The following is a 124,663-nucleotide window of genomic DNA, read 5'->3' as shown; positions in this document are numbered from 1 at the left end:
ATTCTGTCATCTCCATGGTTGGATCTGGAATATATTTACAAAATGACAATAAACATAATAAAACACATGAGTTTCTTCATCTGTGTCACCATAGGACAACATTAAGCTACATGTAAATTAAGTATTTTTCAGCTCATGTATTGCGCTGTCTACAAAACCCAACACTGAAGAACACGTGATTTTGTAACTGTATTTTGGTACAATATAGAAAGAGCTGTCTTAGTTTACTAAGTATAACCAACAGAAGAACTAATTCATATATTAGGTCTGATTAGTTGCAAATTCTGATTTTGAAGCAGATTGGTAGTGTACTTGTTTCTTTCTCTAACTGAGGAAGGAAAAAAGCATTAACATCAGTCTCATTCTAGGAAAATAAAACACAAAACACACAAAAAACAGTCTTTTATGCAGAAGATGGCAATACAAAAGGGAGTAGGGAAGAAAAATTGCACATATTCTTAATAGATACCTTTCAAAAACTTATCTGATCTTCTGAGAACTTTCTTAGCAAGGAAATCTTCTGTCAGCAGAGCTTAGAGCAGTAATGCAAACTGAGGCAATCATCCTCAGCAAAGACTTTTCTACCTGTATATATATAAATCCAAATGAAGTCAAGAAATATATGTAGTATATTATGTTCCCTCCCTGAAAGTAATGTTTTCTATTTATTTCCATGGAAATTACAACAGATACAAAGAGCACAATAACACTATCTGATAGGGCAAATTCTCAGCTACAGAACACTATTTCTCAACATAGTCACCAGCATTATTTTCACAGCTGCTATGATGATGTTACTTGGAGAATATTGCCCATGCAGCTCTCATTGATTTGAACATTTGATAGAAATTCAAGCCTTCAGCTTTGTCAGCATAGTGATGCAGCAGTCAGAGCTACTGGTTTGTTCAAGTTTCAGGAAATCCATAAAAATTACTCCTTTCCCATCCCAAAAAACAGTGCACATCACTTTACCCACCAAGGGCTACATCTTGAATTTTTTCTTCAATGGGGAATTCACATGTCACTTCTCCACGGACTGTTGTTCTCACTGTCTCATAGCGATGACACCACATTTCATCGCTGGTAATGACATGATCTAGGATACAGTCACCTTCAGCCTTTTATTGGCTCAGTAGGTCCAGATGAACTTACATACCCCGTTCTTTCTGTTTCTGTGTGATCATTCACCAGTCCAGACAATGTTTCCAGTCTCAAAAAGAAGACAAACCTGTGTCAGCCTTATCAACTCTTGAGTCATTTTTATTATCCATCAAAGGAGACAGGCTGTGTCACTGCCACTACAGAGTGAGAATTTGCAAAGTGTCCCTTGATCATACTGTCCTCTGCTTGAAAAAATACATACATATGAATTATTAACTACAAGAATGAAGTATAATATCCCTGCTGAAACCACTTCCAAAGTTAGCTGGGCTTCTGATTGGTTTGAGTTCTGATCACGTATAGTTCAGGCTACAGATCTAACCTTAATTTTCCCACAGGACTGAACAGTCAAATGACATTTTATTTTGAAAGACTAATGATAGCACACAGACTTGCACTATTGAAGAACAACAGCAATTTTGCAAGTGGCTAAAATAAATCTGAATTATGGGCTTTACAACAAGATGCAACATTTTTAGTTGTGTGTTTTTTCTTATTCAATCTCTGATGCTGAGATGTTAACAATTCACTAAATAAGAATGGAAATCCACTTAGTAAAGGAACAAACATAACAGCTCACAGAGAAAAAAGACAACATTGGAGGATGGAAATTATTCATCTTTACACTCCTTTCCTTTTGGCCTTCTTTCTTCTCACTCAAGGAACTCCAAAATGAGATTGGAATCATGTAATATCCACCTGACTATTCTGAGCTCTGTATCTAAGACCATGAGTTCTCTTCAGGTTATTGCCTACTCCCTACTGCCTATAGCCTTCCACAGCAGCCACAAATTCTGTCAAAGAAGGAAGATGCTTCTCTTCAGGGACTGTCTGCAAGGGGCTCCATACAAATTACAAACCACTTAACCGCAAGGATGTTGGGGAGCTCCTGGCTTTAAATAAAAACACCCCTGGCTTTGCAATCAGACCAGCTGGTGGACTGTAAAGAATGTAGGAACAAGAAAACAGATAAAATTGAAAATAATTCACCTTCTCCAGCATCCTGGAAGTGAAACCAGTAGTGGATACATTCGTATCTGTCCCATTTAGCTTTATTTGTATATACTATCTCAAGGGCTCCCTTGTGAACTTCAGATTCTGCCTACATGATAGAGCTAGATTATGTGAAAGGAAATCCTCTTTCTATTCAGGATTACATAGCAGTCTGAATCTTTTTTAACATGTTTATTTCCCACCAGTCAGATCTGGAGTCTTGGTGGATTGTTACTTATGAGTTACAGAAAGTACCCCCCAAAAATGCTCAGGCCCTTTGAGTGTAAGTGTTAAACAGAGGCCTAATCCTCAGGGTGTGGGAGGAGCTTACCTTCTGAGTCTTCAGACAGAATCACAACTTTTAGAATTTGAATAAAACCTGTTGAGGAAAATACATAAATGAGAGGCCACTGGCTGTTAGCAAACATATTGAAGCAAGACCAGAGAACAATTGGATCTTGCTATACTCTTGAGTTACAGGAATGTTGCTATTAGAGAAGTGTGGTGTGGACTTTAACCTGTCTTCGGTAGACATATTGCACTGTATGCTTTGTGAACTACAATACACACAAAATACGTAACTGCTGAAGACTGGAATTTGTGGGCATATGGAATCCATGTGTCAGGGAAAAGCTCTGGGTTTTGCCTGGCAGAAGTGTAACAGAACTGGAGACTGACCACACACCAGGAGAAAGGTGGATAATAGCACACATCTGTTCAAAAAGTCACCTGAAATTCAATATATTACTTTGCATTGTTATTGCTAAATGAACGTTGAAAGCAAGGAAAAATATCTTCAATACAATATAGGGCCCTCCCTATGTGGAAGCATTACTGCTAGCCATGAGAGGACTGTATTTTCCTGCAGAAGCCACTACCTGTTTAGTGAAAATAAACAGACCCATGTCAATATATTGCAATTTCCAATCTGACCTACAGATGGTGGAGGAAAAATACCTAATGAGAAAGATCTGTAAAGTTGTTGTGAACATTGTTCTTGCAGTTTCAGTTACCATTGCAAGCTGAGATCAGCCACATGCAAGTAAGCATGGTGCCCAGCAGACCCACACTTTGCAAGCAAACTATCCTGAGCCAGGGACTAGTTTACCTTTGCTCAAAATCAGTCAGCCCTTTGCAAGAGGGTAACATGGTGCAGTCATCAACAGTGAAGCCACTTCAGGAAAGGAATCCAAACTAAAGCTGTTTTGATTTAAATAAGAGGAGGCTGCTGACACTGTGCTTTCTGTGAAGGGCCCTGGATGCTGTAATGAACTTTCCTCACTTTGCCTCCATGAGCCTGAGTTGGTCAGTCTTTCAGACACGTTTTTCGTTTTTACACTAATGTGAATAATGAGGAGCTTTTCTAAAGCCTGGAGCTGTGCCAGTGGAAAAGTGGTGGAAATAAGAAGACACGAACCAGTCTAGTGGAAATCCATGAGAGTTCAGATTCTGTGTTATCTGTAGGGCAACTGTTGGCAGGCAGGAAAGTAGTTGTAGGGTTGCCCTGGCTGTCAGTAGGTTTCCCTGTAAATGCAGAGCTCCCTGCTTAGAGAGTAATAAATAAATAATACATTAATGAGTGAATAATGCACAGACTTTTGGCGGAGTGGAAACATTGCTAAGCACATGCAATCACAAAGAAGCACACAGATGCTGCATTACAAAAAACAACAGCAACAGAGACCACTGCCAAGAAGACCACCTCTGTCGTGGATAATGTGAGGAAACAATCAAGATTTTAGTTTTGCTACATCCAACCCAGTCAAGAATGCTTTTTGCTGAATATGCGAGCTGCAGCCGGGCACAGATGTTCCCTGCTTTCAAACAGTTCTGAATTCGTTTTTATGGCCATTCATTATGTCTAGACAAGGAGGGTCACTTCACTCCGAAGTATTCTGTTAAATGAATAAATATTTATTCCAACAGACAAATGGAAAAAGCTCTTTTCTGGCAGAGTTCTTGCAGAACGATTTCAATCTCTGTCTTGCAAAACTCGTGCCATTTTTGCAGGATCCAGGGCATTTGTCCAACACTTTTTGAACAAATGCTTCTTTTTGTTTTTTTAAACCTGTTCAAGCAGAGAAACTGGTTTCTTAGGTAGCTGGGCAGGCAGGATTTAACCAAGCCCTGCCAGGATTCTAACTTCAGTGAGGAAAGAAGAGGGACATTTCAGCTGACAGGAATGAACATACACCTTAGATATGCACCTTAGGAAGTGCTGTGATGCATAAGATGAAGTAATTAGCAAGGTATGGGATAGTATGGTATTGCTGCGCCATGTCTGCTTCTCACTTTCACCACAAGACACACCACTCACCCTCATTTATAATTAAGCAGCAATTTGTAACCTGACCTAGCTCCTAAAAAGTCATACTGGGGCACTGGTAAATCAAATCAGTCCCATGACTGAGTTAATTGTGTGGTTTCAGAGACAAAGGAGCAAAATAAGCCGGTATTTGCACCAGGCTCCTTTGCAGCTCCATACTGAAGTCCTTCCAGCATGCCAGTCTGAGGGGCAGTCTCCCTCCCTGCTTTAACAGATTCTGCAAGTCGTTTCTACACCTAAGCAGATCATGTAAGTATCCAAGAGTATCAGAAAGATGCTTACACAAACGGTTTCCAATTAGTAGTGTGCAGTGAAGGACATGCAGAGTTCCTGCTGAATCACAGCATTGTCATTACCAAGCTGTCACTATCTGAAATCAAAATTCTTGGATTCGTGGCACTAACTTGGAAGTCATGAGGTTTAGCTTCAGTTTTTGCCTCAAACTGTGATGTCTGTGAATGCTCTTTTCCTTGGAACAGTGTAAGTGTGGATACAAAAAGAACCGCCTCACTTTGGCAACTGAAGAATTAGAGCAAACAATGTTCAGTTCTGCAAGTGGTAGAAAGATGAAAGACCTCTGATACTGAAGTCATTTATCTTTCATTTCCTTTTTCAGGTGTCAGTGCTATGCAAAAACATTCTACTGTGCACATTTTTACACACTTCTGGTTTCTTCCTCTGAATGTCTGGCTCTGCCAGAGTTACCCACACATTTATTTTCATTCCATCCCATGAACTATTTACTCTGTTTTTAAAAGCTGCCTTTTCCATTTCAATTTTAAGTAAGTAAACTATTACTATCTTTGTGTGTTTGTTTTGTTGTTGTTGTTTTGTGGTGTTTTTTATTGTTTGTTTGTTTCTGTTTTTGTTTTGTTTTATTATTATTTTATTTTATTTTATTTTATTTTTATAATGATGCCCAACAGGACTCATTTTGACCTACTTCTGGCTTCCCTAGAAACTACTGCAAAATCTGAGGGATGGGTTCTTCCATGCATTGTGCTTATTGTTCAGCATTGCCCTCAGTTTCAACCAGGACAGCTGAGAAATGAGAATCATTTCCTCAACTGAAAGGAGGCATTTGCTGCTGATACTGAAAAATGTTTTCAGTTCTTCTGCTCTGGGTCTCCATTTTACCAGGCTATTGTTTGCAACGGTGTTCTGAACGACTTCCACAGCTGACTGCTTCACAGTTCCTAGGATGCTTCTGATCTGATGCATCCTCAGCCTAGATTCAGTCTTGCTTGCCTTTCTAACAGGAGACTCAGCTGGGATCACAGACACAGCACATCTGAAGGGTAGACCCAGGGCAGTAACTATGTGAAGAACATGCTGCCTTACTCATCAGGCTCTCAGCAGCTCCTTGTGTCCTTTCCTGATTGGGGCAGCCACACATTCCTGCAAGACCTGGCTGTGGGATTGTTCAGGGGTCTCTGAGGCCAGATTTCTTTACTTACCTTACAGAATAAATGATGCATTGCACAGATACTGTGCTGAGAGGGAGGCTGCAGGCCAGTCAGCTCCCCACACTGTCCTTGCAGATTCCTTCTCTGCAATTATTGCTGAGGAGCTCAACACTGCCCAGCAGCTGTGTGGGGGCAGTTGCTGATGTGGTGTTTCTTCATGTTTCCTGAAATACCTCTTAACCTTCAGACTTGCTTTATAAATGCACGACATCAATTGTAGTTTTTCCACTGTAGTTTATGTAAAACTATAAATCTGGGTCCATGGCTCACATGGTTCTCCAGCAGGAACACTCCCCATCTCACAGGGCTGGAGGTGCTACTGGGAGCTCCTTAGACATCCAGAAGTTTTGATGTGGCCCCTGAAGCTGCCCAGAGAGACCTTAGCTGTGCTTTCTGTGGGGGGAGCAAGAAGTGCAGCCAGGTACTTAGTGTTAAACCACTGCTGTTTGATCTGTGCAAGCACCAGGAAGGCAAGGACAGCTACAGCTTGCTGGGTATCAATTCGCTGTGCAAAGAAAACCATTGGAAAAGCCCTTGCGGTACCTGGGAACCTGCCTGGAGTTATCCTCCTCCAATGGTGCTGCAGGGACCCAGGCTGCCCCACCACAGGAGATGTCTGCCCCTGACCACCAGGGTGAACCTAGCATAGTCCTTCTCTCATGTGAAAGCTAAAACGAAGTTTTAATGTGATGCACTAACAGGGGAAGAAAAGAAAAAAGTATCCTAAATCATCAAATGCCACTTTTCTTTCTGTAGGACAAATTCCGCCAACCAGACCACGCAATTTACAAATAAAATAAAGGTATTGTCACAGAAAAACTGTTTTTAAAGCTGCTGTTTCCAACAAAAAGCCCAGTGTCTCTAATTACCTGCATGCACTTGCGTCACTGCTGCATAAGCCACCCAAGAATTTCAAATATCAATATCCTTCTCCAGTTAAAATCCCTCTGTACACAACAGAACTGTCAAGGAGCATGAGGCAGCATAGACCACTACAGCGCTTTGATTTGAGCTCAGTGAGATGCCCAACATTTTTGTTCCTCCCTTATCATGATTTCCCACCAGATTTGTTCCCTCTAAGCCTGGAGCAGTGAGCAGATACCCCTGAATATGCACCAAGCCCTCACACCAGCTTGCTGCTCCACTTGCAGGCAGGTGCGTGGGTTGGCACTGGAGCCAGTAGCAACGCATCGAGGAACACCTTCCCACCGCATGATGCCCTTGATAATGCTGGGGACATTGATCTCAAGCTCCATTAAAAGACTTGGACTGCGAACAGGAAATGTTCGCCCTCAAACATTTACTCTAGATATCCAACTGCACTGATTTCTTAAGTGCCTGCCTCTTAGAAGCTGTGAGAACTACTAAGTCCTCCTAAGGACTTAGAAGAGAATACAGGCAGCAGCTTTTGGTCTGCCTGGGACCAGCTAAAAGCCTCTGGTCTGTTTGATATGAGTTACAGCCAGCCTCCCTGGCCACACTCAGGAGGAGGAGGAGGTAGCAGGAGGGGTGGGCAGTATGTCTGGGGGTGTGTGAGCCTCCTCTGTGCTGCCAACAGCTGATGGAGTCGGAAAAGCAGGGATTAGCAAATCTGATGTGAAAGGTCGTGAACAAAGCCACACAGCTACTGCTTGTTACTCCAGCACTCTCCCACCTGCCTCAGCTCCTGCTGGGAGCACTGGGTTTGTTCCCTACTGCTGTTCTGTAAGCATCATAGAAAGCAATGCTGCCAAAAAACTCCTCCATCCTCCCCACTCTGGCCTTTCCCTCTTCTCCCTGCTCTGTGTTGCAACTTGTATTTCTAAGAAATTATCCTGCCAAAAGAAAAAATTAAGTAGATTTTACCAGGGATGGATTGGCTGAACCCCCACACAGACACAAATATCAGCACAGAGCAGGGGAGCTGCATGGGGGGGAAGAGGAAGGACAAATTTCAGGTGCTAAAAGAGAAGGGTGAACATTTTGTCAGCCATGGTGTCAAGGTGTCAACGCACACTGGGCATGTGATGGCTGCATCTCATTGTTCTTCAGTTGCAGAGTGAGGGACAGAGCCCGAAGAACAAAAGAGTCAGAAGAGAAAGAGTTCCTCTCTTCTAGGTTTTAGGCTAAGCATAATGTGAAAGCCAGCAAAAATCACTTGCAGGAAAGATGGTGTTTTCTATCAAATTCGCTTTTAATTGAACTTAGTTCTTCATTAGGTTTGGTCACCCATTTTTGCTTCTAACAGACAGAGGAAGTGTATGGGAGATTACTTAAAGGATGCTTCAGAAGCATTCATAAACACAGATGAGGACTACAGCTCCTCCAGTGCTACTCTGCATGCCTGAGCACTGTTATCACTCTGTGCTGCAGGGAGGGAAGAAAACCTCAGTGAAGGTCACTGCATTTCCTGCTGGATTACAGGTATGCACAGACTCTGCTCTCTTCCACCAGTTTCCACTGAGGACTTAGAGGCAGCCTGAAAGGCACAGCACAGCCATAAAACACAGTATCACAGAATTACTCATGTTGGAAACGACCTTAAAAATCATCCAGTCCAACCACAACCTAACCATAGTACCCTAACTCTAACAACCCTCCACTAAATCAAGTCCCTCAGTACCACATCCACACGGTTTTTATACACCTCCAGGGGTGGTGACTCAACCACCTCCCTGGGGAGCCTATTCCACTGCTTAACTACCCTTTCTGTAATGAAGTGTTTTCTGATATCCATCCTAAACTTACCCTGGTGCAACTTGAAGCTATTTCCCCTCGCCCACCAATGAGAAGAGACCTGCCCCACTCTCATTGAAAGCACCTTTCACATGTTGGAAGAGAGCAATAAGGTCTCCCCTCAGCCTCCTTTTCCCCAGACTAAACAGCCCCAGCTCACTCAGCCTCTCCTCATAGGGCTGATTTTCCAAGCCCCTCACAAGCCTCGTTGCCCTTCTCTGAACCTGCTCCATGTCCTTTTTGTACTGAGGTGCCCAAAACTGAACACAGTAGTCGAGGTGAGGCCTCACGAATGCCAAGTACAGGGGCAGGATGACTTCCCTAGTGCTGCTCACCACACCATTCTTGATACAAGCCAGGATGCCATTCGCCTTCTTGGCCTCCTAGGCACACTGCTGGCTCATATTCAGCCAACTGAACATCAACACACCAAGGTCCCTTTCCATCAAGCAGCTTTCCAGCCACTCCTCCCCAAGCCTGTAGGGTTGCCTGGGGTCATTGTGACCAAAGTGCAGAATCCAACACTTGGCTTTACTGAAACTTGTAAGCTTCAGTGCCACTGCCTCCAGCCCTGTTCTGGTGCATCCCAGCTGTTGTCCAAGAGCTAGTGGTCACCACAGTGTCACAAATCCTGGACCTGCAGCAGGGTAATGCCCTGCCTGTAGCAAAGCCAGGGCTGAGTGCCCACCCTGTTCCTACACCTTGGAAAGAAACAGGACTGCACTTGTCCTGAGGTGCCCTGGCTACATAGCAAACTGCTTGGTGGCCTCTAGGCACAGCAGTAATGCTGCTTGTGGAGTGCAAGTGTATTTGACAGAGATAAACTTCAGGTGGGAGTCCCAGGCTTATTATCTCAGGCCTCCTCACAGCTTCCTTTCTGCAAAAATGCCAGAGAGGTGCTATGGCCTTCACAATTTTGGGTCAGTCTATTTTCTATTTCATTGTAGTTGTCATTGGCCTTCTTTCTTACTTGCTATTTTTATTTTCTTTCATCTTTCTTTCTTTTTTTTTTTCTTTCTTCTTCTTCTTCTTTTTTTTTTTCTTTCTTGCTCCATTCTGTTGTGTTTTATTTTGCTTTTGTTGCCTGTTATTATTGTCTTTTAATATTTTAATGTCCTTTATTTTTCTATTTTTTTCCCCTTCCTTTATTTTTCTTCTTTTTTTTCCCCCTTCCTTTATTTTACTTTATTTTTCTATTTCTTTTCTTTTTCCCCTTCTATTTTGGTTTCCTTTTTTTTTTTTCCCATCTTTCTTCCCTCCTCCTTCACACCCCAGCTTTTTTTTTGTGTTCTTTTTTCCTGGCTTCCCCTCCCCCCCCCTTTTTTTTTTCTTTTGCTTTCTTTGCTTCGTCCTTTTTGTCTTTTCCATTATTTTTTTTTTTTTTCTCTTTCTTTCTTCCTCTCTTTCCCTTCCCTTTGTTCTTCCCTCCTCCGTGCCGGCCCCGCACCCCCCTCCGCTCCCGTGCGGCGGCGCCCCGCAGCTCTCACGCCGCCGTACCCCACATCCCCGCATGCCAGCGCGGGGCGGGCGCGGCCGTGCGGCAGCAAATCAGCGCCGGGCGGCCGGCTCATAAGAAGGGCGGGCGGCAGCGGGCGCCGTCCCTCCGGCGGCGGCAGGATGCACCATGAGGAGCTGGCGGCCCTGCAGCGGCCCCGCTACGGCTGTGAGTCGGGGCGGGTCGGGGGCGGTGGGAGCAGGGCGCTGGGGCGGCTGTTGTTCGCTCCTCTCCCTCGCCGACACCGGTTCGATGCGAAAAGAAGGGCTTTGGGGAGGATAAAGGCAGCCCCGCCGGCGCCGCTGCAGAGCTGCGGTGCGCTCCGGCTTGCCGTAGCGACCCCCGGCAGGATTCTGAACGGTTTTTCTGTCCGCTGTGTTATTGTCTCTTTGGAAAAAATTTCTTTTCGTTTAGAACTTTCTCTACGCGTTGTAGCTGCAGATCCGCGTTGTAACTTCAGCGCTTTACATCCTAGCCGGAGCTTCGGGTTTTAACTCTGTATCTTGGTGTTGTAGGTGTCACAGTGGTTTGTGATCAGAAGTTCGGGTTGCAACTGCGTCTTTGAAGTTACAACTTTGCAGCTTCAGAATTTTGGAGAACAGTCTAAAATGTTGCTTTATGATTTAGTAGCTTTGGGTTAAACCTTTATAACTTCAAATTCCAAAGTGAGTGAGGTGAGAAGCAGTGCAGTTACCAGGTGTTTCCTTCCCAATGAACTGTGTTTGTTTCCCAAACCTCTATTTATAAAAAGCCCTGAGCACCTCCCTCCTGCTGCTGTGCTGTGATCCTGCACAGTCTGTGCTTTCTGCTGGTTCCTCTGGGCAGGGAGGTGTAAGCCATTGGTTTTACCATCCCAATAAGGAACACTTCTGATATTTTAGGCAATGCTAGAAATGAACGTGTAAATTATTTGCAAAACTTACAGTGCCCTGTAGTCTGGCGAGCAGCTTTTCAGGTTTCAGTGTGACAGTTTTTTTCAAAGCTGTTGTTTTTTTAATAGAAACATGAAGTCTTTAACTGCTGGAGGCTGCGTCTGCCTTGGGGAGGGTGTGGGAGCTGGAGCCTGGCAGTGGGGCCTTCATCTCAGAGGCTGCCCACCCTCCTGAGTGTTCCCCTCTGTGGATACCTGCCAGGTGGTGCAGGCTGTAAACCATGCCTGTAGATTTCATTTTCCATTCACAGTGTTTACTGGATGTCCCAGAGACTTCTGGAGGTGTTCTAGTGATATGTTCTGGAGTGGTTGCTGGAGACGCACACTGTAAGTTTGTCTTGGTGATGATTAAGTTTTCTTTTGGAGTTGGTCTTTGAATCATTCTGGCTTGCTTTGCCATCCCCTTTGTGGCAGCACAGGGGTCTGGGCTTAAGGAGACAGTGCTAAGAGCAACCTCTGCTACTTAAGTGATGCTTTGTCCACTAGCCCAACACACAGGAGCTCATCAGGTGCAGATGATGTGGCCTCAGCAGCAAGTGCTTTTTTTGACAGACCTGCTCTGGCTTCTTCTTGGCACCTGTGCATCTGGACAGATGACATGTTATCTGCCTTAAAGTCAAGTTAAAAGTGCTTTGACAAGGAATAAAGAGCCCATCATTTGTGCATTGGTTTACACCTGGATATTAAGAGTTGTTGATCGCCTTCCAGCCTGAACTGCTCAGGGTGTTGCCTTAAGAATCCTACACTCCTATTAGCTGTGGAAAAGAATGACCACATTTAACATGCTAAGTATTTTCAAGATATGGTCTCATCATAGTATTCTGAGCTCAGAGGATTTTTTGCTGTCCTAAGTGGTCAGTGTTTTAAGCTGTAGCCTCTCTCCCGGCCTTGGTCTTCAGTCCCAGGGAGCAAAAGGAGTGGACAAAATATCCTTCTGTCCTTTCCATACGCTGTCTCTCCTTTGACCGGTGCTCTCTGTGTGCACAGGTTCTGGTGCATGTTCAGTCACTCGGTTATTTAGCCTACCATGAGTTGTATATTCTCTGTATAACTGAAATTGCACTTTGGATCCCTGACAAGCGCAATACCCTTCACTGAACAGTAGATCTACACTGGCTTCCCTAGAAGAGTTAATAAGTTGTCCAAGTTAGGCTATCAAACTGCCAAGTCTTCTTGCTCTAGCGACCTCATACTCCTTTAAACATTTAACCTAACCTGGACTTTTGACTTTGGCTTCAAGTTCCTGGCATAGCCTGCAGGTTGCTCTGAGGAAGGTTAGTGTTTTACTGTGACAACCTCTGCTGGGTAATACGTGTGTGCAAGTAGCGTTTCATTTTGATGTCTAGAGATGCATGCAAATTTCAGGCACATTTTGTAGCCTGACAGAAACCGGCGTAGGGGGGAAAGTAACCCAGAGGTAGAGTGGTTGGGAAGACATCTCTAACTTGAACACTAGCTTTGTGTTTCAAGTTTTGCTGATGTAGTTAGTAAAAGACACGCATCTGGAAAAAATCCTTATAGCTGATCATTTTCATCTTTAGAGCCAGGAAATAGCTGAATGAAACCAAGCAAGAGGATCCCCTTCTGTTGCTAGTTCAGGGTGAACACTGCGCACTAAAGAAACTGTTTCAGAACAAAGCCTTTGGGCCTTCTTTTAGGCTTTTGCTGCCAAAACCTTGTGGCTTCATGGACCACTTATTGAAAGGTGCCTCCAGCTCTGCATGCTGTCAGTTACTTAAGATCAACAACCAAAAAAGGCTGTTAAAGTTTTCCTTTGGTGCTGTGCTGTGCCTGTCAGATGTCTGTGTCCAGCACAAACTCAAGTGAGATCATATAAGTAAGAAGGAAGTAGCTCATACAGCAGAAACTGTGTTAACAGGCTCACTGCAACTGAATTTATGTAGCTGGTTTCCAGCCTGGCTACAGCTGTTGCCTGGCTTATTTCTCAATCCCAGCACAATCAATTGCAGAGTTTCACCAAATCGCAGTGAATGGGGACTTAATAGAGCTCAAGGTACAAGCTGTTTCTGTGATGAAATCGTTTGGTGTCATGGAAGATTGTAAAGATGAAAAGTGTAATTCTTGGGAGTACCACCTGGATTAACTAAATGTAGAATTAGGGATGTAAGGCAGCAAATCATGCAGCATTTTGACTTTGAGGAAAAAAATGCTATTCCCAAAACTTTAAGTTCTCTTTATATCTTGGTCTCTCAAAATCCTGTGTGAAGTAACAAACATGTATGTGTTTTCTGTAAGAACTGCCTGAATGGCTTCATGACATTGCCAGGAATGTGGTATAGCTGTAGAGAGTGCAGCTATGAATGTCTGGATTTGCAAATGATTTCAGGCATTTCCATGCTCTGAGTGTCTGAATTAACATCTGTGTTAGTGGCCCAGGTCCCTGCTCTAAGCAGAAGGGAAACTAGGTGCCTCAGCATCACCCAAGTTGCTGAAAGGGAGGTGTGAAGAAATGTGTCAGAAAGGAGTATCACACAGTCTCATCCTCCAGTTTTGTTCTTCCTGTTAATTGAAGCATGGGTTTTGCAGCTGTCAGTAGCTTCCAGCTTGTCTCACGTTGCTGAGCAGATGGAGAAGCCTTCATCTTCCCTGCTGTAACTGGACAGCCTGCAAATGGGGCTGACCTGTGTGTTTGCAGGGCTGATATGTCCATGGCATTCAGTGGTGAGGGATGTGTTGATGCTTCTGGTCCTGGTTCCAAGGAGTGCCTCTGCCTGGTGCTGGTGGTTATTGGGTGAGACAAATGAGCAGAGTGGAGCTCTGAGGGCTGCCTTGCCTGTGGAGATAGGCAGGGCAAACCCAAAGTGAAACAGCCTACGCCTCAATGAAACTACACCCTAATTCAGCAGGATGCGAGTGCTTGCAAGGCAGTGGCTTTTAGAGAAGTGTTTGACTGGAGTATCTATGAATTTGTCTGTATTGAATGCAGGGGAACAAAAGGCAATTTTATTATTTTTTTTCAACTGGATAGGAAAAATTCTTTCGGTAAATGTTCCATAGGACTTTCTTAAATGAAAACAGATGGGTTTTTAAAGCTTTAAAAAAAAAAAGTTAAACTGTATCCTATGCATATATATTCTTCTGGGTGTATGCTTTCTGTAGCACTTGTGGCTCGTGAGAACACTTTCCTTTGTTATTGATGGGTGTAATTTGGCAACCAAATACTGTTTATCTCTTCTACTCTTTTGTACATTGCTAATAATTAAACTGCTGAATGAGAACTTGAAAAGTTTAACTGCTTTGTTTAACCAAGTGCTCATAATTCATGCGGTAGGAGTGGCTCTGTGGGCCCTTTGTGCAAGGCTCATCTCCCCTGAAGTCTCCTGGTGAAGAAGGGAGTGAGCTCTGTTACAGCACGCTTACAGCTACTTGAACACTGTTGAAACAGGAAATATTAATATTGCACTGGAAGCAGATTTTATAGCACACGCGAGTGTGCTAGATCAAGTCCAACACTGGAGGCGGTGAATTGGAAGTGTGCAGATGTGCAGCTTGCCTTCTCTGTTAAGTAGGGTTTCAGCTACATACTTGCTCTAACTCAAGATTTACTGGTCACTGTTGCCAGCTCCAGTCTGCAGTGAGATTCTAGGGATATGTTAAGGTGTAAGGTGGGGGGGGAAAAAATGACTGGCAGTGATAGGCAGGATTTGTGGGTCATACTTTAGTGGGTTGATAAGCACACTGTGCTCTGTCTCTTGCAGGAAATTATTAACCTGATGTGTTTGCTTTACTATTGAGGCTGTTTGGGTGATTTTATTTTATTTTTTTTTTCCTTTGGAACCTGCATCTTTGAACTGCTGTGTGTTGTGGAACCAAGCTGCTGGCAATGTGGAGAGGGAGCAGTGTCCCTGCTGTGACATGGTGGAGGTGCAGTAGGGAGAGAGGTGCCCAGGGCAGGCACCTTGCTCATGGGTGCAGTGAGAAGGGCAGAGGTATGGGCTGGGCCCTACACAGCGCTCTGATGGATCTGTACTTCCTGTGCCTCCGTGCTTGTGCTCTTCTTCAGAAAACCACAGACATCAGCAGCAGGGTACCAGTGCTTGAAATGGGGGTGCTGCTAGCAGAACATGCACTGCCTCAGTATTAGAGCTTGGTGGAGGGAGATGCAGGTGGGTTCCAGTGTCCAGGGATTCTCTGGTCTGCCTGACCACAGCTGAAGGCAGGCAGAACTTGAGTCTGCTCTATGGGACAGGAAGGGAGATCAGGTCCTTTGGAGATCTTTGGAGCAGAGGAAAAGAGTGCTTTGCTTTGGAGATCAGCTTCCCTGCTGCCCCTCAATAAGGTGGCGGCTGCAGAAACTCCGCAGGGTACCCTTCTTTTGCTCCTAAATATGTTTTGAAATGCTAAAGAAAATAAACAGCTGTTAAGAATGTGTTGTTGTCAGTGTCAAATGAAATTGCTGTGTTGTTCTAGTGAGTGTGTGTTTGCAGGAGACTTACTTGGGGGGGGGGGATCATGTCAGTGCTATTCTTAACATGTTGTTGAGGTTAAGATGCAAATCTGTAGGGAGTCAAACTTGAGCAGTACCTCATGGCTCTGACTCACATCCATGGGCAAACAGCTGCCAGACCAGGGAGCTGCTTCCTCAAGGTATAGAGCTGCCCAGCCCTCAGCCTCCAGAGCTGACAGGGATTGCAGTTCTTTCCTCAGCAACTTTTCCAGCTTGGGTACAGCAGGCTGAACACCAACAAAAGCAGGCAATAAATGACATACTCTCTGCATATCCTTCCCTGCAGACCTTCACCTGCTCTATTCATAGAGTGCAGCAAACGCCTTGTGGCTTCGAGCAAGGTGTTTAGACTGATTCTTATCTGGCTCCAAAAATCTATCTGGACATCCAGACTGGGAAATGAGTAGTTGTACATACTAGCCATATTTTATTGGCTATTCCACCTGAAAAGTGAGGGTATCCTCCTACACTTGTGCCTGGTTTGCACAGCTGCTCAGTACACTGTATGTGTAGGATGGGAGCCTCCCAGCAGTGAGGAGCCCAGCACAGAGAAGTTACTGGGGAGCTGAGTTGGGAAAAGCCTGAACTATGTACAGAAATATTTTTCCATTAAGACAACCAGTATTCTGCAGGGTTGAAGGCCAGTGAATGTTTTACTTGTGTTTTTACAGGAGTGCTTGGAAGGTGTTTTGTAGCAAGTACAGAGGATACCTGTGCCTGGAAATCCAGTTTTAAAGTGATTAAAAACTAGATAAAGTGCTTAAAAGCAGAAGGATATAGTGGCTTTGCTGAGAACGTGGTCCTATAACTAGGTCCAGCTTCTTTCATAAGTGAAACTGCTGATTTGAACCAGCCTTAATTACAGTGGGATCCCAGCTCCCACCTTGCTGCTGACCTTTGCAGATTCTGTATAGCCTGAACTTACTGAGATGCCTTCAGCTGATCTTAGAGACTGCTGTGAGCTTTGATTCTCAAGAGTGTGGTGGCACAGAGACCCAGCCTGTCTGGAGTCTGATCACTCCTTGAAAAGCTGATATGCATGGCTGGGTTTCAGCCTCTTCAGTGGCTGTGGTGACACAGCTGCTCATGCTGACCCTGTGACAGGCAGCGTTTATGGCCAGGTGGGACTGCAGGAGCCAAGATTTAAATGAGTTTAAATTGCTCTGGAACCGCACCCTGAAGCTGTGGTTTTGTGTGTGCTTTCAGTTGGCTCTGCTGATGTGAGAAGCAGCCTTGACTTTTTTTTTTTTTTTTTTTTTTCTTTAATTGGTCTGGGTCAGGTCTAATCCCACAGTCAGATCTGCCAACCTGACAGTATAGCTGGCACGGGGATGAGCACCTGGATCAGGCCAAGCTAATCTGAGCTGTTATTCCTGTGTGTGGTGGTGAAACATGCCTGCAGAGGGGCAGTGAAACACGGGGGTGGCAGTGTACAGGGGGCCCCTGGACACATGGGTGGCCCTTTTGAGTGGCCCTGCTTGCATACAGTGCCAGCTGAGTGCCCCACCTGCCTGCCAGGATGGGCTGACTCTCAGCTCTCCTCTGGCCAAAGCAGTTCTGAATTATAGAAATGGTTGTGTTGGTGTTGGTTTTGGGTTTTTTTTTGTTGTTTTTTTTTTTTTTTTAAAGAATTTGGTCTTACATGCCATAGTTTCATAAAGCCACAATTGTTAGTAAAGTTGCTTCAGCACTCACCAGGCACTGCTGAAGGGCTATGAAAACTGTAAGAAACTCTCTAAACTTTAGGCTGCTTGAACAAGAAGGGAAAAATGTGCTCCTTGTACAAAAAAGTAACAGTCAGCATGTTTTTCCATCCCTTCTTGTAACATTTTTCTGAGTTGCAGGGCCTCAGAACTGTGGGAATGAGAGGAGGTTTGTGATATGCACTGCTTGTTTCTGGGATTCTTACTTGTCTCAAGGAAAATAATTTGCCCAATCAATACCTGTCCAGCCTCTGCTCAGCAGTAAACCAGGCTTGATTCCCATATCCTCTCAAAACAATGTAGCTGAAGAAATAATGCACTGAAATAGCAGCACAGGGCTTGTGGTAGTGTAATTTGTGCTGGAAAGAACAGCAATTATGCTTAGATTAATCTGGGATAGTGTTTACCCAGGAAAAATGTTTGGCTGCTTTTGCAAAACTGGTCACAGAGAAAACGTTATTTCATTTTATCTGAGCTCAAGCTGTTTTGAATGCCACTTCTCAGAGTGTGGCAGGGCAGTTGTTGCTGTGCTGCAGTCCATGGTAGCAGGGAGATGGACCAGCCCTGGTCTATGTGTGCATGCTGCTTGATGAGAGGTGTGTCTAAGATCTATTAGTGGATGAAGAAAAGAAGCAATCAAAGTGTTTGGGCTTCTAAAGCAGTAGCAGAATTTGTCTGTAAAATCCACAACTGTGATCAAGTTATTTCAATTTAATTTCCAGAAGTCATAAAACAGGCTTTCTTGGAACCTGCTCATCTGCATGGAAACTGTTGCCTGTTAGGAAGAAGTGTCTTCCTTCAGCTCACTCATGATGGCAGTTAATTTGCTGTCTAGCAAAAGCTGAAAAACTGGTAGTGAGATAACAAGCCATGTTGCATTAGTGAGTCTCTGCAGGAGTTTCCATGTAGTATTAGCAGCTGTGATGGAGCAGTTATTTTTTTTAGACTACTTCGATGCCTAAAGCAGTTAAGTGCCTTGTAGTAAGGGGGATGACAGTAGGTGGTATGAGTGAAAAACCAGCACAAAGCCCAGAGGAGCAAACTTAAAGCTGCAGTGAAAGCGCAGCGTTTTGAGGCAGTGCTTCTGCAAAGGGAGTGGACTGCTATGCAGGAGATGACAAAAGTCAGCACTGAGCCCTTGCAATGTGATTTCCCATGCTGGGTGGAGAATTCAAAACCTCAGAACTAATAGCTCAAAATGATGTTAAATTTAGGTACCTTGCTTGTGCTGTAGTTGCCACAACAGTGATGAATGCAAAATGTGCTTCCTGTGTTTTAGTGGTCGTTGTTTTGCTGTTTCAAGAAGAGTGCTTTTGTTTTGAGGTGTTCTCACGATGCTCCTGATGCTCTCTTGCATTTTATTCACAACTGACATTTAACATTTCACTGCAGTGTTTTCATGAGTGGAAACACACTTGGGGCAGTTAAGAGGCTGTCCTGAAGTCAGCTCTTGCTGCATTAATCCAAATATTTTTGAGTGGGCTGGAGACAAGCAGGTAACCTGAAAAATTAAACCCTAGGGGTGGACAAAATGTTTTGTATCAGTTTAGAGGAAATCTGAATTCAGTAGATCTAACAGTCATGCACCCACCAGTTTCTGCACATGATTTAGTGAGAGCGTATCTTGTGTGTGCAGCTGTCAGTGACTTGCAGTGGAAATGGAAGAGCTCTGTTTTTTGATAAGGGGGGAACATCTGGCTCACTTCAGATCTGATGACCGTGCAGTGATCAGCTATGGTAGCTGTGTCTTTGTCGCTCAAAGCAGTTCTGATTCCCAGTAATTAGGCCATAGACTTGTTGAGTGAAAGGGTGGGGTTTTGTTTGCTCTTTTCTAACCTTGTTGTGAGAGTTGATATATGAGGCTTTGAGACTGTTGATGTTTCAGTTCACTCCCTCAGTTTTAAATCCTAGTAACAAAGTAAAGTTTATTGGCATGTGTTTCAGCGAGAAATGAGGGTCAGACCACTTGGAGTGGTTCCTAGATGTAGCATGGGCAATTGCTGTACAAGCCGTACTTGCCTGCTACTGGTGCCCAGCGGTGAAGGAGCCCTGGGAGGGGGTTAACTGGAGCCAGCACTGCTGGCCTTGATAACTCTGTGGGCTCTGGTTGCTCACTGTGGAGCAGAGGCAGACAGGCAGGCTGCAGGTGATAGATGAGGCCATTACTGATATGGCACTGCCTTTGAACTGCTTACCTGTGTGGGTACACCATGTTTGTTGTCTACCTGCAAGAACCTATCATCTCACCTATGAGGCAGGAACAAAGAATGTCTCTCCTGTCGTACTGTATCTGGATGGACTGGCACAGTCAGTAACAAGTTTCTAGGGTGCGGTCCAGGTTTGTGAGCCCTTATGCTGCACCTCTGTCCTCCTTTTTCCTGTTGGTTCCTGCTAATGTTGGGCCACTTCATCTGGGGAAACAGCCAAGTGCCTTATGGTCTGTGAATTCTTTTGCAGGCTGCTGAGCTGCCCTCCCTGGAGAGGTGGGAACATGGCAGGAACTGACCTGGCTCTGCTGGGTCTCTGCTACTAGATTCAGAGGAATCCCTAGTTGCCTGAATTTGTTACCATGCCTGTCTGCTGATGTTCTGTACCATGTAATTACTTTCCTGTGATTAGTAGGCCATTTTTGTACTAAAACTTCTCAATTTCATTCTACGGGTAAATTAATTCTGTAGATGCGAAGTAAATTGGCTCAGCTACGTTATCCCTAGTTCTTAAGGTTTTCTTCCTACCCAGTGACATTTTAAAAGCTGCTGTGTGCTTATATATATATATATATATATATATATATATATATAATTGAAATTACAGACCTCAAAGATATTGAGACTCTAGCAATTATTTGGGAAGGAAAAGCAAAACAGAGATGTGTTCCCCAAGTGTAAGGCTCATGACATGCAAATTTTTCTATGTTGTGAATGTACTATTGTTTGTATCTTAAAGTTTAAAAAAAAAAAAAAAGTTTTGAATATGCATGTGTTTTCTGGATGTGCTTTCAGAGTATGGAGAGAATTAAACAGTATTTTAGACCTTGTTAGAGGATGGACTCTGCAGCAGACTGACAGCGTGGGAAGGAGTAGGGGACAGTGAATTGTCAGGTGCCCTGAAGTCCAGGTGTCAGGGCTGAGTATCTCTATGGTGCAGTCTTTCTCAAGATTTACCCAGTGCTTAGGAGATGTTCTTGCTTCTGGCTTTACTTAGGCAAGTGTTTCTGTTCTCCTGTGTCTTACAGTTCAGATGCTGAGGCTCTTGTCTGTGTTACTCAGTTACCTTGACTCACTTTTCAGAGCATCTCTTTTTTGCTCCAGCATTTCTACTCATCATCTTTTCTGTTCTTTGACCTACATCTTACCACATTTTCTTCTGCCTGCAGTGTGAGTTTTCTGGTGGAAAGCTTTCTGATGTTAAACTCCCAATGATCTGAATGCTGAATCAATTTGCCAGCTGTTCTGAACAGGTTATCACTCTTGGCATTTTTCAGGAGGTGAAAGAAGCTTTTTCCTTCTTCTATCTCCCCTCCCTGCTCCTATTTTTTGTTCCCTTCCATTCCCATAGCCAAGAGTAGCTACTTATTTAACAACATCCAGGCAGAAGGCATTTATTACAAGTGTACCTGAAATTGCTGTTGTGGTCTCAGGCTGTCATGCGAATCAGATTTTTTGACACTTCAAAGACCAAAACCAATGACATGTTACAGGATGTTATCTCAGTTGGTGATCATTTAAATAGCAAGCAGCGTTTTTAATTTCTTCTGTGGAATAATGATGGTGCCCAAATCTAGGTTTCAACTAGCTTGTAATTTGGTGAATGACTCCTGTCAGTCATCTCCAGCTTCTCCAGGCTCTAGGGTCCCCTGCTGCCACAGTAAGCCTGGCACTTTTTCTGTTCCCTTGAGAGAACTAAGACATCTCAAACAGCTTAGTCAGGGTGACCCTAGCTACTGTTTGCAGAGTAGAGCATCTAAACTGACAGCCAAAGGAGTGATAGAGCCATAGGTAAACTCAACATGTGTTCACAGAGGAGGGGTGGATGATCCTGAATCCAGGCTCCTTGTTGTCACTGCAGTGACTTCAGTCTGTGCTCTGTCTTTTCCTCCTGACAGCCTCTAGTCTTTCCTGTTCTTCTGCTCTGCAATGTCTTGTGCTTCATCCACAAACATTTAAGGGTGGAGTTGTGGCTGCAGGTGATACAGTGACTAAATATAATGAAACATGCCTTTGGGGCTCAGCAGGAAGCCTAATGTATGTCTCTTTTTGCTGTAGACAGCAACATTTTGCTGTGCCATTCATGGCTGAGCGGCTTATTTTTACTAGCCTGGCAATATTAAACTATTTTTTTCATTATTGCTTTTATATTTTGTTTGTGTTGAATAGGTAGGTAAGGAAACTGAATCCATACTGCAAAACTTGAGCTATTTTATTAAAGATTGTTAATGCTTGTGTTTTTGGTTTTTTTTTTATTAGCAATATACATTTAAAGTAACTCCAGTGGAATGAGCATTGAAAATGGCAAATGTGTCAAAATACATGGAATTCAACTCCCAAGTTTAAGAAAGCAGTGAACATATGAAGCTGACAGAGGAACCTTTCACACCTTAATAGTTGATTCCTCGTGAATTTACTGCCTGGAGAAGGAAAGCCTGTTGGAAATTCCTGCTGGAATATGTGATATTGCTTCAAATGCCTTGAGCTCCCAGTGAGAATTTTAACTGTTTGTGGGTTTTGTATTTTTTTTAACATACATTATTTAAAAGCCCACATGAAAAACACCGTGCTTGATCTGTGTAGAAATTTAGTACACCTTTCAACCTGACTAACTCCTTAACAGTGTAGATTTTCCCAACCTTTCCTCATGCTTTACTGTGTTAATGACTGTTTAGGTGAAGATGAGATGACCTACCAGGAGAAGGAATAACTTGTCATTGGTGTTCAGTGCCTATTCATTTCCAGCAGCCTGAGTTCCTGTGGCTTGCGACCTTATTACAGTAATGTAGATGGAGTTGGTATCAGCAAACAGTTTCAAGGTCAACTAGATGGTTCACAGAAAGAAGCTAACAGGTTCCAAGGTACTCTGTGTACCTGAGTCTTGGGGATAAGAGTTACATTAAAGTGACCAGCTAGTAAAGTATACAGAGATAAACAGCTTTAATATGGAGTTACCTGAAATATTTCTCATAAATGATGTAGCTGGCAGTTAAGTGTTGGTGGAAGCAGCTGGCAACAGGCAAGCTTAGAAACTGCATTTTGTGTTTATAGTTGTAGATGACAATATTTGCCTTGAAGAAAACTGAAATTGTTTTGGATTAAATATTCTTTCCTTCAACCTTGCATTCCTTCTCCCTCCTTTTTCCTTTGAGCATACAGAACAAATATGTTGAAGTTAAAGTGAGTTTTATTTTACTGCATGAGTTAAAGAACCCTGGCAGGCAGGAGATGTCTGCATTCTGGTATCATTGTGTAGTAAGAAAAAGATAGAACTACTTAATATCAATTGCCTCTACTATAGTGATGCTTTATTGTACTACAGAAAGCCTGATGTCTGAAAGTAGACTAAAGGTTATGCAAAACTACATGCAGAAGAATGAATGTTAAGTGTCCTAGCTGTACATATGATTACTTGCTGAGTGCCAAATTCATCTTGTGTTTGTGTAGTTAAATGTGACTTTGTGAGAATTCAGGTATCCTGAGATGTGTCCCAAGAGTCTGTCAAACCTCTGGCAGGGTCAGCATTTGACAGACTCCATGAAGTCGAACAGTTTTCATACTTGGCTCCAGAAACATGAGCTGTGGTTGCTGTTGCCATCACAGACCCTTTTTATGATAGCACTAAGGTTTGTGAATTGAAATAGTACTCCATTTTTGTAAATGGATGTGGTTGGACTTTGTGGTATGAGATATAGAAGACTCAGACCTTTTGTCAGGGAAGTGAGGGGAAAATGACTCTGGGAGAATGACTGCATAGTCATAAGTCTCCACAAGAAAACTCTAGGGAAGAAATGGTTTAGCAAACACTTAATTTTACATCAACATGGTCCTTTTACAGGACTTATTGTAGTAAAAATGGTGGAATGGTGCTTCTTTTTATGTAATGTCTGGCAGTGAAATCTGGTTTGGAGCAGTGACCCAGTAGATCCTGCATGTCAGATTTGTGAGAATGTTTGTCTGGCTGGAAGATATGTGTATTTGTGTATGAAAATCTGAGCCTGCATGTTTCACACAATGTAATAACTAGATTAAGAAATCCACAGTCTTTTCTAAGGGAAGAAGAGAGCAGTTATTGAGGGGAAGGATAGAAAATCCAGATTGAAGAGCCTCATGATCTGATGAAATGTGTCAGTCTACTGTCTCACAGAACTGTCCTCCGCATTCACCACTGTGTTAAATTTTGATTGCTTTATTTTCTGTACAGAGCCCTTTCTGGAGCAGATGTTCAGCAAATTGACTCACTTCCTTAACTGGAGCCATAGAAGGAAGGTTCAGGCCATCTGGTTGTGTTGCTGAGACATGTTCTAGCTGTTTGCAACTGTGCTCTTTGGAAGAGGAAGTCTATAGAAGGCTGTCATGAGCAGAACATTAGATTTTTCTACCAAAGAGAAATATCTGCCAACACAACAGTTGTCTTGTAGGTACTGAATGTCCTAACATAACTCCTGTAATATACATTGGTTATACATTGTAATATACATATGTTGGTTTTGTTAAGAAGTTTTTCCTTGGTGACCTCTTGAATGATATCTGTTCAGTTTTAGGTGGCATGTTTTCCTCTTCACAGTCTGTAAACTGTGACATTAGATATCTGTGAATTGGTATTTTGGAGCAGAAGCACAGGACAGTTGTAAATGGAAAGCTGCCTGGAGCTTGCTTGTCACTGCTTTTGTACCTGGCTCTGAGTTCACCAGAACAAAGCATTATACTGGAGGTTTTGTGAAAGGGACTCTTGGCTTTTATTTCAGTGTTCTTTGAGCTAATGCAGCATGGCAGTTAAACACTTGTAGTGCACTAGTGCTGGTGATATGGGGATAGACTTGGGTAGAGGAGGCAAGAAGATGTAAGGAGGGGACACAGAATTTCCTGTCCCACTGAGCAAGGACTTGAGCATGCCCTCGCTTACTCTGAATCAGTATGCCAGCCTTCTTATATTTCCATCTGCTTTGCAGAATCACAGAATTATCGAGGTTGGAAAAGACCTAGAAGATCATCTAGTCCAACCGTTACCAATACTTCCCAGCTAAATCATATTCATCAACGCAACATCCAAATGTTTCTTGAACACTCCCATGGTCGGTGACTCCACCACCTCCCTGGGCAGTGCATTCCAATGCCTGACTACCTTTTCTGAGAAGTAATACTTCCTAATGTCCAGCCTGAATCTCCCCTGGTGCAGCTTAAAACCATTCCCTCTAGTTCTATCACAATACCAGCATACAACTGGTACTGTGAAACAAGACGTAGGTGATGTTCAAAAAATACTCCTTTATTCTAGCATTTCATTGTAGTCTGTTATCTCTCTTTCCTTCTTCCTCAGTTCCAAACATACTAACTCTTCTCTGTCACTGTAAGAGGATTTTAGAGGTTCTATACTATATGGGAAGTATGGAGGTTGTTGACCCTGCCTGCAGCAGGGTAGCTGGAGCTTGATGATTCTTGAGGTCCCTTCCAACCCAAGTTATTTTATGATTCTCTGTCCTGTACTGATCTCTACTGTAGTACCAAAAGTCATTGTCTTCCTTGCTCATTTGTCACTTTCTATGGGAAAATGGAAGCTGAGAGGAATTGGCACAGGCAAATAAGATCCTCTTCTTTGCCTTCATCAGTATGAGAAGTCTTCTGGTGTGCCTGTGGCAAATGCCTTGTTAAAGGACCTATAAGCATCCTTGTGCAGTTTCTGAGCTATTGCATCACTCTTATCTAAGTATGAATGAAAGAATGACCAGGAAGCCTTAAATGATACTATATGTGTTATGATAATACTTTCCCCAGCCTCAGTTTTTTTTAAGAATATAAAAACTGTTTTGGAAATTGCTATCCCAGAACAAGTTGGAATTTTCTTGTAAAGGATTCTATATGTTTACATTCAAAAATTAAAACTAAACTTAGTTTTTCTTGTATGCTCTTTAGTTTTCTTATAGGAGGTTTGAGTGTGGCTTCATTTAAAAGTAAAATTCAGGTATCCACAGGGAAGATTGAAAGTCACTGTGGATTAAACCTGTAAAAAACATCTTATTTACTGTCGTATCAAATATAGGGATGCTGATGTGAAAAAATCAGTGCTAATCCAGATTATATTTAACCTTGAGACTTACAAAAACTTTGTCATGGTTATAATAAGAGGGCAACATTTGCATAGCTAGCAGCTGTGTAGTCCTTGAAATTGTAATGTAAACTGAGCAAATGGGAACCTGAAATTCTGCATATCTCTCCAGGTGCTGTTGTTCAAGTTTATGGCCCCTCTGCCCCTAATCCTGTCACAGCTTTCAGTAACTGTATTGCAGCTTCATAGGAAGTGATAACATTTCTGACAGCTCACTCAGCTCCATCTTTAATTGATGAGCAAAAGATGCATTTAAACCTTCTCTATTTCATGCTGAGTCAGGCAGAGAAAAGATTTCTTGAGACATGTCTTATGTAGGTGCACATGACACCTCTGGAATAGCTCTCCTTGCATCAGTTTTTTATAGAATACTACTTTATTTTTCATTAAATCAGCTGAAGTAATTGTGGAAAGGGTTTTCTTAGACAATGCTGTATCATACTGTGTGCCACAGTAAGCCTATTTGTTCATTTTTGTTGAAAATGTGACAATTTAAGCTTTAATGCTGCTGGTTGCCCCATGCAGCGCTTCCTAAACACTCTTCCTTCACTGTTTTTTGAGGGAGGAGCATCTGTAATGAGTGAATCTGACTAAGCATTCTTTTTTGTATGTATTAACTGCTGGCTAATGGGGAGGCAATATCTTAAATGAGATGAAATAGAAAGCTTTCGTGCACTGCACTGCTATTTGCCCATATATTCATAACATTCTCTCTTAGAGGAAATAGTTGTGATGTTTTTCTGAATTCCAAATCCAAAATCCACAGGCCGGTCCAACACTGAATCATAAGGTGTGATTTTTATATACACTTTTTTTTTTCCCCCAGTATGGCTCCTATATAGTGAGCATGTGCCTTGTTCTGTGTCATTTACCTCTTTTCAGCAGGAACATTTTGATTCTGTCCAGATCCTGCTTGGTCATACCAGTAAGCTAGAGGTCTCTAGGTGAACCACAACCCTTTTTACTGTCTCAATAACATGCTTTATAACAGCAATCTTTTCATTTCAGTTCAGCACTGTCAAGAAGCTGCTGATAAAGTAGAATGTATTTATTATTTCATAATTCTTCCCTATCTTCTGAATGATAAATGACTTGTTAGGCAGAGACTCGAGTTCTTTTTTCTAAAACCAAGATCATCTTTGTGCTGAGCTTTGTGTGAATGGGCATACCCAAAGATGTATGCTGGAGTCTGCAGTCAAAGACAGAAACCTTTGCCAAACAAATATTACAGTAGAGTAAACTTTAAGGATCCATTATTTTGAACTCTTCAAATTAATTTCCTCTGCAGTTTAATCCTAGTGCTGCCTTTATCCTAAGGGTTATCACTGTCATTACTGAAAGTGTCTGCAAGAGTTTATTTGATGTTGTATTGCTGTTTCTCCGAAGCCAGCATGTACTTGAGAAAGAAATTACAAAATGGGTCTTATCAGATGACGGTGTTGTAAGAGACTCTTCCAAGCATAAACAGTATAGGGTCCCCATATTCAGATTGTTTGGAGCCCATTTTCAGCACATAACCAGATGCTTTGACCTGCCAGGAAAGAAGCCTGACATTCTAACCCCTGAGCTGCTGATACAGTACCTCTTCTAGAAAAGATCTTCACTTCTCAGTGTCTACCAGCTACTTGTCCTCTTCCCTTGTCCTTTTCCCTCCCTGCTGAAAGGCTCTGTAAGCAGAGCGACTTTAGCAGTCCCACGCTGTCTTCATGACCATCATCCACAAAAAATTTTAATGAAGAACTTGAAGTTGGCTAGGTCTTCTCCCTCTGCTATGTTCTTGTTGAGGTTGGGAGGGACCTGTGGGTGTGTAGTTCTCAAACTAGATTGTAAAGCATTAGAGTTGTTCAGGTAAGTTCCTAGAATGATGTTTATCAAGTGAGTTGTGTGGTTTTTCACTCCCACTTTCAGATAAGCTGCCTGTTATGTTGCTTTGATTGACTGTGGCAAGTTGTGTTTGGAGGGCAGAGGTAAATGGTGGGAGCAAGTAAATGTGTGAGTTGAGAGGAACAGGAAATGGAAGCTGCATGTCTTTCAAAAAGGACCAAGGTCAGACTCAATACCAGCTGTCACATCACAGCTGACAGGCCATAACAAGTCAGGGCAATTGGCTGGGCTCCTCTGATGGATGGCAATTGCCATCATCCATGTGGCTTGTAACTCTGGGTCAGCAGTGCTGCCTGAAGACTGATCCCAAAGCTCAGTGGCACAGGTAATGTAGTGTATTAACATTGAACATGTAGCTCACTGGTACTTTGCCCTTGTCTCATGGAGCCAAGACTCCTGTCCAGCAGAACAGTGACAGGATGTGGGATCAGCCTGTCCTGGGTATGCCAGTGATGTGGACAGCAGAGCTCTGCAGCCAGTTTGTTTTGCTGAGTGTTTTATGACTTAAGCCTCATGTTTACCTCCACACTAGTGTTTCAGTTCATAATGAGTGATGACCTTATTACAGTATCTGAGAGCTCTTTTTAGAGTGAGTCATGTTTATTGGAGATATCAGACTTGAAAGAGATTCAGAGCAAGACATTTGTTTTATCAGTTCATGAAACTTCTGTGTAATTAGGAAGAACCATCTTAAAAGCAGAGGAAGATGAGAGATATCAGTGCTTGTGATGATTAAAACTGAAACTACAAAGCTCAAAGCAACTGTGTGATAAATTAACAAATGTATGGTAGCTTCAGTCCCGTGTGGGTGAGTAGTGTCATTTCTTGTGTACTTAGTGTATTCCTGCTTGGCAACATGGGCCCTTGTTGTGCTGAAGCAAAAAGGGTCTGTCCTGGGTGTCGTGTCCATTTGGAGAAGGAAGTTTTTAAAGATCACTGCTGCAAAATGAAGAGGAAGTGATTTCACTGTGACTTTTTTTTTTTTTTTCAAGTAGATGGGATCACTTGGCATTTTTTTCTTTAAGTTCAGCTTTCAGTGTATATTCACTCCTGTAAAGCACAGCTTCTTGCTTTATCGTGATGTCTTTTACCCGAATTGCTCGTATCAGCTCAGGAAAGCTGATTTAGCTTACTCACTAAATGAGGCAGTTGTGCTAGGGAAATGATGAAAACTTGTTTGTGGCTTGCGTGATCCGTATGACAGTTCAACTAAAGAAGCGTTGAACAGGGCATTTGAAGAAGAGAAGATCTGTTTTTAATGGAGTATACTTTGTGATGGTCTCAGCTTGTGGGATTCTGCAGAAAGTGTCTGGCCCAGCCCCATTTCTGTCCCCTCCCTTTACTTGTACAAGCATGGCTGCAGTTGTGCAGTTGCTCAGAGCTGAGATCCTACAAGAAATCCTCTTCACAAGTCTTGTTTTCTAGCAAGGTCTGCTCTCTTTTCTGCTTCACAAACACAGCAGTAGGTCAGTCAGCTCTGGCACAGACCTGAAATTTGTGGTTGGGAAGCATGAGAGAGGATAGGTCAAACTCTTCTGGCAGCCACCAGCACAAACAGGCTGTCATTTTGGTAACTGGCGTTTGAAGGTTTCCCTTAGCATAAGCCTCATGCTATGACTGAAAGTCAAACAGAAGTCAGTAGTACTGTAGTGGCCTTCAGATTAATTGTTGGAAACATGTGAACTTCTGGAAAGATTGAAGTATTGCTCACAGAGGGCCTGTGTTCTCTACAAAGGGGGAGATCAGTCATGGGATAGTAGTTAATGATCAGGAATGTTTCCAGCTGGAGATGTGCAGAGAGTCATTCTTAATAGGCTCCTTAATGGGAAGTGATGTTGTTCAGCAGTAAGGAGTATGAATACCACAGCTCCTTCATTTGGTTTCAGCCCTTATCACAGGGCCCATCAGTGAAAGGCAGCTCACTCTGTTGCAGGTTAACAGCTTGCTGAAACAACAGCTGGCTCCTAAGCTGCCCTTGAGATGCATTTGCAGTGCTTTATTTCCATCTCTGCTGCTGAAGGGGCAGCTCTTCTACCCAGTGTTCACTTGGGTGGTCCCCAAACTCCTCTGAGTATGTGTGAGCTGAAATTGTCAGCTCCCAGACATAGTTTCACCTGTATGAGAATTCATTCCTGCTCCCAAATCAGGTAGCAGACAAATGTGAGACCTGCTGGGTCTGAGCAAGTGGAACTCAAGGAATTCATCCTCCAAGTGAAAAGGTGGTCTAAATGTTTGAGTGCCAAAAAAGACCACTTTCTTGGAGGACAGACTGTCTTAGTTTCTCTTCTTTGCTTAGGCTTTCAGTAACTGCTTTAAACCACCCCTGACTTGTGTGTAATTTGATGTGGGTCTCTGTTTGCAGCTATTGTGGACGATGAAAGGCTTTCAGCGGAGGAAATGGATGAAAGACGGCGTCAGAACATAGCCTATGAGTACCTTTGTCACTTAGAAGAAGCAAAAAGGTAAGTGAATGAAAACATTGTCACATGCAGACTTTAAATAAAGAAGTTGATCCATGCTGTGTTCCTGAACACTGTGATACTTAAAACATTTCTTGGGTCAATTTAATGTTGGAATTTGTAGCATTTCAGCATGAGAAACAAATGCCTTATATGGAAAGCTTCCTTGAAAGAAAGAGTTAAATAGTCGAGAACTTCAGAGTTGCTGTGGTGACCAGCTTCAATGAAAGCAAGAGCTGGGCGTTAAAACCTAGATCTGTGGTTTTACAAGATGCATCACGCTTGTGTGGCAGACTGAGGAAATGCTTATCATCCTGGCTGCATGGTCCTCCTCCCTTCTTGATGCCAGTGCTTTTGTGGAGTGACTTGGGTTGCTAAGATGGCAGATCATCACTTGTGATCTTACTGGGTTAATGATCTGTATCAGCTGAGCGTTTTAGTGGTGGTGTGTGGCAAGTGCAGGCAGAACAGTAAGATAAAGACTCTGCTCTTCCATTAGGTCCTCTAACTCATCGATCCCATTTACTTCTCTGAAGTGGCTGTACTGATCCGCAAGGATGAGTGATTTTATTACTCCTACACAATTATACCATCACATTCTAAATTCTCAAGACGAATTCAGCAATATTTTTGTAATTACAGACCAAGAAAGTAAGGTGGAATATCCTTGTGCTTTTGGAGTAGCTCAAAACTGTTGCCATTATCATTTGTGAACGTATACTTCACGCTCAGAGGCGGGTCAGAGTTTTCTAAGGTGCTGTTGTGCTCCATTGCTTCTGTAGTGCCCTATTACTATTGGTGACCATCCCACTTTGTTTTGCATCTAGTGATCACATTCTATTCTTAATCTTGAGTTGGATGACTTTCCTAGAAATTCCTGTATGTGAAAGGAAAGCTTTACATTGACAATTACAAATAGAAGATATAAAACCTGGGAAATATCAGTGTGATGGCTAATCATGGAATCCTTAGAATGGAGCAAACCAGTGTATCTCAGACAGGAATCAAAAACAGAAGAGTGCGCTGGGCTTTGAGTCTATAGTGCTCACCTCAATCACTGTCTGGCACTGACAGCTGCTTTCCTGCAGCTCTGGGGGCAGCTTGCTGCCATTTAACTTGTCCTACAAGCACTGCTGTAGAAGTCAGCCTTTCTTATCTTCCTATTCATTGCATTGTCCCATTTGCTTTGGCAATTGTTACCTCCTTTGCTCTGTCTTCCTCTTTTTATGAAGAGTGTTTTCCTTGTTTGCATGTATAAGCTGACAGTCCTTTCTGGCAGTGGTATGACACTGGCCCTGCTCTGTGCACCCATTGCCCCCACTGTGCAGTTGCAGGAGATTGCCCCTGCTCAGCTGAGTCAGCTGGCTACACAGGCAGGAAATCTGCAGCTCTTTTGCTGAGTTAGTTTTCTAGTGGTTTAGTGAGCTGAATAGTCTGATCAAGGGGTCACAGCAGAATCAATGCTGGCAAGAGGAAGAGGGGATGGGGTGCAGCAGGGTTCCACCTGGCATGCTAAGAGGAGGATCATTTCCATTTCATCTCCATTGCTTCAGGAAACCTCACTCTGAATCAAGCTTTGATTTTTTTACTCAAGGTTCCTCCTCTACTTATTGCAACTACACATTCTACTGGCTTCTGACAAGATGGGAATAATAAGTAATCAAAGTAACCCCTGAAACTTCATGAGCAAATGTGATATTGTTTTTACAGTTAGTGAATTCAGTTAGCATCTGCTCACCCCCCTCCTATTTCTTTCATTTAATTTCACAGGGATTTGTGCTACAAGTGATATTCTAAGCATCACATAGTTTTGCTCACTGGTGACAGGGCTCACATCAAACACTTAGCTAGAAACTCCAGGGCTGTTAGGTATGTGGAAGCATTTCTGGATCTCAAGTCTTGGAATGTTAATGTTAATTGCCAGTGCTACTGTGTGGGTTATGAGTGCTGCAGTGTAGGACACTTTGTGCTTCTCTGGCAGTACTGCTGTGGGGAAATGTCACAGGCTGAGCGAGTTCAGTAGCACTGTGCTGCTGGGTGCCCTTCTGCACATGGTGATGAGCTGGCAGGAAAACCAACTTCTTTTAAATGAACAAGAGGAGGAACTGCTCACTGTTGGTGGTTTGAGTTTGTTTACAACACAGGGTGATGGTTGCTCAGGCAAGGAAGAGCATGGGATTGCCTGGGAGGGGGGAGAGGGTGATGCTGGTGGTGATGGAGGCTGTTGGATGAATGGTATGGCCTTGGAGGAAGGGAGAGTGAGGGAAACTTATCCCTTCACTGTCAGCTTCTGAGAGATAAAATAATTGCATCAGGATTCTTTGCCCAGGAAGGGGCTATCACTAGTGTGGAAACACCCTAGCAAAAGTCTGTATGAAAACCTGGGGAAATGAGCAGGAATGTTTGCATCTTAAAGCTATGCAGTTCCTGTCCCTTCTCACCAGTAGAGTGAGTAATGTGAGTTGGGATGATCTGGAAGCAGCTAGTGACAGTGCAAGAGTGAAACACACAGATAATGTGGCCTTTTTACTCCAATAAGTGTAGCATCCTCCTTGTAACAGAGCCTGAAAAAGACCCAGCAGTGCTGGAAAGCAACATAACCTCAGAGAGTAGCAGAGCCAAAATTCAAGCTATGGTAAAATGGGACTGACCAATACTTGAAGGCTTGGGTGCTGGTTGCCTTGTCAGGATAAGGGCCTTATGTGCTTCAGGTACAAATCAAGCAAGTGGGGCAGCAGCTGCAGATTCCCCCCAGGCTGCTGGCAGGGAAGGGGCTGTTAGGATGGTGCTTTCAACCCTGGACTGCGAGACCACATGGAGCTGCAGCTATTGCCCTCCTGGGTGAAACATGGGAGAGAGAACTGCATATCTGATACTTGGTGTCTATCTACAGCTACAAGCTTTTCTTTTTCTTTTGCCTCCTATAAAACAGAAAAGGAGTGGCACCTTCTAGTATTTGGCAGTCCATAGATAGCTATGGCAGCTGAAAATAATAAAGCAGGGTATTTTTTTCGTTCACTTGGTAGCTGCAGAAACAGCTAAGCAGCAGTTTGCAAGCAATTCATTTTGACTCATTCTGTAAAGGAATGAATACAGAAATAAACAATAGTTAGCAGAGGATTGGGGCAAAATATGGCTTTATGTACAATACTAACCCTTAGGAGCTATGCTCTCTGGCAACATCTGTAATCAAAATATTGTTTTATAGTAAAATTTCAAAATGCCAAAGTTAATGAAAATGATGGATTTATGCTTTCAGCTGCTTTCTAGACCTCTGTTTGCACACTCACTTTAACTGACTTTAATAAAAACTATCTCAGTTTAACACGAAACAAGAATTCTGCTGCAGGTATTCTGCAAACAGTACCTTCTGTGCTAGGCACAATATCTGCTATAAGTATACAGCATAGGAAATTGGTTTTTGAACACAATGAGTAGGCTTGTAGTACCTGTAGAGATCAGTAATGTTAGAGAAGGGTGTTGTATTTCATACTGGGAATAAAAAAAAAATCAAAAAACATTCTGTCCTTTTAGACTGTTGGTTCTTTTCTGCCTAAAATCACACATCTGAGGACAAATAATGGCTTTCATTGTTCATGGGTTTATTACTTTTGTCTTTAAGGAAAATTTATTTCTTACTGAAGACATAAAGGGCAAATGAACAGTCTCCAATGTCTTTAAACTCCTGAGATGAATAAAACCAAGAATAAGGATTTTCTTCCTTCGAGCAATGTAAACATGGATGCTTAGAGTCTCACCAGTAGTTACATGAATACCTTTGCAGTGTTGTTTAGGAATTTTTTTCCTTTAAAAGATAAAGATAGGGGATGAGTAACAGTTATGCTGCACACTGTTGCCGTATTGGATAAGGCAGATTCTAACAGGTAAAACTTGCTACAAAATCCTCCTGTCCAAAGATTATCTCAGATTTTGCCTCAAGTTTGGCTTTTGCTGTTGCTTGTCTCTGTGCAGTTATGCATTTACCTGTCTGTGAATGAGAGTATGGGTCTGAGGGTTTTTAAGCTGTGATTGAAGGTTTGGTAATAATACAAGCTGAGTTTACAGTAAAACTGTTGTGGATGATGAGGGTTATTATCATCCATAATTAAGGAAATGCTCTTTACCTTGGCTTCTTGGAAATTATAACTTCTAGTGCTATGCTTGAATTTGCACTATTGGATGCCTCATCTTACTCATCTTGCCTCTCTGCATCAAACTGAAGAGTTTCACAGTAGCTACTGTAATGTTGTAACCATACCTGCCAGCATTCCTTCTTTGCTTTTTTACTTATCCATTTGTCAGGAGAAGGACTCATGTGAAACACTAAAATGAATGGATGGGGAAGTAAAACTATTGCGGGAGTGCCTTCTGAGAAATCTGGAAATGGAACTGGAGAAGAATGAGGATTTATTTTTACAATAGGAAATCAAATCATCCATTTTTAGACTTCAAAACCTGCCCCCATCGTTGTAGTAGGTTTTATTAAATTGGTTTACAAGGGCTATTTGCAGTATTGGTCACTGATGAGATCACAGTTGGAAGCTGTTGTGAGAAAATGCACATGCAGTTTAATATGCTTAAAAGGTCAAGCCCTGAAGCACTTAACTGGTTCAGCTGAAGCTTACAGTTCTGTGGAACCATTATGCCACAGAAAAGTCTAGATGTGCCATTTTTCATGATGGAGATACCATGGGTGTTTGCTTTGGAGCCCATTCTGGAAAAACTGTATGAAGGCTTGGCATAAAAAGAGGGCTGGCCAGGCTGCCTGCTGCTGTTTCTTTATGTTTAGGCAGTAGTACCTGTGCAGCCCTGGGAGCTCATGTGTGAATCAATGCAATTCAGATGATTCAGATGCTTTGTTTTCAGTCACTTTCATGCTACTAAAAGTCTTTAGAGTTTTGTGCTTAGAGACAAATGTGTAAAATTGTAATAAGTCTGTATGACTAGCTGACTACAAGCAGCAAATGTTAAGATACCTCCTGGTAACCCAGTCTGTAGGTTCATCATAAGCCATTCTTCACACAGTAGCAGCCATTGATATCTGGTAGATTATGAACTTTGGGTTTTCTCTCCCTTGTGTCTAATAGAGCAGCAAGCATCAGCTCTGTGAAGGCCAAATGTTTGGAAGTGTGATGCTTCATGAAGTTAAATTTTTGGAAGAATCCTATTTGGCTGTATAGGCAGTGATATACCTGTCTGTGAAATAGCCTTACTCGGAGTTATTGATCAGGAAGCATACTTATCACTAAGCAGATTGTGGGCTACTGTGTTAAGCATATTTTTGTTCCAGACAGTCATACAACTGGCAGTTTTCACTTGCAGTGTCTGTGATATCAATCCATCCAAATAATTGCTTGGATAGCAATATTTGCATATGAAAAGTCTTACTGCTAAGATCTGAAGGAGGGGAAAACCTTTGTGCTGCTATGAGAGAACTCCTGTTTCTGTACAGCAGGCATTGACCTGCTCATTGGGATGTTGAGGTAATTCCTGCATGTTATGGGTCACTGCTCTGTCTGTATAGTTGTCAGATAATGCTGCTGAGTAATGATGGATGTGACCTTTGTTTTTTTGGACACTACGCTGTATAGCACTTAACCTACAACATGCATTGGAAGCAATAGTACAGTCATTTCAGAACCAGCTCTTTCCTAAAGCTTTCCTTTTGTTTTAGGCTGTACCCTCTTGTAAAAAGCAGCTTTTGTTTTTAATAGAGAAGTGACCAGTTTGAATCTAGCTCTGGGCTGGCACCTGCATACTGGTGCAGTTTTAAGATCAGCTTCACCGCGATAGCACATGGAACTTTCATTTCTTCTTTACTTTCTCTCTGTTGCAATGTAGATTATCTGTGGAGAGACTCAGAAGCAAACTTGCCTTTATGCTCCACCCATGAGCCTAGCTGCCTGTCAGATCAGATGGCCTTGTTCTGCACCCTGTGTGTTCCTAGTTAATATTAATGTAACCTGAGGGGGCCTCATTAAGGTATCAGTAGTAGCTGAATCATCAGGGCACTGTAGGCAGCTTACCAAGTAATAGGGAAGCAGGCTGCAGGAGGATGTTGAGATGGGGCTCCTTGCATGTCACCAGCCAGAACTCCCACGTCTGTCCTGTTGGCTATGGCAAAGGAAAGCTTAGGGCTGAGCTGTGCAGGGTGATGTAGATTTCTTGTTCAAGGCAACCCTATGAAGTTACTGTTGGAAAGAACCTGTGACAGTAGCTTTGCAGGTGGAAAGATACTGATTAATCTTTTGGTCTTTTTGGAAGATTTAACTGTTCCTGTAAAACACTGGGTAGTCCTACACTGTTTGCTGAGTAAGTTGTGTGCTGTTCCTACACATCTGACAGCCGGCAAGACTTTTGAAACCTGGCATGTTAATGATGGAACAAATCACAGTGCGAAATCACAGCATGAGTGCTGGTGTGCAGGCTTCTGTTTGAGGCCAAATAAAACCCTCAAGTTCTTGTCACCATGTTTAAGTTAGGGCTGTAAAAACAGTCATTGGTGCTTCACTTTTTGCTTGATTTTTTTTTTTTCTTCTTCCTGTTGTTCATGCACTTTGTCATGCAGCATGGGGGAGGTTTCAGGGTAATTTCTTCTATCCCACATCTAACACCGATGGGAAAAGATTCTCTAAGCCAAGAATTTATTTGGAAAATATAAGTGATATATTTGCTGTTTTAGCCAGGTTCAGTTACTTGCATGTTTTCTTGAGACAGTTCAACTTAATTAAACTTACTTAACTGCATGTGCAAAGGAGTGCTTTCTTCAAAGCCCAAACAAAAAGTATTCTTTGCTAAGGCTCTTGTTTTGCATGAGGTGATAGGGGGATTTCTTAAAGACCAGTGTAGATGAGAAAGTAATCAATGAAAGTACTTGTTTCTATTCATGAAGAAGTAAATAATGGACTAAAATATCCATGCACTAGCCACAGGATAAAGAAGGGAGATAGCAGTTGAGTTCCTAATAGCATCAATACATGTCCCTGGTCACTTTCACTTGGTGTACTGCCTGGTTTTTACTACATATTTTGCATCCTTCTTGATGACTAAAGCCTAAAATTGATTTCAGAAAAAGAGACAAAATGTCATGAGGTTTTGAAGCTGGGGAAGGGGCAGGAAATTAATAGGGTTGATATCCTAGGAAGGGATTCACACAGCTTCAGTAGCTGTAAGTCCAAGACAGGTCCAGGCTCAGAAGCAGTCTTCCATTAGTTGCAGGTGTAACAACTCTACCAGCTTGAACAGGAAAATCTTGCAGGATTTCATTTTGAGTCAAAGAGAAGTGTTGACAAGTGAATAATCAGTGTGCATTTGTTCTGGCAGGATGATGTTTAACTGCATGTGTAACTTCCCAGGTACTCAGAGGACAAATATGTAGCCTGCCCTGGGAAGAAAGATCATAGACTTGCAATTGTAAATATGTATTATAAAGGTTTGAGGTGCAGAAGTGGACTGTTCATATTGCTTTATGTGGCAGTGGAGATGAGAGCCTGGATTTGATTCTGGTTCTGATTGCTCCCACCTGGGTTGTTAAGCCTTTTGGTTACTGGTGCTTTTTGCCCCTCAAGGAAAATGATAATTCTAGTCTGACAGCTTGAACTCTTTGGCCATCTATTGCAAGTTATCTATTCCTAAAATTTGATCACTGCCAATGAGATCTGTGGCATTATAAAGTTAGATGTAGTAAATAAAGGTGTAAAATGAGCTCTGTGATGTAACTTACCTTTATAGCAGTACTTTTCAGTGCCTCTCATTCTGCAGCCTAAACATCTGCCTGTCATAGTGGCATAAGCAGAATTCATATGTGAAAGTGGGAGAGTTGCAGCTGTACTCAGGCACCTCTGCTGTGCAGAGATTTTGCTGTTATGGCATGGATAAGCCCAGGAATCTGATGTGTTAACTTTGAAGTGGTCAGCAACAGGGAGAAGCAGTGGAAGTGGTGTCCTTTGGGGTCAGTACTGGCACTGATGTTCTATGTCTTCATCAGTGACATCCTCAGTAGCACTGAATGTGTCCTTAGCAAGGTGCCAAGCTGTGTGGTGTGGCTGACCCTCTTGTGGGCTGGGATGCCATGATTCTAAGAGTAAGAAGGGAAAGGAGTGGTGCACTGGAGTGATGGAAAACTTTCTATAGGCTGCCTTTCTCCTGGCCCCTTTGCAGGTGGGCTTTGCCCACCCAAAGGACTCACCACGGGTCCTATAGAAAGCATTGAATGTATACTAAGGTACAGTCTGTAGTAGGGGAGTGCCTTTAAAGCCTGTCTGTTGAGTAAGTTCCTCTAGATTGAGTAAATACCAAGATACACATCAAACATGTACAGGTTGTGCCAAGCTTCTTTTCTCTGGTAGAGAAAGAAAGCTCTGAAATAAGCTGGAACTGGTGAGTGTTATGAGTTGAGCTGCCTTCCCTTACTGAGAACTTCCCAACCACAGATTGCATTACCTCTCTTACCATAGCCACAGGAAAGCACAGAACATTTCACTTGAACGTGTCTGCCTTTATGCAATGCGTATCTAGCCATGTGGGATTTGCTTTGCAGTGTGTTTGGTGGAGTGCCAGATCCTTGTCTCAGCTGTGCTGCTTGGAACAGAGTTCAAGGAGGTTCGTGACTGGAGCTGGGTTTTAGGACTTCCCTGTTCTGCGGATGCTCATCAGAAAACAGGATCAATCAACTCGATACGCCCATTAACTGAGCTGTGCTTTCTCATAGCTGTTTTCTAAAGCAAAAATCAAAACTTTGCATTGTGCTGATCACAGTCCTCGGATGGGGAAAACATTTTCTGATTAAGTATCAATGGCTGTGAAAGGTCTACACGCTGATTTTTGCTTTTAGAATGTTTTTTAGGTTTTCCCCTTCTTCCTGTTTTCCACCCCAAGACAGCCAACCTAACCTTGTGATTAGCTTAATGTGGACAGCTATAAACATCATAGCCACTATCATCTTTTAGGAGGATTTACACTTTAGTTGGAGTCTTGGGAAACATGAGAGTAAAGTACTGGGTGATACTGGCATATCTCTGTATTCAGTTAATGAAGCTGGCAGATACTTTCTTAACATTCTTGCTGCTTTCTGTCCCCCAGACAGAGACCTTGACCTGCTGCTAAATAAATACATTTATGTTGTGATTTCAATTTCAACCTTCACTTCCTCAAGGCTAAAATGGTATCACATGATGGTTGCTGATGTATTATTCTGTCTTATGAGAAGTAATGGGAGAGAACATACTTTTAAAGCAGGAATTTATTCCAGGAGGTATTATCTACACCAGGGCTTATACATTCTTATGGTGTAAAGGAGAGACAGGAAGTGCAGAATTCTTGATCTTCTAACATCTAAAGTCCATTCTAAAAGTTATGTATGGTCAGAAGGTTATTGCTAGGTAAAGTGTGGTCCACTGGAGTCCTCAGTGCTTGTGACCAGTAGGAGCCAACTTAGTTGCAGTGTTTATGGGCTGAGGTGGCAGTAGTGTTTTGAATGGCAGCAGGAATTACTTTACTTTTTAGGACAACATGTCAAAGAGTAGATTTCTTTTAGATCTTTGAGTATATCTAAGAAAAAAAAACATCTTTGTTCTAGTGCAAAAAAGACTAGCAAAACAGGGGTAACTAGAGCATGTAACAGGACAGACCTTTAATAACATGAGATGTCCAGGAAGAAGCAAGAGGTGGCAGCTGCTGCTGAATTGAGACCTCTGGAATCTGTGAAGGGCTGCTGCAGCACTGGTTATTCACAAGGGTCATCAGAGCTGTTGTTTATATTGGTTCTGCTTTCTAAAATCAAGGCCAAAATCTTTACACTGGCAAATGACTATTTGATGCAATTTGTTTGGCCTTTTCTGTACTACAGACACATTTGGATCGGTTCTTTTCTAAATAAAGACTTTTCCTTTCTTATTTGTCATTAAATTTCAAAACCTGTGGTCAAACTCTGTTGTTGCTTCACAGACTTTCTAAAAACATAAACACCTTAATTGCAGTGCTGAATTCTCATTAATTCTGTAGTTCTGATGAGACACCTATCCAGTACTTCCAGCCGATGTCCATGTGTTGAAAAGAAGCCCCTTTTCGCAAGGCAGAGTTCACAAGGCTCTCTGGATATTCTGTTTCTATGCTGTCTGTGAACTGAGTGACACTGGAGCAATTGGATCTTCTCTGAAGATCCTGCTTAGCTGGTACTTTGGTAACATGATTAGATTAATTATTAATGATTTGTGTGCTCTGTGGCCTCTCCTGTAACTCAAGATATGAGAAGGGTGGCTGTTATTAAAAATTTGCATGCCTGCAGCATTATAAAGGCTTATAGTTCAGCAGCAAGAAAAAATGTAAAACAAGGAAGTACAGGATGTACTCTGAGTCTTCAACTTTCTCTTACTTATGGGAATAGCTGGGAGTAGGGTTAAAAGACAGTGCAAGGACCATCTGAGTGTTTTCAAGGAGGATCAAATGTCTTCTAGCACCTCTACTCTTATTCTTGCTGCCCTACAGATGTTGAAAATAAAACTGATATGAGAGTGGCTTTCTGGTCTTCCAGAAAACTTTAAGAACAGTACAAAAAGTAGCCTCCTTCTAAACAGGAGAGTATAAAACTACAGTAAACATTAAATTGGGTTAAACCAAATGCTGTGTGCTTTTGGTGGGTATCAGGAGGTTTAGTTCTTTGGATAAAAGAAGTAAACAAAGATAGGGGGGAGGGGGGACTGAACTCTTGGCTGAAGTGCTAACAGGATGCTGAAGGAATTACTTCCTTATATTGGCTTTAGGTCTTCCACTTCTCAGTTTCGTTTGGAAGCTGAACAAAGTCCCTGACCTTTCTCTGCTACTTATTTCATTTTTATTTTCTTTTAGTTATCTTTTAGATTTAAGTCCTCACACTTCAGAAGGCTGCTTTTAAAGGGGTAGGAAAGAGCAGCAGAACATATAGTACAAATCATGTCACACAAAGCAGCTGAGTGTGCCAGTATCAGGATAACCCTTAACTTATGGATTTCTCCCAGCAGATGGATGTGGTAGACATTGAAATGTATGGGAGATGTGTTGTCAGCCATTTCAGGCATCCCAGACTGCCTACTTGGCTGGGAATACTCAGCACTGGTTGGGATGGGGGACATGTAGGTACCAGTCCCACAGGCTGAGCACAGTGGCCCTTGTTATGGGGTGGGTGTCATGCCCTCCTTCCCCCTGCCCCCAGCCCATGGCCAGAACACTTCAGAGGACTTCTGTTAAATGCCTCTAACAGTTCAAAGCTGCATAGTTTTCTATCCTTGCTTTTCCAGAGGAGTGTGTGGCATGGATGGAGCAGATATCTGGTGGTAAGGCTGGGGCTGGTTTGGGACTGCTCACAGCAGAATGGGGAGGGAGGTGTACCCTGGGGTGTCTTTCTGCTGCAGAAGAACATCCATTAAGATGGGCTGAGCAAGGTATTTGTAACGGGGATACCTAAATGCATTAGTTGATCTATAGGTGTTTTCCTATCTGGCACAAGACATTCAGAGATCTGTGCGTCACATTTGCAAGTAACCATGTGTTGAGTGTAAAATGGCTGTCACCTTGAAGTGAGTCCTTTCACAGGGCTGCCTACTAGAAATATTCTGTCTGGGGAGCATTAGAGCATGCAAGCGAAACAAGAAAACAGCATTGTTTAGAAGTACAGCTTTGGTAATGTCTGATAAAGCACTTTCTAAAATAACAGTTGTTAGAGCTTTTGCACAATGCTGCTTTTATCCACGTCTGACATTTAAATGTTGAAATACTATTGAGTCAGTGTTGCAGAATGTTTTTGTGATGACCGTATTACTCTGAGGAGTCTGATCAAGGAGCCAAAGAGCTGAATATCCTCAGGCACTTTTCTCCTGCTGCATCATCTGTTGGAAAGTTTCTCTCAAGGCACATATTCAGAAATTGTGATGAAGTACTCTGACATAGTGTGTCCTGGAAAGTAGCTTAATGAGTTTAAAGAGCAATCCTAACTTGAATAGAGGTCATGTCTTAAGAGTCAAAAGTGCTTGAGCTGGTGATGAAAATGAGCCTTTGTTGTAATTCACTGCTGCTAGCCATGCTGGCTTACAGTGTTCTCTGTGAACTGTATTCAATTATTTTAAAGGTAAGACTCCTAACTAGAGCTCACTAAATTATTGTGACGTAAACCTGCTGAACAATTAAAGACTTGTGACTTGATCTGCAGAAATTTTTAAACAGCTGCAAATAATAGATGAGAGAGCTGGAGCCCTGTGGTGGATATTCAAGGCTGGAGACTGGAAGAAGTGTTTTGAATTATAAACTTGGAATACCTGCACAGGACTCACAGATGGACTCCTGCCACTTCTGTGAGTGAAGCTGTGTGAGAACCACTCAGTGGGTGCTTTGTAGCAAACCTGACCTGTTCCTCCACTCTGGGAAAGTGCCGGGGTGTGTGAGAGGGGATTGATAGCTTTGTTCCGTTTGACTTGCTCATGTATTCAGCAGGCTTGACAGTTTTCCATGATGTTCATTGTAAGGAAACACGCACCCATGTCTCTAAGGATGTCATTAATAGCCTTTTTCCTAAAACTTAACGAATGCAATCTCTAAGGCTCAGCAGTTTGCATGTTCATCCCTGTGCCCGTCCTGTTAAAAGTCAGCAGCAACAGCTCCACTCATCTGGACGGAAGGAATTGCAGCCAGCAAATCTTTGCGCTTGATTCTGTGTGTTAACATGCTTTCAAGAGTAGGGACCTGATGCCAGTGGCTAAAGTATTGTGATGTTTTCTCTGCCATTTTTTCTTCTTATTCTTTTAAGATGTGAACAATTAGAAAAGCATTTAACAAATGTGGTGTCACACCTAAACGCGAATATAAATCAGGAAAGCACAAGATTCTGACTTACATGTTGCTTAAATCTGATTTTTCAAAAAAGCACTTTCCATGCTTTTTCAAAGTACTTGAGAAAATACTGTGTTCCAGATACCCTATCTGGTAGGGGTTGTGTAGCGTTGTGAACTCTGGGTGACCTATTTGAATAGATTAGGGATGAATACAGTGAATATCCTGTCTCAGTATCTATAAAAGACGCTGCACTGTAAGGATGGTGTTTTGTAATACACATGGCTTTCTGCTGTGCAGGCGGGGAACGAAAATGTTTGAACACTGTGAAGGGCAGATGGTTAACTGCTGTCACTGTGAGTGTCAAAGTACAAGCTTTAGAGAAGGAAATAGCAATATTTGGGATGAATGTATTTAGGTTAAAAGAAACGAATGGAAGAATGTCAGATGTTCCCTCTGATAACATTGCATCCAAATGGTTTTATCAACAGTAAAGGAGGGAAAAAGATAAGTGCTCTGTTCTGGCTGAAAGCCTTGATCTGGTGGGGAACACAGATATGTTTGTTCCACTGGCACACTGAAGGTGGGGACAGGATGTATCTTAGAGGCTGCAGTTCGGAGGCTGATGATTCTGAAGCAAGTTTCTCACTAACCCTCTGTCCCTATGCTTGGAGTACGTTTTAAGTAATTCCGCTGTCTGTCATAAATGGCTCTTATGGCAGGATTTAGACTGTGATGAAAAACTTAAGGAGTGACCTGGAAGGAGAGGAAACATGTGAAGGAGAGGCAAATGTGGCTTGAAGGTGGGAACCCGTGAGTGAATGGTGTAGGGCTGATCTAAGAAGAGCAGCTCCAGACAATTCGGCAGATAGCTTCCAGGAGGCCTGTCCCAGCATGGTTGTGGTTAAGTAGTCCGAGAAACCAGAAAAGCAGAGAAGGAAGGGTTGGGGGACTTTCTGGAGGAGGAGAAAAGCTGCCTTATAGGACAAAAAAAAAATGTGTTGTTCCCTTTTTTCCTTAAAAAGAAAAGGGTGGGGTGAGGAACAGATGAGAGCATGAGGCTGTACTACTGAGCAGACAGAAAGAGGAATTAAGTTTCACCCCACTGAGTATCATCCTTGCTCATCTGGCCTGGCTGGATGTACCGTGACAGCAATAGGTGAAAATGGCAGGTGGTGATGTAGCGTGGTGAGCAGCATCTAGAACAGTGGTCTTTCTCTGTCTTCCAGCATACAGTCTTAAAGGAACTCTGTTTAGCTTCTGGGTATATGTAATGTTATAAGCAGCAATAAATCAGTCTTGGTTGGGGGGGGGGGGAAAGTTCTTTGTGAACTGCACCAATACAGAATTTCAAAAATCAAACATTTCTCCTCCTTCAGAACAAGTGCTAATGAGCCTTCACTTCTGTAGAGATAAGAAGGGCATTGTTCTGCTCTATCCAAATGTTGAATTCTAAACTTTGTCTGCTCATGTTGTAAACAGTGATTTGCATCTAATGATGAATTACTGAAGCACACTGTGTTCCTTGCTTTATAAAAGTAGTCTAGATGTACTCTTAACTATCAGCATTTGTCCTAGCTAAGTAGTTGTTAGAGCACAATAGGTATGTGCTTGTCACAGAACTTAGTTACAATGAAGGGAACAGGGTCTTCTGACCCTTTGCAGTGTCTGTCTTCTACCTCTTGGGGTGCAGTTAGACCTGTTAGCCACTGGCCTCTAGGTTAAACAACTTCTGAACGTGTCAGATCAAACTGTTTCTGTACCCAAGATATTTTACAATCAAATGACAGCTTACTGGAATGACTGAAAGGCATGGTGTCAATATACTTAATGAAAACGTTTTCTGGTAGCATTTCTTGTTCTGAAGGAGCATGTTATAGACAAGACTTTAATAGCCAAGACATTAAAAACAAAGAAAGAATTAACCAAAATAAACCTTGAAAGACTAAGAGTTGTATTGTTTACTGAAGCACAGATAAAAATATATCAAACCAAGGAAGCTGGGGAATTGAGAGAGAAGACAGTCACAAGGAGTTATCGAACTGCAGGATTATTCATGGGATGAATGGAATCTGCTTTCACCATTGTTTTGTATTGTCAGGGTAGTCTGTGACCATGAAATGTCCAGAAAAAATGGCCAGATGAAGCCTTTGGATGTACTCTCTGGGTCATCTGTTCATGGTCGCTCTCTGCTTCCCTTTTAACTTTGAATTTGTTCCTGGCTCACTATTTGTCATCTCTGAGAAACAAACATAATGTAAGTTCCATTTCTTGTCCTGTGGCTTTTCTCTTCCCGTACTTTGCTCTAGGATGAAAACTTCAGCAGTTGGCTTTCTGCAGATTCATCTTCTGCTAACTTAAGCAATACTTCCTGGCAAAACGTAGGAAGTTTGTGCCTTCTTTCATATTATGGCAGTTATGCTTAACTTTGAGAAGCAGAAATATAATTTGTGCAAGAATAATAAGCATTTCTTCATGCTTTTCCATATACTTTTATTTTTCTATGGTTTCCTTGTTTAGGGAATCCTAATATATGAGAGCTATGTTCCTCAGTTCTATCTACTGATCCAGTTTTCAGCTGCTGTAAGCGCAGTATTGGCTGCTGTATCTTTCTTAACTTTAAAGACTTTTCCTAGCTGTTGCCTTTTCTGTCTGCCAGAAGGTGATATGCCATAGATAAAGAAAGCTGCAAGTCTTTGACTATTCAGGTAGCTAAGGCAGCATATAAAAAGATGCTAGCCATCAGCAAGAAAAGAACCGAGATGTAATTAGGGAAGTGTTCAGTTAAGTACATCCTTACCTTGGAGACCCAAGGATGAAGGGAAAGGGAGATCTTCTGTTTTCCAGAAGGGCTTACTCTCAAATCTGACTGTGATTTTTTGGGTGGCTTGTTTTTGTTGTTTGGGGTTGTTGGATTTTTTGTTTTGTTTTGTTTTTTTGAGGGGGGGTGGGGGAGTGGGAAGGGGATTAAACAAACTTCAAAAGTTCTATAGCTCTTGTTTTGTCTCATCAGTGGCTTAAGGTCCTTTTCTGGCTCCCCTCCTAGTTCTCTGTTACAGCCAAAGCCCATATACCCCCACTGTTGCACCTCCTTCAACCTTTGCTTTTGCAAGTTTCACAGGTCTGGGGTCTTTCTATGTGCTGAACACGAGGAGCAAAAGTGATCCGAATCAAAATTGTCTCTCCAATTTTGAAAGTGATATAAATGCTGCAGCAGGCTTGCATGGCCAGAGAGAGTTGCTGGGAGCTTTTAACTTACCTTGCCTTCTTATTTTAAGCTTCTTGCAATAATGAAGAACAGTAACTATATATTTTAATGAGATCTTAAATTCTAGGCAAGTTCGTTCCACTAGGTCAAACTTCTTGTTTGCAAGCGATGGAAGTCTGCCAATACACGGCGCTTGAAAGGAATCATTGTGCAATATGTGTCCTTTAAAGCCATCCTGCCCCATAACAGTGTGCTGTCAAATGCAGAACGCCGGTTTTCACTTTGGAACAACCATAATGACACGGAAAACCGATCTGCATCTCTTGATTCTCACTGCACAGCCTAATGTTAAGTAGGGCTCTGAAAAGGTTCACAACTTGTCAAAATAAGCCATCTAGAAGCTGAGTTTATCACTCGTAGCCTTACACCTTGGTGTAGTCTTTTTTTTGCACCAGGCTTTTTTCATGCAAATCGCCCTTGGTGCTGGCTAAGCCTCCCCAACATGAATAGCTTTCCTTCCCTTTCAGAGCCGATCTGAGGAAGCTGTGATGTAAGCTGGGAGAGATTTTCCTCTTCTGGGCTCCCCATTGGGAGCTGCACAGTGAGAGCTCCTGGGGAAAGGAGCAGTTACTACAGCCCTGCATTAGCCAGGTGCCGTGCTCCTTGCTGCTGGCCTTGGTTATCCCGAGAAAAGAGAATCCATTTGGCATCAGTGAAGTTGTTTTGTGCATGGTGCTTAATGCTCCTGTAGAGGCAGCAAGGTATTCTGGCAAGGAAAAGACTAAGATGGAGTAAACTATATGTGGGCCACCTTATAGCAGTTGTGTATGCCTGGCTTAGTTTCTGTTTGCACAACTCCTTTTCCTAGTTCCTGCTGATGGCAGTTTTGTGAGGAGGGGTTAAAAAAAAAAAATCTGTTGCCAGATATTGCTGGAATTTATTTTTAGCTACGAAGTCACCCTGAAATGCAAATCCAGAGTCATGATTTTTGCTCTCTGGGGCTCCTTTATATCTGTCTGGTAGAGTATTAATTCCTGCTATATCTTTTGGTCCTGCTGTGGGTAGCTTTATTGGAGACTGAGGGTTGGTTTTTTTTTCCCCAATTGCAGTACTGTAAGATAGAGACACCAGATACTTCTAGTTCCGTTGATGCTTTCCTATGATCCTTAATGTGTGATTTGATAGCAACCAGATGTTGGTCATTGCTAATCATCATCCTACAAGTTTCAGGGAATGAAGCTACAGTTGCCTTTTGTCCTTGAATTTGGAAGCTATTGTGATTCACTAGGTTTTTCTGTTTAGCACATGATGATGTAGGAGCAGTGTGATATACCCAATGTGCTGGGCAGTGAAGAAGCAGGGTTTCTTGTGGCTTTCATGGCACCTAGAAATTGAGTTAGTATTAAATATCTCTGAGTTGTTGTTCCATCTGAATCTGCCCATGACCACACAAACCCATCATTACCTTGCTAGTAAGACACTGCAATGGTTAGCTAGGTGGTGTTTAAGTAAATTCCTTTGTGTTGTTACCATGAGTGTCATATCAAAAAATGAAAGGAAATATTTGGCCTCCATTTCATGGAGATCAGTACTTGTGTGACAGGGCTAAGTCAAAGGCTGCTTACAATAAGCACAAAAGCAATAATAAAACTTCATGAAAATAGCTTTCTGCTGGGCTCTGGATTTCCCCCCTAGATACTAATCATGTATTTAAGGTTATTGCTGCTTCATCAGGCTGCTTCTGGAGATTTGAAAGCATCTCAGCAATTTCAATTGAAATAGCTCCTTCTGGATCAAAATGGGTTAGGCTTTATTGCTTTGGTATAGCTGAGTGACTGCACTAGGTTAGATAGTTGCCAAGCCCCTTCATTTCCTCTGAAATGGATATTAGAGAAGCCCCATGTGGGAGAACTATTGAGCAGGTGAAAATCTTTTGGAAAGGGGATGTTTTATGGCTTTGATGTGAAGTAAAAATTTATTCTTCAATTCTAGAAAAAAAAAAAAAAGAAGTTATTTATAATGACTTACATTCAGAATGCAGTTAAATACCACCTACCTCCAAAAGATGTTTAAGTATAGGTGAAGTGTTAAAAAAAACACCACATATTTGCTGAGTTTGCTGACCATGCTTAGCCATGTTTTTGAAAAGCATCATTTGCAGATGAATGTGCTTGTGGCTTGGAAGGGTAGGGAAATGGCCATGCAGCCATTCTTAGCTTGTTCTCAGTACTAAATGTAGATGTATTATGCAACTGCATCATTGAACTTGATAGATCCAGATGGTCAACTTCAGATACTGTATATTTTGTTTCACATTTTTTGTTAATGCAGTAAATCCTGGGCTAAGAATTCAGGCTAGAATGTAAACTTACCTTGAGCTGCCCAAGAGCATAGATTTTTTTGTGCTCTGAGGGCAGAATAAAGCATTTCCAGAAGACTGTATCACCATCTACTCAGCCTTATGGGAAATGCCTATGTTTATAGGGGAGATGCTAAGGGCAAGCACTCATACAAGTGCTCAAATCAGCTAAAAAACTCCAAGTGAAATACTCCGGCACTTAAGTACAAGCATGCACATCTTCTTTAAGACACTGTTCTATAACTGGTTGACAGCATTTGCTCTCCACGGAACTAAGGAATCTATTTGTTGCAGTAGTCAAAAATACTGAGCAGCAGCTGAGTAGAGTAACTCAACTCTCCTAAGAGTAATTAGACTAGTTCTCTTAGTCATTTCTGCATTCCACACAAACGCACAGAAAAATGTCTAGACATATGTATAAAAAAGTCAGTCCTGATTGAATTTCAGCCTGAAGTGTTTCTATAAGTGCTCTTTCAATATATGTGGAAAAAAAATCAGTAACTTAGAGTTTTCAGTCCTAAGGAACGCTGTGTCTCTTGTGAACCATATGTACACACCTGTGTGTTCACAGAGTGCAACTACTGGAGGAAACAGCTACATTCTCTAAAACCTGTTTGAATAGTGTCCATTACTGTTAGTGCAAAGAGTCCTGAATTAGCGTACCTTAAATCTAGCGCTAACAATAATCATAACTGAAATACAAACCTGTTGCAATTCTCCAGGTTTTGGTTATGCTGGGATCCAAAAGTTGTCCATAGGCATTATGAGTTAATCTTAAACATACAGCTTAAATCATAAGCTGTAGAATCTTTTATCTACCAGGTGTGGTGGGTCAGCTATTCTCTACCATACTTCTAATATTCAATCTTGCACATAGGTTGGTTTTTTTTTCATATTAAAGTCTGAGATTAGCACAAACACTTCCTAAGAGTTAGTTTGTCTTCTAGACAGATACAGGACTATTTGCTTTGATGCTCTTGATGATGGTAGGAATAGGCTGCATTGTATTGGACTTGCTTGCTTTATTGTGCAGTTAACATTCATCATGGAATACTGTGAGTACAATTGATCATGATGAGAAACCCATTTTCTGAGAATTTCTTCAGAAGGTTAGGAAATTCAGTTACTTGCTCACATGAGGAGATTAGGACCCGGTCCTCAAGTGACAATTTAGATTGAGTCAGACATAAAGAGTTTTTGTAAGCATTGATAGAGGATTTAATAAAGCAAGCAACAACTCTAACCAGTCTAGTGTTTTGATGGAAACACCAGTCTTTCAGTAAAAGAATAAACAACACATACAAAACTATTTGACACATCATTCTGGTTGTAATCCAGTGGCCATGATAACTGACTTTTCATTAGAAATGTAGAGATTTCCTGTTGTTGGTTTTAACTGATAGTGGTTGTTTCTGAATAGGTTCTACCTTCCATGGTGGTCATTGCTACTCACTGAAGAGGGGGTAGCACCTTGACAGCATGGGCAGAAGCTAGCCTTCAAAGACTTCATCTGCCTGGAGTGCCCTATGGGTTGGACAAAGCCTGTCATTCCTTTGCAAGGAATCGTGCTCTCCTTTTAAGTCTCTTCAACTGGTGCAGAGAAGACTCATCTTTCCCCCCTTTTTCAGAGGTTGTCATGCCTGGCTTTACTTTTAGTTTGCTGTACAATTTGTATATGTTCAGATTAATATGTTCAGCAGTGGGCAGTGGTCTCTGATTCATGTTAGAAGAGCATTTAGAAAGTAGACCCTGAATTTGTCTGACTGTAAGCATTTTGCTTTCTGTAGCTTTCTGTGACTTTCTGTAGAATACAGGAACCAGTAAGGTTTGCTGTTGTTATGATGATGCATTTTAAGAAGTCATTGTTTAAATTTTTGGCAAATGCAGACTGTCTGCATTGATGGGCTTGTTCTGTTCCTTCAAGAAGACACAGCATATTTTGATACAGTATTTTTTTCTAGCATTCAAAAACAAAGCTTTGAAAGCATCTAGATGCAAAACAGCTTGACACATGGCACATTCCTAGTCGCTATTTTTTAAGATAAATACTGTGTTGCTGATCTGGCATTCCACAAGTGTAACAAAAAAACAACACCCAACAAGCAATGATATTGAGCTTTTCTGGTAGTAAGACATGATGCAAAAACCAAGGCATGGAGAAAGGCATCTATACTTGCAGTTACTGAAGCCATGTGAAATGATGTTGTCAGACAGTGAAGGAAGTGTGGATTGTGACATGGTGGTTTTGTGCCTCTGCAAAGTGGCATTGAAGCTGATGCTATAGCTTAGCACAGAAGTTTTCTTCAGTGTATTGGCTGTATCAGCACAAATAATGTAGATCTGCACTTCTTCCATCAGAGGCACGGCTGCTGTAGAGGAGTGGATACAAGACTGTCCAGGAGATCGGCTTGGACTGACTGGGGTAGCATGGAAATGGGGCTGTGCAGAGCTGGCTTAGCATCAGCTTTGACCCATATGCTTCCACTGAGGAGTTGGCTCACGTAGATGTGGTACGTGTGTCTGAATTCTGGACTAGCGCTGTCTGTCTGGGTGAAATCCATGTGCTTGGTGGCTGGAGATCAAAATACTTCAGCATTCCGTGCTCTCTTCTAGAGATGAAAGAATACAGACTGGCTTTGGTATCTTTTTGACTAGAGGTCAGAAAGGTGAAGTAACAGATTACTTAAAGTATAGAGAGTAAAATGGGAATTTTTAAAGTGGTGTTGCTTAACTTTCGGAATAAAAGAATCCCAAGAAAATAAATTGTATATAAGTAATTAAAATTGGCCAATTTTAAGTGGCCATTATTATTTTAGTGACAGCATATAGAAAATTCTGAAAAGTTAAAGTTCTGTCACATCAGGGAGATGTATACATTTAGTAAAGTTAGTCTTTGTGTTTCTGGTGTTTTTGGTATCTCCTTGGAGAAGGAAATGGTGATGTTAAAGTCCAAACAGGGAGATTCCAGTACAGCAAAGCTGCGTCTTGTTTGGTATACTCTGCAACCTTAAATGATCAGTAATGGTTCTTGCTTGGAATGGCTTTTTCCTAAATTTACCAAAGGTACTCAGTAAACTCACCATTTGCATAGCACTTAAGGTGACTGATTCAGTGTGTAATTAGCCTTCCCAGTTAATAAATAGTTCAGACTAGACTCTGTGGTTGCATAAGATCAGTTGCTCCTAATACACCTAAAAAAAAAAAAAAAAAAAGAAAAATGTTCATAGGATTTTAACTGAAGCTGTAGAATAAAAATGAAAAAGAAAATAACACTCCCCATTCTTTTATGTATGGACAGTGTTTCTGGGGTCTTTGACAGCTGTGGAAAGGAATTTTAATCTTCTTCCCCCATAGTACTCTGGCTCTCAAACTGTGTCAGACTTTGAAACAAAGATTGGCTTTACAGACAAGATCCAATTAGTGACTAAGGATGAAACATTCTTCTCAGAGTGGATAACTGTCTGGATTCAGTGCAGAACTGGGAACTACAGATACAGAACTGGGAACACTACTAATTACCACTTCTGTGGTAATTACTACTTCTGTGGTAATTAGTAGTGTTCCCCAATACATTTGGTAATGAGAAATTGTTTCTGTAGTGTTTTGGGTCTCTTTCCACCTATTTCTTCAGTTAATTGAAGCGTTGGGCTGGGCTGAGTAGAGAAGGCTTGCTGCAGTACCTCTTTGGGCACAAGGTTGGTATCAGCTGTGGAAACTGTCAGCTGGAAAATGAAGGTAAAATATCTTGTAGCTTTTACTCTTGCACATGTATTGTGTACTGAAAATAAATTAATAAAGCAGTGCATGAAAGCATGTGATGATGTAGCCCCATTTTTTCACGCCGTACAACTGTGTGTCTGCCTGCTTGCTTCTCTAGGATACTTCATTTTGTTGAAGTCATGTACTGGAATTTTTTTAGCTGCGTTTCTGTCCTGAGAAGCAACTGAACTTGCGTGGCCTCCACAGCCCCTGCAGACAACAGAAATCTTTGAATTGCATGTTCTTCCCCAGTGTGACTCTCCCCTACTTTTGGAAAGTGACACACAGTTCTAGGCCTGCTAGAGTTGCCAGAAAATGATGTAATGCAGATAATGTAATATCCCATATACAAACCAAAGGCTATTTAGAAGTTGGGCTGACAAGAAAGAAAAGGAAATGAAATGGCTGTGTGTATCAGATGCATATCTAAGTTTTTAAATCAGCATAACTGTGTGTGCATTTGTTAAATACAGAGGTAATGCAAAGAAAAGATGCGCTGATCCTTGAACTGTGTTTTTGGAGGGTGCTAGAGTGGATAATCCTGTCCTGCTCCCTCCCTTGTGTCACTGCACTCATTCACACAGCCAAGTTGTGTGTCAGAGCAGGGAGCCAACATGGCTATTACTGATGCATGCATCTGGTGATGTTGTACTAGTTCTCAGCAGGTCCAGTTCCTGGTCATACTCACCTCACATCTGGGCATAGGGATTGCCAAAGAATGGGGGAAAACACCGGTAAGAATCAGCAGCAGAGACTGGAATGGGAAAAGGAGAAGTGTGTTTACCTCATTGGCTGTCTGTGCCTTAAAGCAACCCTGAAATGACAGCCTTAGCCTCATTGAAGTGGCTTGACAATTTCAAATGCAAGTTTCTAATGTACGGAAACAGGAAGTTTTTCAGTTCCTCTTCCCTGCCACTACTTGTACAAAAAAGGCAATGTTTGCCCGTTTCCCTTTGCACTGCTTATGGGACATGGGAGAAGGGCTGTCTGTCCCCAAGACTGCTTTGCCATCCCTGGGCCTCTTTTGAGAAGGATGATCTACAGCCCTGACATAGTGGCACAGACAGGTGAAATACTTTGAATTCGGCATTGAATAACGTTGTGGCACAAGTCTTTTTACTTGTAAAATGGCAAAGGCAGCAGAAAACAATAAGTAAGGGTTGATGGGGAAGCTAAAAGTCTGTGAACATTTGTTCCTCCCCTGTTGCTAGCAGATATGAGCTTGTGTTCTGCTGCTCTGGGAATGGATGTGGAATTTCATTTGTTACTAACCATCACACTTTCATATGTCTGACCCTTGCCTGGAAATATCGTATACAGTGTATCCTCAAGATAAATTAACTGAGCAGCATGCTTCTTATTACTTCACCTCTGTCACTGTATTATGTATTAAAAACTAAACAGTGAGTAAAAACTGGCCTGTAAATCGACCCACCTGTACTAAGCACAGCTCTATACAAGATAAGTCTGCATGTTCAGTCTGTGCACCTCATTTCCCTGTGTGATATGGTGCTGGCTGTGCTCTTAGGTCAGCATGCCTTTCTCTCCTGCTGCTCCCAATTATTGTAACCAGAACACAAACAGATGTTCCAAGTAAGACTGTTGAATTTGTGCTCAACACTGTATTTATCATAATGCAAACCACTTTCTTAAAAGAAGTTTTTGCTGTTTGACAGTCTCTACCCAGATCACATAATGGACCTACAACTTAAAAGGAGTTAAGTCAGATTAGATGTGGCTCCCTTCTACTACTGGGGAGGATTTCCCTTGATTTTCCTTGTACACAGTTATATGAGAAAATATCATTGCTCTTTCACAAACCAGTAACCAAGGAACACTGAACATCGAATATTGCTCTTCCACATGCAGAGACATACTGTCCAAATGATGTCCCCTTGGTACAATCTCTGTGAAACTAAAATAAATCACAATGCATTCCCCTCTTTAAAATGCTTATTTCAAGCCCTGTCCTGAGTTGTATCTGGGACACTGATATTTTCAGGTGAATTAAATTGCCAGTAAAACACTGTTCATGATTAAAAAAAAAAAAAAAAAAAGTAGTATAATAATATTGTTCCTATCTAAAGTCATTGATGATGACCACTTGCTCCAAGTCCAGAAGGAAAATTAAGCCATGCCTCAAGCACTGGAACTCCAGTGTGATCCATTGCTGCTGTGGCACAGTTCTGTCTTCTTGTGACAAATAGATTCTTTTCTCAAATCTCTAGTGTGTGTTGAAACACAGACTGGAGTTTCAACTGTGGATCCAAAATGGGACAAATGAGGGGCTGCTGGGTAGCCTTTTGCATTTATTTGTAAAAGTGTATCTGACTGATTTTTGTTCCAGAGATGTCGATTTATTGTAGGAGTCTGAGTAGGACAGCTACAGAGTCAAAAATCATGTAAAGAAGTTGAGTAGCTTTTCAAGAAGGTGGAAAATGAAGGCAGCAGTGATCGCTGTAAAACAGAAAAAATAAAATGTGGGATTAAGACTTGTCACACAGTTATTTTGTAATAGAAGATTAAGTCACTTTGTCAGAGAATAGGGGAGAAACAGAAGGATACTTCCCTTAAACTAGTGAACTACAATTCTCCACATGTTCATTTTTATCGTTATATACAGTACTGCCATTTCATTTAAACAGCAGAAAAGGAATGGCAGTGAATGGCAGTATAAACACAATGCTTCAGTTTTGCTCACCATCATTTTCAAATTATCCATAATGCCCAACATGAGAGATTGGGAGCTAATTGTTTGCCAACCAGTAGCGCCAGTGTTAAGATGCATACCTACTGAAATTTGTTTAGAAATACAGTACATGGGAAAAGATCTGAAAAAAGAGAATTAATCAGTTTGGAGTTTCCTGTAAGCCAGAGTATGGACTTTTCCCCAGATTTCCTTCGACTGTTTATTGCTCAGTGCAGTTGATGCGGTTCTCTGCTCAGCTGTAATTACTGCAGCACAAGATGTGTGTGTACTATGATGTTGTAATGGCAGGAAAATATTTTTTTTTCCATAGAGGAATGGAGCAGAGGCAGTGTTTATGTAAAGCAAGCTGTGTCAGAGGAGTATACTGTAATTCAAAAATAACATATATATTTATAAATGAAGTATTATGTTACTCAGGATTTTCCTAACATGCTGCTCGTATCTTAAAACTGCATCTGCCACCAAAGTGGTATTGAAAGGAACAGCTTGGTTTTCATTTAACATGTTTGCGAAAGAATCAGTCCACAAAGGAAAAAGAAAACATCCTTTTTTCTGAAAGATAGGTGTTTTTTCTCTTTCCCTAGCCAGGCACTAGACAACACAAAGCACTTGTGTGCAGATACCTAGGAAAGAATAATTTTCATCTCTTTTTTCAAGCAATGGGGATATCTTTGAGTTGGAATGGGGCATTATGCTGTGTGCATGCTGGCACGTTTTGCTTCTTTTCAGTAGAGCTAAGAGAAAGTTTAAAGTACTTGCAGCAATCAGCTGATGGACAAAAGAATCCTTCTGGGATTCCTTCTTATATCAAGTTTACTGTCTGCTACTGTGCAGAAACATCTTTTACTCTTGCTGAATAATAAATAAGCTCTAAGATTGTCAATGGAAAAAACAGTGTTAATTACTTCAGATTCCTGTAGCTATCAAGTGATTTCACAAAACCTTCTGTACAGGAGGAGCTGTGCATATCCAATCCAGTCTTCTTCTTTCTCATCCTGTTTGGCTTTTGTGTTGGATGTATGCTTTGTCTGACTTTCATATGCTTTTACTACTTCCCTTATTTTAAACTGTCACTTTAATGTGCCCACAAGAGTTATTGTCTGAACATATGTATTCTATAGACTGAGTCACTGGGAGGGCAAAATTTAAGGTTTGCTTATTTGAGTGCCTTTTGCTTAATTGCCATGAGTGAAGAAGTACTTGTCTTGTGCCTTGATATCAGAAAAACAGATGCCTGTAAGTATACATCTGTATATGCCTTTTCTATCTAGATACTAGATTCTCAGATTGCCTTAAAGCACTAGGTTGTGCTGGTTTTGATTTCTTATCTATGAACAGTTATTAGTCCCTTTCACGAGAACTGTAGACTGATACATCTTTAGCAACTGAATTGTGGTTTTTCTTCAAATTCCGCTTCTAGTGCATTACTGCGAAGTGTCACTTGGTTTTACTCGGTGTTGCTGAGCAGGATGGTAGTGATGAATGCTGCAGGTATCTTCTGAACATGGATCTTGACATTTGAGGGACTGAGGCTTTGTTGCTCTGAGATAAATCTTGTAGCACATGCATTGAAAGTAGCTGAATGCTTCATCAACAGTTTGGATTCTGTTCTAGAAGTTTGGCTTGATGCCATGGAAGAAGGGGCCATTTTGCTGTTGTGTGAGATCTGACTCAGCAAGCAGAAAGAGATCTGCTTTTTCACTTTGGAGAAACTACCCTTACTGTAGTCTGAAGAGAACAGTGCCAGACCAGGGAACTTGGAAGTGCCTGTCTCTAGAAACGTCCCCTGTTTGTAAGCTGGAAAGAATAACCGAAAATTTTAGTGGTTGATTCCTTTACAAGGTGGCAGAAAGACTGCTACTATTATGTGTTCATCTCAGTTAACTGCAAAACCAGCACTCCTGCAATAGTCATTGAGTGTAGAATTAATGTTTGAAATTCAGAGCAACGTAGCTATTAAGTTTCTTTGAACATGCATTTCGATTTTACTGAAGTGAAAGAGAAGTGTATGGAGGTGTCTTCCTTATGTTGAGTCTACATATGGAAAGCTGAAGTAAAATGTGTTAAGAGTTTGGCTGGGTCTCAAAGGAAGTGCACAAGTTCTGTGAGATGCACTTTTTAAGTCTTAGATGAAGGCAAATATCTAATTGACTCTGTCAGAAGGCTTCCTTATTTAAAAGCTATATCTGCTAGTAATTGCAATGTACTTCAGGACTCGATGTCATGGTCTTTCTCACTTTTTCATAAGAATTCCTTATGCAATTTTAGGTTCAATATATCAGCAAAATTTGCAGAGGCCACCCCCATGTTCAAGAAATTCTTCCAGTGCTCCTGTCAAGACTGCGTGTAATACAGGCTAAGAGATTCCCTTCCACACTGCATTTCAGACCTGTGGCAAAGACTATTCACTGAGCTTTCTCCTCCTCTCAGTAAATCTCGCTATGTGGCATCTGTCCTGCTAGTCCCTTTCTCTACAAGCTCCTGTGTCAGGAACCACAAGGCATGGTGACGGTTGCACTTCCTCTGCCCCATGACAGTTGCTTTTCCAGTATGAACAGTGTTTTTATGTTCTCTGTTGCCATACTGACTTCCACTCTGTGAGTCAGGTGTTTTGTTGTTAATACTGATTTTTTTTCTGCTAAACTTTTTGTGCACTTCAGGAGAGGTCGTAGCATCTCCATGAATGTCTTTTACAGGAATAATCACATTGCAGGCAATTACTTGGCTCTGAAGGCTGCAGCAGCCAGCAGCTCAAAATATGCAAGTCTGTCTTTGACAATAGAAAGGTACGTCCTACAAATGCTAAGCGGAAGTGGGATTCCAGTTTTAGGTTTGTGTGGCTTCTGGTTGTAACTGCTACAGCCTCTGTGATCAACACTGAACAGACGCTGTGCTCACTTGGGCTAAGAGAAAGATGAACAGCAAATTCTTATGTCAGAATAGCAACGTAAGGCACTTAGGTCTCTGTATAAAGCTGAGAGTTAACAAGCTGTGATGGTTTGCTGATTAACTTGATCGAAGTATCTAGGTCATGAATAGGCTTGGCAGCAAGGCAGACTGACTTAAAATATTCCTGTTTCAAGTTCAGGATTTTTTCCTGAATTAAATTGTTTGCTTATTGAGGATCAAAAACCATGCCTCAATAACATTAGTTGATTCCTAGTATTTTAATGGTTTTCTCTTGCCCCATTTATTTCTACTTTGGGTAGTTGTACCATCTTTAGAAGAGTCTCAATATAGTAGTACTGTCACCTTTGTAATGTGAAACTCTGTAGTAGCCTGTTACACCTTTTTGAGGTACTGTCACCTTCTTGTGGTAAAGTGAGATTTACTTGCCTAAAAATGAGATCTCTAATGAGGAGGCTGGATGTCTGGGTGACAGCCCTATATTTCACTTTGTTTTCAAAATAGAAATGTCGCTACTTTTGTTTTCTAACATGGCTTTTACATGAATTTCCATGATATGCTGTACTGGCTGAAGCAATTTGTACCAATTTTGTTTCTGTTCGCTGTAGTTCTTGCCTTGCTGAGAAACCAGTTCTATAGGAGCTGCTGCACAAATCGTTCTCTGGAGTTCATGCACCTAAAGATTCACAGAGGGTATGAACAGACTGAAAAGGCTCTAGAAACCTCATTGTTGTAGAATATACCTCCATAAGTAGCTGGAAATACTCTATAAATTTTGTCAAGTTCCCCATCTGTTTTTACGTTTCTTCTGTTTTGATTTCGTCATTTGTGAAAAAGGAAACAATGGTGCTTTGTTTTATAGTTGCTGTTTTGTACAAAACACTGAGGATTCATATAGGTAGTTCTCAACATCCAGCACCTTCCATGGATACTGCCCTGCCAGGGTGTTCTACTTATCCCAAATCTCATGTTTAAATTGGATGGTTGGTAATGGCTATAGCACTGTCATTGTGATTGAGCAGCTGTTATGTGTAACACTGGCTTGGGGTGTCAGTGGTGATCAGTTACCTGTCTGTTTTGCTTCTCTAGTTGTTAAAGTGATGACTTTTGAGTGTCCAGAAGCGCTCACGTGTTGCACTGAGCCGCAGCCACAGTTACACAGCAGCAGTGGATGCTAATAGCTGGTTTGCCTATTCAAATACATGATTTTATTTTTTATTTTTTCCCAGGGTAAGAAAAGTTGTGTGGGTTTTTTTGTTTGTTGATGTTGTTTTGTTTTTTTCCTGCACTGGTTCATTAACTCACACAGCAGTAGGATTTATGATTGGTGCTTGGTATTACAAGCAAGACTTGCTACCCGATCAACCTGTTGTTGAGTTAACTGGTGTTAAAACAGCTTTTTTTTTTTTTTTTTTCTGGTGTGAGGTGTCTTGTCTGTGACTGTTAGGCTTGTGGTTGTTTCTGGCGCCTTTTTTACGGTCTTGAGTAGCCTGGATGCTAGGGCTTAGATGGTAGATTTTTGTCACACAGTGATTATTGTAATTGATAGGGACAAAACAGTGTTCATTCTTGGAGACAGAATTGCCTCATGTGTGTAAATGTTGGAAATGGTGATCTTAAAAGCCCTTGAATTGAAGTGTTGTAACCAGATGGTACACCAAGTATTGACTGTATGAGATATTGTTAATCATGCTGTTAAGCTTTCAATTTGCTGAACGCTACCAGTTACTTTTTTCTTGCCTAGCTTTTAAGCTACAGTTTGGCTTTCAGAGTCTTCTATTCATATCATTAATATTTTTGAGGGAAGATTCTACACCCTTGTAACTAAACTAGCTTGCCATAACCACACTCCTAATGGTATTTTAAAGTTATTTTATATTCCTGACTGTGAATACTGTCTAGGAAGACATGCTAGAGATGCTTGAAAAATTTTATCCTTCTGGTACTCAAAAGACTTGCACTGGAAAATTTTTAGACAGGTCATCACCAAGAGCTCATGACTACATATTGAGTAGGAATTTCAGATACAATACTCTGTGTAAATCAGTATTAACTGCCCCAGACCTCTGCAGAAAACACCATATAATTTTGAAACTGGAATAGTGAGATGGTCTTGGAGCATCAGAAGTTTTCCACAGCAGTTCTAATTTATATTCTGACAATAAATGTCAGTCTGCAGGTGGCTTGGGAGTTTTGGTTTGTTTTGTTTGGTTGTTTTCTTGTGGTTTTTTTTTGTGATAGACTTTCCTTTAGTAATTAAATTAGGTGACTGAACACAATGGTCTTATATGGCCTGCTCTTGCTATTTGTGATGCTGGTCACTGCTATAGAAAGATTACTAGTTTTTAGCAATATAGAACACAATGGATATCTTGTTTTTCTTCTTTTTTGGTTTTTAAATATTATTTTGCTGCCTACATCTTTCTCCTTTGATACAGGCCTGATTTGTATGTATGCACTTCACACATTTTACAGATGTATCACTGACTTGGTAGATGAGGAGAGCGTTGCTTGCAGAAGCAAGAGAAAAAGAAAATGGAAAAAAACTAGTAGGCGCTGTACATGCCTAACTGCACTGGCTTTAACTCTGTTCCTGTATCTTGTGTTTCCTTTTGACAGGAGACAAAGATCAAACTTAGCAAACTCCCTCTAATTACTGCTGTTTTGTAGTGTTTACATAACAATAAATGCTTTTAGCAACAGTTCAGCTTTTCACAAGCTGACTCTTTCAGTCTTTTCACTTCTTTAACATCTTGTTCTCTCATCCATGTCTCTTAATTCTTACTTGGCTGCTGTCCTGCACTTTTTTTATAAGTCCCAGCTGCATGTCTAGTAGCTGTATTTCTTGGTCTTCTTTATGATCTGTGTACCTGCATACTTGCTGCTAGTTGTTTTCAAACTAACGTTTGTCAGATGGTGGACAGTAAAGTATTGATATCTGAATGAGAGAACCAGCGGAGTTGAACTGATCCAGAGATAACCCTGGATCTTACCATGTTTTAGTCAGGTTTCCTGCTCTGCCTCATGTGTAGCACTAGGCACGTTCTTTAGCCTACCCTTCCAGGAGGGCAGTTCTGCTAACCCAGATATATCAATCACCACATAAATATGCAGCTCTACCTGCAGATTTGCATGACTGGTTTTAGCACGTGTACAACATAAAAGCTGTCATACTAAACAAGCTGCAAAGATACTTTGCTGGTTGACTTTTCTATCCTAGGAATGTGTTGATTATAGACATAGTGTTCATTCCTGTCTGGAAAGAAAGGTCGCAGCATGTACTGTTATGGGCTAATACATGGAAGCCACATCAGACTGCATACAAAGACAGTCATGCTATTCTGGTGGTCCCTTAGCTGTCATTCCACATGTGGAAAGCGATGACAGTTGCTATAAACAGCACAGATGGTGATGCACTGGAACTTGAGAGAGGGTGAACAAAAATGCTAGTTTCTTTATGGGCAGCTTTGATTCAGCTTGAGAGGCTTCATTAATATCGTTAGTGTATAGTATGCTTTGTAGAGACTACAGCTGTTTTTCTGTGCATTCAGATACTAATTATTGTGATAGAGCACAAAAGTTTGGTAAAGACTTAAAGTAACTGTGTTCTTAAAGCTAGAACGTCTCTTGTAGATGTGAGAGTTTTATGAAGCATCCATTGTTGGTAACTCCCTATAACATGTTCATGGCTTGCCAAGGAAGCATACTTTCTGCTGCAAATCAAAATTCCACTTCTCTTCCCCTCAAGAGAGTTGCTTGAGTAGCCATTAAGTTATGCCAGGAAAAAAAATAAAAATCTTAAAATTGAAAAATGTGAAGTAACACATACTTGTTTTGGTTTTGACACAGTGCATTAGTGTGTTGCCATACTGCAGCTGTATTGAATGTAGGAGGCAAGGAAAAAAGTGGAAAAGCATGTACTAAGACAGTACAATATACAAGTTTAACTACGGTCCTGGAGTCTGAGACCTCAGTGTTTTTCTTAATCAGACATTGTATGTTTGGACTGATTCTGTCTATGCAGAATGGTGAAATACAAGTTCAGATAAACCCATGTGTTGAGTTGGTCTCCCCATATTTTCAGATAAAAGCTCCACTTGCTTTGTAGGGCTGGAGATGAAGTCTTTGTTTTTACATGTGGGACTTGCTTTGGAGCTTAAGTCTGTGCCACCTGAAATTTAGTTAAAATGATCTCAGTCTCTCATTCCTCTGAAATGACGCTTCTAGGGGCCACTGGGCAACTGGTGGATTTGTGTTGTTGCTTGTTGCAGAATTTGCCTTTAAAACAGGACTGCACTCTGGAGCTTTATGAAACAGGAGAGTCTGAGATGTACTTCTTATAGTGTCCTTAGGACAAGACTGGTCTCCAACTTAATATTTGTACTTCATTTGGTCATGTAACCTTCGAGTACTGTTTCTTCGGTCAAGAAGAGTAAGCTCGGCTTTCCTCTGGAGAAATGCATCTGGTGATACTTTTTCCCTTCCTATCTCTTCAGTGTGTTTACCCTGCACTGGCAGCCTGCTGCTGGGCTGGGAGCTGGGCAATAAGACAAGACAGCTGTGTGATCATCAGCCTGGATTTTGTTGGTGTTGGCCCTTCTCGCTGCGTTATCTCATACAGCAGTTGTCAAGTTTGTGGCTGATATGTAGTGCTTAATGTCACTACAAACAGAAGAGGCAGCAAAACAAAGCCTGTTCTGATTGTCACGAAGGATTGTAAGGTTATAGACTGCTTGCTGGAGAGTCTCTAAGGATTTTTTCACCTTAAAACTGCTGAGCAAACAAGACTTGGCTGCTGCTGAATGCCCAGTAGCCTGTGTTGGCCCTTGGGCCATGTCACTGCACCACAGGTTCCAGCACAGGTTTCCTGAGCAGCAGGTTGCCTTGTGGACTCTAATCACTGATTAACCCACATAAGGGTCTTGTGAAATAAACCAGATTATAATAACAGATAGTATCTGCACTGCCATCTTGTGAACTGGATTTTTATAACACCTTCAAGATTATTTTGTAAACATGATGGTGTTTCTATGGCAGCAGAAATCTGGTGTGGAAGAATGTTGCTGAAATGATTTACTGCTGTTTTAGTGTGCCAAACCACATGAGCAAGTTGTCACTGTTTCTTGTTTCTACTCATCTAAATTGAATGACCTTCATCTGGAGGACTTTGATCAGGGAGATGAATATTGCAGCAACCTTAATGCAGGTCTTCACAGTTGAGATCCATACTACTTCAATATGTTTACATAACAAACACATATACAGGTTTTCCATGGTTTTCAGTGTAGCTCTTGCTGGAAGTCAGTATCCTCCTGGGTTAAATAATGTATGTCCTAATCATAAAAATAAGTTGTGGTGCTGCTAAATCTTAAAGCAGTTGGAGATAAGGGGATAGGAAAAGACTTGTGGAGTAGGCAAAATCAATAAATCCAAGCACTATTATTTAATATAAAATCTCTTGGTATAGAATTTGATAATCATTTTACATGTTGAGATGAAGTTCTGAGATCTTGTATGAGTCACAGAATCCCCTGTAATGCTGCATCATGTTATATGTTGTATGTACTATAAGATAAATGTAGTGACTATACTAGTCTGCATCGTGACTTCCTTCTCCATGATGCTTCAGTAACTCACCTGTTCTCATAGTTTATTTCTGGAGCTGATAAAACCTGAGACTCAGTGGAGACTCTTACTGGAACAGGAATCTACAGACTCAGTTTTAAACCATGTTACCAACATGTCTGGCTCCAGTGGTTAGTTCTCAGCACAGAGCAGTAGCTCTTACTTGAGCCAAAGCTTCCAGCTGTGACCACGATTTGGGACTGTATGCACCACAGTGTGAGAAAAGCTCTGGAAAAGAAAAGCTGTTCTCTTAGCTGTCTGCTCTGTTACTGCTCTGTGCAATCTCTTGGAAGCCTACAAGCCAGTGAAGTTATGTGGTAAAACTCGTACTTGTTACGATGCTATTCAAATTGTCTGTATTGACTTTCATTGAATCGCTGCACGTTTTGAATGTTTTTGTTCTGGAAATAGTGTGTAGCTGTTTGTGAAGCAGTCTTTTTCTATGATATCTGGTTGGCTAATTTTCTCAGCCACAAGATGCACAGAGCTTTCTCCTGCCACTTTCAGCAATCTTTTGCAAACAGTATTTAGAGGACTGTTAGTAAAAATAAATAACAGAAAAACTACCACTTTCTGTGTAGGGAACAAAAGTAAGTGAAGAATTGAGAGCAGAGATTACTTAGCAAATGTTTAGATTCAGAAACTAGAAGCATAATATAGCACTTAAAATGTTACAGTACTCATGGTTCAGGCTACTGTATATTTCTAAATATCATCAAATAAAATCCCTTATTCAAGATAAATGTCTGAAATGGAGGGATTTTTATTTAATATGGGAGTCTAACATTTTGTTTTGGGACTGGTGGTTACTTTTTGTCCTCTTCTTATAATGTGGCTTTGTTGCTCTTCCTGTGAAATGAGATGGCTGTAAAGTAACCGCTGTTGGAAAACTTTTACTTCTTTTTGATATAGATGTTGCAAGAACAGGTTGAAAGGCTGTGGTTGTGAGCCAGAGAAGTAGTAAATGTATGGTTAACTTGTTTTTACCTTGTTTTCACTATGCTTTTTTTCATAGCAGCATAGGGTGTTTTGAGGCCTGGCTCTGGTGCCCTGCCTCTGCTTCTCAGGAGGTGCAAACCCGCTGTCCTTGGATCCACATCTTGCAGCACAAAACCAAGAGAGGATAGTGCAAATATAAATTCTGTTGTTGTATCCAGCATGTGCCAAATGTGATGGGTTTTGGGCAGGTTGTACAATGTATTCTCTGCTGAGCATTAGCTTAAGCATTTCAAGTCCCTCAGCCAGCAGCCTGTGTTTTGCTGACCACACAGATTGTCAATGACAACTTCATAACTGGTGGAGTTCATAGTGCAGCACTAGTGCTTCCAGTTCCCTTGACCCTTGTCTTGAATGAGAGTCAATATATTTTTTTTTTCTTTTTGCTTTTAAAGTGCAGGTCTGATCTTGTTATACTGCTGCTGTTTTCTGTGCTTGAATCTGGAGACTGGAGTCTCCTGATGAGTAGTATGCTGTTTACTGCTCATAGGTCTGGCACAGAAGAAATCATTATTATCTAGCCAGAAATGCACTGCTGAATCTCCTCTGCCTCAGACTGCCAAGAGGAAAAAAAGAAAAAGAAAAAACCCCCACAAACCCAAACTGAGCAGAGCAAATGGAAACTGTACCTCCTGTACCTCAATACACACTCCTGTCTGGTTCTGCAATACTGAATTTATGGTTCTGGAGGCCTATTTCCATTGATCAGGTCTTTCTTTTAACTTTTTAAAGACAAATCATTTATGACAACTGCTGGAATGGAAAGAAGTTAAAAGATGGTTGGCTTTGCTTACTGGTGTAGTTATTTATACTTATATAAGATCTAGAATGTCTTTTCTCAGGAAAGCATCTGTTTACATGTTTGGAACCAAAACAAGAACAAAGCAAGGATGCTTAGTATTGCAGGAGAATTTAAATGATAGCTAATTTTTGGTGATGCTGCTCCATGTTTTGGCAACACTGCACACTTCAGTCTGTTTCCTGACACTGCCTTTTATTCCTCTACTGCAGAATGGGATTTGGGTGTAGCTGTAATTAGTGGCCAAGTCAAGCATCACATTCACTATGAAGGTATCTTTTCGTGGCATGCATTTGCCATTTATGGTTGTTAAGAACACTTGGGTTTTGGGTTTTTACTACAGAAAAGGACTATACATTCTTGATAGCTATACTACTGTCACTCCCAAGTTTCACACTGCTGAGTTATAGGCACTTCCTCTGGTATAGCCGTGGTATTAACCTTTCTTCTGTTTTTTTAGTGGAACAACTCCTGAGACAGACTTTAAATCTAATGCTGATGCTGCAGTACTGTGTCTCAGGAAAACAGTGGGAGAGCCAAAGGCAATGCTGGCTCTTTTTCAGTCTAAAGAAAAAATAAATTGCTCCAAAGGTACCTATAAATTCTTATTGCCAGGTGGATATTATCTGTTTCATTTGAAAACAGAAGTTGGAGGGAGTTCTGTTTTTTCACTACAGCCTACTCCTGCTGTTGGTACCACATCATATTATAACTTTCACAAACTTCACAAACTGCATCTTCAAAAGCAGAATTTCACAGACATAGAAGTAATACTTTGTTCTGTAGAGAAGTGCAAATACTTTTTAACAGAATTGTTACACCAAGAACAAAACTATTGTAGTAGCAACAGCTGGAAATACGTGCTGCAGATATTTCAGTACACACAAGCAGAGACTAACAATTGAGCAGCACAATTGAAATTCAGTGTTGTTTGTATATTGCAGGGCTTCACTGCAGTTCCTGTGGTGGATAAGTTCTGCAGCTTCCAAACACTGACAAAACTTGTATTATGTGTAACTTGATCATAGCTATCTTCACTACTGTGTCTCAAAAAGCTGTAGGGTGTTTGCCTTATTGCTGGCCTGGAAGAGCATTTTTCTAGAATGAATATAGTTTAAAGAATTTTAGCTACAAGTGGATATAAGTTCTTTCTTTCTTTCTTTCTTAGGCATATTCCACTTACCTTTTTCTACTTCCTCCTTGTTCCCACTGACTAACTTTCTCTCTCTGAGAAGACTACTCTTATATTTATCTGTACTTGGTGGATTGACAGATGTATTTTTGATTCTGGTTTTTTCTGTTTTCACTGCTTCCTCATATAGTCTTCAGTGTTTGTTTGTTTTTTAATGTTGCATTCACTCACTGAATTGCTGAGGGCAGCCTTACTCTCCAGAAAAAGGGTGGCTCCAGACTTGGGCTTGTCACCATGCAGGAGACAAATCCAAAACAGATTCTTTTTTCAGACTTCCCATTATTTAAATTAAGTGAATGAGCAGCTTCCACCATGTATCAGCACTTCACTTAGAGCTCAGGGAATAATTTTTGTACAAACTCTCTATGATCCAGACTAAAACCACCAAAATGCATCCTTTCCTCTGCCTCATCAACAGTAATGGATTGTGTCTTGACAAGAAAATTGGAGGTCAGTGGTGTGAAGGATCTGATGAAATGTGCAGAGTGCTGCTATGGGCTGCACAGTTTCCATCACTAGAGATGGCTCAGTGGACAACAGGATCAGCTCTAGTCTGTGGTGACTACCTCCCTTTTATTTCTCAGCACACTCCTCCTGCTGTCTGGGCCATGCTTCCATAAGATGTATTTTAGGAAATAATGTAGAAATAGTAGACTGGTTCAGGTAAAAAATCCACCTTTGCTACAAACCAGAATACATATTCTTTTTAATACCTTCCCCTACATTGGAGAAGACAAATGTTATAATGTTATTAGGAAGAAATTCTTTACTTTGAGTGTGGTGATGCACTGGGACAGGCTGCCCAGTGAGACTGCGGAGTGCCCCCTCCCTGGGGCCAGACTGGATGGGGCTTTCAGCAACCTGGTCTAGAGGGAGGTGTCCCGGCCTACAACAGGGAGTTGGAATTAGATGACCTTAGAGGTACCTCCCAACCCAAGCCATTCTGTGTTTCACCTTATTGTGCACATTTATTCATTCTATAAAGCATTGTTAATAAAGATGACTTTTGGAATCCTCTGCATAGAGCCTTAACACATGAGTGTGCAATGCAGAACAGAGCAGAAATGTGTCTCAGTGATACAATCCTTCTTACCAAACCAGCTTTTGCACTGCATACTACAGTTTCCCCAGTGACATCCAACTCTGTGTGATATTGCCAAGATTTATGGCTGGTGGTTTCCTGAAGAGCTATTTGGGTAGTCTCTGCTTCACTGAAACAACTTTCATATGTCTTGTAACAAATCCAAAAGTGTAATGGAATAGGTCATTTGTCTTGAGTTTTAATGTGAAACAAAATGATGTAGTGAGGAAAAACTGGCTCATTTTCAGCCTGGATTCCAGCTTTCTGTTTTCTGAACTCACCCTTGTGGATGTGATGCTAGATTTGTAATGATGTCTTGCACAGTATAAGGCAAGCCTGCCCTAGTAAGGCACACTAATATCTTCATTTATGTTCTTTGCCATGTATGTTAATACTAATATATTTTAAATAAAAGGACAGATTTCCTAAAGAGGGGAAAAAAAAAAAAAAAAAAAAGGAAGAAACAGAACAGATTTAAGACTCTTGTAATGCTTGCTACTTGAGATGAGAATAAAATTATGGGGCCAGAACACTTAGGCCACCAATGCAAGAAACTTCTGGTGTGCTATTTATGATGGTAATCCTTTTCAGAATACTTTGATAGCAGTGTCTCTTGACTATGCAGTGTAAATGTACAGGATAAAATAATTTCATCTTTTGAAGTCTTCTGAACTGGTTATATATTGACTGTTTTCTGTTTAGTGTCATGCTTAAATCTAAAAAAAAAAAAAAAAAAAAAAAAAGTAACTTTTTTTCACATTGAAAGATGTTGATCAAGAAGCCCTTTCTACCAGTGAGTAGTGCAAATGTTTCAGCCAAAACTTTGCTGGACAGAGCTTAGATGGGCTGTTGCGATGAAAGATTCAGATCCTTCCATCACCAATGGCACAGTGTGTCATAAGTGGAGGCAAGGGGCTGCTGCCTGGTTCAGGAGGTTGATAAGATGCTGAGCTTGCCTTGAATTCAGCACACCTAGGCAGTGGGATCCAAGACAATGCCTTGCATTGCTGACTTTGATGCCCTCTCATTGTTCAGCATAAACTTTCAGCCTTCCTTAAAATAGGCGCACCAGCAATGCACGGCACCCTCTGCTTTCTTCTGGTTACAGAACAAATCACTACCTACTTAAAAGCCTAGGATTACTCAGATAATCTTTACACAGCAGTATGAAAATAAAATAAATTAGATATTCTAGGAGGGACATATTCAAAGCTTGTTGTTTGGTTATTCATCAGTCCTTAGCATGTGGTGCAAATAAGACTCTAATTGTTTTGATCTGCTTTGTTCATGATTATTTGTATTTTCTCTTTCTGTCTGTATGTTCATTCCCATTACTCACTTGGATTGCTGAGTAGTGATTTGAGAAGTATGATGGCTGTGGGGAAAGATGTCAGATCAAATTCACTGAAATTGCAGATAACAATATTTCTTAAATAATGTTTTTGTCTAGGTGGATGGAAGTCTGCTTGGAAGAAGAGCTGCCCCCTACTACTGAGCTGGAAGAAGGCTTAAGGAATGGTGTTTATCTTGCCAAGCTTGCAAAATTCTTTGCCCCCAATCTGGTGTCAGACAAAAAGATCTACGATGTGAAGCAGGAACGTTACAAGGTAATAACTTACTGTTTTCAAAAAATTGTCCATTGACTAGCTCTTGAAGATCCATGAGCATGATTAGTTCATCTTCCATGTCTCTTTTGTAAGCCTGTCAAGATAAGATGGGAGATGTACAGCACTTAAGAAGCCAGTATGAAAAGTTAGAAATATTTTATAAGAGGAAAAACAGTATTAGTGACACTTAATGTTTTTAAAGCCAAACAAATTATACTTCTGGCTCCAGGAAAGAGGAGGTTTATTCATGCAATTATTCCTTACTAGAAAAAAGGAGCCAAATAGTAAATCAGCAATTAAACTTGATAACTATTTCTGATTTTATCCATCTTGTATGGAAGGACATTCCCTTCATTAGATCAGTGTCTATTTTTGCTACCAAGTTTACCACTAAAGCAAAGTAATTAAGCTTGGCTTGCTACATTATCTGTAAGACCACCAATAACAGAAACACAGACATGCATCAGACCCCTCTACTGAATGCTTTATTTCAATTTGTAGAGGGCTCAGGAAAAACTCAGACATTTAAGTTTTAGAGGTGTGATCACTGCTTGTTGTTTAGAAGTTCATAAATTAAGCTGCTCTGCTTTCATGTGGTTGACAGAATCATGGTTAGAAATCACAGTAACATTTAAATGCTTCTCTTGAGATCCATAAGGCTGGATTCAAATCAAGCTTATGCTTTATAAAAGCAGGAGTTGAATATTAGGAAAAAATTATTCTCTGACTGGTGATGCATTGGAACAGGCTGCCTAGGGAGTTGATGGAGTCACCATTCCTGGAACTGTTCAAGAAAGGGGAGAATGTGGCACTGAGGGATGTGATTAGTGGGTAGGGTTCTGGTGTGCTGATGTTTGGATTCAATGATCTTAATGGTCTTTCCCAATCTTGATGATTCTATGAGTTGGACGTAGTGAGTCTGTTCATGTGTTAGGCTGCTAAAGGATTACAGCTATGATGCTTGGGGTCTCTGGGACAAACGAGGGAAAACTCTGCTTCAAGATACAAAATTAGGGAGCAATAAAGTAATCAGTAGTTAGAGAACTTGATTTGCACTTTTTTATCATCTCTTCTTCCTGTGTTTCCCATAGAGATCAGGACTTCATTTTCGGCACACTGATAACACTGTGCAGTGGCTAAGAGCAATGGAGTCCATTGGTCTGCCTAAGGTAAGCATCTAAATTTTACCGAGGGAGCAGGATCAATGCAGTGACTCAGTAATGTTTCCTTTCAACTGCCCAAGTCTAAACTGTTATGTATGGTAAGCCTACTGGGATGGCTAGTTCAGACACATATCTGAAGAGAAAGTAATGCTGCATAGTGTGTTCTTGGTGCTGTGGGTGCTGAGTGCCGTGGGTGGGAATATTCAAACTGTTTCTCTTGGGAGTCAAAGGGGGATAGTAGTGGTGTTTTAGCTGTGCTTTATTGCCAGCACAGTCTTGGTGGGGGCCTGGATGTAGTACAGTTAAAACTGGAAAAACTTTCTTGCTTTTGGTTGCTACCTCTGATGTCTCTTGCTGCCTCTTCCTCTTAACGTATGTTGTAGCTTCTCTGCCTCTGCCCAGTTTCCAGGCTGACCCTGTACGTCCTGGTGTGGCTGTATTGCTCCTCTTCCTCCAGCTGCTTTCTTGGGTCACCTTTCACATTTACCTCCCTTCTCACGGGTCTGCACTTCTCATCTCCCTCTCTCCTGCTATTTCTGGGCACCAGTGAGTCTTTCTTTGAATGAAATACTTTTAAGAAAGGGCTGTACAGAAACACCCACTTCACTTGCCCTGCTGGTTTGGTACCTGCAGGCCTGAAGAGCAGCCCCAGGGTGCTCGGTGCAGGGCCCGGCACAGCAGAGATGTTCAGATGGCTGCCTGAGGACTGCAGAGTGGGGCCAGTACATTGTGGGAGCCTGTAAACAGAAAGGAGCTTCTCTTACTGCCCTCAGATGCATGATGAAGATTAAGGGGGAGATGCCTTTCCTAGGTCAACTGTGTTTTAGCCTTGTTTACAAGCCTGAGTCCCCTCTTCAGCTGGCTGATTCCCTCTCCTTCAAAAGATTTTGTTTCTATTGCAGAGGAGGAACACTATGGCCAGAAGGTTTCCCTGTCTCCTTTCCAAAGCCTCAGTGTGCAAGTGATGAGGAGGGCACTGTGCTCCTGACCAGCTCAGTCTTGCTCTGCTGCCCATGGCACTGCTCAGTCCTGAGCTGCGGCACACTGCCAGCTCACATGGATAGCCAAGGCTTTCCTTTTGTTTTCACACAGGAGCCATGGTTTGTGACTGGGACTAAGGCTGGGAACAAATCAGTAGTAGAACCAGAATTGGAATTCACAGTGTGACTTCTTGGCTAAATTGTTTTACACTCCTCCATCTGAACGTTTTGGTTCTTTTTTCTGTTAGTGGTGCCGGGGGTGCTGGATGTTTTTAAATTGTTAAGTTTTGCGAAAGTGTGCCAACACCACCTAGTAAATAACTGTGTCCTAAGCTCTTGGTGACTGAAGGAGGAGAACCCCCATGTCCTGAGTTTTTGCCAAAGAGCCTTTTCTAACTGTCTTGCTGAAATCCTGTCTGCTCATCTTTCTTGCTTTCCATTTTAATATTAAACTTGTAAGCTCTGTTAGACTCTTCCTTATGAAAACTATGGGTAAAGCCAAAATAGTGTGAAAAGAGATTTTATTCATAAGTGTATGGAGATAACAGTTGAATTTCTGTGATTCCAAGGTAGTGATCTGCAGGGAGCCTATTTTAGCTATTCTGCCCTTTTACCTTTCTTGAATTCTAACTGTATATTTTTTGGTTGTTTTTTATTCTTCTTTTTTTTAGATTTTTTATCCAGAGACTACAGACGTCTACGATAGAAAAAACATACCTAGGATGATATATTGCATTCATGCTTTAAGGTAATTGCTGATGGAAGTAAAAACTAAAGTGACTAATTTGAGTGCCTAAGTCTTGAACAGCATTAGTGTAAGCAGTATGTCACAATCTGTCTGAATTTACAAGTTTATTGACTTAACTTTAGTGATGAAAGGAAAACTCAGGCAAATGACTTCCGAAATAAAAATGAAGTACTACTGAATTTAATGCAAATATCCCACTCACTGTGAATAACCTTCACAAAATGGTTTCTGTTCTGGTATCTATTTTGAAATGACGCATGCCAACAAATGTAAAAAACCTTAGCCAAATGTTAGTATAACATTGGGACAGAGATGCTGACCAGAGTGAAAATGAACTGGCATCCCTCTAGCCCTAAAACAGAACAAATAATAACTGCTATGAAGTAATTCATAGGAAATTTAATGTTTTCCAAGCTTTGGAAATTCTGAGCAATTCAGTTTCAAATGTGAAGTCCTTTTTTTTTTTTTTTTTTTTTTTTTTTGGTCCTTCTGCAAGGAATTCTTTGCAATGTTTCTCACTGGAAGCACTGAACATCTGCCGCATGCCACCCCAGAGGTGTGGGCAGGCAACTATCCCTCCCAGGGCTCTCCCAGCTCATTTCCTGTGCACGGAGACCTTTTCATTACTTTAACTACACCTCCACAAGTCTAGTATGTAACTTATATATGAAACCTCACTTTTTTTTTTCCTAATGACGCATCAGCTGCCCCATGGGTGAAGGTCAGGAACCACTCAGTGCATGTTGTTACTAAATTTTTTTTACTGTCTAATCCTTGAAATTACGTGCATGCTCCTGCACTCTTGTGTGCACTTTTGGCCAATAAGTACAGCAAACCACCGCAGTTCATCCTATTTCTCCTAGCAATTCAGACTCGGTTACTCTGCTGTATGATTTTTGTTAGCTCTGGTAAGTGTTGCCACTTGAAATTGCTGTGGCTGCTGTAATGCTAACTGCCCAGGACTGCATGGGGCAGCTCTTGCCTAAGCCCTCACGGGTCTGGCTCTTCTGCCAGGAAATGTCTTTTGCAAGCCTGAGGTGATTTCCTACAGCAGAATGTAAGGCTCACCACCAAGGTGGGAGGTTGTGCTGCATTCCCTCTGCTGGTGTCATGGCCAGCTCAGATGTTTTACACAAGGTAAGAGAGCACTGTGAGTTCCAGTAGGTGTGCCTTTGCAGAGCGAAGGCTTCATCAATTGTGGGTTTGAATGTTGCACGAACAACAAGGCCAGCCCCTTGACATCTCATGGTCTCCCCAGTTTTTGCAACTTTGATAGCTTTTTGCTTCTTAAATTCAATTCTGCAATGGATTGGCCTCTGGTATGTGTTTCTGTTCCCTAGCTTGACCGGTCCCAGGATTTATGCTAGCATCAGGGCAGCCTATGTTGTTTGAATTCCCTGCCAAGTCTGTCTTGTTTGAATAATTTTTCTTCACTGCATATCAGCACAAAGCTGTAATTCCTTGTTTCTAAGCTATTATTTTAGAAATAGATTTATGTAACATACATGACATATGACATTGAAGGGGAACAGACCAGCAATGCTTTGCTTACAATGCTTTGCCATGACAGGGTGTAGGAATCAAAGAAACAACTGGTGAGCTTTGTTTACTTATAGACCTGTTCCTAGAATGAGTGTTGTAACCATCTCTCAACTCAAACTCCAGTATTAGTATGTGCTGGAAACAGCCTGGGAGATGGCAGTACTGAGGACAGGGCACTGCTTGGCCAGCAGCATTTGCAGTTGGGTTGATGATGCAGCACTGAGCTACAGAAATCCAGCTTTGTTTCTGTTTCCACTGCCCTGCTGTTCCCTGCCCCCAGCTCCATGCTGAGCTCCTGCCTCTCTCCCACTCTGCTCCCTGGGTCTGTTGGAGCATCCTCAGCAGGTAGCCAGCACAGGTATCACTGACCCCCGAAAAGTTCTTGGGCCTGGCCACACAGCACCTAGAAACAGAAATGGCATGCAAGGGTTTTCCCTTACCATCTGTTGCATGGGAATGGAATCTCTACATGAAGAATCACCACAGGGCTTAAGTGCTAAATTCTAATACATCTTGGAACGCATGCTCAAATTTCAAAGGCTTGTAACCTAGAAAAGTTAAGCACTTTGTCTGAGAGGTGAGTGGCTGGCCTACTTTCTATTCTTGCTTAGCTGTTACCAAGTTATTTTCCCAACACTGGGAGCTTGAGGTTCCCAATGAAGCTGCAGGTGTTTAACACAGCTAGGATATTTTGTCTTAGTCTCATATTTGAAGGAACCAAAACTGTCTCCAGTTAAGATTTTTTCCTAAGTTAATTTCCTGAAAAGATCAGTATGCATAAGCGCTTAAAATTGCCTCTCTAATTAGAGTGAAAAAGATTTTACTCTATGTAATGGAACCAAATGTTAACATTTCATATGAAAATCTTCGGTTATTTGTGTTTCACTGATCTTTGAGCAGACGGAGGGCCTGGAGACAGGAAATGACTCTAAGCAAAACTGTTTAAATATTTTGGAGATACGTTCTGCTTCAAGCCTGCAATGAAGACCATTGCCCTTAGAGCATGTGGAACAACTTGCCCTGTCAGAAGCAGCCTTGATCTGTCCAGGAAGGAGTGACTTAGCACAGTTTCTAGATTCCTGCTAAGTACTGTTACTCTCTTACTTTTTCATGTTGATATCTAAATGCTTAAGTCAGCCTAAAAATACAGAAGTATTAGTCTCATTTCTTGCACTGTTCTTCTTAAGAAAGCTGATTTTTTTTGGTCCTGGTCTAAATGAGTTATAGACATCCCTCAGTTAATACATGCTAATGATTGTTCCTAAGTAGTGGTGATTCAAATTTTGACTCTTCTGTCTCCCCTGCTCCCTAAAAGACATAGTTTTCAAATTGTCTTTACAAGAATATTGCTAGGTAGATGTAGATTCTGGGCAAACTAGTTCTGAGGCTGGACAGATTCAAGTGTATGTTTTCCTAGGAAGGGATAGAATAACAGGTATATGCTTATAAAAGTGTAAGTTATTTTCAGATTTGTTTGTTACAGCATGCTAAACATGAGCTAAGCTTAAACAAGATTGAGGAGCCTCTGGTTAATCAGAACTATAGCTCTGTACTGATTTGATGTGTGAGGAGCTTCTCCTGAGAAGTTCTCTTTCCTTCCTTGTGCCCCCCTCTTCCCAGTGCCTCCTATGCAGCCTTCTGAACCCAAGCCTCCCACTCTGATTTTATATGGGTTCCCTGCAGATTACACTATATGTACAAATGTATTATGCAAGCTGTTTCAAGTGAATTTGGACCTTAATATAGAGCAGAATTGTTGTCGTGTTCCCTGCAGAACTCCCTGCAAGCAAATTTTCAGCACCACCTGGTGGTTAATAATCTTATCTAAGCAAAGTAGTATAACACACATGGCCTGTTCCAGACCTTTCTGGAACGGCCAAAACATGAGTCTCTTGTGTTTGTACCACTCATTTTTTCTCTACATCTTCCTAATGGGATTACCCCCCAAATGCTGGCACAGCCCTGTGCTGATTTCAACAACTGCTGGTGCATCTATATGATCTCCATCATTTAACCAAAGTTCCAACCCTGCCTTCAGTAGAATCTCTTTATAAGCCTGCAAGAAGAGATTGGCAGCAGAGGGTAAAGAAAGAACCTGGCTCATTGCTGTAGTTTTTTTATCCTGCTGTAAGTACCTTGTATTTAAGACTGCTTTTAAAGGGGAGCATGGAAGTGGCAGTGATTTGAAGACCTGCAGTGCTCAAAAGTGTCTGTATGAGATGTGCTGGTGTATCCATCCAGCTTGTGACAATGCAGAGGAGCAGTAGCATGGAAGATGAAATGCTGGTTCTTTGAGCTCTGAAACAATTATGGCAGCTACAAATACTGGATTTTAAATCCTACTAGACAAAATAGAAGTTAAAAATGGAAACAAAAGGGAAGTGTCCCCTCCAGCAAACAAATGCCAAACCACTGTGCTCATCTGCAATGTGTGAAGATGTGGATGAAGTAATTTGAATAATGAATGATCCTATTGAAGGAACACATTAATTCGGTCTTCTTTGAAATCTTCCTGTTGATAGTTGGTTACTATTTGCAAAGCTTTATTTTGTTCATTGAGTTTCACTGATAAAAGAAATCCCAGTCTTTGTTAAATAAGTTTCTGCCTAGTGTTTGTAGGATACTGTGGAAAATATGTGATTTACTCAGCTGTTTTTCAGATAGCACCTCAGTTCTAAGTATTAAAAGTACAGCTGTTTGGGTGGTTTTTTTTTCATGCCAAATGGAATCTAAAATGCTGGTTCCTGGAGAGCACTTTCACATTGAGTTTACTTCATTCTGCCAAAGCAAATTGCTTCATGACAGAAATATACTTGAGAGGGGCTAGGAGCATATTCCTCTACACTTAGTAAGAAGGCTGTCGGTAAATTGTGTGCCTTCAGCTACTAATTGTAAGTGTATAAGAATTCAAGTCAAAAGAACTATAGACCCAAAGCTATGGGTCTTTAGCTCTGCTAAAGTACATTCATATATTATTCTTGACCGTATTAACTCTTGAACTTCTTTAGAAACCCTCAGTGGAAAGTAATTACGTGTTCACACTTCCTCTGTGATCTGAGACAAAATGACAGTATGTCTTACAGATCTTTCTTTGAAACTGCAAGTAAAAAATATCTATTATACATAAAATACAGCAAAAAGACAAATTTGTTCTGTAGCCCTCCATGAAAGAGAAATGTTGAAGGACAACCTTCACAGTGGCAGTTATACACTGTTGAATAGAAAATGAACACATCAATGTTTTCTAATGCTTGTTATTCTTCTTTGTAGTTTATATCTGTTCAAACTAGGATTAGCACCACAAATTCAGGACCTACTGGGAAAAGTAGACTTCACAGGTAACGAACTGCTTATCTAATCATGTCCTACGTAACTCCTTCATGCAGTAAATCTGCTAACATTGTACATATTTTCCATTACAGTCTTTCTCCTCCCTTAGGGTTGTACGGAGCAGCTCCTAATTAAATATGTGGGAGGGTGCTATTTTTAATAAATACATGTTTTTGAAGGGCAGAAGCGAGTGAATTTGTATAGAATACTTGTCATATCTTAGATACTTTCTTTCAAAACGGGGAAAAAAGCTGCTGAGGATCCCTGATCACATTTGCTTTCAATAAAATAAAATTGCACTAGATACGATGATTCACAATGGAGTTATTCAGATTTTGTTCTAATGATTTCTTTCCTACCTGAACAGAGGAAGAAATCAGCAACATGCGAAAGGAGCTGGAGAAGTATGGCATACAGATGCCGTCTTTTAGTAAAATTGGTGGGATTCTGGCCAGTGAATTATCAGTTGATGAAGCTGCATGTAAGTAAACACCTCTTTTGGTTCTGTTTTCTACTGAATAAACTGAAAGGATGCCAACAAAATACTATTTTTATTCATCTATCTCTTGAACATCATCTTTTGATAAGCGATTAGAAATGCAGTCAACTGTTCATTGACCATCACATTTTGTAACTGTTACAAGATCTTTTTTCTATTTGCCCATCTGCATTATTGAGCAGAAGATAGTTTTATGCAGTCTATTGCATTTTTAGGAAGCACTATCAGAAACAAAGACTTCTTTCTATCTCTTGTGTGTGTTTATAGTTTTGGTACCTAGTGCTTCTTTAGAATGAAGAAGTGAGATTTGTGGGTGACTCTACACCAGAAAAGTTGCAACGGGCTACTCAAGACAGCATATGTAGTGAAATTTAAAAGTATCAATACAGAAAAGGAGCAGACTGAGTGGAGGAAAAACAAAGCAATGACAGAACACATTACTTAATGTAATTAAGTACCAGTGCAGCTTTCCTAAACTTTACAATGCAGAATAATTGAAACAGATTTATTTGTGATTTAGTGTGCTGAAGTTTCCAGATATGAACGTAAAGCGTGCTTCTCTTGTGTTGATTTACCTTGTCACGTATTTTGCAGCTTGCTGCAGCTGAATGCTGTGTAGACTTGTGCAAAGCCAGATCTTAAAATACTCTTTTTTGAAGTAAGCTTTGTTTTTCTGATTGACCTTTTTTTTTTTTTTAGCAAACTTTCAGAGATTTAGTGATGATAAAACACTTTTTTCCAGTAAGCTTCCTTCCTTCCCTTATGATGAAAGGACTGCAACTTCCTTTTCTGGTTCTGAAAGCTTTTTATAGTGTGTGTATATAGTTTCCTTCAACTTTGGAAGAGTTTTCAGCCTTTTATAGAAAATCAGGGTTTCCTGATGCTGGTTCTGTCTCTTTAGGCAGGGACTGTGCTGTCAGTAATGTGCCCTGCCCCAGAACAGGAAATATCTGCTGTGGGAACCCTCATGCATCAATGAGAATTGATGTGGAGATCCTGCTACAGGAGGGCTATCAGCCTGCTTCTGAAATGGAGTGAGCAAAATAGAAATAGGAAGTGAAACAACAACTGATGACTTTTGCTATGCTGTCAGTATTAGTACAAATCAGCATGCAAAGAGTAAACTTAAGTACTCTCAAAACTGACTATTTTTCTAAATAACCATATTTTGTCCGGTCACATTTCTCATTGTTTCTCTTGGCTTACAACATCCACCAGCACAAGTTCACAGCTTTCCTAATCTTTTTACTATCTGTTGTCCACTTGTTGCTGGCTCCACTTATGTCAGAGGTACCTCTTATACAATACTGTGAGAGATTACATCCTTTCTGTGTATTTTTAGATGCAGATGCAGGGGCTTACACATCTTCACTTTGCCCCTTCAGGCAGACCTTGGTTTTTATAAAGCTGAATGTTGAAGAAAACAGTGTGACTCTCCACATCCCTGTGCCAGCTGCTTATCATTAGAAGAGAATGTTGTACTGACTTGAGCTAGAGAAAACGATTTCATAGCAACTAACGGCTGGGGAACACTTTTCTATTTGTAGCTTGCAGATTTGCAGGGTATGGGAGTAGGGAGACATTTTGTTAGTGACACTGTCTTCCCCAGTTCTCATGGAGATCCTCAATAAAGAAAGGAGAATTATCATCTTGGACAGTTTTAGACATGGCATTTAGGGTTGTGCCCCAATTGGGGAGTCTTAGCTGTATTTTCTAGGTAACAGATTTCACTATTTGAATTTTCTTTTTCCTGCATAAAATCTTTCAGTAACAATTATTTTAAACAATATTTTTAAGTAGTCATATAATCATTTAGGTTTTGGAGAATACTTTTGCTATCATGAAATCCAACCATCCACATAACAAGTCCACTGCTAAGCTATGTCCCAAAGCATCATATGTACTCATCATGTAAGTGTTGCTGTACAGACACAAAGGAGCTTTAACTAAGGGAAGTGACTGAAAATACTTTTGCTGCATGTAATTGCCTTCAAAATGACATGGAACTTGAATAACAAAACTCAACTCATGTTTATACTGTCACCAAACAGCAGCCCCTAGTTGGGAGACAAAAACTAGGAACAGATAGTGGTCATAATGCTACTAAAGCTGCCTTTGAGTAAATAGAGTACATTTGTTGCTGCTGCCTGGGGAAACAAGTGGAAAGTTTATATTATCTTACGCGTATTAAACCATTATTTCAAATAAATTAGAACATGGTACTGACCTGAAGGAACAGAACTTGCATGCAACAACTGACTGAATGGTCTAGAGCTGGACAAAGTTGGACAAGGTGCAGTTAATCTCATAGTCATACATGCGCACTGTTCTTGGATGCTTTTACTGCTACTTCTGTATCTAATGGAGGTATTTCATTGTCTTGCTACAAAAGCTAAGTGAATTCTGGTTAATTAGTGATTTCCCACCATTACTGAAGGGATTTGTATTTCTGTTGTCAACAGCATGTTATCAGTTTATTCCTTTTAAAATGAAGACCAAGGTCAAGGAATGATTTGAATGTTCTAATTGCTTCCTAAAATCTTGGTTTATACTTCTAGTGCATGCTGCAGTGATAGCAATTAACGAAGCTATTGAGAAGGGAATAGCTGAGCAAACCCTTGCAACTCTGAGGAACCCAAACGCAATGTTGCTAAATGTGGATGAGGAACTTGCACAGGATTATCAGAATGAGCTCTTTGATGCTAAAAGGAGAAAACAATCAAGTGCAAGACTTAAGGTATTGGTATTTTATTAGACCTCACGATGTATATACTCCTTTTTGCTTTTCATGCTGTTCTCCTGTGAAAAACAAGCTAAATTAGTTTTAAAAATTGATTTTAAAAATTAAAAAAGACATGGACTAGGGTAAGTAATGGTGATCTAACAAGCAGGCAATTTAGCCAAAGGATAAAACACTGAAAATCTTAAAAAATAAAATTAAAAAAATCATCTGTTTTCCTCTATCACTTAAGAAAAAACAAAACTAAACCAATTTTAAAAACAAAGAAGCGATGCCTTTTTGGGGCATAAAATGTAATCTCTTCCACAGATCTTCAGTGTGAATGTATTTGCTTTGTTTTCACTTGACAGCTACTGTTCTTGACTGCTGCAAAGTGTTGTGCTGTATTTATATGGGTACTTTTCAGAAAACACTTTCAATATTGCGCAATCACGTATCATAATATGCAGATACATGTGGCTACCAAATTCCTTCACAAGTACATTCAGCAAATATTTCAGCTGACGCACTTTTAATGGCTCCTGCTAATGGCTGTTCTCCCACAGAATTTTTCTTGATTACTAACAGTCTTGTTTTCTTAGAATGGCACAATCTCTGAAGAGGAGAGAGATGTCTATGAAGAGCTGCTGACACAAGCTGAGATTCAAGGCAACATCAATAAGATCAACAGTAAGCCATTCAGGATGCTTACAGGAGTGTGCATGTTCTACCAGATTCCAGCTGAATGTCACTTGAACCCACAGGAACAAACAATAATGCTGTGGAAACCTATAAAACATACAAAATATATTGTCTGTCTGATAGGTTTTTCTTCCTGCTGCTTCTCTACTAATCATTTGGGGGCTAATGTCTGTTTGTTTGTGAGTATTGCTACAAGGATTCCTGAGTTCAGAATCTAATCATTTTTGCCTGCTTTGTTTCTTCATGTTTGAGATCCTTCCATGTGCAGTTTACTGTAAATTTTGACCCCCTCTTCTATATAGATCCAAAATATGTTCATAACCTGTTAGTTAGCAGTCGTTAAATTGCTCCCACATGGGCTCATACAGAGCCAGAAACTTATTTTTTTCTGGTAGGATTTGTTTTTGACAATATAGTCTCACTGTTTTTACTAAAACTGAGATGCTGACAGCCATGGGCTTTTTTTTTTCCTTTTTTTTTTTTAATTTTTTTTTTTTATTTTGGCAAAAAGTGTGTATTTGCTGTTTTATAAGCATTGTTTTCATTTCAGTTCACATAGCTTTAGTCCAAGTGAATGAGGCTATTGACCGGCAAGATGAAATGGCACTGATGGCAGGTTTGAACCATCCTGCTTTGAGCCTACTTGAAGTTCTGCCACAAAATTCCTCTTGGTACCTGTTGCAATTGTGTGATTCTAAAGAACAGAAAATGCAGGTAATTGAGTAGAATGGCTACTAAGCATCAGTTTTACTTTTTGATCTTTTTTCGAAGCTGGCAGGAGCCAGAGAGTAATTGCCCAACTCTGCTTCCAGCATCACTTAAGAAAGAGCTTTATCGAGGTTTTACAATAACTACTGTACTAATCAATACCAAAGTAAATGCATTTGCTCCTAAGAGCACAGCGCACTTTTAAGTATTTACTAAGAAATCAGAAAAATATTTGAGATGTGGCATGAAAGCCCCAGTAATGCTTGTTATAATTAATCTTTTAAGCTTGAATACAACACAAGATAAGACTGAGCAACTAACAAGTAAAAGCTCTGGTGGAATTGAATTTCAGGGAGAAAATCACAGGGAAAAACTAACGTTATGTGTACTGTGATATTTGTATTGCCTATTTAAAAAATACATATTCAAATCCTAGTGTGCCATTGAGGGTTTTTATCCCTTTTCTCCCAACACACTTACAAGCATAATCAAATCTTTTTTTTCCTGATGTTAGATAGCAGGGGTTCCAAATATGCTCGACAAAAGTGAAATACAGAAAGAAGTTAGTGTTGCCAATGCGGAAGCTGAGGCTCACAAGCTTAGTGAGTAACTGTTTTAATACTCATTTTTTAGCATCGCCATTTAATTACTTTAAGACGATTAATTCAATCTACAATTCTTTGCATTTTTAATCTGAAACCATGTGCATTTTGTTTTGTAACTGTTCTGAGTCACAATTGCCAAGTCACCAATCTATGCTACATCGGATATATTCTTTTTACCTGAGGTAGCTAACATCTTTATTTGAATAACTTAAGCTACTGGTAAAAAAAAAAAACATTGGCTGAATACAACCTGAATACAGTGCATGGCTTGATGGCTTGAATAGCATTAATCCTCACATGGGTGTGATGACCATCATTGTAGTATTAAAATAGAACAATCAAGTCGAAGAATATTTTCCAATCATGCTGAAGAAAATTATTCTCAATTTTAGATGCACATATCTGATCTGTTCTTAGACTGAGAATGTCACAGTAGAAAGGTTAAGAGAGATACAGTTTTTAAAAATATAGTTAAGGGGGATCTAAATTTGCAGTGCATGTACTGTTTTGTTTCACTGGAAACTTCTTTGCTAGGAGATTCAGCTTTGTTAAACTGCTGTCATTTCGTGCTACATCTGAGCATGGCTTAGTGGCTGTTTTCTGTATTTCCAGTGCTTTGAATCCAGGCTAATTGCTTTTGTAATGCAACTTGAAGGTGGTATAGTGAGGTCAACCTAAGGCAGAAGTGCAGCTAGACTTATTAGCTTGAATGTTAGCCTACCTTTGATTGGTTAGGCATGGTGAGCAGTGCTCCACTCTTTAAAGGGGTGCTCCTTTGCAAGGGAAGTTAGAAGGAAAATTGTGAGTTGTGGAAAGCAGTTACAGTGACTTAGAGAGCAACTCATTTATCATGTTTAGTTTCAAAAGGGGGTGGGGGAGAATGTGAACATTTTAGTCTGTGTTTTGCAGTCTGCATGCTTAGTTCCTGAACTAGGAGCGGACAGTTACTGACTACAGAGCTAGTCTTAGTTCAGTTGTGGACTCTAAGTCTTCTCTGAGTCTTCTCCTCTTTCATCTTTTCTCTAAAGAAGCATGCGTGCATGCAGTAGCTTTGAGAGCCTTTGCTGTCTCTAACCACGGCCGAAGCCAAAAAGGGGCCTTTGAGAATAACAAGTTCCTGTCCAACCATGCTTCAGAGCAATTGAAATGAAAGGCGAAGAGCTTGTCTAGGTGGGACTGCTTACTTAGAGGTTTTCAAAGTCTTAATCCTTGTTAAGACCTAAGTGTTGCTGCATGCATGAATTGTGAATGGTATCTGCTGGACAAGCACTCTTGTATGGACTCGAGCAGTCAGCAGTGACTAAAAGCATTCCCTGGGTAAGAGGGTAAAAAAAAAAATAGATAAGGTAGAGGAAATGGGAATTATTTTGCTGATGGAAATGACATTTACATAATTGTCATTCTTTACTCTGCCATATGCACTCTAACCTTTAAGGTTGTTTCCCTTTGCGCAAGGCTGAGGTGGTACCTTGTGCAATATCTCCCAGGGTGTGTTCTGGCCTGAGTTTCCTCAGAATTGGCTCTTCCTGGTGTGCAATTACAGCCACTGACTAAGCTGGGGGTGTTGCCAGGTTGCTGTGGGTGCCCAGGTCGGAAGTGTTTTTCTGCTGATGTTCAAACGTCTTGAAGTATATTCAACCAAGTAGAAGCTGTTCAGGGATTTATGTCTGCATTCTCTCTGGTGGTTTGTTTGACATAAAATGTGAGCTGTAGACTGTTTCTGGATGGTAGTACTTGTGAAGAATGACTTTCCAGATTTCAATGGACTAGGGATGGCACACATGCCTAGAAGTTTTTTTATGTGTTCTTTCCCCCTCACTGTAGCCAGCTAAAAGCCCACTGTCAGCGTTATTCAGCAGATTTCTTCCAGGCCTCCTGAAGTGGAGTCAGAACTGCCATCGTTGCAGGACAGGCTTGTTCTGGATGTCTGAGTTAGGTTCTGCGAAAAGGAGGAGGTGAGGGAGGAGGTAGTACACTAGGAAGCAAGTGTTTGTACTGAGGTGGGACTGCAGTAATTGAGATGACATATTGAGCAGTGCAGAGAGACATGCCATCCTTCTCAGGACAGGTGAGATTCCTGGTTTGGATTAAAGGTATCATAGAGGATCCCGAATATTTAAAAATCCAGACGATTTTTATAGTCCTCCATTCAATTATTTGCTGAAATTTTTTGAATAGACACATTTTGCAAAATTCAGTGGTTTATCTTAATCTGAGACTTTTCTCCAGTGACAGAAAATGATTTTCTTTGGATAACCTAACTGTCATCTACCTGGCATAGAAAGCAAGTGGCGTATGGAAATTAATAGGTTTTTCTTTCCCTGCTGTTCTCTAGAACTTATAGCAGTTGACAATATCAATACTGCAATTCGTAACTGTGATCCTAGTAAAACACTGATTGCACTGATGAAACCGGAGGCGCAGCTGCCTGTTGTTCACTCATTTGCTGCTGCTGTCTATCAGACTGAGCTGTTCAACCTCCAGCAACAGAACGCTGTGGTAAGAGTGAAATGCTTGTGACCTGCCTCTGATATTACATACTCAAGCTGTGGAACAGCATAAACATAGCATGTTGTCATGTAAAGTCAGACTTAATTCTCTCTTTGTGGTGTTACATGTATTGCATGACTGTTTTCAATCGAATTGGCAATATTGAATCACAAAAGTCATTTCTTGACACACTTTGCTCTGGCTGAGCTGCTGTGTTGCAACAAATGGACTTTTTTAATTGTTGCATGCTTACTGAGGACTAACTCTGTACACAGCATAGAAAAATAACCCCTCCTATGGCAGTATGGGACTGTGGGGCAAGGGGCCCAAAGGATGTGTAGCAAACAGTGAGCTCTCTCAGTGGTGTGTTAATGTGACGTGACTGTGACCAGGATATATGTCTTAGTACTTCAGTCCTAAATCAAGTCCACCTCACTGATGGTATCTGGGCTGTCTAACTCAGATTCATTACACTGCTTATTTAGCTTCCTCACTTGAGGTACATTATTATCCTACAGAATTACCTGGCACACGATGAACTGTCTGTTGCAGTAGAAATGTTGTCAGCTGTTGTGTTGCTAAACCAGGCCTTGGAAAACAAGGACATCCAAATGATAAGGAATCACCTCAGAAATCCATGCATTGGCTTCAGTAATCTGGAAGAGGAAAACTTTCAACGGTAAAAGTTCATTTTGTCTTGTCTAGAGGAAACTTGGCAAGCTCTGCAGAAGGATAAGTAGGCATTTCACTAGGTGGGCTGTCTGTGCTATGACTATGAAGCTGTAAAGGCTGCAAGATAATTATCTCTGTAATATGTTAATAGGACAAAACATAACAAATACCAAGCTGCTTGAGTGTCCCTAAGTGGAAGCAGTCACACTGTCAAATATTTGAGAGCAAGAGCTTATGCAAGGTGAAGGGAAGTTATTTTCAGAAAGCAAACATTAAGACCTGAGAAGAATTTCTGTGGAGACTAGCATAGAAACCAACCGTAGCTGGAAACTGTTAATCAGTTACCTATTCACAGTACTGGTGGAGGATCTTTGGAATGTGATAATATGCTTATACCTAAAGGTCAAGGAGACCCCTTGGACCCAGGCTAACTCTGTTTTTGTTGTTTTGTTTTTTTTTTTTCACTCAAAATCTGCAAGGATCTCAAAAATGTAGTGCAGTCCTGCTTGCTAAAAAGCTGAGTACGTTACTGTGGCACACATGCATGTTCAAAGCTAGGATGTATCCTGCACTTAGCTGCCAGCTGCTTGCACTGCCACGTGTCTGACTTGTCAGAGCCATGAGCTGCTGCTGTGCTCCTTTGCTTATCTGCAAAAGAAAATTAGCAGGCAGCTCTAGGGCCTGTGCAGGACCTGAGGCCCCCACCTGTGGGCATGTTCTTACCACCTGTGTGTGGGTGGTGGAAACCTGAGTGCTATTGGAGAGTGTCATAGGGACAGCAGTGACCTGGTCACTGAAGGTCTTCACAAGGGTTCGTGAATGTGAAAGTCAGGGTAGGAATAATAGGCTAGTTTGTGGGGTTGAGGGAGGGAAAGATCTGTGGTGACTTGGAGAAATGGCAGAATGCTGTGAGGTGGAGCAAGATTTATGTTCCATTTGGGTTCTGCTTATGTCAGGAATACCTGTGGGAGAGAAAACATAAAAATGGGCCCCAAAGCATTCAGACAGTGATTTTAACTGATGGCACTATGGCCTGTTAAAGTTGTCAGTCAGTACAAATGGAAGACTAGGAATTAATTAGATTGAGGAATAAAATAAAGCTACAGTGACATTGTATAAATCTGGGCTGCAGGAAGACTTAACGGCACAGTGTCAAAAGGGGTTAAGTAGAGCTAGAGAAATTTCTGTGAGGGAAATACTCAGTGGCTTTCTACTGGAAGACACGCACTTGTTAAGGAAATGCCTTTCCTAGGACATGAATCTTCAGTGGAAATACAGAACAGACCTGCAAAATTGCACATGTTGTGGGAAAAGTTAATAATAGGAATTGCTAGGTTATCACTAATTCAGTTATTTTCTTACAATAACTGAAGTGAGGGAAAAAGTATGGAAATTAGGACATACAAAGTTTAGTACTTAACTGAGGAACCACCTTCTTACAAAAGATTTAATAAGTGGGACTTATTACTAAGCACTTAATAAGATTTCAAAATAGAGTGAATAAATCAATGGATTGCAGAGCTTTTCACAACTGTTAAACATGGACATTCATCCTCCCACTTGGAATCCCTTAAATGTAGTCTGCTGAATGCTTAGAAAACACATCAGAGCAGGAAATAGTTCTTATCTATTTTTCTAGCAGCCACTCATTTCAGGATACAGATGAAAATAGGGGATGTGTGTTTTGCCTGACTCATGGTGGTAGCTGAGTATTTTAATCAGGAATATTAGAATTATTTAACTTGCATGTGTAGGTGCTGTGAAGGTTTCCCGCACAACTTGGTTTGTGATCCTTCTACTAATCGCTGACTCAAGCGACAAAGCTTGCGCTTGGAGGACATTGATTTGGGTGTAGAGGAACATTATTCATGTCTTCTCTCTTCCTATGGCCCATCATCCTCTACATGCAAGACGCAAAGTTTTCTTCTGAGCAGGAGGGGCTGCTACCTAATATTACGAGGTCTCACATTCTGCTTTTTTACTTAGTGTAGCCAGAAGTTGGCAACAGTTTCTCCCAAATTCATCTGCAATACTATGCTGTAAAGGACCTGCCCAGCTTTGCCAGTTTCCCTTAGGGGAAAAATGAGGACTGAAGCAAGCTTCTGCTCCTGATGGATTCCTATCAGAGAGGATCTAGAATAGTTCAGGGCAGATGGTGAAGAAAAAAGACATCATATTTTGCTATAGTTTTCTGTCAGGAAGAGTTAAGAAAAAAAAAAAGAAAAAAGAAAAAAAAAGTCATTTTAAAATCACCTATGAGGAGAAATATTTGAGATTTTTTTCTAAGAGCTGTAGTGCTCACCATGCACTGTATCCCTGCCTCTGTAACAGAACTTGGGTGGGCCACCAGTATATACACCGTGGTTTATTTTTCCTCGTTAGGGTACTGAAAATTTTCAATTTTTCTAGGAGTTAAATACAATTGATAACATGAAATCGTAATGGACTGTGGCAGTCCCTGAGAGTACTGATATCTCCTGCTTAACATAGTATCTGGGGGAGAGGCAGCCACTTCCTGAAATGATATCATCATCACTTTGCCAAGAAGAATGCTTAGAATTAACATGTTGGGTCAGTTTTTCACATCCCAAAATATGTGTGTGACCAAGAAAGCACCTTGCATGTTTCTGTAATTTCTGGCAGGAGATGAGTTGGTCTGATAATCATTGGATTCCAATTCATTGGAAAAGTCATTAAATGATGGATGATACATCTGACTAATTCTTAATGGCAATTTACCTTGTGTATGAAATACACTTATGTATTTTATATCTTCTTATAGTTATGCTGATACACTATTGTCTATTAAGTCAGAGGCTTCATCTCAAGGCCAAGATTATTTAAGCTGGAATGATATCCAGAACTGCATTGACATGGTTAATATGCAAATTCAAGAAGAAAATGAAAGTAAGTAATTCTTCCTATACATTGGCAACAGAGATGGTAATCTGGTCCTCAGGGCACACATTTCTGTGCTAAATGGCCTTATACAGACTCTGATCAGTAGAGAAAGCTGTTAAATAATTTTGAATACCTGTTGATCTTCAAATCCACTTGAAGTATTTCTGGTTATGTTGCATCTGGCTCAGATACATCCTAGGATGCCTACCATCTGCAGCATTACAAATGCTGTGGTTCAGGATGCTTGTCAGTATAGATCAGTATTTGATCTGGATGGTATTACTGCAGGGATTTTGCAGAAATTGGAAGCCAAAAGTATATTGGAGGATAGGGTCAGAAAATAGGTTACACCCCATGTAAAACCATGTTTGGTTAATTGATTTCCAAGCCCTTGTTTTTCACCAGAGTTTGTGGGAACTGCAGAAGTGCAACAGTCTGCCCTGATCTCCTTTCGTGTAATTTGAAATTCCTATCTGAAAGAAAAGTTTGTTGTGTACACTCTAATATAAATCGTTTTGGAGAGTATTTCTTTCACTTAAGTGCGACTGTATATCCCAGTCTGGGATATAAGTGTTTTTTTTCAGTGGGCAAAATTACTTTTTGTGACTCTCTGCTTCACTGGAGTCATGAATAGGTGAAGAAGGCCTTGAGAAAGATGTTTCTACATTAGCAGTCAGTCTTTAATGCTGAGAATTCTTTGCAATGTAATTCCAGTGGAACAGTCTCTCACAGGTCATGAGGAACCCTTGGCCAGTGCCCTTGTGGGGCAGCTTGACTTTTGTGCAAAATCTCCTTAATCAGAGCATCTCCACGCTGTTTTGGAGAGGGAATATATTATCACTGTAAATGAGAACAGTCTTGACTCCTGAAGAAAATGAGTCAGAGGTTTTATTAAGTACATTGTGTGATGTGGCTGTAGTCAGTGTCCACAGGTCTAAACAAAATCAAGCTGATCTCATAAGGTCAGCGTTGTCAGTTTGACTGGGGGGGGGTGAAGTTTAAAGAAATTAGGTTAAGGTTCAACATAATGTTGTAACTCGTAGGTCAGTATGTACATAACCTCTGAAATTAGTGTTTCAAGAGGTCTAATTCCCAATCACTTAACAAGTCTTGAGTCTGTACACTGGCACATCCAGCCAGTGCATTGGTACACACATAGATAACAGTGTCCAGTATTTCTTTAAGCTTCTCAGAGCTCTTTGTGCCCTGCTGAGTAAAGTCAATTTTCCATTTTATTTTTTTATTTCTTGGTAATGGTAGAATGTTCTGTGGATAGACAAGTTCAGTGGAGTGAATAAGTGTGGCAGAAAGGAAATCTGTAGAAGTCAATATCTTCACACAAATAACTGAAGAAAATAAATCAGTTGCTGTTGCTGCTTCTGCTTCTTTTGACTTGATTTTTCTTTTCTATGTGTTACTGCTTTGTTTGTATCTGTTATGTGATAAGCTGTATCTCACTGACAACTACGCTCGTAATAAAATTTCTGTTTCATAGGAATTATTGCAATTGACCACATTAATGAAGCAATAGACCAAGGAAATGCTGAAAAAACTCTAGAAGCTCTACTGATGCCCACAGCCAAGCTGCAAAATGTGAGACCAGAAAATGCAAAGCATTACCAGGATGTTCTGCACCATGCCAAAACACAGAAACGCAAGGTTAGAGCTGTTGCCTTCTGTCAGAAATGGAATGCCAATTCTTTTTATTTACATGTGTTCTTGTCCTGTTCCTGCAGCGTTTGGATTAGTTGTATGAATGATTGTAAATAAGCCAGAGACAAGAAACATGCACTGAGCACTTTTCTTCTAGAGTTTATTCTGAGAGTCACAGGACATTAATTATCAATTAATTAACAGTAAGGTTCATTCTGTAACTGTTATGTATTTGTGAAAGGATCTAGTTACTAGAGATAATTAGGCAGGTAGTTATAATATAGATGGGAATTGAGGTTTCTGCTTGAAAAGTACTCAGTCATGCTGAGGAGAATATGTTCTCTGGGAGCTGTTTTGCTGAGGAACCTCAGTTGCTGAAATCTGACAGTCTGTAGTAGTGGTGTTTCTCTTCTGCCCTTGTTGTGCAACGACATGCCTGCCATCTTGTACATGCCTTCAGCTTCAGCCGATCTCAGCAGGATGCTGGTATCCACTTCCTCAAAAGCAGTGCCCTGGTTGTCATCACAGCTTAGGGAAGTATAAACACAGATCAGCCTAACAATTTGCAGGATTTGACTGAAGGGATCATTAGCTAAAGCTCATAGTCCAGCCCATAAAATATTCCCGGTGTTTCAAGAAGATGCCTAAAATTCACGTAATACATTCCTAACATCAGCTGGAAAAAATCCATGCACAATGGCTTGTAGAAACACCTCCCAGCTATTTTGCCACCTTACCTGCAGTACCTGCTATGAAAATTTGTGTTTCTGTCATCCACTGGCAGAGCTCTTGAACTGGGTGTTGCAGTCTTGCTTGGGTTCTCTTATAACGTCAGGTTTCACTGATCATCTGATGCTGAAAACTCTCCTCCCTTGATGTGTGCTGGTTGTTTTCTTTATAGTCCTTTGACAAATACTTAAAACATCAGTTTTTATATGCAGCAATTTATTTTAAATAAACCAAACAACTCTGTTTAGGGAGAGAGTAAGGCTCTGTACTGTGTATGTTCCTAAAATAAATATTCAGACACATTAATTGAAGTTATTTCTCTAACTTCTGAATAGGAATATGGATATCACTTTCCTTAAGATACGATTTAGACTGAACTTCAAAAATAATCAAAACAGAATTGCAAAGGCTGTGCAATAAACTCCAGTCTTTATCAGCCCTTTACTTTTTTTATCCCTGTTTATAATGCAGATTGGTCTTTAACTGTGTTTAACATGTTTTAAGAGTGAGCCGTGGCATAAGGGAGTACTTGATTTATAATAGTCAGATAGAGTTGACTGTGAACTTCCTGTATTCCAGTGTCTGGAAAACAGATGGATCGAAACTGCTGGCCTGTTCTGACCATGCGTTTGTCACGTACCCCTGGCTGAAGTGGCCTCATCTGTGCAGAATCTAGTTCCTATAGCAGTTAGATGATACCTTCTTGATCATCATCAGAAAATACAAACATGGAATTCATTTATTCCTATAACTTTGTACGATTGCTTCTAACAGTTCTCATAGCCATTTCAAATCAAGTGTGTTCAAGTCTCATTGAAAAGAAACCCTGTGTTTAGGAAGTGTTCTGGGTGCCTGAAATGTTGAACAACTGTGCCATACTTTGATGTGCTTCCTGCGTTGTGTGGTAGACACACGGGCTTTACAATTAAGCTGGATTTTTGTTGTTTGCAATAAGTGGTTAACATCTGGATTATTTAAAAGCTATAGTTAAATGGTGTTCTTGTGCATGTTGAGGGAATGACACAATTTAAAATAAATTAGGAGTCAGAAGAAATTGAACAGGTAGAGCCTCACCAGACTGCAGATTACTTGGAGGCACTTCCCATTTTCCAATGCAAGTGACTTTATTTTTAAGTTTCTCATAATACTATTATCAAGTGCTTTGTATTTGTTTCACACAGTTAGTTACAAATGTCCATTAATCACTGAGCTTATTTGTAAGATCTTATACTCTGCATCTGTAGGTCTTGAGCTAATATAAATGTGAAGATAACCATTTACTTTCCTAACATGGACAATTAATCACATCTTGCTTCAGTTCTTGTAACACTAATTATTTCCTGTGAGGATGTGGAAATATAGAGGATGCTACAAAATAGCTTTCCTGTTTTGCTTACCAAGCAAGAAGAAAGCATGTCTGGATTCACAGTGATAAGGCTTAGCTTCCAGCAGTCCTTGTGGGTTGTAGGAGTGCAGGTGCTGACACAGTGGAAGAACAAGTCTCCAGAGTAAAGCTGGTTAAGCAGCCTCAAAGGAGATGCTTCCTTGGAAGCATGTCAAGTTCTGCTTTTAAGGCTGCAGATGTAGATGTACTTCCAACCTAATGGGACTGCAACTCTTTATTTCTAATATCCAGAGCAGAATTTGCTCTTGGCTGTGTGCCATAATGTTTCTCCATTGCTCTGTAGCCCATGAACACCTAGTGCTTTTGCTCATTCCCATTCCCACTGTATCAAAACCTCATATTCACATTAATCCTGCAGTGATTGTGGGCACAAAGAACATATAAAGTGTTCCAAGTTAGGAATGGGCTTTAAAAGTGCTGTTCAGTTATGGATTCCTCTCTTATTCAGAATCTGTGGTGACTAATATTATAGTGTTTTCTCTGTGGCCATGAATTTGATCTTCTCAGAAGGAAGTTCTCAGCTGCTTCCCTGAATCTCAGTAGATTCACCAGACATCATGCCACACACAACAAAATTATCAAGCTGGAGAAGTATATTTGAGGATGCTTCATGTGTGGTGTTTGGGAGAAGTAAATTTCACTGAGATCATGATTTAACAACCTTAGAATTTTTTTAGATTTAATTATCAAATTTGGGGTTTATTGCTACCTGGGTTAGTACTACATAAAGTCATAATTCCGATAATATAAATATAGAATAAAGTTCATGTTTCTCTGGATATTTTAACCATTGTTAGATATATATTGGATTGACTTCGTATTTTTGACATTAGAAAATAAAGGAAAGGATCAAGACAGCTGTTTAAGCTGCTAAGGCATAAAGCTATTAGATAAAAAGAATACAAATTATCTGTGTTGTAGTAGTAATAGTTGATATGATGAATAATAAGAATAATATTGCTTGGTACAAAGCAAATAGCAAAGATGGTAAGGATCAAAAGACTGACTTTCACATACCAGAACCACTCGTGAGTCTTGAGTGTTCGTATAATTGAAACATAGCAGAAAATGATGATTGCAAGAGGCATTAAGAATCCAAAGATAGCTAAAGAAACATAGTAGTAGAACTGGAAAGAAGATATGCTTTCACAGGTGCTATGCACATCATGGCAGGTGTAAATGCCCAGTTGCTTCACATAATAGCTTTGCTGCATTATGCAGAGTGGGAGCATGTATAAAAAGACGATGGTCCACACAGTGGCACAGACAGCAATGGCATAGGTGCGTTTTGGCAGGCTCTTGTAGGTGAAAGGGTGAACGATGGCCACGTAGCGACTGACACTGATGCATGTGAGCAGCAGAATGGAGCAGTACATGTTGCCATAAAATACCACTGTTGTAGTTCGACACATAATTTCTCCGAAAATCCAGTTGTTCTTGTTGATATGGTATGCTATTTTGAATGGCAGCATGATGCAGAAGAGCAGATCCGAAACAGCCAAGTTTGTGTAGAGTATGGCAGTGCACACAGACCGGATCCTGAAGAGCAGCATCCACAAGATGATAGCGTTAGATGGTACACCCAGTAAAACAGCGCTGAGGTAGACAGTGGGTATTAGCTTGGTGCTCAGAGAACTAGTCAGGTATTCCAACGTGGTGTTGTTCACTTCTGTTAAAGTGGAGTCATTGTACTTCTTCACAGAGCTTTTGTTTTCCTTGGTATGGATTGTCTTTGTCTCCCCTTCTATAACATGAGGTGGGATGTAATCATAGTCTCTTTGTGAAATTCCACGGAAAGTCTTGATAAGAGACACAGTTTTAATTGCAGAATCATTCAGCGAAGACTCTAAAGTTCAAAACAAGAAAAAAAGTTAAAACAGTTAAAATAGGCGAACTAATGGGTTGGGAATATAATTTGCCTTCAAGTGAAAAAACAACCTGTGTTTATAAAGTTTGGTGGTGCTCCCTGTTGCTTGGCTGTTCAACTGCTCATGAACAATCTTTATTTATTTGTAATTTCGAACCCAACTTTGAAAATTCATTGTGAATGTAATGCTAAACAGACTTTTCCTGCTCATGAGGTGCTTTCAGTCATCCTTATCAAAGTTGTCCAACACCAGTTTAAAGGTTACCTTGTATGTAAGCTTTTGCAAGGTGGTAGCAGTATTGGTTATTTGTTATATAAGAAGCAAATTTGGTCTAGACTTGGTAAGAATTTCCAAGCAAACGGCAGTGCTGTCCTTGTCACTTAGTGAATGAAATACATGACTGGAGAAGATGGAAAGAGCACAGGCTGGAAATTTCAAATTTGAAAATAATTCTAAAAATAATTTTGGTCTCGCACACCAAATTAAGATTACGTTCCTGTATTGGATTCTGACTAAGGCAAAACTAAGACCTTTCAGCACCTTGTACGTGAGGAATGATGGTCCCAGAACCTGAATGCGAACATTTACACTGATGTTAGATCAAGCTCACTGGAAGGTGAATAAAATTTCTCATGCACCAGGAATATGTTTTGAATCAGTAAATATCAGTGACTTGTGAGCAAAGCCAGTGATGCTGGTTAACTTCTACTGATGCCTGCTCGTCAGTGCTTGTTGGAGAGCTTTGTAAAGGCATCTACATTTCCTACTGAAGTATGAATGTGTTTCACACATAGTCTGAAAATATTTTATTTTGCAGAATAACTGTTGTAGAATCAACAGCTGCATGAAGAATTCTTGCATTAAAAAAAGAAAGGAAAAAGAAAAAAAGAAAAAAAGAAAAAAAAAAAGCCTTGGCTGTGTTTAATGCCAGAAGGCTTCACGCAAGGCACAGAGCATGGATCTTGAAACTGAAATTTGGAAGCAAACTGAAATTTGAATGAAAACTTGGGGGTGCTTCCAGCTTGAAACAAAACACGGAAAATAGCTTTATTCAGACTCATTGCTGTGAATCTGGCAGTTTTTTGGTAGAGCTTTTAGAAGTCATAATTAGTACACCTCCATCCCTTTTACTAATCTTTGGGGTGATTAATAAAAAAATAATTTCAGATGCCATTTAAAAGTTAGGTGCAAGTATGCATATCTGTTTTTATACAAAATGTAGTTTTTAAAATGTCTTCATTTGGAAGCAGCTGTCGTTTTAGTGAATTAAAAAGCAACTAGACTTACTGTTCAGTTATTTCAGTGATTTTTTTTTGTCACAACAATTCTCAGAAAATTTCCTTCTAATAACGTGGTCTGAGGCTGCAGTTCTGTTGAACGTTTCAAAGTGGAAGGAACAAGACTGTACAGGTTAAAGAGTATCATCTCACTACAGAAACATGAGATATGTTTTTCAGGACGGAAAGAATGATCCCTTAGGTAAAAACCCCTTACTGAAAATGACTGGGAAAGAGGAAGGTAGTCCAAGGTATCACTGAAATGGAATGAAGTTCTGCCTAAAGTGAAACTTGCTGGAGTATAGCAAAATGCAACGGTGTGTGCGCAGCCCATTAAAGCCAGTAAAGCACCAGTGTTATCAGAAAGCAAATGTTATCATCTAAAGTAGAAAGCTGATACAGAAAGGAGGACTGACCTGTTGTAAGAGTTGATGTTAGAGAGAGCAGTCCAGTGAAAACCAGAATCTTCATTGTAGTTTTCTAAATCCAGATACCAAAAAAAAAAAAAAAAAAAAAAAAGGCAGCGCAGTTCTAGTTCATCTCAGAGGCGGGGGGGATTTTCTTCCCTCTGTAAGGCACTAAGGCACAATTGATCTGTCCTCCAGAAGCATCCTGTAGGCATGAGATTTATGGCAAGGAGCTAGTTTGTTCTTTGTCTACTACAGCAAGAGGGTGTGACGTATCCAAATATGCACACATGACTCAGTTTCAGCCTCTGCCCAACACAGAGATTAAATTGCTTTACAGCAGCAGTTTAACTCCTAATTTACCACAGCCCTGAAGGTGATGGCAGTGGAGGGAAAGGGAAGTTCAGCTGGAATTTCTATGTACAAGTGTTTGGGGAAAAAGGTACCTTCTGGAAAACTGTTTACTAAAGGCTCAGACGTCACACCCCTGGACTAGAAATTCTGTACTGCTGAACTCTGTATGCTTCCTGGGGAGAGGCCAGAAGTGGGGAAGAGTGTGGTGATCGTGGTTTAGAAAATGCAGAGGCGAAAGTAAACCTCAGGGATACACATATGCCTTAAGACAGTGTTGCTGTGCTTCAGTTCCTCTGCATCCACCTAACAACCAGCTGTGTCTGCATCTCAGCCCAGCTGTTTGCTCTATTCAGGACATTTTACCCCCTTTTGCAGCCTCTCATAGTTTTACCTCATTTGCTGTTCCGTTGATCCCTTCCTGTTCCTCTGCCTGTGTGGGTGTTTTCTGTTGTTTTTTTAAATTCACTTCCATACTCCCCTCCCACCACTCCCACCTAAGCCAAGAAACAGTGGCTTTCTTCCAGCAGACAAAATTATTGTGAGTTCTGGTCTAGCTTCCAAGCTAGTGGCAAGGCTCAGTATAAACAGGGCTTGGCTCCAGAACAAAATCTGTATCTGTTTTTCTATTTAATGTGCTGAAACTGAACACCAGATAAGAAATTCTTCTCAGTTTCGCAATTCATTGCTATAAATTCAGCCATAGTTTGGGAATTGAGTAAATGCACACTCAAAAATTAACTCCAGCTTTCTACTACGCCTGTGTGCATCCACTGTCATGCTATTGCCTAATACTACTTGACTTTATTTAGATATTTTAGTGTATGTTTACACAGAGGATTGAAACAGAGGTGTTTTTGTGCCATTTTTTACCCTATTTTCTTTGCAATTTCTATGGATAATATATTTCTTGAATTTTTGACCTAGAGTTGGTCTGTATGACAGCAATATCCACTGTGAAGATGGTTCCAGGAGCTGTTTGACTTTTTCTCGCTTTTATTTTCCAATATATTTATGTATGCGTGTATATGTTCCTATATTTTGTTTGAACCAGTACATTGCTGTTTCTGTCATCATCAGACTCTTTTAGGTCTCTCACACTTACTGCATCTGTGGACAGAACCTGGTGCAGCCCAGAGCTTCATGGGGTCCCACCTGTGCAGACCTTGTGCTGGCAGTTTTTGTTGCAAACTTGTACCTGTGGCTGTTAATGCCTGCATTCTTCCAGACGTAATTCTGTTCATTGTAGCCATAAGCTGGAAGTAGCAGAAGGATAAGGGTTATCTTGTAGGAAGCACCCTCTCTTGTAGTTTGCGTATGTTCAAGAGGTGTCTGGATGAGGAGCTACAAGATATGGTTTAGTGGTTTGCTGTAGCTATGGTAATGGGAGAGGGCGATCTCTAGGACTAGATGATCTTGTAGGTCCGGTCCTTTCCAACCTTATGGTTCTATGGAGTCATCATGCAGGGTCAGCTTGTAGAAAGTGAGACCTCCTGTGCCACTCAGCTCCTGAAACCTTTGCCATCCAAGCTAAACCTGCGCTGGCTTTTAATGCCAGCTTTTGCCAGCATTTTCTTATGTAGCCTGTACTCACACACTCTTCTCGAACAATAGATTTAGAAAGAGAATCAAATTCCTCTGTGCTGCTGATGCTCCTATCACAGGGCAGGCTGATATTTGCATTTATTTAATGCTTCAGTTACTTTGCTTATGGGTTACAGAAATGGAGATATTTCCATCTCTGTTTAAAATTTCTATTCATCTTGCAGGATGGAGTCTTCTATGTGTGAAAGCTTTGAAAACTTCTGTTTGAGCAGCATTTTAATCTACTTAGCAATGGAATATGAGCTTGTTTTGCTATTCATTTTAAGTGGTCCAATTACATTTAGTGCTTGAGGGCTTTGCGAGGGGAGTTTGTGTGTTAGCTCTATCAGTATGTTCAAATACTATTTTATATTCATTTTTGTAAGGCTTTTCTCTATCCATTTTCCAGGAAACCCAAGATGAATCAGCTGTTCTGTGGCTGGATGAAATACAAAAGGGAATCAGTGATGCCAATAACAATATGAAAGAGGCTGCAATCTGTAAGCATTAAGCTTTATCTGTATTGTTCTTGTTCTTGGTCTTGAAAAACTGAAGTTGATGATTTTTTTTTTTTCCGCTTCAGGGAAGTGTGGCAACCTTCTAAATACAGTGAAAGAAACAAATGAATATTCTTTGTCTTACTGAATTTAGGATGATTTATGTCTGCAGGGTTATTGCTGGCTTCATCTGTGGTTACTCAGGTTAATGGGTCCAACATTTCCATTGTCAGTGTGCTTTCATGTAACTGTTAGAACAGAAGGAAATGAAGACGGGTGATGTGTTCAAGAGTTTATTTTGCTTCTATAAGACTAAAGTCTTGTTGTATGTTGAAATATTTCAGAATTTGATCTAAAAACTTATTTCTATATGATGCCTTTTATTAAGTGCTAACAAATAAAGATTAGGAACACATACTTCAAAACACTTCAAACAAAAATATGTTTAAAAGTACTTAAATACATACACTTTAAAATACCTAACAAGTATCTAAAAGGAATAAAAAAGAGCACTCAGGCTTTTTGGAGTTGCGTATGTTCTTCCAGCCTCTGAAAAGGAGGAAATGTGTAGGAAAAAATGTTGAGGTGCATTCTGTCAGCGCATTGTATACAAGATGAACTGAATGCCTTCTGCAAATATAATATAACTAATTTTGGTAAAGTAGCTGTAGTGCATAATTACTTTGGGCTGGCATAGATCTGATGAAGTTTCAAGCTTGCGATTCAGGGCTGGGCCACCTCCTGCTTGAATTGGATCCAGTGGGAGATGGAATGAGACTGCACCACCTTCTTTTGCACCCCGAGATGTTAAGTACATCTGCTGTATTCAGCCTTCATTAATGCAGTGCTGTCATTTGTTTACTTTTAGGCAGGCAGGCTGTGTCAGTATTAGTGCTTTGAAAGTTGTGGGTGGAACAAAGCAAGCATGGCCAGCTATTACAGCATTGAACCTCCTATCTGCTATAGAAACAGGCAATGTAATGTAATGTTACTATTTTTGATCCGCTGTCCTAATTCAAGCAGTAAGATGTACTGAGGACACTTAACATCAGTTACACATCTAATAAAAGCATCTGGATTGTGTTTGCTGGGACAGGATCTGATGCAGGGTCTTTGGTAGAGTTGATACCCACTTTTTCCACAAAAGAAGGTTCCTTTCAATGCTACCCAGAGGCGTGAGAAAGCTTGAGGAAACATCTGGGCACAAGGAAGGGAAGGAAATGCATAGCATATAAACAGATGTGAGCTAAAGAATGACTTGAAAACATGCCTGTTTGTGTCTACTGCTGTAAGAACATTACGAATAGATCACATAAATTGCATACAGAAATCAGTGTGGCATTATCTGTATATCAGTGCCATGTGATATTGCAAATAATAGCCATGGCTCAGCTACCAGTTGTTGCAGTGAAGTTTTCCTGTGTGTAATCCATGCCAGTTTTCACGGTAAATACATAACTTTTGGTAATCTAGTATGATCAGTAGAACTGTTTTAACAAGTCCATGTTGGAAAGAAGTACTAGAATCCTGTGCTCTGCCTTCCAGGCTGAAATGAAGCAGTGTCTGAATAGCACATTCGTCAGAAGTGCTCTAGGATTTTGAAATTAAAAACTGAGATTTCCCCACGGCACAGAACCTGATACTTGCTGTGACAAATGCATCCTGTTTTGGGAAGTCTGCATGTTCTGTTCACATAGTCTAAACTTAGAAAGCTCAACTCAGTCGATACTTGGAAATGAACTTTTATTTTTAACTATCTCTGAGAAGCTGTTTTTGAAAGGCAAACAACTCCTACCCCTGCCCCTACAAACTTGTGTACAGATGTGAAGGCAGTGTAAGTCTTGTTTTTGTTTTACTCTGGACTAAGGGTTTTTTGAGATTTCTGCAATAATGGTGACAGCAATCACATAAAAAAGAGTGCTGACACTGGAGAAGTTCTGAACACTCCCTGAGTTATTGCAGTGCTTTAAATAAGCATTTAATACTTTAGTATTAAGCCTTTATGAACCATCCTGCCAGTAGAAGATTGTATCTTTGTTTAGGAAGACCTGTTCAGTAAAACACTTCCTAATTCCTTGTGGTGTTTGCTGTGCAGTTTGCATCATCTTACTTAATGTCTCAAATCATTTCTCCCTTGTCCAAGTCCTTGTCCAAGAGGAGTCCAAATGAGGCTGGCTGAATATTATCTGTGTAGCATGACAGCTTTCAGGAAGAGATATCAGTGCAGACCTTCAGCTTTGAAGGGGAAGGGGCTGTCTGTTGAAGTAATGCATGTCTTGGAAAAGTTGTGCTATAGAAGGGAGCTGATCTTTGGCCCCATTGAGAGTTCAGGCTTATCACAGCAGGCAGCTGCATCTTTGTGTGTATTTGCTGCTTGAAGAAAGGATGGGTGCAGAAGCGCTCTTTGCTGTGCTGACCTGCTGGAAGAGCAGGTCACTGCACTGCCTGATTATGATGGCTAAGGCTCAAATAACTTGTAATGCTACAAAACTATGTGGGCCTTAATCAGAGCAGCTGCAGCAGAGTTAACTGTTCTTTTCTATTGAATTGATATTTTTTCCACACTGTTTTTTCCTTATGCTTTCCTGCTAAAATAAAGGCATGATTAGTTAGAAGATGAGAAAAAGTTAGGTAACAGGGGATCTGCAGAAATAATGTTAAGCTGGGTTGCATGTACTTTTGCGTTTTCCAGCACCTCCAAACAAAGAACAAAAATATTCAGTTCCTGGTGACCAGAGCTGAGAAGGATGATGGGAACATATATGACTATGGCTGAGCCACCTTGGCCAGCAGCATGTATTGCTGCTGTTAATGTACTGCTTCCCTAATTCCTCACTGCTGATAGCATATGCCTGGGCACCGTCATAGCATGGCTGGGCATGACTTACTACAGTCTTCTGGGGGAAGCATGTGTTTGGCATAGGACTGTTCTTTTGAAGCACAAAAACATAGCAGGATGTCGTTTGGTGGAGGTCCAGATGGTAGTGGTGTGGTGTTGTATGTTCATTTGTTTCTCAGCTGGCTTCCACATTCTGTGGATGTGGATCTGTTTCTGTCCAGACAAAGCTGAATATAATCATTCTACTTCAGTCAAACCAACCACCAAGGTAAACTGTTTTTTGCTGAGATGCTGTCCTGCTAGCTCAGTCCCACAGAGTGCCTCCTGCATGTTAGCCAAGTCTTACATCTGCCACTGAGCACATTTTGTCAGCTCTAGATGGAAAAACATACATAGGTCAAGCAATGAGAGGGAGACCTTTTTTGGGGGTGTGAACCCTTTTTATCTTAGCTCAGGAACACAGAAAGTAAAGTGTTTGGTGCTGCAGTGTGGAGGGCAGAGTGGGCTGCATCCACTTAACTGGTGTATAATATATGACATTCCAGCTGTTTACTTATTCCTCAATGTATGCACCTTGAGCTTAGATGCAAAGGAATACTGTTTAAGGTCAGAGGAGTATTTTCTAAGCAGTACCACATACACCTGTAGTGTGTAGTGTGTTGTGTGCTGCTATGAGTTGTCAGGAGTAGAAGTTTCACTTTCTCTGGTGATGGTAGGGCTTGCACAAAGAAAAGGATGCTTGGGAAACCCTGAGTTGAATCATATGGGTAACTTAGTGTACTTGAAAGTTAGAACATGTCTCACAGCATTACTTTTGTGTGCCCTGAGAGCAAGAGCAGCATCACTGACAAAGTCAACAGCATGAGCTTGCTGCATCAGTGTGGGACCAGCTTCCAGTCTGAAGGATAAGGAACACTTGCTTCAGGATTCTGACTATGGTGCCGCTGCAATATTGCAAAACTTTGTTCAAAACAATTGGAATTTATTCCAGTTTTGCCTGGCAGAATCGAATCATTATAACACAATGATCCCCTGCATCTCTGTCAGGATCCTGAGTGATCTGGTGCCTGCTGGGCAGGCTGGGTGAGGAGCACCTCTCAGACCTTGTCCTGATGTCAGCTGCTGTTCTGCTGGATGGGCAGCAGCTCTGCCCTCACTGCTCTCAGTCACACTGTGGCAGCATTCCCACCTGCTGGAAAGCTGTTCTCTGTAATACTCTTCCCTATAAGCATGATAGAGGCAGTAGAAAGGTGAAGCACTGCACATGGCATGCTGGCTGTCTGTACCAGCATAGAAGTCTATTGTATCAGAGTTGCTAGAGGATAGAACTGTGGGTGTGTAATGTATAAAACAATTTTCTGTTGTTGTTTTTCCCTAGTGGCTGCTGGGATTTCAATGATTAACAAGTGCTTGGAGAAAGGTGATTCACAGCCAATCCTGATGACGCTGCAGTCCAAGTTTGGTTTACGAGTTGTTTCAGAATGTGCTGAAACTTATTTCAAGAACCTCTCGGAAGCCCAAAAGCTGAAAACTAAAGATGGTAAAAATTGTCCTGAGTAGGACAGTTTGGTATTTCCCTGTCACTGAGGCAACTGGGAAACTGACATAATAGACATAAAATAACTGTAAATGAATGGGGGTTGGCTGCTAATTTTTGACATGCATTGAGAAATGCTGTACTTGCCAGAGTACTTTTAACATGATGGTGAACTGTTATATGTGTCATCCAGAGCACAATGTGTGCTGGGGGAATAAGTCTAGTTACAACTTAGAGTCTAGCTAAAATCAAGCTAACCTTTGAGAGAATTCAGAGAATATTCTCTTTGTCAGTAGTCCACCCCATCAGAAAATCACATTACTATCTGATTTTGTCAGCGGACAAGGGAAAGTGTTAGACTGCATGCTCCAGCCTTAAGGGCTACTGTAAAAGATCAGGCTCTGCTGGAGTGTCCATAGTCCAATTATGGACAGTGTAGTTTAACAGAGAAACAGGTATCTGCAACATGAGTTTGCAGATGGCTTTTTGCACAATTGACCTTATCAGCTGTACTTTGGGGCCTTTTGTCCATGAGGAAATGAGGTTTTTCCTGCTTTTCAGGATGCAGCCTGGTTTATCAAAGGCAGTGATGTGTACACAGGATATCTGTGGTGGGAGCTCACTTGTCAATAAGTGTCTGGCCAGAAGGTGGCAAAAATGTTTTCTTAGAAGCAGTCTGCATTTTTTCTGGGAGGTTATGGGAGACATGGCATATGGTGCTTCAGCATTAAGCTCAAAAACAAAATGTGCCGAGATAGTGAAGTCAACAGTGGTTTTGTACAAACCTCACAGATACTTTGTTCTAAAATAATGATGCTGTTCCGTGTAATGAGGTAATTTGAAACATCTTTATCTAGTGACTTCGAATGTAAAATGGCTCTGTAGCAAAATGTAGAGAGAGGAGTGGGTACGGAAAGCTGTAAATTATCAGTGTAATGGGGCATATCTGATAACAGCATGTATTGCTTTCAGATTCTAATGAAAGCCCATGGATTAAACTCCTACTGAAAAATATGTATAGTTACTATTACAATGTGGAAACTGAGGAAGGTACCTGTGCTGTCCCTGAAGGAGTTGTACCAAAAACGTCCTGGTTAACTGGTGAAGAAATCCAGGTAGGTGGCTAAAATGTTTACTTTGATTGCAAGTTAGCAAAGCATACTCGAGGGACAGGCAACAAGACGTGGCAGTATCAAGGGAATAGGCTGTGCTGGGTGAGACTGTAGATCATTTTAGTGCAGTATCTGCTTCTGACAACAGCAACATCTTCAGTCAAAGATGAGTGTGACTGCAGTCTCCTGCAATACTAGCAAAGTGCATAGGTTGCTCTGAAAGTAATGCCTACTATTGATTTCTGTGGAAACTACAACAGATACAAGGAGCACAGTAATACTGTTTGGTGATGAAAATTCTCAACTACAAGAGAACTTCAACACAATCACCATCATTAGCTAAGCATGTTTGCCAGCAGTGAATAAGAACCTGCATGCCATGCTTCTTAAAAATAAAAATAAAAAAAATCTGAAATGTTAGAGATGAACCACTGTTTAATAGCTGCTATGACTGCATCACTGTTAGGAAAATGTTGCCCCTGAAGTCCATCTTCCATCTCTTTGGGCCAAGAAAAGTCAGAGGATGCCAAATCTGGACCATATGGTTGGAGTGGTAACATAACCCAGCCAAGCATGGCAGTGTGCTCCACCATCTTCAAACTGGCACAGAACCTGGTTTAGTTGTGTTGCAAAAGCACGGTTGTCTTCTCTGGCTTGACTCTGCAAGTTTGAGCCTTCAGCTTTGTCAGCACTGTGATGTATTGGTTGAAATTGATGGTTTGTCTGTGTTCCAGAAAATCTAGAAGGACCACATCTTTCCTATTCCAAACAACAGTGCACATCACTTTACCTGCTGAGGGCTGCATCTTTAGCCTTTTCTTCAGTGGGAAATTCATGTTACCACTCCATGAATTGCTATATTGACTCTGACTCACAGTGGTAACACCACTGCTTATAATTAGACAGTCCAAGAAACTGCCACCTTCAGCCTTCAGTAGGTCCTGGCAAAGATGCATACAGTATTCTTTATGTTCGTGTGTGAACATTTGTGGGAGCCCCTTCTTGCAAACTGTGAGATATCCCAATATTGCCACTACCATTTTCCACATGTTGAAGCCAATATTCATTTCAGAACACAGTTCCATGGCCACTGATTTGAATGGATGAACTTACCAAAGTACTCTTCATTTTATGGTGTGACAGCTGTGCCTGACCATCTTGAATGTGTCTTGACCATCTTGAAAGCTGGGTGGAATCGTATATGATAAACACCTCCAGGGAGGTGGTTGAGTGTGTGTTTAAAACCCATTTGGATGTGGTGCTCAGGGACATGATTTAGCAGAGGGTTGTTAGAGTTAGGGTACTATGGTTAGGTTTTGGTTGGACTTGATCTTGAATGTCTTTTTCAGTCTGAGCAATTCTGATTCTATGATTCTGTAAGCCATACAGACAAAGAGAACACAGACCAGATTTCAGAATGGTTTTGGCTTTGACAAGGTTTTCTTGCTTACCTCCTTTTAAATGACCTTTTTCTGTGATTGCTTAACAGAACATTGTTGGGCAAGTTACAGCAGACTACAATCGGAAGCAGTTGTGGCTTGCTAATGAAAGTCTGATTGTTCAGCTGCAAGCCCAAGCAAGGGGATTCTTAGTCAGAAGGAATTTTCAGGACAGAAAAGCATTCCTTCGAAACCAGGAACCATCTGCTATCAAAATACAGGTATTGTACTGGAACAAGAAAGTGATCTAGCTTGGGTCACTTTGTGCATGTGACAAGTTAAGTGGCTGATCACTACTGATAGTATTGACTCAATCTATTTTCCTTATCAGCGATAGTCTTCTGCTCATGCATTCCCATCCTAGTTGGAGTGTCCATGCTTCTAAGTAGCAAACCTCCAGTTTTCAAAGAGTAGATCGTACCCACCTGCTGACTAAACTGCTTCAATGGAAAAACTTTAAACACATAGCACTGGCTTTATTCCAAGGTGCTCAAATCTTCTGCAGTATACCTAGCTATACACAGGACTAAATCAGGAGCTTCACTGAGTATCTATGCAAAAATTCCTCTGGCAAAGCTTGGCTTGAGAAATGCATTCCTTTCTATGCTATCCAAACTTGTAAGCTGTTTGCCTGTGCTCAATGAAGTTATAACGGGGTAGGGAGTGGCCAGGTCTGGAGCCCCCAGTGCAAGAAAGAGAGCTGTTGGAGAGGGTCCAAAAGAGGGCCACGATGATAATCAGAGGGCTGGAGCACCTCCCCTATGAAGACAGGCTGAGGGAGCTGGGCTTGTTCAGCCTGGAGAAGAGAAGGCTGCAGGGTGACCTAGTTGTAGCTTCCAGTATCTAAAAGGGGCCTGTAAACAGGAGGAGAGTCAAGTCTTTGAAAGGGTAGATAACAGCAGGAAAAGGGGAAATTTTTTTTAAGTTGAAGGAGGGAAGATTTAGGTTATATCAGGGGGAAGATCTTTACTATGAGAGTAGTGAGGTGCTGGCACAGGCTACCCAGAAAGGCTGTGGATGCCCCATCCCTGGAGGTGTTCATGGCTGGGTTGGATGGGGCCCTGGGCAGCCTGGTCTAGTATTAATTTGGGAGGTTTGTGGCCCTTCCTGTGGCAGTGGGGTTGGAGATTAATAAACCTTGATGTCCCTTCCAACGCAAGTCATTCTGTGATTCTGTATTCTTGGTCTCTGGCAGTATTACTTGGACATCTTGGCTCTCCAAAAGAAGCGTAAAGGAAACTTTTCTGTGTGTCAAGAGTTTAAACACTGACAAATACATGCATGCTGGCTATATAAACTAGGAAAGCCCACCTCTTGTTAGAAACAATTTATTTAACTCCTGAAAAACAATCAACCAGACACCCCTTGCAAGGTTACAAAGAAATGTACAACTGATTGTTTTGGTATCTACAGTAACTTAATGAATTATTATATTTAATGCCAATTCCTGTTTTCTGGATTGCTTTAACTTTTCTGCATGGTGCACGGTCTCAGTAAAGGAATGCACTGATGCTTGAGGAATTTAGGGTCCATGAAAAAAGTATGGAGAAGTTAAGGTAAATGAAGTTATTGTATGACTGTCTTTCATGGCATTAAAAGAGAAACAGCTTATGAAATGCCAAGGAGTAGAAGACAAGAATGAAATCAAAGGTTGGGTATAGACAAAAGATAAAGTTGAGAGCAGCCGTATTATTTGCCTTTGAATCACCAAAGTGAGCCAAATGAGGGAGCTCAGAGGTGTCTGTCCATGTTACAGGGTGATGATACTGAGTGACTTAGGAAGTCCAGAGACTTAGGAAAGAGGCCATGAAAAGAACAATGTGTCAGGGTGCCATAAAAGTACAAGCAAGCTTACTTGTAGGCTAATTAACTTGTTAGTACAGTGGCAGTTTTTCTGTATGAAGCGCTTTTTTGTTAGTGATTTTGGTGTGTATGTACGCAAACTTGAATAAATGCTTGTCTCCTATTGGTATTAATGGTCTCTTGCTTATAGGCTTTCTGGAAAGGATTCAAACAAAGAAAAAGCTATGTTAACAGACTAAAGGTGCTTCAAAGCAATGTTGCTGCTGTTGTCAAGGTAAGATTCCACTGAGCCTCTGGATCTGAGTATGCTTCATCCCTTTAGTTGGTGCTCTAGTGCTGGGAATCTGAGGTGGGCATAGATAATGCTAGGCATGTTCCTAGAGCCTCAGATTCAGCTTGCTATTTTATTTTAAGACCTTCAATTTGGCCACTGAATTGCAGGAGCCTAATGCTGCAATCACCTAAGGCCCCAAACTTCTGAGAACAGTACCTACAGCAGAAGACTGTCAGAAACAAGTTTAAAATGCATGCACTCGATTACATACAAATCACTTCTGCAGTGTCTCTTAAGTTGTAATTTAATTTTCAGATTCAGTCGTGGGTCAAAATGTGGCTAGCAAGGAGAGCTTACAGAAATAGGCTGCAGTACTTCAAGGATCATGTAAGTCCTTTTTCTTCATTTTGAACATGGAAAAATAAAATGGGGGTAATATGACAGCATGAGTGTTTCTGAGAAGCACAGTAATGAGACCACCAGCTCTGCAATAAGTTTCTGAATAGGAATGTGTCCTAACTTGATTCTTTTTCTTGATTTTTGTCCCTTCCAGAATAAAGAAATTGTGAAGATACAAGCATTTCTCAGAGCAAACAAAGCCAGGGAGGATTACAGAACACTAAGTAAGTGGTAACACTTAATTAGTGGACGTTTGGAAAGAAGTATGTGACTGTCAATAAGTTTTTAAAACACTTCCATCCAGGACTTCTTATTATAGGTGAAAAACAACTGCGTTACAACTACTTGCACCTGCTTGTGAAGAAGTATGGGAAACTGTTTTAGAAAGCTGCATTTATGTAGTATGACACATATTCAGTTCTTGCTCTAAATGGTGTAACTTTCTGTTCTGCAGCTCAGATTTCCTTCACAGTGATCAGTTTCCTCAGTTTTTCAGTGTTTACTATTGCTAACTAACAAGCCTGTTTATTTCAACTATAGTTGGTGCTGAAAATCCACCCTTGCCTGTCCTGCGCAAATTTGCCTACCTCTTGGACCAAAGTGACTTAGATTTTCAAGAAGAACTAGAAGTAACAAGATTAAGGGAAGAAGTAGTTACGAAGATTCGATCCAATCAACAGCTGGAGAAGGACTTGAATTTAATGGATATAAAGATTGGACTGCTGGTGAAAAACAGAATCACTCTTCAGGTCAGCAGGCTGTGTTCAGGTTCCTTTGGCATCCCAGCAGCATGTACTGGCTACTTCTGTGTGTTCAAGGAGTTTGGGATTAAAGAGTTAGAAGACATGTGATGATGGAAGTAATCTCAAGTGCAGGTTGCACAGGTTGCTGTCCAGATGTCTTCTGAGCATCTCCAAGGAGAGAGACTCCTTAAACTCTGGGCAACCTATACCAATGCTTGATCACTCACAATTAGTTAAAATTGGAAAAGGAAAGCTTCCTTTGCTTGTCTTAAGTAATCTTGTCAAAATAGCTTGTGTTGCTTTGTTGTCCCAAGTAGTATATCTGCTACTGAATGTCACTCTTGGTTGGTAATTGCTTGGCAGATTTTAAGCCTTTTTGTTGTGGTAGAGTCTTCTGATCATGTTTGAGATCTTGCTCATTAATTAAAGGATGAATGAGTCTTTAAGTGGGATTATGATTCCTGGTCACTCACTGTTGCATAGTTATACTGGTGGCAAGGTAAAGATGTCCGAATACAGTATCAAAATACACTAAGTTCCCAATAAATTACCTTGTAGTAAGATTACTTTGTAATCTTTAAAGTAGTTGGAAAAATGTTTATCTTTTTGCTTTTTTGGTGAATATATTGTCTAAATTTCTGATCTCATTGTCTACAGGATGTGGTACTACATAGTAAGAAGCTTAATAAAAAGAGCAAAAATCAGCTAGAAGAGATGGTTATGGTTGACAAACAGGGTATTAAAGGCTTGAGTAAAGAGAGAAGGAAAAAACTGGAGGCTTATCAACATTTATTCTACCTTTTACAGGTAAGTCAAGGTAGAAATTAACATTACAGAAATTTGCTAAAGAAAAACATGAGTGCTGCTTACTTTATTCTACTGTTTACAAAAGTAAAGAACGCAGAAAGATTTCCAATTGATGGTAGTATATAGACCGCTGTAAAACACTGTCTCCATCTTCTAGTATTTCCTGTAACTAAGAAAATCCTTGCCTGTGCAATACATAATGCTGTTTGGTTTGTGAATAACTAGGTCATACTGAAACCAAAGAAACAATTTCTTTTATATATCTTTTAGTCCATATGCATTAATACTATTTTACCCTTTGTTGCATGTGGTAAAAGGGAAGCTGTATATGTACAGTATATGTAATATACTTATTTTTGTGTTCTTTTTTTGTTAATCTCACTTAAGGTTTTCTAGAAGATGAAACCTTCCAGGACAGATTGCCTCTGTGGGGGTGGTGGTTTGTCTTGGAAAATGTTGTTCAGATAATTTGTTTGTTTTTCGTAGACTAATCCCACATATCTGGCGAAGCTGATTTTCCAGATGCCTCAGAACAAATCAACCAAATTTATGGATACAGTCATCTTCACTCTCTACAACTACGCATCCAACCAACGAGAAGAATATCTGCTTCTCAAACTCTTTAAAACTGCTTTAGAAGAGGAGATAAAGTATGTGCTTTCACTACAAAATTTCAGTTACCTTACAAACAGTTCAATACATTTGTCATACATGAATAATGATAATAATTTGGTTAAATTTTTCAGTTGATGTGAAACCATGTATATATGTAAATGGAGAAATTTGTTTTCAAAACAATTACTCGTTTCTTAACTTAAGGTATTTCCAGTTTAAAAAAATATATATATCTTTCTATGATTGAGAATATTTTGTATAGTCACTTGGAAAAGTAAATGCTATGGTTCTTGTTCTTGGGAGATTAAGGGTGAGGAAAGTAAATGCATGTTCTGAAAATGCAGAATTGGTGAGTAGAAAATGAAACCTTGTATTTCACAGTTATTTTGGTTCAGAATAGATATTTTACTGGTCACTTACTATGCTCTGTTCTAGGCTGATGCATTAACTCATATTAGCATTCACAGAATAACTGGTTAGATTGTTCTGTAAGACAAAATTATATGAAGAAGACAGCATAAATGTTTCAGCATGCAAACATAGATGGCAGAGATGACTGCGTACATAAAATCTAAGAACTGTTCTGTTGTTGATACAGCTCCAAGGTAGACCAGATACAGGACATTGTCACTGGAAACCCTACTGTTATTAAGATGGTTGTCAGCTTCAACAGAGGTGCTCGTGGCCAGAACACTCTGCGCCAGCTCCTGGCACCAGTGGTGAAAGAGATCATGGAGGATAAATCCCTCATAATTAACACTAGTCCTGTGGATGTGTACAAGTCATGGGTAAACCAGCTAGAAATGCAGACTGGTGAGGCCAGGTGAGTGGGGAAGATAAATATATCATACCATCTCTTGAATAACTGAGAGGTTCCTCAGTTCAGTTCCCTCTTTCCTTCTCTGGCATATGGTGCTTATATTCATACTTCTTTCCTGCCTCTATTGGAAGCAAAATGAGAAGTTTTCTTGGGAAGAAGTGCTTATAATACTGTACTTTAAGCTTTACTTTAAGCTGTACTTTAAGAACAACAAAAAGATCGCTTTTCTGGTCATGTGTTTCATCTTTGCGTGTAGTTTACCATGCCATAATAGATTTCCCCAGGCGTTACTGTAATTTAATAGCAATATCCTGTTCTTCTTTGTCCTTCTAAGGAACTAAAGATTGGGACTTACAAAATCCCTTTAGGGGGAAGGCAGATGATGTCACGTTCACTTCCACCCAAATTAAATTCTCCCTATAAAAAAAGCTAAAGCACCTGAAATGTTTGTTGCTTTGTAAACTTCAGCTGTATTTGTCATGCCTCTTTTTTGTGTTCTCACTGATGGTCCCTATGAAGTAAAAAGAAAAATGTTCATTCTCAAATATATTTAGCATGGTTTAATGTCTGTTTCACAGTAAATTGCCATATGATGTTACCACAGAGCAAGCATTAACGCACACGGAAGTTGTCAATAAACTGGAATCATCAATTCAGAGTTTGCGGACTGTAACTGACAAAGTTCTCGCATCTATATTCTCATCTCTCAATATGATGCCGTAAGTGCTGAGCAAGGTCTCTCCCAGCTTCTGTTCATGTGAGCAGTGAAGCTTCATACAGAGTTCACCAATGGTGATACTTTCCAATTACGTGGCTTGATATGTGCTTCTCAAATGACATTCCCAGTAGAGGGAGTGGTTTCTCCACTTCAGCTGTGCTTTGTCCTTAGGAATGTCTTGAAACGTCTTGTATGTTCCATCGTTGTCTCATTTTGTGTTGTAAGTGGCTGAAGAAAGAGTCAATAACTTGGGGTTACTAATATGATTTGTGTGCTTCATGAAAGTCTTTTCATTTTTTTAACTTTTCATCTGTTCCACTCCATGTGTAGTTATGGAATGAGATATATAGCCAAAGTTCTGAAGAGCTCACTCCATGAGAAATTCCCAGATGCAACAGAAGATGAACTACTAAAGGTAGATTTCCAAGGGCAAACTGCCAACAGCATGTTCTTTTAATGCCAAAGGGGATTTTTAATATCATTCAAAAGGAACTGAGAGCACCAATCTTTGTTTAAGGAATCTTGTATTACTTGGGTTGTGAAGGGGAAGTGGAAGAGAAGGGAATTCTGATGCTACAACCTAGCTTTCTTAATCTGGGTCCTTAGCAATTCCTAGTGACAGTGCTCAAACTGTTTTGGATTGCCAACTCAATAATACCTCTTAGCAGGTTGGAATTTGTGACTTATCTTTTTTGTTTTGTACCCCACCAGCAATCCTTTCATGAAAAGAACACTGTGGTCTTGATTTTTATTTATTTTTCCCCCTACCTGGACTTAGCAAATTTAAAGTCATAAACAAGAAAAAAAGCTTGTAACTTAAAGACAGAAGAAGAGCTTTCAAAACAAATTATCTCTAGATCTTTTCATTCAATTACACTCATTTAAGATGGTTATAAAAGTGAAAATGAGGCTTAGGATGAGAAGTGTGAGTGAAGAGCACACTACTGGCATAGTGACCACCCCTAGGCTGTCATTGTCATGCTGCCTCTCTAGAGGGCCTCAGGGAACTCATTTAATGAGCCAACAGCCAGTTGAGAGACTGGAAACTTAAATTAGAGCTACTTGCATTTCAATGAACAGAATTTTCAATTTTGCTTTTATTATTGTTTAATTAAATTGTTCTGAAATTGCAAGGTATTCATTTTAAGGGCCTTTCCTGTTATCTTTCCAAAAGGAAGTGTCTTCATAAATAAAATTCTTAGTGCCCATTTTGAATACTTCAGATTCCTCAGCTAAAAATTTAATTCAGCTTCTGTACTCTAGCAGTGCTCTGGAAACTTGCAGGCAGCATTTCTCAAGTAATTCCAACTGTCACTTCAGTAGTACAGGTTAAAATATTGCTCAGCTTAGGAAGTAAGTAGAAAATGAACATAAGGCACCCATCTGTGAATGCTTTGTAAGCTGGAGGTTCTTCAGGTGACTACACATAACCTGAGGCTAACTGCAGAAAGAAAAGTTCTGCCTGTTTCTACATCCAGGAGTGATGTGGAATAGGCATCTGTGTGATACAAACCATTGCAAGATTGCTATAGAGTACAGTTTTGGGAAATCTGATCTCTAGTCTCTTTAAAGGTATTAGAAACAAGGGATAACTTGCCAATTAGTATAGCTGATTGTAGCACCCCAGAGAATGAACCTATGGAGATGGACCTACCAAAGTCCTGTCAGAAAGGCAGAGTTTTCAAATACAAAGAAGATCAAAAGTTTGGAATACAGTTATATTTTTTTTCCTGTTGGCTAAATCCAATGAATGGAAGAACTGAACTTAAGGACTCATAATTGATCTTTGAGCAGTCGTTAGTACAAAAGATTGATTCCATTCCTATGGTTATACGGCTTTTAGTACTTTCATGAACTAGACCTTTTGTGTTGAGTGTTATTTGGATGCTTGTTGAAGTGTTGGAAAAATCTGTGGTGAAATGAGCATTTAGTTTTTCTCATCCATAATAGTTAAATAGACATCTAAGAGCCATTTTAAACTGTGTGTTTTACTCATTCTTTTAGCCAGTGTTTAAAAATAACAAACTATAAATAGCTTTGGTTTCTGGCACTAGTTGGAATATGAATTAGAAGACTTTGAAGCATGTCTGGTAGGTTGCTGACAATCAAAACCAGATGGTTGTCTTTAATAGAAATATTCTAATTGAAATCAAGCAGTTCTATTTCTGATTATTCTGGTATCTTTATGTAGCTGCTTAATATTTTGGGAAGAGGTTGCACAAGAAAGTGATTGGTTTAGCATGGAAGTATGCATGCTTGTTTTTCAATTGTTCTGTAATGGCTTAGTGCCCATTACTGTGACTGCATCATATAAAATACCACAGACCCTTGTCAGTTGGCTGTGTAGGTAACATATGCATCCCAGGAGTCTTTTCTCATCATTCTCTACCACCAGTTCATGTGGTCCAAGTTAAAAATTACTTCTAAAGTTTTGTGAAATGTAATTATTGTATGTAAAGCAAAGTTCTCTTGATCTTCTTAGATTGTTGGAAACCTCCTTTACTATCGTTACATGAACCCTGCCATTGTTGCTCCTGATGGTTTTGATATAATTGATATGACTGCTGGGGGACAGATACACCCTGACCAGAGAAGGAATCTGGGTTGTGTGGCAAAAGTCCTTCAGCACGCTGCTTCTAACAAACTCTTTGAAGGAGAGAGTGAACATCTGTCATCTATGAACACTTATCTCTCACAGACATACCAGAAGTTCAGGTATGGAAAGCTCTCACAAACAGCTGTACAGTGCTACAGTAAGAACACTCTTCTAGAATGAGTATGGCAGACTAACTAGCTCATGTGAATTCTTAGATAAATAAATAAAAATACATTGTTCTGCCAGGCTCGAAGTTAAAATTGAGAGAATTTATCACTGCAGAAGTTGGAGTAGTAGTAGTAGCATGGTGTATTTCTATTTGAGTATTACATGGACTACTCATCAGCTCTGCTGATTTGATTGCAGTAAGATTGCTGCAAATACAGAAACAGTGTGTTCCTCAGCCAGAGCTGAAAGTTTTTTTTGGCAAAAAGACTTAAGATGAAAGAGTAGCTTTTTCTATTTGTTGTTCTTGCCATTTTTGTGAAGAAATTTTATTCTTTCATCTTTGTACAGTCATAGGAAACTGTTTTGTTACACTCAGGGCCACATATCATGACCCATCTTTTGGGGTGGCTGCTATTATTATCTTGCAGTATTCTTCTGTCTTGTGACAAGACCATTTTTGTAACATCTGTTTTTTACCATCCACCTTTAATGAAAGCAAATGTACTGTTATATGTACGATAGCTTTCCTGGAGAGGGAAACCAGCCAAGAACACAAGAGTATTTATGCTGCTTAGTCCTTCTATTTATGGAAGATGCTATTTAAGAGCATGTCATAAACATGAAAAATAGGATAGAAAATATAGCAAGAATAACAAAAGTTAATGAGGGAGATAATGTATGCGAGTTGCCCCTTTGATTACTACAAGAGGAAGAATCTCTCTTCTAATGAAGCAAACTTGTTACAAAATTGAGTCTCCTGGGCTCTTCAATTCAAATAGAAGTTATTTCTGTGGGAACTTAAGACATAACCTTTAAAGAACTAAATTCAGACCTCTATATAGACATTTTTAAAATGCCAGTTTATCATTCCTTGCTGAGTAAGGATGAAAATCTAACATTGAAAATAACATTTCAACAGTTGTAGAGGAAATTGTCATTAGTGGTTGAAAGAATCTGTCAGGGATGATATATTTCTACATCAACACAAAGTGTTGACTGTAGATTAGAAGAGAAATATAATACATGTTGAAGACTTAATTGTTGTTTTTATACAGCCTAGTTAAGGAAGGGAAACAATTATTTATTGTTCTCAGTTATTAATCTCATTATTTTTTTTTCTTAGGAACTTTTTTCAGGCAGCGTGTGATGTTCCTGAACCAGAGGAGAAATTCAACATCGATGAATACTCTGATATGGTGACCCTCAGCAAACCTGTCATATATATCTCTATCGAAGAAATTATCAATACCCATTCGGTAAGTGAATACACTTATCAAGAGATCTGAACTGTATAGACTACAAATAATGCTGGCAGACTGTCTCTGGGGAAGGAGTAAAGTCTGTTCTTCTCCCTTTTGAAATAATTTCTTTGCTCCCTGAAACGGTATGGAATTAAGTCTTAGATTTTCCTTTTCCTAGAAGACTGCTTCCACAAATTATCTTGAATGACAATGAAAATGTAATGTTGTATGATGTGGGGAACATTTTTGTTTCTATGGCATGGCTAGCCTGTATTTATTAATACACTTCCTCATCTTGGTTAAGACAGTGAGCCTAATTTGAAGAAGTTACTGTTCCTCTGGGAAAATGAAAACTCAGTGCATTTTACGGCTCATACGTCATTTGTTGGGCTGGAAGCAGATGCAAATGTCTGATTGAGAATGGGCAGAAGCTGTGGCTTCCTGTCAGTTCTTTATGCCGGGTAAAGAACAGATTAACTGCAGTCTGTAGTATGACTCATTAGGGTGTAAGTTTAATGTCTGCCACATGGTACTTTGTTAAGCTGGTGAGGTAGCATTATTTATTTTTTAGCTTAAAAAACCAAACAAACAAAAAAGAGGGAGATGGAAAGTCACAGTAGAGAACCACGGAGAACCTCCCCATAACTTTGTTTGAAAGACTACAGAAAAAAACAGAATGGTTCCTGTGCACCAGAGTGCAAGTTGACTTAATTCAACTGGAAATTAATAGCCTGGATTGCAAAAAACATCTTTGGTGGTTTGTCTTTGTGGGTATTTTTTTTTTTAAATCTTGTTAAGGTGTTGACTTCTTCTGGTAAAGCTGTTCTGTCTCTACTGTGTCCATGGAACCATAAGGGATTAATTATTACTATACTATTTTATATTTTTTCACAAAATACAAAGTGTGAAATAATTTAGTGGACAATAAACAGGGGACATTAAGGAGATCGATGACATCAAACATGACCACTGTGCACAGCTGTATGCCTACAGGAAGCAATCGAGTCTGAGTACTACACTTTCTCTTACTGAAGTAACTCTAGCAGAGATGAGCCGTGCCACCTCTTCCACCAAACTTCCTACGGGCTTTCATCTTCCTACACTATCCCTTTCCTGTAAAAATTCAACTTTCTATACTGCAGCTCAAAAATTAGTTTGAGTAACAGGAGATGAATAAACATCCCTTCTTTTGTCATACGTCATTCAGCTTAAAAAACAAAGTTTTTGAATCTGCCCTCTGTCATCTCTGGTGATGCTTGCTTAACGTTTGTTTTGGTTGCACAGCTGCATGGGATGTAGCTGAAATGAGGGATCTGTTGGATTTGCCAGCTTTGTTTTGCACCTCTCTGTATATCTCTCACTTTTGCACCAAATAATCTGTTCTGTAAAAGTGTTTGTCAATCTGTGCTTGAGTAGCATTATTTACATTGGAGTTTGACCTGGTATGACCAGTGTTTCTCAGTAATTCTCGCAATATAATCAGTGTTATGTACACTGTTGTGCTATTGCTGCACTTCAAAGTGGGAAAAAAATAAATTACAGGCCTATAATTCTCACTTAACTGTTTTGTATGTAAGATTGAAATGCTGGGCTTGGTGTTTTTAGTTGTCAGTGAGGTTATGGTAACCAACAACTTCTGACTGACTATAATTTGCAGTACTTAGAAGACTTAGAAACCTGGGTAGATGTAAGGCATCTTCCCATGTGCCACTGACCCTGCCTTCATCTCTCTACAAGACAGTTCAGGATGCAACGCTGAAATGCTTTACTTGTGTCACTGCCCTTTATTATATTTTATTAGCTGTGAAGGCATATCTTGAACTTCTTTGTGCTCAGCTGTGATATTCAGCACTGGAAATGCCTGCAGAATGAACACAATAAGCTGTTTTACATCAAGAATAATTCTAAACTTATTGCCTGGACCTGAGCATCCTTCCCTCTGCTTTCCACTTACCTTGGGTCCTCAGTAATCCCAATCACAGTGGGTCTGGTATTATAGTCTCCTGATTTGTATACAAGTATAAAGACAAGGTATGCTTTTCAGTCTATAGCTTCATTTACTTTTGTTTGTAGCTACTATTAGAACACCAGGATGCTATTGCCACTGAGCCAAATGACCTGCTGAACGAATTGCTGGAAGGGCTGGGACCTGTTCCTGATGTGGAGTCTTTCCTTGGTAGGCCATTATCCATCTTGATGTTTAATATTGCTCTGGGGTAGGATTAGCAAGGGACACAAACTCTCATCTCTCTCTCATGTTACCAGCCTCCTCATTTTCTATAGAATTGTACTCTGTAAACTTCTTGTGACATCATTTGCTATAGCTGAGCCTTCTAGTAATGGAACTAAGTGCAGTGCTGTTCAGAGTCTGTGCATCCAGCTCTGTTTGACAGCACTGCTATTACATGCACAGCTTCTAATTTCAGTATTGACCTTAAAGATGAATTACATTATATATGATGCTAGTGCTCCTAAAAATTGTTAACTTGTGCTCAAATTGCAGACAGAAAATGATATTTTTAATAATCTGACCTTAAGATTTATTGTTAGCTGCAGAAGAAAAGAGAATTTAAATAGCAATTTTTAATTCTGAGACTTAATTTTCCAGATAACAGTGAAGTTTTAAGAACACTAATCTATTATAAAGTTGTAAGGAATAAATGTGGCTGACATTTAATTGCTGTAATTGTGTTAGGATGTGAACTGTCTTTCCTTCCTGTTTGGAAAGAAGTTATAGCATCACAGGTAATGCCAGCCTCCAAGTGAATAGCTGTTACCTGTTAGCTGTTTTTCACTGTTATATCTATTAGGACAAAAGGATGTTAAATTCTTTGTATTCTTCATTAAAAGAAGCATGAGTCTCTTGCAGAGCAGTACAAAGATAGAGAAGGATTAGAGGCGTTTCCAAGATACTCTGTGTGGGCTTAGTAGTAGATGGCTTATGGTTTTGTTTGTTCAAAAAAACAAAGAGCTACTACGAATGGTAGGAATGGGCATACTATAGAAACCTCTGACAACATTGTGATTTCTCTATGCTGTTGTTTTGTCTGATGCACTGACATGTGGGAAAGTTGGCAAACTTGAAGTGAAAAATGTTTCCTTGCAGGGGAAGGGTCTGTTGATCCCAATGACCCTAACAGGGAAAGCACACTGAATCAGCTTGCAAAAACAGAGATTTCATTGTCTCTAACAAGCAAATATGAGTTACGAGAAGGTGAAGATCAGGACCTCAAAAGCCTGATGATAAAGTAAGTTTTGTTCCCAGGTATATGTTCTTGAGAAGTAATAATGTAGTTTTCTTCCTTGTTTAAATGTGTTTTTCAATTTGCAAAAGCCAATTTGTATTCAGACATACTCAGACTTTTGAATAAGTCAGAGAAACTGTTGATTCTTCCAGAATGTTTGTTTTTCCATAAGCTTTACTGCCACTTCTATTTTGGACTTTGATTGGCCCATTATCCCAACTAGAGCAAGTACTTCTCCAAGAAATTCTAAAATAATTCTGCTTTGAAACATCACAGCCTTAGGAAATTGGAGATGAAAATCTGTTTAGATGTGTATGTGTGGACAGTATTACTGTCCTCTCCTCCCCCACAGATGAAAACTTGTTCCCTGACCTACTGCCATCAGCTGTTGTAACAGGATGTGGCTGTCACTTCTGAATGAATAGTGCATGCTTTCATGCAGGGAAAGGAAATGTTGTTTATTCTATTTGGTCAGCAGATAAGAAATGGGTACTGGGATAGCCCGTGAAGTCAAAATCTATTAATAAAAGCATTTATTATCATTTATTGGCACCCCTTCTTCAAAATTACTTAAAATTGCTCTGAATAAGTATTAGCTTACTTAATATCCTGTGGCTAACTGAACAATGGAATGCGTTCTTTACTTCCATCCTTAGTCCTACTTCCTACCAGAGAAATATCAATGTATTTATTTTTAAATGGCTTTGTTAAGGCATCTGTGATTTATAGTTACCACTGTCTAGAAGACTTCAAGGTGCAAAGGAGCTTCCTGGTGTAGCAACTTACCTTCCTGGCAGAGGAGGAGTGAGGCTGGGGTCTGCCTGTGCTGTCAGTCATTCCCACCCTGCTGCTCCCTCTATGAAAGCTCGAGTCAAACTCTAGTCAGCATTTTTTTGTAATACTGTATGCAATTGTATGCAATTATTATCTTTTGTCCTACCCCATTACATACTTGTCAGAACTACCAGTCTTGACAAACGTAACAAAAAACTCCTACCTTTTTTCAGCATGGTCATTTACCCATGTAAACTTGATGTTTTGTCACAGAAGCCCTAGTCATGCTTAGATATTTTACTCAAAAACCTAAGTTGCATCTTCAGGTTTCTGTTGACTCCTAAGGACAGTGAGCTGTATCTCATTTGTAATAGCATCCTCTAAATAACACAGTTCTGTGGCAGGACTTTCCTCAAAGTATTATAGATAAGCCTCTACCAAAAAAAGATCTGGTTTACATATCAGGGTGAAACAGCTTCCCTTCTTTGGGTGAGGATGAGCTCCATGTGCAGTCACTGCAAAAATATCCAAACTGTGCATCAGTGCATTATGTCAACTGCACAGCTCCTTCAGATGTTCAGCATCTCTGAGTGCTCTTCCACTTCATTTAGTAAATGTGATCCTTAATGTACCTGCCTAGTTCAGGCTACAGAAATATGACATTTCTTCCTCCTCTTATGTTATGATCATAATTAAACTACTCACATAGACTGCCGTTTTGCTGTGCTAACTGGTGAAGTGTTTTCTAAAGTGAAAGAGAGAATAGTATGTACTTATTTCTCTTCTTGACTGTGCATAAGTCAGATATTCAGTTCTCAGTGGAAAGCCTGAAATACAAGAAACTAAGCATTACCAAGTATAAAGGGCATGCTTGCTAGCTTTACTGTTTAATAAATTGAATGCAGTGATGATCCTTTGACAACTGTTTTCTGATATCCATGTATCCTTTTTAAAAGGACCAAAAGACTTATTGTGGATATGATACGAACACAGCCAGGAGATACACTCTCAGAAATATTAGAAACAACAGCCACTGCACAACAGGTGAGTGATGTGTTGTATCTGAATAGGGAAGAAAGTTATTTTGTTTAGCTATTTGAAAGACATAAGAGATTTTTGACAGCTTTTCCTGTCATATATTCCTATAATAAAGAAATTGTTGTCCATTTTTTAACTACTTAGCTCTGGAGTATTTTAAATGCAAGAATTCAAATAGTCTTTCAGTCTGTGTATGGTAACAGCTTTGGGGGAACATAGCAAGATTTAATTGTTTGGGGTTTTTTTAATCTAATACAGCAACAGTAGCTTTTGTAATTCTTTAAATTTTTGTAAACATGGCCTCTTCTTTTTTATGCTATATTATTATCAAATAGCCTGAGGTGTATCCCTCTGCTATTTCTTATTTTCTCTTGTGAACTTTGGAATCCTAAGTTCTCTGCTGCCCAGTATATTTGCTTAAGCAACATAAGCAAACACAGGCCTGGGAACTGCTGCTATCAGCTGAGGAGGAACTGAGTGGGAAGAGCTCCCAACTGAAGATGTCCCCTGGAGATACTGATTCTGAGTGTGCAAATCTTAGCTTACCTCAGTGTGTGCGTGTGAGTTGTCATACAACTCAGCCACTGAATCTTATAGCTGATTTCAAATGTGCTTGAATTAATTAAAATTTATGTTTATACGATTAGTTGCTTCCAATATGGATTGTAAGATGAGCATGTACAAACCACTTGGTAAGAACACAGGAACAAAGACCAAACCTCAATCCTTAGTAATCTCTACTGAGAACTCATTGCATCTGGGTATTTAACTGTTACACTGAATTGGAAATTAACTGTTCTGGATTTGTTTTTACCCAGGAATCTGAGCACTCAAAACTTGTGGAAAAACGTGCCATTTTAGATTCCAAAACTCCAGAGAAAATGAAGCGCAGTCAGTCTATTTTTGAAGATGGGCAGCTACCAATAGAACAAAAGAAAAGGAAAATACAGAGAAACCTCCGGACTTTGGAACAAGCGGGATTAGTCTCTTCAGCAACAAAGTACCAAGAAATTATAAATGAGATTGCTAAGGTAAATTGAATGTGCTCCTTGCATATGGATTGATTCTGTGCATCTAGGTTCAACCCAATCTAGACAGAAATATTAAGAGATAATCAGGTCTGGATAACAATTGCTGCAGCTGCACATTTTGCAGTTCTGGTAGTTATGCAATAGAGTACTATCTTTCATTTAGATCATCAGCAAACTGAGATTTGATTCTTATTTGGATGCTCCAGACTGTTAGTGTAGTACCTTGGGAATGGTTGCAGAGTTAAAGACACCACAGCTTGCATTCACTTAGCTTCAGCTACCCCCAGTCACCATGAGCAAGCAGATACAGGCTTGCACACAGAAGAGACAAAGCTGGTGTTTGGCATGGGCCATAGTGACAATATTGCAAGGCTGGCTTTCCAGCTGGAAGCTCCAATGGCTCTGTTGGGTTTTGAGGCAGCACTGTAATCCTGCATTGCAGTACTACAGAGAGCTCAGAGCCATCCATCTCATCTCCCTTCCAACTATTTTCTAATAGCTTGATTTACCCAGAAGTGGAAAGTTACGTGATTTTCCATCAGTGGCAAACCAGAGTAGCAATGTGGTTATCTTCTGTTTGGTCACATAAACTATAGTGCTCAATACTAGCAAACTTTTTCTAAATATCAAGTTAATAATCCTACTACATAACAAAACTGAATCCTCTATTTAAGGATATCCGGAATCAAAGGAGATACAGACACCACCGAAAAGCTGAACTGGTGAAACTCCAGCAGACTTTGAATGCACTTAACTCCAAGACAGCATTTTATGAAGAACAAATTAATTACTACAACACCTATATAAAAACTTGTTTAGACAACTTAACAAGAAAGTGAGTAGTTTCTTCTTGTCTCTTAATATTTCTACACATTCTATAGGGAAGGAGGGCAGGTAAAAGTTTTCTTTCCAACAGATAGACAGAGGTGGAAGTTTTCCCAGTACATACCTCACAGATCCAAAACTTAACTTTAATGGCCAATTCTATTCAATGCCCATTACTGTATGCTTCCAAACTGCTGTTTTTAAGTGATGGCTGTGGACTCTTTTAGATTGGGTTTGCATTTCACAATGAAGTTCAAATAAGCGCTAGCAAATGTTCTTTCAAAAGCATTATGAGAAACATTTTGACTACTTGCGAAGCAAATAAAACTCCCTTGAATTCTCAGACTTGGTTTGAGTATTACTTTAATTCATTAATAGCAATGAACAAAGCTAGAAGAGTAGCTGAAATATAAAATACAAAAATTTGTACTGGTAGATTAATCATAAGCCATTTTTCTTCTTCTCTCCTAGAAATTCAAGGAGGTCAATTAAACTAGATGGAAAAGAGGAAGTGAAGGGCAGCAAGAAACTGAAGCAGGCATCATTAAAGTACACTGCTGCTAGGCTGCATGAAAAGGGTGTTATCCTAGAAATCGAAGATCTCCAAACCAACCAGTAAGTGTGGTACAAGCATTTTCTAATCCACATCTCCTTAAAGAGTCTGGCTTTCATTAGAATTATTTTCATCTTCATCATTTAATTTGCAGTGTGGTTTCTCACACCTTACTGCTCAACTAATGGCAAAGTGACAGATGAGCAAAGTTTAAGATAGCAGTTCTGACAGTCCTCCAGTGCCTGGTCTTGCTGCTGCTTGGAGGGGGAGATAAAGCTGTTCTTACACATTGATGCTTCTGGTGAATTTATTTTCTTTATTCTGCAGATTTTCCTCTTGACATATTCTGAAGTATTTTGAAACTGCATATTGTACATACTCAATGACGCGTATGTTTTGATTTAAGGTTTAAGAATGTGATGTTTGATATCACACCTGGAGAAGAAGTGGGTGACTTTGAAATCAAAGCAAAATTTCTTGGTGTTGAGATGGAAAAAGTGCAGCTTCATTTCCAGGTAGAGTTCTGATTTTCTCACTGTGCTCTATAGCTCCAGGTTGCATTTGCTCTAAATAGAAAGAATTTCAGACTTCAATATGTCCATGAACTGTTTGATCAACAGACTGGTCAAAAAGAGGTCAAGTGGGGAATAATTATGTAACTTATGTAGAATGCTGGGTTTGGAGTAGAGATAATGTATATGCTAGAGTGACCACTAAATGCATCACACCAAATGCCATATCACTTCAGTGGAAGGAGTAAAAGCATGAAGAAATAAAACACATGGGAAACAATCTTTCTTTTAGTTTGCTGCTACTAATGGCCTGTGATTAGGGATCTAGAGAACATGCAGTGTTTTGCATACCTACCTAGCAGTTGCTTATAATTGTTGAAATTGTGAGGGGCCAGGAGCTTAAGATGGTTATTATGTGATGAAACTGACTCAATCTGGTTATTGTGAGGTATGGATTCAAGCAAAGGATAATAATTTTATTTATGATTACAGGATTTGCTTCAGATGCAGTATGAAGGTGTGGCTGTAATGAAAATGTTTGACAAAGCTAAAGTGAATGTTAATTTGCTTATATTCCTGTTGAATAAGAAGTTCTATGGAAAATGAGTGTCTTCGGATATCATGGACTACATCTGTCAGTCAGTGGGAAGTCTACTCAGTATTTTGTTTCTTGCTTTTAAACATTTGAAATTTGTCATTGGATTTTGACTTAAAAAAAATACAAAAAACAAAAAACAAAAAACTAAAACACCAAATATTCAGAGGAATGTACACAGTGCCTTTGCATCATTGATAGTAGAGCAGAAGAATAGGAGATAGTATATTTTAAACACTTCCAGATCTCATTGGTGTTGGTACTTTCCAATCAAAATATTGTTTAGGACACTCAGCTCTTGTGGATATTAAGTAGACAGAAATTGAATTTAGTTGAATATATATGCCTCTTCCTATTAAAAACATGACCTCAGATATATAATATAGTTTGTATTAGACATTTAAGTTTTTACCAAAAGAAATCCTAATTTGTTTTTAGGGGATAGCTTGCACAAATATTTAGTTACATACTAAGCCTATTTTCTGGCAGTTGTCAATTGAAAGAAAACTTATTGTGCAATTCAAAAATTTTTATAGGTAATTATAAAGTGACAGTAATGTTTTGCTAAGGAAAAAAATATATTTTGATTCATTCCTACTAAATAAAATGCACTACTGCCTTGTGTAAAATGACATTTTCTACATTCACATCCTTTTGAGTGGCATGGGGGTATCTGAACGGTAAACAGCTGTTCAGTTTGAAGTATTTGAATACATAAATTGTGCCTGTCTGTCTTTTTTTTTGTAAGAAAATAAATGCAATAAAATCAGTATTTAGATTTTTTAAAAATATTCCTTGGAGATTGTTTTATGTAAAATAAATGTTACTTAATTAAACCGGCTTGGTTCCTAAATTTCATTTAAAAGGGGGTAATTAAAGAAACATCACAGATGGTAATGAGAGAACTTATCAGCACTTTCATAAAGCAAAATGCAGTTAAACTTGGTTGTCCTTACAGTACACTTTGGGAAGGCTTTTCATGGGGGAAGACTTCATGACCTTTTTATGCCTCTGGAAGTGGTGGTGATTTTTCTGATAAATGACCAATTACATCTACAGGATAAGAGCTTGTATAGGGAATAATATACTATATAAAGTGAGGGGAAATAGCTCCTGTTCTTGCTTTCCTTGTGACAAAACAGTTTCAAAAGATGAAAGTGTAGTAAGACACTCTGGAATAGGTAGTAGAAGCAA

The 124,663-nt window shown here is 40.4% G+C and overlaps 2 protein-coding genes across 5 annotated transcripts; one reads left to right on the top strand and one right to left on the bottom strand.

Moving 5' to 3' along the window:
• The first annotated feature begins 10,229 nt into the window (after positions 1 to 10,229).
• IQGAP2 (IQ motif containing GTPase activating protein 2) lies at positions 10,230 to 124,260 on the top strand. 4 transcript variants are annotated; one of them, XM_015848845.2, is made up of 38 exons: positions 10,230 to 10,324; positions 29,818 to 29,917; positions 68,799 to 68,955; positions 70,047 to 70,124; positions 71,770 to 71,846; positions 76,659 to 76,726; positions 77,086 to 77,199; positions 79,776 to 79,954; positions 80,539 to 80,626; positions 81,189 to 81,352; positions 81,861 to 81,948; positions 84,287 to 84,450; positions 84,960 to 85,120; positions 87,896 to 88,020; positions 89,510 to 89,673; positions 97,698 to 97,788; positions 102,003 to 102,164; positions 103,134 to 103,276; positions 104,763 to 104,933; positions 106,706 to 106,789; positions 107,105 to 107,176; positions 107,343 to 107,412; positions 107,729 to 107,937; positions 108,589 to 108,738; positions 109,225 to 109,388; positions 109,952 to 110,176; positions 110,752 to 110,892; positions 111,222 to 111,306; positions 113,374 to 113,606; positions 114,779 to 114,911; positions 116,970 to 117,072; positions 118,003 to 118,144; positions 119,872 to 119,959; positions 120,772 to 120,984; positions 121,659 to 121,819; positions 122,281 to 122,424; positions 122,769 to 122,877; positions 123,367 to 124,260. In XM_015848845.2, the coding sequence occupies exons 1-38, from the start codon at positions 10,279 to 10,281 to the stop codon at positions 123,478 to 123,480; spliced, it is 4,980 nt and encodes a 1,659-aa protein (XP_015704331.1). In that variant the 5' UTR covers positions 10,230 to 10,278; the 3' UTR covers positions 123,481 to 124,260. The 4 variants fall into 4 exon arrangements, with proteins under 4 accessions (XP_015704331.1, XP_015704332.1, XP_015704333.1 ...); XM_015848846.2 differs by lacking the exons at positions 81,189 to 81,352; positions 81,861 to 81,948; XM_015848847.2 differs by lacking the exons at positions 84,287 to 84,450; positions 84,960 to 85,120; positions 87,896 to 88,020.
• Positions 89,807 to 95,611, bottom strand: F2RL2 (coagulation factor II thrombin receptor like 2). The gene is made up of 2 exons (XM_015848850.2): positions 95,363 to 95,611; positions 89,807 to 93,647 (listed from the first exon to the last, which is right to left on the bottom strand). Exons 1-2 carry the CDS (start codon positions 95,415 to 95,417, stop codon positions 92,566 to 92,568), a joined length of 1,137 nt encoding a protein of 378 aa, XP_015704336.1. The 5' UTR covers positions 95,418 to 95,611; the 3' UTR covers positions 89,807 to 92,565.
• Positions 124,261 to 124,663: the final 403 nt, after the last annotated feature.

Source organism: Coturnix japonica, chromosome Z (genome assembly GCF_001577835.2).
Source record: "Coturnix japonica isolate 7356 chromosome Z, Coturnix japonica 2.1, whole genome shotgun sequence".
In the NCBI taxonomy this organism is placed as follows: domain Eukaryota; kingdom Metazoa; phylum Chordata; class Aves; order Galliformes; family Phasianidae; genus Coturnix; species Coturnix japonica.
The sequence above is the reverse complement of the archived record's forward strand: the minus strand, read 5'-3'. Positions and strand labels throughout refer to the sequence as shown.

Excerpts from the sequence above, each read along its gene's own strand:
- F2RL2 (XM_015848850.2), bottom strand. The coding sequence starts at position 95,417 with ATGAAGATTCTGGTTTTCACTGGACTGCTCTCTCTAACATCAACTCTT. Across the intron at positions 93,648-95,362 it reads AACATCAACTCTTACAACAG|AGTCTTCGCTGAATGATTCT; the intron begins GTCAGTCCTCCT and ends TTTGAACTTTAG.
- IQGAP2 (XM_015848845.2), top strand. The coding sequence starts at position 10,279 with ATGCACCATGAGGAGCTGGCGGCCCTGCAGCGGCCCCGCTACGGCT. Across the intron at positions 88,021-89,509 it reads AATTCAAGAAGAAAATGAAA|GAATTATTGCAATTGACCAC; the intron begins GTAAGTAATTCT and ends TCTGTTTCATAG. Across the intron at positions 121,820-122,280 it reads TTAGACAACTTAACAAGAAA|AAATTCAAGGAGGTCAATTA; the intron begins GTGAGTAGTTTC and ends CTTCTCTCCTAG.